Here is a 118,051-nt window from a genome sequence, read left to right on the forward strand (position 1 = left end):
TTGAAACATTGTTACAAATATAGAAGCTAAACAAAACCCCAGAAACTTGCTTTCAGCCAGCCGGGATCTCAGAGCTGGAGTTGAAACAGTGTTTCGATTATAGAACCCAAACAAACCAGATACCTGCTTTCAGCAGCGGAGGCCTAAGAGCTGGAGCCAAGCCTCAGAGCTAAAGCTGGCCCAGAATAAAAAAAAAAAGAAAAAGAAAAAAAGGAGCGATTGGGAGCTTCAGTCACCCAGCAGCCTGAAAACAGCCCTCAGCCCCTCACCCAGACTGGCCAGGCACCCCAGTGGGGACCCCCACCCTGAAGGGAGTGTGACCAGCTGCAAACAGCCATCATCCCCTCATCCAGGCTGGCCAGGCACCCCAGTGGGGACCCCCACCCTGATCCAGGACACCCTTCAGGGCAAACCAGCCAGCCCCCACCCATGCACCAGGCCTCTATCCTATATAGTAAAAGGGTAATATGCCTCCCAGCACCGGGATCAGCAGAGCCACAAGGCCTCCCAGCACTGGGATCAGCGTGACAGGGGGCAGCGCCCAAACCCCCTGATCGCCCTGCGGCTCTGTGTGTGACAGGGGGTGGTGCCACAACCTCCCTATCTGCCCTGCTCTGTTCATGACAGGGGAAGGTGCCCCAACCCCCTGATCAGCCCTGCTCTGTGCCTGATAGGGGGGAGCTCCCCAACCCCCTGATCGCCCTGCGGCTCTGTGTGTGACAGGGTGCGGCGCCCCAACCCCCCCCCCCCACGGGCCCTGCTCTGTGTGTGACGGGGTAGAGCCATAACCTCCCCATCGGCCCTGCCCTGAGTGTGACAGGGTGTGGCGCCCCAACCCCCTGATCCACCCTGCTCTGTGTGTGACAGGGTGTGGCGCCCCAACCCCCTGATCTGCCCTACTCTGTGAGTGACAGGGGGGAGCTCCCCAACCCTCTGATTGACCCTGCTCTGTGTGTGACAGGGGGCAGTGCCCCAACCCCCTGATGGGCCCTGCTCTGTGCATGACAGGAGGTGGCGCCGCAACCTCCTCATCGACCCTGCCTTGAGTGTGACAGGGGCCGGTGCCCCAACCCCCTAATCAGCCCTACCCTGAGCATGACAGGGTGGCATTGCAACCTCCCAATCCGCCCTGCTCTGTGCATGACAGGTGGCGGCGCCCCAACTCCCCAATCAGCCCTGCTCTGAGCCTGACCAGGGGCTGCACCTAGGGATTGGGCCTGCCCTTGCCACCCAGGAGCAGGCCTAAGCCAGCAGGTCGTTATCTCCCGAGGGGTCCCAGGCTGCGAGAGGGCACAGGCCGGGCTGAGGGACCCCTTCCCCCCCCCCCCCCGAGTGCACAAATTTTTGTGCACCGGGCCTCTAGTAGTTATTATAAAGATCAAAGGAGTTGGTACATGTAAAGTGCTTAGGACAGTACATGGCACATAGTAAGTGCTTGATCAAAGTTAGCTGTTAGTGGTCAACAAAATTAGCTGTTAGCGAACTCATCTTGTAAAGCTATAGAAAGGGGGAAGTATTAGCATGGCCTATGGAAACTCCACTTAGAAGGTAGGAATGATGACAAAGCTCACACCTTAGCTCTTGAGCCAAGTTTTGGAGATAGAGCTGAGTTCACCCCATTTTACCATGCCAAACCTCAGTTCCTTCATCTGTTCAGAGTCCATCTGCAGGGCATTGTGAGAGCCAGGCACTTATAGGTGTTCAATGAATGGTAGCTACTTGCAATTATCACCTACTTCCTTCCCAATGACATAGACCTTGGGAAGAGGAAGAGCAGAGCTGGGGTTTGGAGCTGTAAGTGCGAGAGGGTTGCTGGGGGGTAGGTGGTGAGTGCTGGACACTGCAGGGGGTCTTCACGGGATGCTCTCCAGGCTGCCAGGAGAGGAAGAGAGGCCAAGAAAATATCAGAGGTGAGGGGATTCAAGGCTCAAGCCGCAGAGGTCCTCAAACTTTTTAAACAGGGGCCAGTTCACTGTCCCTCAGACATTCCGCACACGCGCACTGCGGGCCCGGGACGAGTCGGCTGCTAAGCAGGACAGGCAGCGGCGGCAAAAACACCCGGCAGGCCGGATAAATGTTTTCCGCGGGCCGCATGTGGCCCCCGGGCCATAGTTTGAGGACCCCTGGCTCAAGGGTGAAGGCAAGAGGAAGAGGCGGGAGAAAGGTCTGTGGTGTGGGAGGAGGGTTACTGAGCTTCACTCAGTCAAACTTTTCTGAGCAACAGCACTTTATGTACATGAAGTCATCCAACCCCCAAACCACCCCACCTCCATCCAGGACCAGGCATGTCAGTAAGTCCAGGGGCCTGTCCCTCCCACAGACCTGGGAGGGCCTTCTGATCCCCTGGTCAGGTGCAGACCACAAAGGATTCTACAATGTCTGGCAAGGTTGGGCAGGACAAATGAACAGGGCCCATCAGATTCCCTGTCATGCAGACGAATTGGGAATGTTGGGGCATCTGGCAGTAAGACGTGAGAGCTGCACGGTGGCCCAGAGGGAGGAAGCATGGAGTTGAGTTGTAGCCACAAAGGGTCATGTGTAAACAAAAGCTGTGGGAGTACAGGGCCTCTGAGGAAGGAGAAGCTGAGAGGCAGAGTGGAGAGAAAAGGAACCAGCCCATGCGTCATGGGAGGTAAGCTGAGAGCAACAGAGGCCCACTGACAGAGAGGTGGGGAGAGGCGCCAGCTGCCAAGTGGCCTCGGTTCTTCTCAATGTTTAGGTCCAGTTCTAGCCCCCAGAGCTGGCTCCTTCCCTAACCCCCCTTTGTCTAAATGGACTCAAGTGATTTTCTGTTCTTTGCAACTAAAGAAATCCCCATTTTGATATGCAAATAAAGTATATCCCATTTTGTAGATGAGAAAACTAAGGCTGAGATAGGAAATGAATTAGGAAGTCACACACAGCTAGCTGGCTCCTTGGCAGAGACAGAATTAGAATCCACGAGACTTCTTTCTCCAGAGCACAGGCCTACTCCTCCCTTAGCCCCGAGTAGGCCAGGCCCCCTCTCTTTATCTCCTCCTCCCCTCCCGCTCTTACCCTCAGACCCTGTTACTTCTGAAAGAGGGAATGACAAACCCCTGTAAACCCAGCCAGAGTCCTGCTGAGAGAGTGATACTTGCCAGCAAGAGGCTTTCCTACCTGGGAGGGTCCCTAGATCTGCCTTCCCCTCAGGGCCTCTCCTTGGGATCCCCCAACCCCTAGTCCCTTTTGGGTTGCCCATCCCACTGGGGACATTTGCCGTTCATATAGGAAGTGCCCACAGTGGCTGGGCATCACATTTTAGGGCGCTGGGGAGGAGTGAGGGGGCTTACAGGACCCAGGCAGGGGGGTCGGGGCCAGATCTGAGCAGTGGGAGTGAAAATTAACTTCCCCAGAGTCGATCCCAAGTCTACACAGGTAGATCCCAACAATCTCCTTCGATCCTCACAACTTCCATTTCATAGCTGGGGAAACCGAGGCTCAGAGATTTCCTCTCTGGACTCAATGCCCAGAGCCCCCCTGCGGCTGTCGCTGCCCATCTTTCCCAGGAACCAGCCGCACTCAGAGGAGAGCTCTCACCCAGCTCTGCTGTGGAAAGGCTTGGCTCTGGGCCAGTCGCCTCCCTCCCTGGGTCTCAGCTCGCGTGGGCAGGGGTCCATTGATTTCTGAGGTCTGCCCGCCTGCTCTCCGGATGGGTGACAGTCTTCACTGCCCACATCATCCAGGCAGTCCCCCTCCTCCCCAACAAACTCCAGCAAACAGCCCCAGCTGCAGTGCTCTCATCATCCAATTACCGGAGTAGCTGGCACAATAAATCTTGGTCACACAAATGCAGGCAAATCTGCAGCTATTTTCATGGCCATTACTGTGCATAGGACATTGAGACTCAGGTCATTTGCCTTTTTGATGTGGAGTCTCGCCTGCCCCCTCCTCCAACCCCATCAATCCCCATCTTCTCTGCCTTCTTTCATTTCTCACTGGTAGCTGCCCCACCCCCGTCCTCCGTCCCCCACTCCATCCTCTCCCTAAGCACACACTCCGCTCTTCCCCTCTCCTATCGTAGGCAGTGGGGCCAAGATCAGAAGACTGTGCGACCTCGGCCAAGTCAATTCATCTCTCTGAGCTTCTATTTCTTCACCTGTAAAATGGAAATAACATTGCTTATCTCATAGAGTTTTACAAACATTAAATAACCCAAGTGTGGTATACACCTCACTGGTGGTACATAGGATGTTTGTCGGTGGTCTCTGCTATTTCGTAAATACCTACATATTTATTTTAATGTATATTAGGAAAAATATAACTAAGATATCAAGCCTGTGATCTCATGAGTACTATTACCTAAGAGACAATGACATTGGGTATATACATAAAATACGTTAAAAAAAAATATGAAGTATAATACATGGATTTAGCTAAAATGGTGGGAGAGGAATGAGACTAAGAAAAGCTTGGAAACCTTGAGATAATGGCTGTGCGATGCTTACCTCAATAAATATTTGTTCCGCTCTCCCCCCCTTCCTGTGGAGGGGAACGGGGAGAACTCCAGAGCGAGGGGAGCCCTTCTGCCGGACAGAGGACAAAAGGCTCTAAGACCACAGGCTGTACGAGATATCAAGGAACACACACACACACACACACACACACACACACACACACACACACACGGCGTGTGCGGGAAAGGGGAGAGGTCAGCGGGGCCTTGTGAGGAGTGCCCTGCTCACCCTGAGAAGTTACTGCCCTGACGGAGGGTGGGGAGTGCTCCCGAGCTCCTCATAGACCCGGGCATGCCAGCCAGGAGCACCGCTCTCATCCAGGCAGAAAGCTTGCTGAGCTGGGAGCTCAGGGGCATGCCCTAGGGCTGCCACTGAGCAGCACAGGGCCTGGGCCGGCAGGACTCCCACCGGGAGGTGGGGGTGGGGGTGGGGGTCCATTCCGGCCAGGAGCGGAGAAAGGAGCATGGTGAGGTGCTCCCAGTTTTTCCTGGATGCAGGCAGGCATGTGGGGTCACGGCGGTTCCCGTGCTCCACACAAAGAGCATGCAGGCGAACAAACACAAAGGAAAACTCAGCTGCCATCTGTGAGCCGGGCCTTGGCAACAGAGAGGGCAGAGGGGAAAGAATTCTGTGCCAAGAAAACCTTGCCCATCATCTCTCCGCCAGCCTGTGACCAGCAGGCCCATCCGTCTCAATTGGAACCGGACTGGAGCAGATGGAGCGCTCATGCTCACACACAGAACTCTGTCCTCTGGAAAGCCATGGCCCCTCTCTGGCATCAGTTTCTCCTCGGGGACAACGAAATGAATAAACGATGCCTCGGGCAGCACTGAAAGGCTGACACAGATTGCGACTCTGCCGCCAACTCCAGGCACTTCTGTTTAAGCTTCCAGGTTGTCAGTGGCCAGCAGGGCGTTGGGGGAGATTGCCACCTGGTGGGCAATGTCGGCAGTGCCACGGAGCTACAGGCGAAACTGGTACAGTGGGGCCTTGACTTAGGAGTTTAATTCGTTCTGAGACCGAGCTCGTTAAGGAGCTCATTAACTCAAATTACTCTGTTAACTCAATGCAAAAAATCGGTCGAGAGACAGCTGGTATCTCAAAGAACTCGTTAGCCGGGACACTCGTAAGTCAAGGCCCCACTGTATTGGAAACCCCAACCCTGCCTTCAATTGAATAAACTTGGGCAAGTCACTGCCACTCTCTGAGCCTCACATTTCTCCTCTCAAACGTGAGACAAGTATGCCAACCTCGCAGGGCGACAGTGAGCCCTAAACTAGACAATTGCACTGATGTTCCTTGTCTTGGGCAGGCCCTCTGAGTTCCGGGGTCAGCCCCGGGAGACAGAGGGCGGGGGAGGCACTCACAGGTCCCGCTCCTCGGGGCTCCCTCACTGGCCCCCTAGCATTGTCATTCTCTGTGTGGGGAGCTGTTCTTAGCCCACACCCACACAGCTCCTGGGGTTCCAGAAGTTCAGAAAATTGAAATTCGGCTCAGACGGTCTCTGGACCTCCTGGTTCCAGCTTCAGTCTACCACTAAGTTGTTGTGTGACCTTCAGCAAGGCACCTGGCCGGTCTAAGCCTCCACGTCCTCTCTGTGCAAAGCAGGTAATCACTCCTGTCCTGGAGGAGCAGCGAGGAGGGATTAGGCAACCCTGACGAGACGTGGTGGGGCTGGCGGCCTTCGGTGCCAGGGCCCCTGCGGGGAGAGAGAGGAGGTGCTGGCCGTCTCTGTCCCATTGCGTCACATAAGCACCCCTGAGCCCTCGTGTATTGTGTCCGCTTTACAGAGAGCAAAGGCAGCTCGGTGAGTTTAATAAATCGCCCAAAGCCCCACTCAGCTGGATTTTTTTTTCTTTTTCTTTTCTTTTCTTTTTTTTTAGTTAGAAAGGAAGGAAGGAGAGTGGTAAGGGAGGGCTAAAAATGAAAGAGTCAGCATCTAATTAGGACTAAGAACTTTAGCCCTGCTCCAAGCTGCCTCTTAACAAGCTGCCCAGTATAACCCTAGTCTACTATCATTTTTGCCCTATTCAATGAATTTCATTTTCCTATATGTCACCCAAGTGTTACCCTCCCTACTTCTGAGTCTTCAAAGAAAAAATGTTTTACTTATCCCAACCCACAAGCCAGAGGTCCCACTGTCAAGTACAAAGGCCTCTTTGAGAGGGGTCCAGAGCACCCACCTTTAGATACAAGGCAGGCAACTCTCTGGCTCAGGACAACCTCAAGCATGGCGAGGAGGAGAGCCAGCCCTTGGCCCCAGCTCCCCGGCCAGAGCTTAGCCCCACTCAGACACCCAAACCCCAGCTTCCCCGTGCTTTAATCTGTACTAATGAGAAGAAGATGCACTCTCTAGGCACCTATATGCATGGCTTGGGGAGCACCATGTGGCTGGGTGTGGGGCCCAGTTGTCCCTTGCCAGGCATTTTGTATGGTACATCTGAGAGTAGCCCTCCCTACACACATCACCTACCTGAGCTCTGAGTCTGGAACCCATCTGTCCCGGGCTGGCAGGATCGGCCTCAGCTCCCCAGCAAGTGTAACTACATTTGCAGCTGTGGATCCTTGTCAGGCCTCGCTGGGCTCAGAGAGGTCTGAGGAGGATCTGCCCCACCTCCTGACTCTGGGCTGTGCCCTCCCACTCGCAACTCTGAAACACTGGGATCCCCACCAGACTGGAAAGTAAATGTGAAGCCCCACCCCCAAACCCCACCCTCCCCTCCTGAGAGTCACTTTCCTACAAGAGGGAATCTGCACTTGAGAGGTAGAAGGTAGATGGCACGCCAGGCTCTGACCTCACTTCAAGATTCAACTTCCCCTTTGGAGCTTCTCTCACGGATCCCTGCTGCCACCACCAGGATGGCCTTCGGGAACCTCACTCTCCACTTCCAAGGCCCCCGGTCAAGTGTGGCCACCCAACCACCCCTCAATGCCAACAGCACCGTGCACACCAGGCTGCAGTGTGCGGGGTAGGCTATAAGAAAGGCGTTTGAGGAACAACAGGATGTGGTATGAACTGGGATTACTGAATGGCAAAGGTGTTCCTCAGCGCAAGCCTGGAATCCTCTTACTGGCACCGCCCTGAGTCCAGGGTTCGCTTTAACTTGGGCTACCAGGGTTCACTCTTTGGGTCACTGGGATGCTATGAAGTCTCAGACTAAAGAAGTGAGGTTGCTGCCCTAACCGGTTTGGCTCAGTGGATAGAGCATTGGCCTGCAGACTGAAAGGTCCCAGGCTCGATTCCAGTCAAGGGCATGTACCTTGGTTTCGGGCACATCTCTAGTAGGAGGTGTGCAGGAGGCAGCTGATCGATGTTTCTCTCTCATTGATGTTTCTAACTCTTGATCCCTCTCCCTTCTCTCTGTAAAAAATCAATAAAATATATTTAAAAAAAGAAAAAAGAAGTGAGGTTGGGAAAAGCAGGAGTGGCCTATCTGCCTAAGAAACTGGAGTGGCCATTGATTAATTCAAAAATACCGGGTGGGGCAAAAGTAGGTTTACAGTTGTTCATATGGAAGAATGTAATAATTAATAAATAAGACAAGAATGAACTGCGTTTCACGTACTCACAACTGCAAACCTACTTTTGCCCCACCCTGTATTATTAAGTACCGACTTGCTAGGGGATAAAATAATACCTCCCCTCAAACTCCATGGCCTAAAACCATCATTTAATTGCAATTAAAACAAAACAAAATAACCCTGCCCTGGCTGGGTGGCTTGTGATGGGCTAATATGATTACTACAGGGAAAAATAACAATTATGGCAGTTGCCATTTTTTACTAACTATTATGTGCCAGATATTTTTAAATTTGTATCTAATTTTAATACATTATCTCCTATAACCTTCACAACAACCCCATGAGATACTTTTCTTGTCCTAGATTTTACAGATGAAGAAATTATAAGTTAAGATACTTGCCCAAGTTATTTAACCTTCCCAAGGCTCCGTTCCCTTGTCTGTAGGTTAGGGGCAATGGTGTCTCACGTCCCTGGTTGTTGTGAGGTTTGTGAACAGTGTGTGGAGGACCATCCGCATTGCATACAGGCAGAGACAGAGTTGCTGTCTCCAACCTGTGGCTCGATCAGAGACCTGCCCAGGGCCTGCAGCCTCTGACCTTCTCACTTAGCACGAAGCAGCTTCACCTACTACCAAGTTCTCTGTTTACCTCCCAAGGGAATCCGTGCTCTCATTTCTGATTCTATTCCTAGTTGATGATAACAAAACCTATGTTTAGGATAACTCTGAGTCTTGGAAGAAAAATGCCCTGAAGGTCAGGGGGACTGGAAAGTAATCTCCAGCTAGAGTTGGGCTTCCAAGGAAGAGAAACCGTTTCTCCTGGATGAAATAGAAGGGGAAGATCTTTGGTTTGAGAGGCCACCCAGTGCAGCTGTGAGACATGTTACTATAGGGTGATCACCAGTCTCTCACCAGCTGCTGAACAGCCCCCAAGGTGCAAGGACTTAGGCACTAACTTTGCCTCATTGATCTACAAGGTCTTACCCTTAGTCTGTCTCTTAGCTGCCATAGGACAAAGATATAGGTTTGGAATCATATCAGGCTTCATCGCTTACAGGTGTGTGACACTGGGACCATGGCATGTAACCTTGTTGAGTCTCAACTTTCCTCTCTCTAAAATGAGCTGAATTAAATAACAGTACATACAACTCACAAGTCGGTACTTTTAAAATGTTACTCCCCTTGCCCGGCTGGAGTGGCTCAGTGGATTGAGCATCGTCCCATGGACCAAGAGGTCCCGGGTCCGATTCCTGGTCAGGACACATGCCTGAGTTGCAAGCTTAATCCCGTGTTGGGTGTGCAGGAGGCAGCCGATCGATGTGTGTCTCTCATCGATGTTTCTCTCTCTCTCCCTCTCCCTTTCTCTCTGAAATCAATAAAAACATATTTTTAAAAATAAATAAATAATAAAATGTTACTCCCCTTGCAGTCTTCTTTCCTATACTCTGCTATGTATGCGTGGCTGTATGGTGGGCATAGAGAACAGGTGACTCAGACCAAGTCCCTTCATACTTGGCCAAAATTCCCTTCCTTTATACCCAGGCTGGGTCGTTCCTTACAGTAAGGGAGTAAAAGGTATGGGGCAAAATCAGAAGGCTGCGCAAGATCATAAGGCCTGCAGTTTGCTAAGGACATGATGGAGGTGAGGCGAGGTGGCTTTCCAAATGTGGACTGCCCTCCTCAGGGGGCTCTGCCTTCCTGCTCTCCTTTCTATCCATCATCCTTATTTTCAGCATTCAACTGTCAAATGTTGCCAATGCTGATGGATAATGAATGGAGTTCAATGGGTGAAAGGTAATTTATCTGCTATCTACATTACACTGCACTGTTTCCTAAACCCTTTTGAGAACTCACTAGCTCATCAAATCCACACCACTCCCTGTTGAGGGGCAGGGCAAGGATCATGCTCCTGCCATAGCTGAATAAATGGGCTCCCAGAGAGGGCCAGTCACTGGCACAAAGTCGCCCATCATACCGGTGGCAAGCTCTAGGGCAGTGATGGCGAACCTTTTGAGCTCGGCGTGTCAGCATGTTGAAAAACCCTAACTTAACTCTGGTGCCGTGTCACATATAGAAATTTTTTGATATTTGCAACCATAGTAAAACAAAGATGTATATTTTTGATATTTTATATATTTAAATGCCATTTAACGAAGAAAAATCAACCAAAAAAATGAGTTCGTGTGTCACCTCTGACACGCGTTGTCATAGGTTCGCCATCACTGCTCTAGGACAAGGACCCTGGACTCCTGACTCCTCCCAGTCCAGTCCTTTCTCCATTTGATCCCAATGTCTCTCCTGTTAATGTATCCTTTAGATCAGCGGTTCTCAACCTGTGGGTCGCGACCCCTTTGGGGGTCTAACGACCCTTTCACAAAGGTCGCCTAAGACCATCGGAAAACACATATATAATTACATATTGTTTTTGTGATTAATCACTATGCTTTAATTATGTTCAATTTGTAACAATGAAAATAGATCCTGCATATCAGATATTTACATTACGATTCATAACAGTAGCAAAATTATAGTTATGAAGTAGCAACGAAAATAATTTTATGGTTGGGGGTCACCACAACATGAGGAACTGTATTAAAGGGTCGTGACACTGGGAAGGTTGAGAACCACTGCTTTAGATAATAGTTGATTGAACTTCAGTAGACTGAATTAAAAGTTAATCTCTCGTGGTGGTTGTGCTGCTCCACATCATGACTAACAGATTGTAGTACTAATTAACCAAATCTTCTGTAAAAATGTGTATCTTCTTTCTATCTATAGCCAACTCAAACTAGCTTAAGAAATAAACATTAAATAATGGTTGGGGTTTATAGTTTCCCATACGCGGGAGGACCCCAGTGGATATCATAAGGGCTGTTTCTGCCTGGCTCCATTCTTTCAGGCTTCTGCTGCACACAGGCATCTCTGCCACCGGGGACAAGGTGGCTGTCTTTGCTTCCAGGTCTCCGACCTCCCAGTTTAATGCGCCCTTGGAGAGAGCTTGTCTGAAATGGCGTTCTCTTTCCTTTGGATCTGCTATTACTAAACCCCCAGGAGAGTAGAGGGGGAAATCTGGTAAAGACACCAAAACTCTAAAGAGTTTAAAAGCTAAAAGTCCTGAAAGGTGTAAGGATAATAAGGAACAGAGTTAACTCCATAGCATCAACTCTTTCAGCTCCATTTTGATGTAAGCTTGTGTTTTATAAGCATTGGATGTATTTATGTTTTATCTACTATGTGGGGTGTAAGAATGGTTCAAAAGGATCAGCTATACTAAATTTGTAACTGGTATTTATGTTTAAGGCAGTTCAATCAAATGTTATTGTTTAAATACACAAGAGACTGTCAATGTTATACTGACAACGAGTTTAGTAAACGGAGCACTAAAATTTACATAGAGGTGCATATTCCTCTCAAACCCAGAGGTCCCTCAGACATTAAGCAATCTAACAAAACACACAAAAAAGATCATTGGATTTTAAAATATGATCCTAGAATTATTGTAAAACTATTTTTAGAGGCAAATTCACAGTTCTCTCAACTTCATTCTTTCATCATTATATGACTCTCAGTGGTACGACAAAAGATATGTCTATTTGAAACTTTTTCAATAGTCAATTTGTGTGTATGTTTTTTTAAAGGCAGCTGACCTAGTGACAGGACTGGAGTAGTTATGCCGAAATGAGGCGGAATCAGTAGTGCCTTAAGCACCCCAATGTAACAAAGAGAAAGTCAAGCAAAAAGCTATCACCCCACTTCATTGAGGCAGATATCTGTGGCCTCTCCAACTGCACGTTGAGAGTAATCTCAAGGTATTTTCGAAAAAAGAAATTAGACGTGGGCTGACAGCACCGAGGCTGGTGCCAGAGGGGGACTCTGCGCACCCAGGCGCCTCCACTTACAGCTAATGTGTCATCAGACCAGCCATGGTCCCCTCTGCCCTGCTGCCCTCAATTGCTATGTTCCAGTAACAGTATGTAAAAGGGCGAAGGATTATTATGATAATGTTTTCTGAAAGTTAAAGTTCTTATGAAAAGCAAGAAAATGCCTCGAATCCAAAAAAAAAAGCTGGGTATAAACTAGATGTAAGTATTAGAATGATTATGATCTCAGTTTCCTTAACAATAACAAAACCAGTAGTCGCCGGAATTATGCTTTTTATTCATCTTCCTTGTTTCAAAGAGTCATGGTGGTTTTCATAGTACAGAGAGCATTTGTGGCTCCTAGTATCACAGAACCAAGACAGGCGTGGAACATGCCGAGCCCCGGCATCTCCCTCTGAGTCCTGGAGGAGCGGTAGCTATAGAAAATCCAATTAGGTTCGGGGAGGGGGCTACCAGTGAAATGAGAACCCCAAATCAAGACTTTGCTTTGGGCTTGGGCTATGATCCTTAGGATATCCAGGCAGCCAGAGAAAAGCTCATTCCCAGGAAATCCTGTGACTGACGTGGAAGCAGGCCAGCACACGGGAGACTCATGTAGGGTGAGTGTTCAGCACCTTTAGAGTGCTGTGAACCCAGAGGGATGCGACATGCTCCTCCCTGAGGGAACTCACCCTACCCTTCTCAGTTAGCTTCCAAGGCCAAGGGTCTTTAACTCCTTTATTAATTCAGCATAGCTTCTCTGTTGTCTATTCTGCACCAGGCCCTGTGTTGGGTGCAGAGCACAGAGAGGACTCAGAGTCCTCAACAGGGAAATCAAAATATGGTAGAAAAAGCATTTGTTCTAGCATATGATATAACAAGGCATTGTGGTTCAAAGTAAAGAGGATACAGTGAGGAGTCAGACTTAGCCCTCAAGGAGTTCACAGACTAGCAGAGGCCTAGAGGGCACAGCAGACAATAACAGGGCAGCCTGTGGTAAGGACCGAAAGGAGGCTCAGACTGTGCACTGTGGCAGCACAGGAGGACACGACACCTACTGAATAACGCAGTGGGAAAAATTCACGGCCTCCTGAGGAAGTCTGAGCAATTTCATCTGGTCCAAGTGGAAGTACTGAATCCCACTGTCCTGGGGCAGAGGCTGTGCAGCCTCAGGGTGGCCTCTGTGGGTCCCTCGGGCTACCCCACAGGCAGGCTGCAAGGTCTCTTCCCTATGGCTGTAGTTACACGATACCCTGTGGATATCTGCTACCTTGTGGATATCTGCGGGGAGACTGGTGACCAGGAAAAACTGATCCAGATAACAAGGGCCAAATAACAAAGGCCTGAGGTAAACATTAGGAGCCTAGGAGTGAGGAACCAAGAGTTAGGGAGCATGAGCAGGACCAGCAGATTGAACAAGGGCACATACCAGCAGGAGGCCACTCACTACCGGCGCATTCTTGCACTTCCCCTGGGGGGCCACCTTTGCTAGATGGATACTAAGGGTTCAAGGACAGGATGGGGCATCTGGGAGCAAAGGACCACAACCTATGCAGTCCTTTCTTCATGTCTCTATATCAGAGGCCTTCAGTCTTTCCTCTTTTCTTCACAGCTGCCATCACCTGCCCTATCTTTTCATTCTACCAACCTGAAAGTGGCTGAAGTGGGCTTAGTTAGGATACCAGCATCACGGTGTCGGTCCCAGGGCCCTGAAGACCTGGGTAACTGGCACAGAGTTGAGTGCCTATAGTGGTTTTTGTTCATCAAGTAGAGCCAGCTTAAAATTACACGGCTGGGAGGAATTTTCCTGCTGCCTGTGCACAGGGAACAGCGCCAGCCAGTTATCATTTCTTCTTCACAGCACTACCACCTACACCATCTCTCCAGCTTAGGCCTCATGTCTGTCCTTTCTATCTCCAAGTGCCAGGACTTCTACCTGCTATTCTTTTTCTTCACAGCTGCCATCACCCATCTGTTCCTCTCGCTAATCCTCATTCTGGATTATGCCTGTCCCCAAACCGCTTTTCTTGCTACTCCCAAAATGTGCACATAGGCCCTTTGCCTATTAAGGAAATTCATTGCCTATTAAGGGAATTTCTCGCTAAGGAGAAGTAAACATGAGGCAAGGGGAAGGAGAAAGGGCAGGGCAATTTAGAGCTGGATAAGTCTTTAGGAGTACTCATACTGGACATCTGTGGTTCACGCTGGCATGGGACTGACGTCCCTCCCTTCTTGGATAGTCCCAAAGAAGTCCTGATATTCTCACTCTCTCCACCCTTTAGCCCTGATGTAGAGCTTAGCCATCTTGCCTATTTCTATCCATTTAGAGTGCAGTGCTCTGGAAAGCTTTGCTGAACAAGAACTCAGGAGGGGGATGCCCTTTCAATCCTCCCCCTACACCACCACTCTTGTCCACCTCACCCCACCTGCCTCCATGTGCCAACCTGACAATGGGCTTGACAGTGGCCTTCACATAAAGAAGTAGAGATAAGTAGTCATTATTTCATCCTACATGCCAGGCTAATTGTAGCCTTTAATAGGCAATGAGGAGCCACAAATTATTTTCAACCAGGAAATGGCAACAGAATACACCTTACATTATTATGCACAGGCACTCAAGAAATAGCTACATAAATGTATAAATGAGTGAATGATCATAGCTGACTACTGAGAAGATAATGACGAATGTATGACAGGCCACCGTAAGACACTGGCTTAAGCTACCTGCTGAAGTAGGTGAAGTTAATCCCTACTTTCCTCCCATAGGACTACTCCCCCATCTGACGGGTGCATCCTAGGCTATGCTCTACCACTAAGACTTGCTCTCTGGGCCATTACCTAGCGCCATATATACAGGGTAGGACAAAGTTCTGAGTACATGAAACACAGTTTATTCTTGTACTATTATTTATTAATTATTGTATTATTTTCCATATGAACAACTGTAAATCTACTTTTGTCCCACCCTGTATATAGCTGATATACCGATTTAAGAGGGACAAAAAAGAAATCTCTCATAATAGAGTTTCCCTCAAAGTAACAGGCTACGGGGGAAACAACCTAAAATAAGAGCAACCAATCTGGTATCATCTGAGAGACCCAGTATTAGTTCAGCCCCAAAATTATTAGACAAGGGTCATCTCACTTCGCAAACAGTGATTTCCGTAGGTCCAAGCAGGCCAGACTCAGCGGTTTGGAAGGTCCAAGACCTTCCTAAGGGTGAAGAGTTTCTCCACTGGCAAATAGAGTGGCTGGGCTGGGACAATAGTCTAAGAAAAACAAACTTAGGGGAAACCTAGCAGCCTGGACAAGCCCCGGGGCAGATGACTCCAGGCACAATAAAGATGCAACTAAGATGATGAGCTTCAGTTATGCAACTTAGAGCCCAACATCTACTAACTATCCCACCAACTGCATTTTTTAAAAAATTTTCTCCCTCTTCTAGCCTCATAAACTGTGAGCTCCTTGAGGGCAGAGACTGTGGGAAGTTTTGTCCAATGTTTTAAAGCCGTAAGTCATGTCTTTTTCTCATCAGGAACCATCCTAATAAATGAACTTCAGGTTATCTTTCATAGAAATAATGCCATCAGAAACAATATGGACTACTGGTATTGAGCCTCTCAGTCTCTCCCTAGGAAATAATGCTTTCTGGATGCGTAAGGGCAGGTTGCGCAGAGTTGCAAAGCTAAAGAAGGGAGGTGACCCCATGTTTCTGTTTTGCCCAACTCCTCTTGGATAGCCTATAGAGCTCGTCTATTACTGAACAAATCATCCAGACCCTTCTTCATGACATGACATCTGCTTGGAACCTCAGTCATTGGAAAAGACGAGTCCTGTGATTTTCATTTTGATACCAGAGTCCTATGTGCAGCCAGGACTTGCTGATCATGCAGCAAGCAGGCCCTCTGCCTTCCCTGGGGATAGGAAGAAGAGAAATCACAGACCAATCCTCTCATTTTACAGATGGAGACCTGAGGCAAAGAGAGTTTAAGGTCCCAGAGCCAGCATGGCAGACCCAAGATCATATCATGGTCTCCCAATTCACACAGTTCAGTGCTACTTTGGCTACAGTAGCTATGGCAAATTTTTCATTTTATCTTTGAGAGGTGAAAAAGGTAGGGAGCAGAATATTGCATTTTGGGATTCCCTGTAGGCTTCTGTAAGCTATGCTATCCTGGCCTCCATGATCCTGGCTATGGTTGCCTTCTAATGGTTTCCCTTCTATGGAAAGTTGGATCCTAAGCCAATTAGTTTTGAATTGGGTCAGAGTTCCTACCAGGGCTGGTGTAGTCACCTTGCACATGGCCCAGGATCTCTTGGTCTGTGAACAAGCGGAAGGCAATCTGCTCACACTCCCGCCTGATCCCACACTCAAACAAACACGCAAACAAGCCCTCCTCCACAGCAGCCAAATCGGAGTAGCCACAGGGCCCGCAGTGCAAGATCCAGGGGGAGGACCAGCAGGCAGCCTCCAAGGGGGTCCGGTTGAGGTAGATGCCTAGGTTAACCCTCCGTTTCTTACTGGTTGGGTGTGAGTACAAGAGCCATGATTCTGACAGTGTTCCAGCTTCCTGCTTGGGCCTCACAGAACTGCCCAGCAGAGGGCTCTGCTGAATGGTAGGAGCATCTTTGCCATTAGGGTCCTGGCATTCATTTGGAATCTCCAGGGGCCGGAAACTCACCACACTGCCTTGGCAGCCACGCGGGGGCTCACAGAGCTGCTGGCTCAGGGCTGGTTTCTGAAAACATTCACCATGGTCAGTGCTCAGAGCCTCTGCCCGGCATCTGTTTGGTGTTCGGGCACTGCAATACAGCACAGGATGGCCGGCCTTCCCAGTCACCTCTGCCACTTCGCACTCCACTGTCACCATGGGCTTAATGAGCCTGCCATGGTGCCATGTGGTCCCTAGGTCATCACTGTAGATCATCAGGGAATGAGGCCTGGCTTTACATGGTAGCCGGAAGCAAAAGAACCAGTAAGGGATGTAGTAGGTGTATGCAGGGATGATGAGCCTCCCAGACTGCAGCTGGATGCCATGACCTGGGCCCACAGCAAATGTGGCCCAACGCTTCACCTCTGGTCCAATGACCTCCTCAGTCAGGTCCCTCACGCTGCTCCACGAATAGCCAGAATCTCGACTGCAGATGAAGCAGAGGCGAGCAGCATTCCTGCCTGTCATAATCTGTTGACGCTCGGTGACATGGCCCTGCACACAAATGAAGAACAGGTACACACAGCCAGTGTTTCGCTCCCATACAGGACAGGGGTTCATGGTCCGATGCCCAGGTAACACGGCTTCCATCAGTGGTGTTACTGGTCCCCACTAGACAAGAAGAAGGGAGAGCGAGCAGGAGTGAGAGATTAATAAGAAGACATGAGGCTCATTAAAAGCATTGGAACTTTTCAGAGAAAATAAATAAATGGTATTAAAATCTATAAAATTGGGAAGGCCCAACTATTCACTTAATTCTCATGCTATCCCCTCTGTCCAAAACATTCTTCCTCACTTTGTCTCGATGCTCAAATAAATGGTATCAAAACTCACCTCCTGTTTTATACCAAAGGCTTTCTCTTTGTATATACAAAAGACTTATAGCAATTATTATATAACATTATATTTTTATGTGACCCACTCCCTCTCTAAACTATGAATCTTTTTAGAGTAGAAACCAAATTGTTCTAATTTTGTATCTCCAGTGCTCAGTACATGATAGGAGCTACATAAATATTTTTAAAAAGAAAGAAAGGACTCGCCTCCAAAAGAAAAAGAAGGAAGATAAGAAATACAAAGCAAGACAGACAGACATGGAAATTTTAGGCATATAAAAGGAAATTTAAGATAAAGGTTTTATTTCCTTCCTCTACTACCCTGGGGAGGCAATTCATAACATTGTCATTAAAAACTCAAGCATGGAGTCAGAAACACCTAATTTAACCCTGCTTTCATCACATATGCGACCTGGGGCAAGTTATTTAATCTTCCTTTGCTTCAGTTACATCAGTTAAATGGAGGATGTAATAACATGCTCAGAGAGTTGTTGTTGCAAGGATAAAATAAGATAATGTCTAATATCACAAAGAGAGGTCTAACCACCTTAATATACTTTTAAAACAATATTAGAAATTGATAAGTTCAAAAGAGAAATGGACCAAGAGCAAGATCAGACAACTCACAGAAAGAGAGAAAAAATGAAAATATGTTCAACCTCACATATAAAAGAGAAGAGCAAGTTAAAATTAAGATAGTATTTAAAAAATACTTTTATTGATTTCAGAGAGGAAGAGATAGAGATAGAAACATCAATGATGAGAGAGAATCATCAATCGGCTGCCTTCTGCACACCCCCCCCTTCCCACCAAGAATTGAGCTGGCAATACAGCATGTGCTGGACCAGGGATTGAGCCTCAACCTCCTGGTTCATAGGCTGACACTCAACCACTAAGCCACTCCGGCCGGGTAAGATAGTATTTTTCATCTAATGAACTGGTAACATATAAACTTTAACAATACTTTTCTGTTGGCAAAAAAATGTGAAGAAACAGACATTCTCAAGTACGAATTGGAGTGTAACATGGTTTAACATTTATGTAGGATCTATCAAAATTACACATGCACGTAGCCTTTCCGAGCATGCCCAATTTTGGGAAATTATCCTAAGATATATCTGTTCATCTAATTAAGTATATATATTACTCACTGTGGGGGAGATCCAAGATGGTGGTGAAGTAAGTGGAAGTGACACTAACCTCCTCTCAGGACCAAACCAAATTACAAGTAAATTATAGAACAATTAACCTGAATAACCAACCTGAATAGCTAAAGTCTTATAACCAAATATTTATAGAAGCCACATCAAGACTGGTAGGTAGGGTGGAGACACAAAAAGGGCTGGTCCTGCAACCAGATGTGGTGGTTGTGAATCAGGAGGAATATCTCAGCTGCAAAGGTACCCCCTGAGGAACAAGGGGTCTCAACTCCATGCTAGGCACCCTAGTCTGAAGCACCAGTGCCAGGAAGAGGAGCTTAACATCTGGCCCAGAGTACTATGTAACAATGAAAATGAACAAATCACAGCTGTACACCTAATTTGGATAAACCTCGAGAATATTGAACAAAAGAAGCCAAACATAAAGGATACATAGAGTATATGATTGTCTAAACACTATGCTGTACAACCTGAAACCAATACAAAATAATACTGCATGTAAACTGTAATTTAAAAAACTAAAAATTTAGAAATGATTAAAAACAAGCAAAACTAAAATCACGAGCTACACATCAGGATAATAATTACCTCTGAGAAGGAGAGAGGAGACATAAGAAGCTTCTAGGGCCGTGATGGCGAACTTGTAACACGCGTGTCAGAGGTGACACACGAACTCATGTTTTTGGTTGATTTTTCTTTGTTAAATGGCATTTAAATATATAAAATATCAAAAATATAAATGTTTTACTATGGTTGCAAATATCAAAAAATGTCTATATGTGACACGGCACCAGAGTTAAGTTAGAGTTTTTCAAAATGCTGACACGCCGAGCTCAAAAGGTTCGCCATCACTGGTCTAGGGTAACATCCTAATTTTTTCCTTAAATGATAAATTCACAAGGTTTGGCTCTATCAATTCAGAGCTGACATTTATGTTTTGTCTTATGTTTTCTATATGTGTGTTATCACTTCACATTGAAATGTTTTAAAAGGCATAAGAAAAGTTATTGGGGGAAAAAGTTTGCTAGTCATTGGGAAGTCAGCATATTCTATATAATAAAAGCCTAATATGCTAAGTGTCCGGTCCGCCATTCAACCAATCAAAGCATAATATGCTAATGATATGCTAAGGCTGCTCAACTGCTCGCTATGATATGCACTGACCACCAGGGGGCAGACACTCTGACTGGTAGGTTAGCTTGCTGCTGGAGTCCGGCCGATCGGGACTGAGCGAGACGGGCTGGACACGCCCTGGAGCCCTCCCACGGTCCCTCTTCAGCTGGTCAACCTTCTGTGTCCCTCCCCAGCCCCTATCGTGCACTGGTGGGGTCCTTGGCCTGGCCTGCACCCTCTCACAATCCGGGACCCCTTGGGGATGTCGGAGAGCTGGTTTCGGCCTGACACTGGAATGACCAGTCACTATGATGTGCACGGTCCACCAGGGGACAGATGCTCAATGCAGGGTCTATCCCCGGATGGTCAGTGTGCTCCCACAGGGGGAGTGCTGCTCAGCTAATGGTGATGGTGGGAGCCTCTTCCGCCTCTGTGGCAGCACTAAGGATGTCTGACTGCCAGCTTAGGCCCGCTTCCCCCAAGGGCTCCCAGACTGCGAGAGGGTGCAGGCCGGGCTGAGGGACCCCCCTGAGTGCAAGAATTTCATGCATGAGGCTTCTAGTTAAGGATATATACTTGTATTTGTTTCTTTATGAAGAAGCACTAGAAAGATACGTTAAGAAACAACAGTGATTGCCTATAGGAGGTAAAAGACTAGGAATGGGATGTATACCTCTTTATACTGTTTTTATTTTTCAGCCATATAAATCAACTAGAGGCCCGTTGCACAAAGAGATTCGTGCAATAGGCCTTCCCTTCTTCTGGCTGCCAGCACTGGTTTTCTTCCGGCACCCGAGACCCAGGCCTTCGCTCCGGCCGGAGCCACCTCCCGTCCTCTGTCTTCGCAGCCCCAGCCGGAGCCGCCTTCCATCCTCCGTCTTCGTGGCTCTGGCTCACCTTCAGTCTTCGCTCCACCACTTGGAGCCTACGTATGCAAATTAACCGCCATCTTTGTTGGCCGTTAATTTGCATATCACGCTGATTAGCCAATGGGAGGCGTAGCGAAGGTACGGTCAATTACCCTGTTTGTCTATTATTAGATTAGATTAACTAGCCAAAACAAAAAATAAGTTTTAAAAATTTAATTCCTATGTGAATGGGCAAGAAATATTAAGCAAAGCTCAGTTCACAGATTCTCAAAATCATAAGGACCTAGTGCTAACACCCGTCTTACAGAAGATTCTCTTCTAAGTTTTCTAGTTAAAGATCATTCAGTCCCTCCCTGAACTAGACTAAGGACAGGGAACTCACTATCCCTGTACTGGAGCAACCCATTCTACAGCAAGTGCCTTGTGCACTGTAAACACTTCAAATATATGTGCCAAAGTCAATGTAATTATTGGACAGAAGCCCTCCTTCCTCTACAAAGTTCCCCCAGATTGCTAACTAATTGAAGACTGCTTCCTAAATCCTCCCAAATGGCATGTTACTCTCTGGAAACTCTCTATGCATAAGAAGTTCACATCGATATCTGACTGCATTGTAAACCCCTGAAGGAAGGACCTCAGTTCTCTGTGATTCTCAAGGAATCAAGGTCCAGGAGGCCACCAGTGGGAGGGTGCAGCCTTCCTGCCTTGAGGAGGGGAAAGGCACCCACAGAGCAGACTCCAGGATCGCAGATACCATCAGAAAAAGGAGAAAGGGCACCATGGGTATCAGAGGAGGAAAAGACCATATCTGCATGTGGAGAATCCAGGGAGAAACCTTTGATTCTGCTCACCTTTGACCCACTCACTTCGAGAATCAGCTTTAATGCTGTGGCCACACAATAACTTCTCCGATCCTCAAATGCATCTGCACTCCTTCTTCTAAGGAAATTCCCCACTCTGAGTGGACCTGCCTTGTGACACTTCATGGATTGTGTATGGGAGTTTTGAACACTTACATCTGTGCCCAGTTCTGCTTTCTCTATGCACTTCAGTTGTGCAAATTCTTCACAAAGAGAGGCCTGAATCTGTCAACTTTTGTATTGCCTCCCTCCCACATCCCCCTTGACTTAATGCTTGGTATATTTAGGTGCTCAATAAAGGAGGAAAGGATAGAGAAAGAAAGGAGAGAGGAATGGAAGGGGCGGAGAGAGAAGGGAAGGAGAGGGGGAGAATATAAGGGAGGAGTGAAGGGAAGGATTATAGAAATGCTCTCAGATAGAAACAATACTCTATATAAACAATGCCCAGAGGCTCCTCTCCCTCCCAAGTGCCTAGAACAGCCCTGGGGAGCAGATTTAATTCCCTATTGTCGCTCTGAAGATAGAACCCCTGTCTCTTCAGCACCATGTGGACACAAACACTTTATGAATAGCACTGAACGTGTTTCCAATGAAAAATAACTCATCTGATGCACAGTCATTTGAATAATTAATATTGCTCAGATCAAGAACCTTGAGACAGATATAAGAAATCCATCAGCACTGCTACTCCCTTTAGAAATAGGAGAGTGGGGGAAATTACTGTACTGGGCAAGCTAGTCATTGGGAAGTCAGAAGCATAGCCATCCTTAGTAGCTGAGAGGAGAAAATGATTTGGACCAGATATGTCTAAAATAAAGTTTATATGAAGCTAGAAGAAACAGTAAACTAAAGATGAAAGCACTAGAATCCAAATTATATCATCCAGCTGCAGCAATGGAATATAAGCAAGCTGAGGCTTGACAGAAATGTAAAATGAGTCTTGGGTTTAAAAGTCTGGATGGAGAAACATGATTAAAGAACAACAAATGTAATAGCCAAAAAGCATTATGAAAAAATACTAAACATTATTAATAATTAGGAAAGTGAAAATAAAAACTACAATGAGATATCACCTCATATCCATTAAGATGACTACTACCAAAAAACACACACAAAATAAGTGTTGGCAAGGATATAGAGAAACTGGAAGCCTTGTGCACTGTTGATGTGGAAAACAATATGGAGGAACTTCAATAAATTAAAAATAGAATTACCATATGACCCAGCAATTCTACTTGTAGGTATAGGTCCTAAGAATTGAAAGCAATGTCTCAAATATATATTTGCACACCATGTTCATAGAGCATTATTCACAATAGCCAAAAGGTGGGAGTAACCCAAGTGTCCATCAACAGAAGAATGGATAAACAAAATGGATAAACCAATGAATAAACATAATTTACAATGAACTATTATTTAGTCTTTACAAAGAAGAAAATCCTGCCAAATGCTACAAGATGAACCTTGAGGATATTATTCTAAATCAGTGATTTTCAACCTTTTTCATCCCATGGCACATATAAACTAATTACTAAAATTCTGCAGTACACAGAAAAATATACTTTTTGCCAACCTGACAAAAAACAGGCTTAATTTTGATTCATTCTCATCAGACAACTAGTGTTGGGTTTGCTATTGTCATTTTTTAAATTTGACAATGTACGGGCAAAGAGGTCAGTGCCCCTGACTAAATAGTCAGGTATTACATGCTTTAAAAATTCACTGCTTGAATTTTTGAAAATCACTGCTCTAAATGAAATAAGCCATCATAAAAAGAACAAATATTACATATGAGATACCTAAAATAATCAAACTCATAGAAACAAAGTAGTATAATGGTTATTAGAGACTGGGTGGAGGGGCGCGGGAATGAGTTGTTCAATGTGTACAGAACTGCTGTCATGCGCAATGACAAAGTTTTAAAAAGATCTGTTGCCCTAACCAGTTTGGCTCGGTGGATAGAGCGTCGGCCTGTGGACTAAAGGGTCCCAGGCTCGATTCCGGCCAAGGGCATGTACCTTGGTTGCGGGCACATCCCCAGTAGGGGGTGTGCAGGAGGCAGCTGATCAATGTTTCTCTCTCATCGATGTTTCTAACTCTCTATCCCTCTCCTTTCCTCTCTGTAAAAAATCAATAAAATATATTAAAAAAAATAAAAAGAAGCAATAGATGAGAAGCTCTTTAAAATTAAAAAACAGGGTAGCAAAAATAAAAAAAGTCAATAAAGGAAAAAAGATTCTGTTAAAAAAAAATAAAAAGATCTGTTGCACAATAATGTGCATACAGTTAATACCATAATGTACACTTAAAATGATTAAGATGGAAAATTTTGTTAGGTGTATTTTACTACAATTAAAAGTTTTGTGTTTTTTTAAAAAACAACAAATGTGAAAAAGACTTGTTTCAGCTGACCGTCTACTTAATATTTATTAGTCAGCTGTATTATGCAGGATCAAAAAGTAAATGCTACTTTACCTTAGGATGTGTGAAAAGGATACAAGATGGGATAGCCATCTCATTGGTGGGGTGGCTCTATCCTTGGGGTCCTAAGTTCAATTCTGAGTGCCATTCTTTTAAAAAGGACTCTAACATCCCAGAGTAATCCGTTTTCAAGGGCCCAGAAACCAAATCCAGACTGTGACCTAAGAAGACACTAAAGAACTCAAGTTGTGAGTCCCCAAAACAGAAAACTCAGTGGGCATGAACACCCACTTTCAGGTATATCAAAGAGCAGTCTCAGCAGAAGGGACTGTATCATGTATAGATTGACAACCCCAGAACCCCAGAAGGCAGAACAAGACCAATGGGTAATTATAGAGGAGTGTGGATCGTCTCATCCTCCAAAAAAAAGTTAACAGCAGCCACAGGATGAATTCCTTACTTGAGGAGTAAGCAGAACCTTTATAGAAGATGACTAATGTTGAGTTCCTACTATGCAACTGCTATTATTAATCACATTCTGCAGATGATGAAACAGAAAAGAATCAAGTATCCTTGGTCACAGGGCCAATAAATTGTAGGTCTTGCCTGACTACAAAGCCATGCTCTTAACCACTAAGCTATTAGTAGCTACCAATGGAATACAGAAGATTTCTATACTGGAAAAGAAGTTGGGCTTATGACTTCTAATTTCAGGATTCTACAACTGAGTTAATCAGAGAATAAAAATGAATAAAGCATGAGGTAAGAAGAACAGTAGTAGTAGAGAATGATTGTTGTTACCATATACCCTCCAATTCATTATCTGCTAGTTGTGGTCTTTTTTTTTTCCTCTTTTTTTGTTCTTTTTTTTTTCCCTCTAAAAAAATATGGAACGCTTCACGTGCTATTTGCGTGTTATCCTTGCGCAGGAGCCATGCTAATCTTCTCTGAATCGTTCCAATTTTAGTATATGTGCTGCCGAAGCGAGCACTAGTTGTGGTCTTAAACAAGCTACCTACCTCTCAGAGCACCAGGATCCCTCATCAGCAACCCTGGACTAACAATGTCTACTTTTTTCAGTGACTTAGAAAGAGAAAAGAGAATGGGAGTGAAAAGTACATATGAACCACGGAGGCCTCTAGAGATCAAGTCCGAAGCCTGCTTCTACTCCTTTATTGTAGCTGTGTGACCTTGAGCAATGTGGCAAGCTCTCTGAGCCTGTTTCCTCATCCGTAAAATGTGACTGACAATAATTCCTACGTCACGGAGTGGCCGAGAGGATCAATGTGCCCCTGGCACACAGTCAGTGCTCCGTGAGCACTGCTTTTATTGCCTTTTCCTCTTCAACTCCTGCACAGGGTTGTCCCTGCACTGGTGGGAAAAGGAACAGAGCAAATGTGGAGAGAAACTGGGGCCCAGGCCCAGATCGGGGAGGAGTCACCTGTACAAAGTGCCCCGTCCTCAGCCCTCGCCTCAGCACCAGGTGGAGCGCGTCCTCATCCCTGCTTGTAGAGCGCTTCTCTGCAAAGGCCAGGAAGGTGTGGGTGGGGGGTATGTAGAGCAGGGCTGGGATCCGGTAGGTGACCCCTCCCTTGTCTTCCTGCTGGAACAGAGGGTTGTTGAAGGAGCACGATGTCACTTCTTCCATGACCTCTGCAATAATAGGAGGCAGCTCAATGTGTATCCATATCCAAATGCTGGCTTGTATACAAGTTCTGTTCTATCATTCCATTTCTGGAGATCACTGAGAGCCAGAGATGTTTATTTTTCTTAATATAAAAATAACATTATGGTCCCAACTGCACAAAGCCAGCAATACGCATTCTTGTTTAACACATCCATCCCCCCGACTCTGTGGGAATTCTATATAGCCTGTGCCATGTGGGTTCTCTCCAGAGATTCTGCATATACTTCTGCCAAGCATCCAGGGATATTACCAACCCAGATGGCTTCTAATACCAATTTCTTGGCTTGGAGTTTTTAGGCCATTTGGGTAACATATATGTAAACCCAAATCCATATCAAGAAATGCCTGTTTAAGAATTCTTTGGGGCAACTTTTTCCCTCTCTTTGAAATTGGATAAAAGGCAATCTTCTTTGTCATTTCTGCATCAGTAGCGATTTTTTTCCTAGTCCATCCACCCAATCAGGTGTAGATTTTCAAGGGACGTGACTTCATGTAAGGATCTCAGTTTCAACCAAAGTCTAGACCAGTGGTTCTCAACCTTCTGGCCCATTAAATACAGTTCCTCATGTTGTGACCCAACCATAAAATTATTTTCATTGCTACTTCATAACTGTAATGTTGCTACTGTTATAAATCGTAATGTAAATATCTGATATGCAGGATGGCCTTAGGCGACCCCTGTGAAAGGGTCGTTCGACTGCCAAAGGGGTCGCAACCCACAGGTTGAGAACCGCTGGTCTAGACCATGCAGGCCCATAGTTTCATTCACGGTAACAACATGTCTATTAAAGCCAAACTTCTAGGTAAGACCAGCAAGCATCCAGGACTGCTGAGGTCAGGTTAAGGGAGTAACTACTCTGGTTTTCAGTTTACTCTTGGTTTTTAGGCCCCTGGGGATTTCTCTTACTTTCTTACAAATTCAGCTATATTTTTTATAGTTTATCCACCATTATACAGGTTATATAGCTGGCCATAATCCTGAAAATGGAAGTCTCTAGATACATTTCTCAAAGAAAATCAGGAGTTCTACTTTTCAGAGGCCCAAAAAGTGAATTAAGCTAGTTATACAGGACCAGGCTTAACATTTTTTTTCTCTCTCTCTCGCCTGTCATCCATGCCCTAGCTTATAAATAATTTATAAAAATTACCAGGCTGTAAGAACAAGGCCTGTAAGATCACATTCATTCATTTATTTAACAAATATTTCTGTGTACCTACTCTAAGTTAGGCCATATGGTAGCTGTCCACATCGAGGCTGCAGAGTATCTCTGGAGAGCTAACAACTGAGCCAAGGGAGCTCCTGTCTCATATATCCTTACTAGAGGCCCAGTGCACGAATTCGTGCATGGGTGGGGTCCCTCTGGGTGGCCTGCAGCGATTGGGCAGAAACCTGCAGTCCAGCGCTGCATGCAGCTCCTACCTGCCACTCCCACTCATCCAGGCCCCACTGTGCCTGCCACGCCCAATCAGTCCCAATCGGGGAGAGGCTCGCGCTGCCACAGCAGCACTCGCCAGCCATGAGCCCTGCGTCTGGCGCCCTCCCAAGAGGAGTGGCCTGCAGGATCGGGCTGAAACCGGCTCTGCAACATCCCCCGAAGGGCCCTGGATTGTGAGAGGGTGCAGGCCAGGCTGAGGGACCCCACCGGTGCGCGATCAGGCCAGGCAGGGACCACAGGAGGGCTTCAGGGTGTGTCTGGCCCATCTCGCTCAGTCCGGATCAGCTGGACCCCAGCAGCAAGCTAATCTACCAGTTGGAGTATCTGCCCCCTGGTGGTCAGTGCACGCCATAGCGAGTGGTTGAGCAGCCTTAGCATATCATTAGCATATTACGCTTTGATTGGTTGGTTGGTTGTTCTGCCGTTCAGTCTATTTGCATATTACCCTTTTATTATATTGGATACTGTGTCTAGAATATTCTTTTTTCAGATAGCCACATACCTCACTCCCTCACCTCCTTCAACTCTAATGTCATCCAGTCAGCCAGGCCTTCCCTCACAACTCCCTTGAGCTCCTTATCCTCTTTTCCTGTTCTAGTTCCATGCCACTTATCCATACACTATACTTGTTTATATATCCTACAAAATAGACTCATTGTAAAGGGCAGGAATATGTGGGGTTCTTAAAAATATTTTTTATTGATTTCAGAGAGGAAGAGAGAGATAAAAACATCAATGATGAAAATCATGGATTAGCTGCCTCCTGCAAGCCCTACACTGGGGATTGAGCCTACAACCTGGGCATGTGCCCTGACCAGGAATCAAACTGTGACCTCCTGGTTTACAGGTCAACACTCAACCACTGAGCCACACCAGCTGGGCAGCAGGAATATGTGTTTTATTCTCTGCTACACTTCTACGCCTAGAACCATACTTGGTAATTAATAGGTATTTGTTGAGTGACTGAATGAATGGCTGAGCTGGATCTTAAAGGATAAATAGTGATTTAGCCAATTGAAGGGTAAAAAGGAAGTGGGCAGAGAGTGGATGTGAAAAGTCTATAGGTGACAGAAAACACAGTGAGCTGTGGGGAATCTCAGTAGTCCCGTATGACTATCCTGGTCAAAAGCTGTGAGCAGAGATGGGACTGAAGGGGTCAGCAGAGCCCAGATCCTGGGAGGCCCTGATGCCTTATTAAGGTGTTTATCCCACAGACAGAGAGCCACTTAAGAGTTTTTGGCAGAGGAATGGCATGATCAAGTACAAATTTTAGATCAATGTCTCAGGTAGCCTTGTGGCCAATGAACTGAAGAGGAAAGTTACACTGCTTTTGGCTGTATCCTCGTAGTGTCAATCAAGACAAACTTTCATCAATAGTTTATGAAAGATTCATTTAGTCACTATTTCTAAAGAGAACCATGGCTCACTATCATGAGAGAAGTGGGGAGGTGGTCTCCTGAGTCCAGAAGAAAAGCCTCCCTCCTCACTCCAATTCTGAGCTCTCAATAGCACAACTGAAAGGCCTGGGTGAATTGTCTTCTTCCCACAATACTAGACCCTCTCTGTTTCCCCCCAACTTAGGGTCTCCTGCCAGGGAGAGGCAGGCTTTCTTTTAAGTAAAAATCAGCCCCTGACTGAGCTGGTATAAAGATTAAGAACACAGGAATTGGACCAGGCTACGACTGCACGACTTCGAGCATGTTATTTAACTTCTTTATGCCTCAGGACACTCATTTATAAAATTCAATAGTGGTTGAGCGAATTAAGTAAAAAAATTTAAGTGGCTGTTACGGAGCCCATGACATAGTATGAGTTCAATATACGACAGTTATTATTTTTAGATTGTCAATCATTGCATATTCTAGTTTTATTCCTTGAAATCTGTGGATGATGATGGTAATAAGATCCACAATTACAACTCCCCTTCTTAAAAGTATTTAAATCCCTCTGCACGTCTGGGAGAGATATTTTAAACTCTTCTAAGTTAACATTTCAATTCTGAGTTAATACTAACACTAATAATCATCAGCCAACACATGATTATTAGTTAACATTGAAACAAGAATTCTCTACGTGATAAGAATGGAACACAGGAAAGGCACAGAGTGGGAGGAAGGACGAGGACCAAGGAAAGGGAGAGGAAATGGAGAGAGCTCCAAAGGAGAAGCACAGCTTGTCATGTGGGGCCAGATTGGTGTCCCCAGTCTATGTCTTTATTGTGAGACTTTGTGCCAGTCACTTAATCTCTCGAGGTCTTGGATTCTTTGCTTGTAAAATATGGATAATAATAATACCTACCGCCCTAACCGGTTTGGCTTAGTGGACAGAGCATCGGCCTGGGGACTGAAGGGTCCCAGGTTCGATTCTGGTCAAGGGCATGTACCTTGGTTGCGGGCACATCCCCAGTAGGGGGTGTGCAGGAGGCAGCTGATCGATGTTTCTCTCTCATCTATGTTTCTAACTTTCTTTTCCTCTTCCTTCCTCTCTGTAAAAAAATCAATAAAATATATATATATTAAAAAAACAATAATACCTACCAAGATGATCAATACGAAGAACCACTGCAAAGTGCTTTATAAACTTTAAAACACCATAAAGAGAAGTCTTTATTATAAATTTTGATGTTCTCACAATTTCACTTATGGCTTTGCTATCACTACAGCAAGTATCGCCACTATCATTCGTTTTTGTGGTTTAGGCTGATCCTGTTGATGACAGTGTTAACATAGATGGTGGCTCTGGCACTGACACCCAAACTATTTCACACAAACCGTAGGCTGGGAACTACAGGCAGAGAAGAATCTGATGCAGTTCTGCTTCAGAGATGTTCCTTTCAGCAGAGGACGCATATTATTAATTGCGGCTCCATAGGAACACCTTTCAATGAAACCCTCTTACTGGGAGAGGGGGTAAGTGTAGCATGGACTTTGAGTCTTAGTAGCAAATTGCTTTCCTTTTGGGCCTATTTCCTCACTTGCAATGGAGGTAAGACCACCTATTTCTCAGGCTGTAGAAACTATGTAATTCCGCAGATGCCCAACTAATCCAATCAGCCGTCAGCCTCCAGTGACGCCTAGGAGACCTCCCTATCTCATTCATTCCCTCTTAAAAAACGAGTAGGTAAGGAGCACCCATCCTGTCAGGCTTCTGCAGATCCTGTACCAGCGGTTCTCAACCTGTGGGTCGCGACCCCTTTGGCGGTCAAACACCCTTTCACTGGGGTCGCCTAAGACCATCCTGCATATCAGATATTTACATTACGATTCATAACAGCAGCAACATTACAGTTATGAAGTGGCAACGAAAATAATTTTATGGTTGGGTCACAACATGAGGAACTGTATTTAAAGGGCCAGGAGGTTGAGAACCACTGCGTGTAGTCCAAACTCTGCTCATGGCACCGATGGGAAAGCCGAGGCCGCGGAGAGGAATACCCGAAAGTGAGGCCGCTCAGTGACCAGAAGCAAAACCTGGGCCAGGGCCCGGGTCTTCCTTCCCTGGCAAGTCCCGCTCGGGACCCTCTGGGGCCGCAGATCCCTCTCCTGAGCAGGGCTTCCCCGCCTCCTCCCGAAAGCGCGCATTCTCGGGTTTCCGCGTGGCTTCCGCGGAAGGAAAACTAGGACCAGTCCGTAACAGCCCGGGCCAGTGTGAGATGCCAGCGACTGGGTGGCTGACTCAGTCTCCTCCCAGGACTGGATTCCTAAGCCCAGATGGTGCTGCGAACTCGGCCCCACTCCCCGGGCCCCCCCCCGTACTCCCTCCCTCCGCCTCCCAGGCCCGCTCACCTGCGTCGGCCCTCGGCTCCCGCTCTCTCCAGGCTGCGGGGGCGCGGAGGCAGGCCCTCGGGTCTCGGGCACCAGAGCCTGGGAGATGACCGAGGCTGGGGAGACGGAGGCAGGAGAAAGCGCGGCTGCGGACACGAAAACAAACCCCCAAAAGTGAACAGAGAGGGGGACGGAGACATCGAGCGGCCGGGAGGCGGCCGGGCCCAGGAAACGGACACCGCGGGCGCAGGGGGGCGGGGGGGCGGAGAGGGGGGCGCGGGGCCGCAGAGGCCACAGCCGTTGGGACCGCTGGTTAGCAGAGGTCCGGACTCAGCCCCGCCCCCTCGGACCGGGCAGCCGAGGCCCCGCCCCCTCGCTGCCCGGCCTCCGACGTCCCTCCTCCCTTCAGTCTCCGGCCGTCCCAGCCCGGGCGGGAAGAACCTGACCCTTCCTCTTCGACCACCTACCCGCAGGGCCAAGTTCAGTTCTGCCACGTCTCCCAAAGGCTGCGCAGCTCCCGGGCTCCGCCCCACCCTTCCATTTCCTGCCCCCACCCCTCTTCAGTTTTCCATCCCCGCTCTGTTGGTTGGTAGGTATCACCGCCTAAAACTTCCCTGGGCAGCCTGAGAGGCAAGCAAAGGTTCCGGACCTCAGAGCTCAGAGGGGACTCCACAAAAAGGACCAGAGCGCCAGAGTATTGGGCCACCCCTACTCAAAAAATAAAATTATGTTATATGTGTCTGTAAATTATATATATATATATGAATAGTATTAGATTATAATTCACTGAATAAAGTAAAACTGAGCCCATTATATGAGTAATTGAAGCCCAGCCAGTGTGTCTTGGTGGTTCGGTGTCAACCCATGAACCAGGAGGTAAGGGTTCCATTCCCGTCAGGGAACATGCCTGGGTTGCAGGCTCAATCCCCACCCAATGGGGTGTGTGCAGGAGGCAGCCCATTGATGATTCTCTCTCATCATTGATGTTTCTCTCTCTCCCTCTCCCTTCCTCTCTGAAGTCAATAAAAAGATATATTTAAAAAACACCGTATTATGTCTGAAATATCTCATTTTTAAAGATGAGCCTATACAAAATGCTAGGGTTCTACACCAGACTTCCCCAAACTCACAACCAATTCTGTAGACTGTTGTGCCCAGATTTCAAGATTCCCAAGGTCCCACCAGGGAGCCAGCCAGTCCGATGCAAAAGCAAAGAGTCCTTCATTTCGAACTAGTTCGGCTCCCCGACCACACTCACCGATGCAACGGTGAGCCCAGTGGCCGAGAGAGAAAACTCTATGTGGAGAGAGGTTTTATAGGGGGTTGGGGTAAGGGGAGGAGAAAGGACTGTGGGCCCTGCCGATTGGCCAGGCGCAAGTCCGTGTCTTGTTACGCAGGATGTGGTCATATCTATGGCGACTTCCCTTGATTGTCATTGGTTAGTTTAAAGAAGTCCTGGGTGTGGCTAGCAGAGGCTTGGCTTCCGGGAAGAAGCCTTGCTGAGCACATGGCCAAGGTAAGATGGAGGGCATAGCCCTTACCCTGGGGCAAGATGGAGGGCGTAGCCCTTACCCTGGGACAAGGTGGAGGGCGTAGTCCTCGCCCTTTCATAGACCACCAAGCCAATTTTAGAAAAATACCTAAAACTAATGCCATATTTCTCTCAATTCTTCTTTGGCTGATAGTCTCAGTCTTATGCTTGAGGCAATGAGGTTTAGTAGAAATCTCTAGATTTGGAAGAGAAGAGATCTTGGCTCCAATTCTGACTTCCCATTTCCTAGCTGAGTGACATTAGCAAGTTATTTAATTTCTATGCCTCAGGTTCCTCATCTGTAAAATGGACACATATGACCTATTCACGATCTACTTTATGATGCAAATCAGAAAGGTTTCACTCTTCCTGTATAAGGACCCCTCAGTCCTCCATGCTAAAATAGTTACTCCTATTCAAGCCTCCGCAGCACTTCGTATGGATGGCCTCTAAGGAATTTCGAGTATGCCCCACCATCACTCACTCTGATTAATCTGTCAAAAATGGGGACCAAATCCATTCTAATGGTCTCATACAGCATTTAATTAAGGATACTGTCAACTGAACTCCAAGAAACAGGATGAAATCAATCTGCAGACTTGACCTCTATCATACCCAAGGATCTTGACCAAACCAGCTGGAAATACAAACAACAAAAAACGCACAGAAACAAAACATCCCCCAAAACCAACAACCATAAGCCATCAGTAAGTCACCATGGTCTACCTTAGAAAGCCAGATGGTATTCTCTACTCTCTTTATTGGCCTTGTGCCTGGCCTAGGTATTAATTCTGGTACACAGGATACATCGGCTGTTACAGATTCTCTCGGCCCACAAGGAAGTTGAGAACAATTCTATCATCCATAACCATACTGGCCAGTGAGTTGAGGGTCACCTGAATGTATTCCAGGGCTAAAGTGGTATCACTGGTGGCTTCAGCTAAAGTCAGGAACAAATTCCATACCAACGTTTCTAGTAGAATGAGCCTTAAGATAGGGATAACCTCCTGCAGAGTGTGCATAAATGAGTCAGCACCCCTCCAGGAAGCTCCCCCTGTACCCAAGGATACCCTTGTTTTGGAGCAATCTCCACAGTTATCCGATGACTACTTGGTCTATTGGTGATGCTTCCCTAAACACCTGAAAGTTGCTTAAGACCCTCCCTATGGTGCAAGGCACCATGTTTTCAGGGAGAAGGGCAAGTTTGTGCCTGGCTTCCACACAGGGATATCCTGGGGGCATATATGATGCCCTGTTTACAATTGTTGGGGCCTCCCAAATGGCACCTACATCTCTCAGGGAATACAGGTTGACGGTCCCTAATGTGGCCTCATGGCCACATGGTAGGCCTCAGAGCTCTCAGTTGACTTAGAATACTTGAAACCAGTCCTTATTTTGAAAAGACTGTCTAATGGCAATTAGTCCAATCTGTCCAACATGCCTACACAACCAGCCAGGTGGCATTTGTCCTCCCCATAGGATGACTAATAGCTACAAGGGAGGCGAGAGGTTCTGGAAGTTGTGACATGTTTTGCATGGAAGTATAGGAGCTGAAAGTACTGAGTTTTCCAATAGACTTCTCAATACAATAAGGGAAATGGCTATCAAATTGCGATCAGAGTCACCTAGTAGGGATGGCAAAACCAGCAATCAGTCAAGTTTAGGGAGCTTACAACAGTTTGGGGGAGTTTTACTATGCCATTCTCCTCTGAGAGGAAGGCTCCAAGAATGACTCTTTTTTCAAATGTTATATCTACGACCATGTCAAACCAACAAAAGAATCCAGGTGGCTAAACCAGAATTAAATGTGAATACTTAAGGCCTCCCTTTGGCTAAGGTGCCACCTGAAGGGTGTGGCAACCAGGTTGGCCAGGGGATGCTGTTAGGGCAAAGAAAACATACCCAGCACCAGTCAGGACATCAGAATACTGAATTTTCAAAATAAATCTATACAACACTCCCCAACCCCTCATTCTGATCATTACTCAGTAAGCAACTATAATTAATTTTATGTCTTAACTTGACTGGAACACGAGACCCCAAATATTTGGTTAAGCATTATTCTGGATATGTCTGAGAGTGTTTCCGGATGAGATTACCATTTGAATCAGAGCTCTCAGTAAAGCAGACTGCCCTCTGAGATGTTGGTGGGCTTTCATCCAATCTGTTGGAGGCCAGAATAGAACAAAAGTCAGGGTAAGGTAGAATTCACTCTGCCTGTTTGCAAGCTAGGACATCAGTCTTCTGCTTCTGGACTAGAACTTACTCCTGGTTTGCAGGCCTTCTGACTCAGACTGGAATGATATCATTGGGTCTCCTGGTTCTCCAGCTTACAGAAGCAGATTATGGGACTTCTCCAACTCCATAATCATGAGCCCATTCCTTATAATACAGCTCTTTATATATGCACACACATATCCTATTTGTTCTGTTTCTTCAGAGAACTCTAATATAGCCTTCAAGAGGAAGTGATTGCTTTCAGTGGACAGCCATATTTAGTGACCAAACTGCCTTACTAAATATTGACCAGGATGGGGTTAGAGAGGTAGGGTCAGAAATCTTCTGAGTACATTTTTTAAATAGGCTGTTCCAACAGTCAACAAAGTAAATTCCTCTGGATGGAAGAGTTAAAGGTCCATCAAATACCTGGACTGTCAGCCCACCATTAAGTGGCTTTTGCAGTAACAGTTGCACCACTGTTTGACTGCATGTGGTCAAGATAACCAAAAACATGAGACAGATTAGTTTGAAGACCAAAATAGTGTGGTTGGAGTTGACTGAACTAGAAAAGCAACACTAACCTGAAAAACATGTCAACAGTGGTGAGGTACTACTGATAACCCCCAGAGGGAGCCAAAGGTCTGATACAGTAAAATAGCCAAGAGTGGGTGACGGCCATGCCTTGTGCTATGTGGTCTCACTCAAGGCTAGACAAACAGGACTTTTGAAAGGAGTCACAGTCTGGCATGCAGCAGTAGCCTCTCCATCAGAAACATAAGTGTTTTACTTTGTGCTTAGGCTACTATGGTGGGTGTAATACGTCTGGTATGATGGATCCAGGCAACAATGGTGGCAATCTGAGTAGTACGGGCTCCATCAGCAACAGCTTGATCCCAGTTGGTCTCATCAAATAACGGCCCCCCCACTGAGGGCATCTACGTGAGTGACCCAGACAGATGAATTAACAGCAATAATTCATCTGTAGTTTGTGGCCCCGAAGAAGAGTGTCTTTGTTTTGACACTCTGTAGTCTTCCAAGTGGAATACTCGGGGCTCGTGACAGATTGCCCCTCCCAGCAGTTTCTCATTCTTCAGTGGTTCACCTTCAATAGCATCATAAACCAAATCCAGGCAGAGTATTATTCAATACTCATCAATGGTTCCTACAAGAGTCTGTCAAAGGGAATTCTCCCCCAAAGGGTCAAGCTCCCTTACAGCAGCCAAGGCCCATTGCAAAAAAATTCTGAGACAGTTACTCGTCTCTAAATGGATCTAAGGTTGACATGATAGAATATAGGATGGGGTTGGCTATGAGACAAACCAATAGTTGCCATTCTTCCAAGCATCATCCACTGTCTCTGTAATTTTCTCATTTCCTTCAATAAAAAGTAAAAGTTAAAAAAAAAGTGAAGATAACATGTTTATATATGTAAAGAAAAAGGTATACCCAAGTATGCAAGACTCCAAGAAATCATCTTGGAGAGGGTTATTACCTATCTACAAACACAAGTCTTGGGACACCCCCGTGTCTAACAGTAACTCTAACTCATTCATTGTGAAAATACAATTATCCAATTACACTCTTTCAAAAGCTTACAGAATAGAACTATCATCTAAAAAGGGTTGTGGGAGTAGAGGGCCCTAGAAGCTCAGAGAATTACATGACTTACCCAGCTTGACAGGAATAAAACTCCCACCTGTTGATGTTCCACACCCCTCAGTGTGACACTAGATAGGGGGCAACACTCCCAAGTCAAAGAGCAAAACGTGATAAGCATGATGTTTTATAAAGTGAATATGGTTTTAGGAAGTAGGTTCAGCGAGACTTTACTTTTGTAAGGATAGAGGGACAATATCCTTATAGTTCACAGGATCTAGGCAAGTGCTGAGTTCTTCTCTACCACAGGAAAATACTGGAAAAGAAGATGTTCACAATTGTGGAGCCAGATTGCCCAGGTTTAAATCCCAGTTCTATCACTAACTTTTTGTGTCTCATTTCCCTCAGGCTATAAAATGGGGATAATAATAATAATAATAATAATACCTATTTCTTAGGATCATTGTGAGCATTACTGAGTTAATACCTGTACACTACCTGACACAAAGTAAGTACTGAATGTCATTATCACTGGAAAGTTACCAGTTCCTCACTACAGGTTCTTAGGGGTCTCTGACCAATAAAACAGCCTAGAATGAAAGAAACCTATGGTAGAGTAAGGCTGTTAACACTTGCTGCTCTGTTCCTTCCATCAAAACTAACCATCAAAAAACTCCAGTTTTTCAAATCTTCTTTTTATTGAAAAAAATTTTAGAAAATGGCAGTTAATAAAGGACACAAACAAATCAGCAAATCAACAGGGATATACTAGTGGAAAGCATAGACAATATAAAACTAAAAATGTCATTGGCTTCTTTAATCGGTTAAGAGCACACAAAATGTAACAGGCAGAGGGTCTATTTTAAACAAATTAAAAAGCTGGGTTTTTCCCCAATTCGCCTTGTCAGATATATACACACCACAAAAAATGGTGTGTGAAGATGTATACAAGTAATTGTATCCTGAGTTAGGGATACAATTAAAACAGCTATTGAAATAGGAATTAACATAATAAAGTCAGCAACAGATGGACAATTTTAAAAACTGAGTCTTAATACTCTGCATGGCACAAAGCTATACTATTCTGCTAGATATGAAGGAGAAAGTCTGTTCAGTTTTTAGCAAAAATGCTTCTCCAGAAAAGCAAATGAAAACAGTGTAATCAGCAGACCAAGGAAGCTACAGCTAGATATCAGAGCTATAATTTCTCATATCTCAGATAGAAAATCCTATTTATCCAGAATGGACTAAATTTCAGGACAAAACAGTAACATTTAACATTTTTTACATTGCTTCTTTCCTTCTCACCCCATAATTTTGCATGATCTTGCAAAAAGATGGCTGCTTTTAGAATTGGCTATTTTATTTTTCTTTCTGTGGCAAGACTGTCATGGAGTCTTGATATTTCAGGCTCATATGCATCCATGACCAGTGTCCCGCTGTGGTCAAAAAACTTAGCAATGGACCTGGTGAACTCAGCTTCCCGCTGCTGCTTTGTTCTTCCACTGATGAAGGTCAGCTTCAGAGTGTATTTGTCATCAAACCTAAGCAAAAATAAATCAAAAACCATAAAAAAACAAAGGAAGAGATTCACCCAGTAAAGGCAGACCACCAAGTATTTTCGAAGAATAGAGGTGAGAAGCCTACACAAATATTTCTCTCAGAAAACTGCCTTTAAGATACAAATGTTGATTCATAGGTGTTGCTTTGTGTTCCTCATTTAATTACTGTGTACCTCCTTTATCTTGTCATAAACTGTTAAGCCATATGGAACATCTCTCACCTCTGGACTTTATTACTTGTTGTGCTAGAAGCGTCTTCCTAGTAGCCACTTCTCTCCAATCTCAATTGACTGGTTCCCATCCTATATAGTAAAAGGCTAATATGCAAATCGACTGAACAGCAGAACGACCAGTAGCTATGACACGCACTGACCACCAGGGAGCAGACGCTCAATGCAGGAGCTGCCCCCTGGTGATCAGTGTGCTCCCACAGGGGGGAGCACCACTCAGCTAGAAGCTGGGCTCGCGGCTGGCAAGCACAGTGGCACTGGTGGGAGCCTCTCCCACCTCCCAGGCAGCGCTAAGAACCCCTCGGGGGATGTCTGTCTGCCAGCAGCTCCCCCAAGAGGGTGCAGGCCGGACTGAGGAACTTTTCCTCCTCCTCCCCGCGCCCCTGTGCACAAATGTCATGCACTGGGCCTCTAGTTTGTTAATATCAGGTATTAAACTTCTCTGAGAAAGCTTTCCCAAATTAGGTCAGATGTCTCCCCCTTGTCTTCCACAGCACCATCAATGAATAGTCAAATACTGAGTGCCTATCATATGTCAAGTTCAATGACAGGCTCCCATGCTATCAATGAAATTACCTATAGAAATAATGTTTATGTATTTGTATTCTTTTTGTTGTTTTTTTTTTGTATTTGTATTCTTCACTGGACTCAGAGATTCTTAAGGAAAAAATGTTTGTCTTGATTGTATTCTATTCTTAGCTTGGCACTTGCTGGGCAATCACATTTTTATAAGTAAATGAAGAACCTTTGTTTTCATAGGTGCTTCCCAATTCCAGGCTGCTCAATCCTTAGACCCTGTAATCAATCTAGCTCCATGTTCTACCCTGATGCTAGGTAAGGGATGTCTTTTGCTCCATGAACTCTAGAGATTCCTTAGCTACACCTTAAGGAATCTTGAAGGCCTTTACTATCTCCATCCATTTAGAAAGGTTTATAACATCAACCTCTGGCAGGCTCACAGTCTTCCCCTATTGCCACCTGTTTCTGCCTCCATTTAATCAGGACAGATTCAATGGACTGTCAGGCTGGAATTACCTTTAAAGGAAGCAGTTGTTTTAGCCTGTTCCTATGCATTTAAAAGAGTAAAACTACCACCTACTTTTCAGGATCACTGTCACGGTTAAAACAGTGCCTATCATTAACCAGTGTTGGAAAAAAAATCATAACTTAATCACTGTCATCTAGCCAGTTATTTGTCACATAGGAGTGAAGACCAACTACTGCTGATATCACACCAATATTTGGACTTTTGGATCCAGTTCCATTGGCAGTTCCATGGCTTTGATGGCAGAACATGATCTGATGAGTTGTGATCTAATGCATTTTAGAAATAGTTAATCACTAATTCAATAAATTTTATTCAGCCCCAACTATGCATGTCAGGCAGTATTACATGCTAAGGACATAGAGCAGTAAACACAAGGACAAACCTGTCTTTGAGAACTTTAGTGTGTGTAAGGAAACCAACAATAAAGTAAAAAATACGATGCTTGAGCAGAGCCCTAAAGTAGGAATAATAAAGCTACCTGAAAAAAAGACTATCCCAGGCAGAGGAAACAGCAAATGCAAAGGTCCTGAGACAAGAACATGCCTGGAATGCGTGAAGAACAGAAAAGAGACCAATGAGAAAGAACATAACAGAGTAGGAGGCTAAAAGCAACAAGAGATGAGGGGGGTGTGTGCATGTGTATGCGGTGCAGAAAATAAATAAGTATGGATTTCCAAGCTATGCTTAACTTTTCAGTTTTTGTTTTTGTTTTTGTTTTTCCTATGAGTAAGAGTTTTGAGCAGGGGATTGAGTTGATCTGCCTTAAGTTTTAAAATGATCACTCTGCCTGTTGTACTGGGAATAAACTATGGGCAGGGAGAGCAGCTGTAGAGGTCCATTAGGACATTATTACAGTAGCCTAATTGAGAGATGATGGTAGCAGTGGAGATGTTTAGTGGTCAGAATAAATATACTTAGAAGGTAGGGCTGACAGGATTTGTTGGAAGAACTGAGAGAGAGAAGTGAAGTCAGAGTTCTGACTTAAGTAATTAGAAGGATGGAGTTGCCAATTATTGAGGCAGGTTTAAATGAGGGATAGCAGAGTTACGTTTTAGATGTGTTCATTTTCAGATGTTCATTAGGATCCAGTGTTAAATAGAAAGCTGGGATAATTCAGAGTAGAGGGCTAGGATGAAAACTCAGATTTAAAGAACTTCATCATATCAGGGGTCCTCAAACTACGGCCTGCAGGCCACATGCAAATACAAATATTGTATTTGTTCCCGTTTTGTTTTTTTACTTCAAAATAAGATATGTGCAGTGTGCATAGGAATTTGTTCATAGTTTTTTTTTTAAACTATAGTCCGGCCCTCCAACAGTCTGAGGGACAGTGAACTGGCCCCCTGTTTAAAAAGTTTGAGGACCCCTGATATAGATGGTATTTAAAGTCTTGAAAGTCTAGTAAGTTTACACTTAATGAGTGAATATAGAGAAGAGGTGCTGGGAACAACCGCTGGTCGCATCTCAAATTTAGAGAAAGGGAATAATGAAGAATTATAGGACTAAGAAACCGACATTACAGTAAGAAGAAAATTAGAAGATTATGGTATCCTCGAAGCCTGTTTTAAAAAGAAAGAAAGTGTAACAAGGAGAGAGTGATCCACTGTGTCAAATGCTGCTGATAGGTCAAGTACGATGAGGAAAGAGAAGTAAAGAGGAGCAGATCAGAAGATAAAATGGGAGAAGAGGACAAGGGGACAGAGAAATGGGAACACTGTGCGAGGAGAGTAAGGAGAAAGAAAACAACTTTTTTTAGTTGGAAGAAATGAAATGACAGCATGTTTGTATGTTAGAAAGAATAATTCAGCAGAAGGAGAAACATCCAGTGGATGAGAAGGGGTAAGAATCTAGTGGACAAATGGAGAGGCAGCATCAGACAGGAACTTACAAAGGCGGAATATGATGAGCAGGTAATGATGCGAGACTTCCCGTTGCTTCTATCTTCTCAGGAACAAAAGAGACTGAGAGTAAAGGTGCAGGGGGAGAGAAGGAGGTTTGAAGATAGAGAAGGTATGAAAGATCCTAGACAGTGAGAGAGTAACTGGACTACAGAAATGCCATGGAATCTAAGCTGGGTAAGGAGAAAGTGAGGGGAAGAGGGACAGTAAAGTGAAAAGGTGGCAGGCTCAATGGAAGCCAATGGAGCTGAAGAACTGTTAGGACAAGAAAACTACAAGGAGATAGACTAGAAAAATATGAAGTAGTGGCCAGAGTGTGGGATACTTAAAACTGAAGTTATTGAAGGTACTTGCCTATCAGTAATAGTAAGGTCTAGTATATGACCAGGGAAATAAGTGCTTAAGACTTGGTAGAGCCCAACCGGCGTAGCTCAGTGGTTGAGCATCGACCTATGAACCAGAAAGTCGCAATTCGACTCCCGGTCAGGGCATATGCCTGGGTTGCGGGCTCCATCCCCAGTGTGGAGCATGCAGGGGGCAGCTAATCAATGATCCTCTCTCTTCATTGATGTTTCTATCTCTCCCTCCCTCTCTGGGCGGGGGTGTGGGGTAGGGGGGTAAAACTTGGTAGAAAACAAGATAACCAACCAGAAAAGAGAAAGTAAAACTGAGAGGCTGAAGTACTAGAATCATCATCCACTAAGATTTCTGGAAAGAGCTATGTTAGAGAGAGTATCAATGAACCAGAAGCTTTCTTCAAGTAAAGAGAAGTGGGTCTATATTTAACTGCAATCAGAAGGAAAAGAGGGGGCATTATTTCCTCTCCAGAGACATCAATAATGTGGCAATTGGTAAAAATCAGAAGGAAATATGGAAAAATCAGAACCCTCATACAAAGCTAGTCGGATTGTAAAATGGTGCAGCTGTTTTGGAAAACAATCTGGCATTTCCTCAACCAATTTAAAAAGAGTTAAAATTGGATCCAGCAATTCCTCTCCTAGGTATATTACCCAAAAAAGGACAATGCATATCCACACAAAAATGTACATAAATGTTTAGAGCACCATTATTCATAACAGCCAAAAGATGGAAACTCAAATGTCCACCAACTAATAAATGGGTAAGCAAAATGCAATATATACATGCTGTGTATTGCATTATTCAGCATAAAAAGGAATGAAATATTGACACATGCTACATCACAGATGAACCTTGAGAACATTAGGCTCAGTGAAAGAAGCTTGTTACAAAAGAAAACACATGTTATAAGATTCATTCATATGAAATATCCAAAACAAGAAAGTCTATAGTGACAGAAAGTAGAACAGTGGTTACTTAAGGTTGTGTGGAATGGGAGGATAGGATATAGCTTTCTTTGTGAAGTGAAGAAAATGTTCTAAAATTGATTGTGGTGACAACTGTAAATATCTGTAAATACACTAGCAACTACTGAACTGTATACACTTTAAATGGGTAAACTGTATGGTAGGTGAATTATAATTCAATAAAGCTGCTTAAGAAAGACAAGTCAGAATGAAAATAATGAAATCAAGATGATATAGGGTCTAGAATTCTGCAGCTATGTTTCAGTGTCCTGGCACAGGCCAAAAGGGCAGCTAGGAGCACTGCCAGGAGGAGATAAGAACTCAGCTGCAACATCAGAAGGAAGGTCTGCTTCTCTTCACAGGCATCTCAACAAGTTGGTAATGAGCAGCTTTTTCACACTGATGCTGTACTTACCTTCTATTTGTGAATAACTGTACTTGTAATATGAGAGCCTACTACATGCTAGAAACTGTACTATGTTTTTAGGATTATGACTAAGAGCATGAATTCTACCCTGGCTGATGTGGCTCAGTTGGCTGGACATTACCCTGTGCACCGAAAGGTTGCCAGTTTGATTCCCGATCAGGGCACATGCCTGGGTTGTGATTCGATCCCTGGTAGGGGGCGTGCAGGAAGTAGTCAATCGATGTTCTGCTCTCACATTGATGTTTCTCCCCCCACCCCTCCTTCATCTCTAAAAAAATAATCAATTTAAAAAAAATCTTAAAAAAAAGAGCATGAATTCTTGGCTCAGGTGTGTGCTGGAATATCTGGTGGAATTCACTTTTGAGCTGTATGACCCTGAAAGAATTAACTGGACTCTTTGGGCCTGTGTTCTTATTTAAAAAAGGAGTTGTTCTAAGGTTTATATGAGATAATGCACTTAGCACAATAACCACTATACGCTCAATAGAAATTTGCTATTATTATAACTAGTAACTCATCTTCTGAACAATGATACAAGTCATTTTTGACCCTCCTAAAGCTCAAATAGTTTACATGACATACCAGAAGTCACACAGCTGGAAATAGATGAGCTGGAATTTGAACCCTATTCTAGATATCTAGAAAAATCTCAGCTGTCAGCTGGACAAAGTTATACCTACTGCTGGTCAGAAACAGACTGAATTGTCCTCTCAGTTGCCTGGTACATTGCTTCAGAGATTCCTGATTGCAAAGAAGAAATGGAAGCTAATGGAATTCTTCAAAGATAACTGACTTTACACCTTTGGCCTTTATTAAGTCTGCACCCTAATTAACTCAGTTAATTAGCCACAGGAAAAAGAGAATAATTCTTCATTCTCCACCGAAGTACTTTCTCCCAGAGTTAATCCTCAGAGCATATCTGTGATAATGCAAGATCAGAGCTGCAATGCTAAGAAAAACTTTATAGATCATTCATAATCCTTTCTTCATTTTACATGACTAGTATGATCTGCGTAGAGTAGGCATACAATAGTCTGTTGCTGAAAATGACTCAACACCCAGGGAAAAGCCAACACCAGGATTTAAGAATCTATGAGGATAGTCATACCTTTTGAGACTGGAGGACAGTTGCCAAATATCATCAGGATCCATCCCTGTAGGATCTTTCCTATGGGCCACGAGAAAGATGCTCTTCTCCTTATATGAGGTATAAATGGTCAGGATCCCCATCATCACAAAATAGGTTCGAATAAGGTTAAGGGGAAAACACACAAACATACTCACAAAAGAGAACTAACACATATTGACAAGCAAGGGCTACAAACACCACTAAAGATTTCTGTCTTGCTGTAAAAACACTGAATATTTAGCCATTTCATTTTCATCCTTATGTCTATGTACCAAGAGAAGCAAGGCTCTCAGGTTAGAATACTTCAAAGGGGAAGAAAGAAAATCAGCTCTTACCTTTTCTGTTCAAAGGGGAAATTCAAAAGGGAAGGGCATAAACCGGCTCTCATTTTTTCTGTTCAATAGTAACATGTATAAGAAGATCCTGTTACCTAGTTTGTCAAGACTTGGGCTTATTTCTCTATAAAATACAAACCTAATAATCACAGTGAACTTAACCAAACTCAACCAATTTCATGAGTCATTAAAAGAGAAGATAAGTGACTTCAGATTAACTTACTATAAGAACAATTACTTCATATACATGGAACTTATTATATTCAGTTTCTGACAGTATTAACTACTATTTTGAGAACCTATTATGTGCCAGAAATTGGCATAAGAGCTTTGTCTACACTGTATAATTTAAATTGTATGACAGTGAGAGGCAGGAAAGTATAGTGAAAAATTTCATAATGAGATGATTTGTAGATGCCACGTGTGGGGACTATGATTTGGGATCAATTTGGATAATAGCATTTTTGACCAGAACGTGATTTATTAAATGGCTTGCAAAATACCTTTGAAGAGAAATTCCCAAAGTGAAGACTTTAGAAATATTTCAGATTGTGGTAACACTGTTAAGAAAAGTAAACTGCCTACCAAAATGATAATTCTGAGTGTATATTACCCATATTTACAAATGAGCAACATTCAAACAGTTCCAAGAAAGAGTTCTTATTAGCACAAGATCACAAAACCACCTGGATTTCGAACCCAGGTTTCTCTAGTTCCACAATAGGTTCTTATTCCCACTGTTACACAAGCCACACCTATATACCTCATGCTCAGTAACTCCCAGTCCAGCCTCCCAGCTTCAAGGAAACCTGACACAGATCTAACCTTCAATATCTGATCCTTTCCTAATATCCTGGTATGAGTGGCTTGAAGCAACCTGGTCTAATGGGAGAAGTTCTAGACTAGAAATAAGAAGAGCTAGGTCATCATTATTGTTTTGCTATCAGGTGCTCACACCTGGATTATGACCTCTATTAATAACTAAATAGAATTAAAGATAAAATAAACATATTAAATCTAAAATGTCAGTGATAATGACTAGATAAATTTACAGATTTCCATAGCTGATAATATTAAATTCTAACATTGGCAGACCCCCAGATCAAAGTTTGTTTTTTTGGAAACAGGGAGGTTAACAGTAAAGATTTTAAAACAGTCACTAGAAAACAAACCTGAGTATAAATAAAGGATATGATATGACACACAACGCCAAAACAGGCTTGGACTCTGGAAAAGGGTGCATATAATCCCAAATCAAAGCCACTATGGCAAAGAAACAGGAGATGGTACAGATGGTGAGGCGACCGTCAATTAGACCAAAATTCTCCACATACTTGTACTTTTCCAGAAGTACCTAGTGAGAAGAACAAGGAATCAGGCTAACAGGAATGCTTCCTTCCTAGAACCTGCTTTTATTCTTAATTTCCATGATAAAAGCTATATTGGAATCATATAAATTACATGGTAGTTCTTTCTAATCAGAATTTTATCATTCCAAGCAAAAGGACTCAAGCTGTTTATAACAGATCCCAGAGAAAAAGTTCATCAACTTCTCATATATTTTTTAAAATCCTCAACTTATTCCCTTGGATGAAACTAAAATAATTAGAGAGATGACCAATCATGGATCAATGTGTTATATTCCCTCAACCTTCTTGGCTCTTAGCTAATTAACCTAAAAACAACAGATTAACAGCTTTCTGAAACTGAAATGTTAGAGAACTTGAAGAGGGGTGTTAGGTAGCTAACATTTATATTTTTACACACGCTCCCGCACATACACTATAAGGATTTTAGAAACTGCTTTCTGGCTCAATTCCTAACACTGGAAAACTAAGGTCATTCCAAGCGATAGACGAAAAAGATCTTGCAAATGAACCATCAGCTGTACACACACTAATAGACCCCCAACTCAAGAAAGTACCTTTTTGGCAGAATCATCCAAAGAATTTTTCACAGCTGATCCATCCCATTTGTCAATTTTTACAGGCTTATCATCAATCTTCCACTGTAAAATAAAGAGTTGTACATCAAGAAATATGGCATCTTACTGAAAGTAAAATGAACTACTTCCTTAAGGACATTCTTAAGTATAGTACCATTTACTCTTTCTCTTCTGATGTTGGACATCTAAAAGACAGAACACTTAGAAATGAAGGTGAAGGAGTCTAGTGTCACTAGAATCAGGTGGTGCTCAGGATGTTGCCAGTCTCCATGCTGAGAAGTCAAAAATCTATAAGCCCAAAACCACAACACTTACATGGGCTAGAGCAGTGATGGTGAACCTATGACACGCGTGTCAGAGGTGACACGCAAACTCATTTTTTTGGGTTGATTTTTCTTTGTTAAATGGCATTTAAATATATAAAATAAATATCAAAAATATAAGTCTTTGTTTTACTATGGTTGCAAAGATCAAAAAATTTCTATATGTGACACGGCACCAGAGTTAAGTTAGGGTTTTTCAAAATGCTGACACGCCGAGCTCAAAAGGTTCGCCATCACTGGGCTAGAGACTACAGTGTGAACTCACATATCCCATTCCTGTTCTGCCCAAATGTGAGTACAGAAAAGATCTCCACTTGGTTATCCTTTCATTTGTGACCACAAAATTCGGGAAATATATATCTACGAACTTTCAGACACTAATAAAATGAGGAAGGTCTCCTTTAATATACTAGTATCTTCATCGGCAAACAACTTTTATGTTTTACCAGCATGTTTTAACTATAGGAAAACAGCAAATCCAGTGTAATCTGTTGGAAAGAACATTTTGAATTAAAAACCAAGTTATATCACCAGTGAGTTGTAACTTTTGGACAAACCCTGCTTCAATTTCCCTCATCTGCAGAGGCTGAAAAAGGTTGCCAAATAGTGTGCAACTTAGAGGCAAGTGATTCTCTCACACATTGTTGGCAGAAATTCAAAATGGTACAACACCTATAGAAGACAACTTAGCACCTTGGATTCAAGTTCCCACTTCTGGCATTTTTCCATATCCACATCGACATGAAATAATATACAAGGCTATAAACATAGCAGTATTTATAGCAGTAATATTATTATATAGTTATCACATATAAAATAGAAATATATATTAGACCATTTAAACAGAGATGGCAAGTAGGCATTTGGATATATAAGTCTCGGGATCAGAGAAGAGGTCCAGGTTGGAAATAGAAATGTGGAAGTCATCAACTTACAGATTATATTTAAGCCATGACACTGGAATGAATGTAGATAGAGAAGAGGGCCAGAGACTTGCCAATATTTACAGGCCAGGAAGAAGACAGACTAAATAAATTAAATAAACAAACAAATAAACAAACAAACAAATAAATAAATAACAGAGAGACCAGTGAAGGAGGAAGAAAAGCAAGAGCAAGAAGTGTTCTTGGCCCTGGCCGATTTGGCCCAGTGGATAGAGCGTCGGCCTGCGGACTCAGGGGTCCTGGGTTCAATTCTGGTCGAGGGCATGTACCTTGGTTGCAGGCACATCCCCAGTGGGGAGTGTGCAGGAGGCAGCTGATCGATGTTTCTCTCTCATCGATGTTTCTGGCTCTCTATCCCTCTCCCTTCCTATCTGTAAAAAATCAATAAAATACAATTTTTTAAAAAAAGAAGTGTTCTTGAAGCCACATAAAGAAAATACTTCAAGAAGGAAGTGATCAATGAGTCAAATATTACTGAAACGTTGAGTAAGTAATATGAAAAACTACTATTGAGATTTCATAAGAGGGAGACCACAGCAGAGAAATGGTGCAGACAATAGCCAAAAAAGGGACCTGGGAAAATGGAAGTTATTAACTTCTGTAATATCACTGAGCTACAAAATGGTGAATACGAAGTTAATAATAATATCAATAATTTGAAGCTTCATACGTTACTCAATAAGCACTATAGAAATTTTAAGTTTAAATTAAAATTTAAAATTCACATACTGTAAAACTTGCCATTTTAAAATGTATAATTCAGTCGTTTTTTAAATTTAAATTATTCTCACAAGGTTGTGCGACTATCACCACTACCTAATTTCAGAATACATTCATCACCCAAAAAAGAAACCTCATACCCATAAGCCAGTGGTTCTCAACTTTCCTAATGCCGCGACCCTTTAATACAGTTCCTCATGTTGTGGTGACCCCCCATTTCATTGTTACAAATTGAACATAATTAAAGCATAGTGATTAATCACAAAAACAATATGTAATTATATATGTGTTTTCCAATGGTCTTAGGCAACCCCTGTGAACGGGTCCTTTGACCGGCAAAGGGGTCACGACCCATAGGTTGAGAACCGCTGCCATAAGCAGTCACTCCCATCCCAGCCTCCCTTCAGCTCTGGCAACCACTAATCTACTTTTTGTCTGCATGGATCTGCCCTTTCTAGACATTTTATATACTAAATGGAATCATACAATATGCAGCCTTTTGAGACTGGTTTCTCTCACTCAACATAATGTATTGAAGGTTCCTCCGGGTTATAATAACTATCAGTACTTTATTCCTTTGTATAGCCAAATATTCTATTGCATGGATATACAATATTTTGTTTATACATACATCTATCAACAAGTACTTGGGAATACTTGGGTTGTAGCTACCTTTTGGCTATTGTGAAGAATGCTGCTATTATAATTTGCATACATGTTTTCATGCAAGACTTACATTTTCAATTCTTTTGGGTTTATACCTAGAAGTGCAATATGCCGAGTCATATGTTAATGCTATGTTTAAGTCTCTGAGGAACTGATATGCTGTTTTCCAAAGTAGCTGCATCACTTTACATTCCCACCAGCAATGTAAAAGGGTTCCAATTTCTCCACATCCTCCTCACCAACAATATTTTTTTTATTTTTTATTATAGTCAGTCCAGTGGGTGTGAAGTGGTATCTCATTGTGGTTTTGATTTGAATTTCTCTAATGACTAATATGTTGAGCTTCTTTTCATGTGCTTATTGGCCATCTATAGATCTTCTGTGGAACTATTCACGTATTCTTTTATTCTTTTTAAAATTGGGATTTTTATTGAGTTATATAAGATTATATAGTCTAGACCGGTGGTTCTCAACCTTCTGGCCCTTTAAATACAGTTCCTCATGTTGTAACCCAACCATAAAATTATTTTCGTTGCTACTTCATAACTGTAATGTTGCTACTGTTATGAATCGTAATGCAAATATCTGATATGCAGAATGGTCTTAGGTGACCCCTGTGAAAGGGTCGCTCGACCACCAAAGGGGTCGCGACCCACAGGTTGAGAACCACTGGTCTAGCCACTAGACCAGTGATGGCGAACCTTTTGAGCTCAGCGTGTCAGCATTTTGAAAAACCCTAACTTAACTCTGATGCCATATCACATATAGAAATTTTTTGATATTTATTTTATATATTTAAATGCCATTTAACAAAGAAAAATCAACCAAAAAAATGAGTTCACATGTCACCTCTAACACGCATGTCATAGGTTCGCCATCACTGCACTAGATATATGATTTGCAAATATTTTCTCATTCTGTAAATTATCTTTTCACTTTCTTGATAGTGTCCTTTGACACAAAAATGTTTTTAAATTTAAAGTAAAAACAAGGAGTTTTGAGATACTATTAAAGTTTAGTTTGCAACACAATGTTAAAAAATCCAGCACCTTATTTCTTGTTTTGTTTTTAATCCTCACCTGAGGATATGTTTTCCATTGATTTTCAGAGAGAGTAAAAGGGAGGCAGGAGGGAGAGAGAGGCATTGATGGGAGAGAGACACATCAATTGGTGCCTTCCTGACCGGGTCCAGGGGTAAAACCCACAACCCCAGGTATATGCTCTTGACTGGGAATTGAACCTTGACCCTTTAGTGTGTGCAGGCCAATGAGCTAACCAGTGAGCAAAACAGACCAAAGCAGCACCTTGTTTCTTTAAACACATACACACTTATAGTAATGCCATAAAACTGTTCGTTGTCTTTGTCAGAGCGGGGTCAGGATACAAGCATACCATCCAGAAGCCTGACAAACTAAGATTCCATCACTGAGAGTGAATGGAGAAACATGGTTGGTAGGTGACAAAACCAAGGCTTAAGCCCAAGACTTCCAATCTCAAAACAGATGTTCTTTCCACTACTACATTAGCTAGCACATGGCCTGCTCCAGAATGAGAGGCAACTAAGTTCTCTTACTTAGGTAAGAGAACTGATTAACTGGGGAAGCCAGGTTCTAGATCAGTGGTTCTCAACCTTCTGGCCCTTTAAATACAGTTCCTCATGTTGTGACCCAACCATGAAATTATTTTCGTTGCTACTTCATAACTGTAATGTTGCTACTGTTATGAATCGTAATGTAAATATCTGATATGCAGGATGGTCTTAGGCGACCCCTGTGAAAGGGTCGTTCAACCACCAAAGGGGTCGCGACCCACAGGTTGAGAACCGCTGTTCTAGACTGACACTAACTCACTGTGTGGTCTTGGGCAAGTTGCTTCTTTCCCCCTCTCCAACTGTATCCATGTCTACAAAATGAGGAGGTTGGAACAGATGAGCTTCAAGATCTCTTCATTAAAGCATTTTAGAGAAAACACTATTGATTAAGCAGAATAGTTAATAAACAAATAAAAAAAAAACTTAAGATGTCAGAACCAGAAGAGATTTAAAAAGTCATCTAGGACAGTAGTTCTCAACCCAGAAGTAATTGTTAAAACGTAGAGGAAATAAATAGCTATGTGTGAAAACACGCAGATGTCCAGGCCCCACATTTAGAGAATCTGACTCAGGTCTGGAATGAGGTCCAGAAATCTGTATTTTTAACCAGGATTCCAAGGGGGTCTGATGTAGATAGTCTCCATATCATGTTATGAAAAATATTTTAAGAAAGCTAATATACCCAGAATAACTGCTAGTTAGCAGTAGCTACATGTATTTTGTTGAGTACTTATTATGTGCCAGACACCACCTTTTAAGGTAAATGCTATAATTATCCCCACGTTGCAGATGAAGAAACGAATATAAACAGATTTACTAACTTGCCCAAGAACATACCTGGTAAGTGGCAGGCAGGATTCAAAGACAGATGGCCTGGCTCCAGAGCCTGTGTTCTCAATTACTAAGATACAAAAGCTGGACTTTAAGATTAAGCTTGATAGTCCAACCAGGAGACAGAAATCCACCTATAAGGTTAAAAGGGTCTGGATATACCTTCTAGAAAGCATGGTTTAATACCACAGTTTAACAGCCAAAACAAATCCCGTCAGGAGACAGAAAGGATTTAGTTTCTGGAAAGAATGATTTAATGCAACATATTAATTTTAATAGCCAAAACAAATTAAGCAAGCAATTTTTCTTTATAGCCTACTAGGTAGAACAAAGTGCTTTGGTGTATTTTGGGCAAAATAACTTATTGCAATGATCTAAGTTATTTAGTGATGGAGTTTAGAAGATTATATTTGCATGCTTATTTTTAAGACCAGGAAACTAGAAGTGTTTTGTTCTTAAAGTCATGTTCCCTGGAACAGAAATTCACATCTGCTGAGGGAAAGCTATAAGTATATTTGCATCACTTTATTACATTTGTTAATGGCAAGTGAAATTACAGCTGGAGGATATAAAATAAAAACCCTCCAAAAAATCAAGACAAATCCAATTAAAAATACTGTAAGCCTCTCATGCCCACAGAGCAAAAGTTTCTCTATTCATTCAGATCTTGTTCCATTGAGAATATTTTTTCCTACGTTCTCTTCCACAGTACCCTCAGTTTTCAGACAACTTGAGGCACCATCTTCTAAGACTGTTTCTGAAGATTGAAGAGGCAGATCGGAAGTTTTTTTCTCTGCCTAATTCAATACTGCAAGTACTTATTCCAGAACCCCTCATGGGAAAATGGACAAATACAAATTGGTATAACAATACAAGACAGTATGTCACATTAAGTGACAGCTTAATACCCATGTGCCATAAATGCTAGAGAATTCAGAAGGGGAACAATTCAATGTAAGGCAGCAATGAAGTTTTCCAAAAGGAAGTACCTAAACAACTCCTGACTTAATTTTTTCATTCCCATGTGCCATGAATGCTAGAGAATTCAGAAGGGGAATAACTCAATGTAGGGCAGAAAAGAAGTTTTCCAAAAGTGCCTAAACAGCTCCTGACTTATTTCTGTGTCACTTCTTGGTTAATTCTGCCAAGTGTTCCTTTGTCTATTTTCGTCTATTTCTGTTATTCAAGTTGGGAGTTCTCATCACCTTGTCATTCTATTTTTATAGCCCTTTACAAAGAACATTTACCAATATTATACAATTTAATATTTATAACAAGCCTACAATAATATGTATATACTAGAGGTCTGGTGCAAGAAATTCATGCATGGGTGCAGTCCCTAGGCCTGGCCGGCGATCGAAGCAAGAGCATCTGGCATGGAAGGGCAGGTCCCAGCTGACCTCTGGGCTCTGGACAGCACCCCCCACCCCCCGCCCGAGTCCCCATGAGGAGATGCAGGCTGGGCGTAGTGTGGGTCTCTGGGCCGCCCAGCGGTGCCACACAGAAGCCAGGTGGGCAGCATGCTCTCCCCTGGCCTTCTTCCCAGACTGGCTCCCGTGCAAATCCACAGGAGCCCGACCAGCCCCTGCGGTCCTGGTCGCTGCTGCCCGGCTAACCCAGAAGAGGCCAGAGGCCACTCTGGTACGAGGTGGGATGGGCTCCTCGCAGGCGCCTGGCACCTGAGCGTGGGGCTTCCCTGGCGTCCGGAGGGAGGGTAGCAGCGGGAGTGAGAAACCCCCGCATTCTCACTGCACCTTTGTCCCCATCACCCCCACCCCCAGGTAGCCTGGGAGAGGTCACAGAGAGTCACCAATGCCTGCTGTGTTCCGTGCTGCTCCCTGGTGGTCAGCGTACATCACAGCAAGTGGTGGAACTCCCAGTCTCCTGGTCCAACTCCCAGCCAAAGGACCGCCCAAGGGGACAATTTGCATATTAGGCTTTTATTACATAGGAGGATGAGCATCCACAATATTTACATAAGAAAATTTAAATTCAGGAATACCAAGTAACTTATCCAAAGCCATGCAGCTTTTAACATGCTACACTAGAACTTAAACTTGTCTTTCTTTTTACATTAATCGCTATCAACTACTATGGTATAAGGCAGCGGTTCTCAACCTGTGGGTCGCGACCCCTTTGGGAGTCAAACGACCCTTTCACAGGGGTCACCTAAGACCATCAGAAAACTCATATATAATTACATATTGTTTTTGTGATTAATCACTATGCTTTTAATTATGTTTAATTTGTAACAATGAAATGGGGGGTCACCACAACATGAGGAACTGTATTAAAGGGTCCCGGCATTAAGAAGGTTGAGAACCACTGGTATAAGGCCTTACCAGAAGGCTTTTAATTTTTACCTCTCCAAACTATCTGAATAATTTTCCTAAACCCACTTTAATCTCAAAAACCTTCAACAGCTTCCTGCTACTTCAAGCAATCCATGCCCTCTTTTTATACATTTATTTATTTATTTATTTATTTATTTATTTATTTATCTATCTTTGATTTCAGAGAGGAAGGGAGAGGGAAAAAGACTGAAACATCAATGGTAAGAGAGTCGCTGACTGGCTACCTCCTGCACGCCCCCTACTGGAGATCGAGCTCACAACCCGGGCATGTGCCCTTGGCCAGAATCGAACCCAGGACCCTTCACTCTGCAGGCTGATACTCTATCCACTGAGCCAAACCAGTTAGGGCCCATGCCCTCTTCAGTCCCATCACTACAGGTTTCTTACAGAACAGTCCAATCAACTCACTACCTAAGAAACATCAGGCACCATCTGTGTAACTTTGCTCAAGGACGTTAACTGGTATATGCTTTCCCTCGCTCTCTCCCCAAAAAAGTCCCCACTCCACTTCAGACAACAGGTCATCCCCTGGGGCCTTACCCCCTTACCAATTAGAACTCAGGGATCATTTTCTCTCTCTCATTTGAACTTCTGTAAAAAGAACACAACTGAATACACCAAAAACATCTATGTTTAATATTCTGTGTATCCCAGGTCCTATACTCATCAATAATGAGTACTTTCTGACAATAAGATTCTTGATTTATTCCTAGGCCATCACACATGTGTATTAGACATTACAGGTTTTGGAGATCATTAATGCATATCATCTCATTTGATTCTCCCCCAAACCCTAATACTTCAGATGAAGAAAGGGAGGCGTAGTGAGGTTAACAACGCATTCATACAGTCGGAAGGTAGCTACTTCAAAGCCCACATGTTATGATTCCCAAATCCAGGTTCTTTCAGTAACACCAGGATGCCATACACTTTTCAGTGATCACTACCTTAGCAGAAAGAATGCCCAGCTTAATGTTTGCTGGTGGTAATCCAACCAGAGGGAAAGGCAAATGCAGTCAATAGGGTGAGCACAGGCTGTGAGGTGCTCACCCGGCAGGAAGGCAGGATTTGTGCAGGAAAATGACCATCAAGTCCCAACATTTTCGCATGTTTGAGGGCAATGTGCTCTGAACCCAGCCCCAAGGACACATTCTGTCCCTTAAGAAGGGCTCAGAGTGTGAGAATTATGTCATTCAAAACCGACGACACCAAAAGAGAAGCAAAAAGACCAGGACCCCCCCCATGGGATACCTACTCATTTCTCCAGCACCTACCATGTGTCAGGCACAGGGAAGTCCAAAAGCTGTTTTCAATTAAAGTAAAAAATACTGACTACCGACCTATCAAAAGACCCACACCTAACATTTCCCATCAAACTGGCCCGGCCCAGGGCCCTACAATGAGAACTGAAAGGAACCTGAAGGCGAAACCCTCCTTCCAGATGAGCAAACACACAGGAAGAATAAGCATCATCCAAGGTCACACAGTCATTAATTGGAGGCAGAACCAGGACTGGGACGCAGGTCTCTATGCAACCGTTTCGTCCAAGATGCTGTGCTCTGCAAAGGACAAGAAGGCACAACCCAAGAACGGAGTTTTCCTTTTTCTTTTCTTTTCTTTTCAACCCTTGTTGCCAGGACCGTAGTTTTTAAAAACGTGGCTGGGCGAGGGGGGGAAGAGGCAAAGCAGGAACAAGCAGCGAACTCGCGAATTCGATCACCTCCCCTAGACTCTAGGTCCTAGAGCACTTGGAGGCAGAAAGGGAGGGAAATGGGGGGCGAGAGAAAAGATAAATCTTAAAGGCTTTCCGGGGTCCAGCAGGGGAAGTCAGTACTCAATTAAGTGCAGTATTCGGGGTGTCCGTGACAAAACGCCCAGAAACGCGAACCCCTAGCGATACGCAAGGGTGGCAGTAGTGGTGGGGAGCTCAGGGACTCTCGCCTTCCAGCGGACGCTCTCATTCCCTCGGGCTTCCGCTCTCCCCGTCGGTGAAATGGGCACATCGAGCAGGAGCCCCCGCACCGCCGAGGGAGAGCGACGGCCGCATGGAAACGTGGGAAACGGGGTCATCTATCCTGAGAAGCGGTGGTGGCCAGCATTAAAGGACCAGGAGCGCGTCCGAGAAGGAAAGAAGACCTAACGAGGAAAGAGCCCGCGTCTGACGTGGGGAGGGAGCGGGCTGTAAGCGCCCGTCGGGTGCCCATGGTGGGCCAGACCCGTACTCCCCCGAGAAACCTGAAGAAAAGGGGGGCGGGGATGGGAAGGTGGGCTCGCCGCCCCCCAGGCCTCCGCTGGCCTGGACCGTCCCCCAGAGCTGTCTCCTCACCTTGTCCAACAAGCCGCTGCGGCCACTGCCTGTCCCGCAGCTAGAGCCACCGCCAGCCCCACTACTGCCTCCGCCGCCACCAGATCTCCCGCCCTGTCCAGCCGCCGCCATCTTGTCTACCTCGGCGTCTCCCTCCCACTCCTACTTGTCCAAAGCCGATTGGCTGGAGCCCACGGCGTGACGTGCCGCGCGGAGCCCATCGGGATCCGTAGTTCGCGGCTGGCTGACGCGAGGTTGCCCTCAGAAGTGGCCGCGGGGCTTGCTGGGATTTGTAGTAGTTAGACGCGCCGGCTGCCGGTTGCTGCCCAGAGGGCTGGCCGCCGCGTCGCGGTTACTAAGGAGAAGAGAAGGTCGTGGCCGGAGCCACCGTGGAGCGGCTCCGAGATCCCCGTGAGACTCGCAGGCGCGCATCCCGCCTGACCGGGGGGTCGCCCCCTCGAACGCCTCGGAGGCGGAAGCGACGCCGGAGGCCGGTGCGGCTTGAAGCTTAGCTTGCGGGAGGGGTTAGCCTCCCCTGTCCCAAAGGCAGTGTTTCCGAAGGGCCGGCGGGAGCTCGTGCTTCATCCTTTCCGAGGCCTGTTAGCACCAGTTGTTCTCCCTGGCGGCTGTCCTCTTAGCCGTTAGTATGTTTTCGTGTGTGCTGTCGGAGACTTGTAGGGAACTCATTCACTGGCTACTGTCCGCCAGGCAGTGTCCTATGCGCATTGACTTGTTTTCCTACGTAAGGATAGTCGGAATATAATAGTATGTTAGTTTCCGGCGTATAAGATAGCGGTTCGACATTTACATACCTGACAATGTGATCACCATACAGTCTAGTAATCATCTGTCACTGTGCAAAGTTGTCACAATATTATTGGCTATATTCCCCTTCGCCTTTTTCACCTATCCCCCCAACCCTCCCGGCTGGCAGCCATCAGTTTCATCTCTATGAATCTGTTTTTGTTTTGTTCGTTTTTGTTTTGTTTTGTTTTGTTTTAGATTACACATGTAAGTGAAGTCATACTGTATCGGCCTCTGACTTACTTAGCACCTAGGTCCATTCATGATGCAAATGGCAAGATTTAATTTTGTATTTAATATATATATATATATCCTATATAATAAAACCCTAATATGCAACTTGACCAAATGGCAGAATGACTGGTCACTATGACGCACACTGACCACCAAGGGGCAGACACTCAATGCAGGAGTTAAAGAAGGCACACACAGGGGGAGCACCACTCAGCCAGAAGCTGAGCTCACAGCTGGCGGTTGCTGCGGCGGGGGCGGGGGCGGGAGCCTCTCTTGCCTCTGCTGCAGGGGTGGGAGTAAAGAGTGAGGGATCCTCCACTGTGAGAGGGATGTCTCGCTGCCAGCAAGCGACATTCCCCATCCCCTGAGGGGTCCCAGACTGCGAAAGAGCACAGGCCAGGCTCAAGGAATCCACCCACCCCCATGCACCAATTTTGTGCACCGGGCCCCTAGTATAAATATTTGTTAAATGCCAGATGGAAGAATTTTATGGTTTTATTAAACTCAAATACAATGCGACATAAGCTGTCTATTCATTTTCTTCTCCGTGCAGCCCGGCGTTGGGACCGGTGACCCTGGTGGCCGGCTGGGCCGCTCTTTTCACAATGGCTGTGCAGCTGTGAGAGGAAGCGTTGGGATCAATCTCCTCAAAGTAAGATTTGCTGGGCGTCAGCAGCACTCCAAGCTCCTTGACACTGTGGGCCAGGAACGCTCAATAGCCACTGGGCAGCACGGGCTTTGTTTTCTTGTTGCTCCCATACGCAGTGTTGGACATCAAGGTCTGGCCCTTAACTCTCCTGTGCACCCTACTGTGCATGCCTCTGGGTGTCTACCAGTTCCGCTTAATTTTGACGTATCTGCCCGACGGGTGATAGATGAGCTTCTTGGTCCTCTTTCTGATGACTGATCATGGGTTTCATGAGGGGTCTGAGGGCTGCCATGAGGCAGAATAGGAAGTGGCTGCCACCTCTGTAGGCAGCTCTGAAGAAGACAGCTCATTCTTTTTTTATTGCTGAATAATACTCCATTGTGTGTGTGTGTGTGTGTGTGTGTGTGTGTGTGTGTGCGCGCCTTCTTTATATCCGTTTTGTCCCCTGACAGCCCTGTCAGGTGAGGAGGGTAAGGCGCTCACCCAAGGCCACATAGCATGTATCAGAACCTGACTTAGAAGCCAGGTGTTGTTTAACATCGAAACGCATGGTATGTCCCCTCTGCTGCTCTGCTTGTATAATTTTAGGATGTAATCGTATTCTAGATGTTTATTAATTGACTTTTTTTTTCCACAAAAGTTTTTGAGCAGCAACATTGCCCAGAACTATATACTAAGGGGTACAGGGGGATCAAGACGAATCTGTTTCCTACTCTCGTAGAATTCCGATTCTAGTGACCCAGAGTTACCACATAACAGGATTGTACTATACTGTGCTCTGTTACATTGCATCGCTTGTGTGTTTTTTTATTTCCATAAACCCCGAAGTGTCCAAATGACTGAACAGATATTTATTGAGGGCTTACTATGTAGCAGTCACTGGGGATATTTTGTTGAATAGAACTGACAAAATACCTGTCTTGGCAAAGCTAACGTTCCTCTGGTAATTATCACTAAATAATATTAGATGAGATTTCCTCGTCTCTGTGAAGATGCCCCTGTAGCTTTTTGTTGTTTATCTTTTATAACTCCTCATTTCTCATGACCCAGCTCTCATGTCACCTGCTCTGTGACACCTTCCCCGATCCTTCCTTCTTCCTTCCTCCAGATAGAATGAAGTGCTCCGTAGCATTGTGTTCATGGTTCCGTTTATTTCAGTGAACATTCATTGAGCCTCTTCAATGGGCTGTATGAGGTGCTGGTGATAGAGAAATATGTAGGATCCAGGCCTGGCCTTAGAGCGGCTCACAGCCTGGGGTTGTGGGGCGGGGGGCGTTGTTTGGAGTGGGGACCAGGCAGTTAAGCAGACCATTATAATATACTTAATGGGGCAGTGTGCCTCCATTAAGAGGCAGGCCTTAGATGGTAGCACAGAGAAGGGTCAACCTGAGGAGAAGACATCTGCATGAGCCAGGCAAAGAGGGGCAACGTGTGATAAGCCAAAGGAATAAGACAAGCAAATGTATGCAGCTGAAAAGCGTGTGTGTGTGTGTGTGTGTGTGTGTGTGTGTGTGTGTAGAGGAGAGGCACTACAATTAGACTGATATTTGCTCCTTCAGGTGAGACCAGAAGTACTAGTAGCTGAAGCTAACTAGGCAGGTAGCCTCTAAATCTGGAACTTGAACTTTATTTTTTCCATCGTGCAGATAAAGTTCCTGTTTCTCTTTGGGTTACTTTCTAGACTATGTGACCTGGGGGTTATGTGCCCTTTCTAGGTCATTAGCTGTAAATCCACACCTTCTTACCTAGTGTTCCACCTAGGGAATTGGAATGTCTATGATTCGTTGTATGCAGGTCTGTACATCCCCCATGAGCATGAGTCTGGTTCATTCTTTGTGTTATGTGCATAGCAAATATCTTTTCCCAGATTGTATCTTTCAACGTTATCTTTGCTACTGTTGCTGTGCATAAATTTATTTTGTGTAAATGATCCTATAAACTGATTCTTTCCTTACTGATTTGTGATTTGCACAGCTTATTTAAGCACTCTAGCCACATCCCATTGTCACACAATTATTCTACTGTTCCACCTTCCCATCTGTGTCTCTGTATCTCTACATATGTATCAACCTACTGCTGAGCTTTTTAGTCTATGGTATTTTTCTAGGCCCTAGGTGAGACACATTTTGGAACAGAAGAGTAATAGAAGAATATAATTAAGGAGCAAGGTCAAGAGTTCTGAATGGCAGGCTAAAAAGGGGTGTAATGTCTATTTTACAGGTGAAGAAACACAAAAAAAGGGAAGTCAAGAGACTTTTCCGAAGATCAAAAATCAAGTAAGTACTATGCAGATCAGAAGCAAGGTTCTTATGTTCTATATGTTACTTGAGCCTTCTCCAACAGTCATCATCTCTAACATTTCCCAGCCAGCTATTCATTCATTCGTCCATCCATCTATCTGGCAGATAGGTGTAGTTGGTCACAAGAGAGATTTCCTAAAAGACAGATTGAGTGAATTACTGTTGATCTTTCCCCATCTACCCATTCATCTTCCCAACACATTTTTAGTGAGTTCTAGGCTCTGTGCTGGGCTTTGGGATTACATAGGTGATAAAGTATCACAGGCTCCATAGCAGGTGGGAAGTTGGTAAGGGCAGCAAACAATTATAATAAAGTAATAAGTACTACACTAGAAGTATGGGTTGTCGTGGGGACACATAGGAGGGGCCTCCAGTCCTTTTGGGGGTGGTCAAGAATCAGGAAATTCAGAGTGCCTTGTGGTGGACCAAAGAAGATACAGCATCACTCATTCATCCCACAAATAATTATGGAATTTGTTATGTGCCAGGTGCTGTGTTAGATGCTGGGGGTAAAGAGATGAACATCATAGATGCTGTCCTCCCTCTGGAGGAGCTTAGAGGAGGAGCTTAGGGAGCTCAGAAATATGTATAAAAACCCTTGGATCCTGAGCTCCTGGCCTGGCACTGAAGGCCCTTCAGGAGCAGACTCCACCCTTCCTGTCTAGCCTTATTGTCCAAGACTTGCAAACACACATCCTCTTCCTGGGTCAGATTGTTTCTTCATTGCACCAGGAATGCCGACCACCATGTCCTCAGTCATGTGGCTTTTCTGTTTAGAATGCTTATCTTTCTATCAATAAACTCAATGCATCCCTCAAATCTTACTTATCCAGTTCAAATCCCATTATTTGCCTATCATCTTGCCAAAAATGGGAGCCACCCCCCTCTCCCCTGAACTCTGTTAAAACAGAGAACATCTCTGCCAAACCGGTTTGGCTCAGTGGATGGAGCGTCGGCCTGCGGACTGAAAGGTCCCAGGTTCGATTCCGGTCAAGGGCACGTACCTCGGTTGCGGGCACATCCCCAGTAGGAGGTGTGCAGGAGGCGGCTGGTCGATGTTTCTCTCTCATCAATGTTTCTGGCTCTCTATCTCTCTCCCTTCCTCTCTGTAAAAAATCAATAAAATATATATATATATAAAAAAAAAAAAACCAGAGAACATCTCTAGCAAGCACTTAACGTGTACCAGGCACTACCTTTCTAACTTGACCCTTTTCCCTTTCTATTAAGGTAGGTGTTATTACCCACATTTTGCAGGTGAGGAACAGGCTTAGAGGGATAGAGTAACTTTCCCACTCATGGAGCGAGGAAAACCACAGCCAGTATTCAAACCAGGTCTGCCTGAGTCCAAAGGTGATGCTCTTGCTGGGTTAGGATTGATCTGAACTAAAAAAACAACAACAAACAAACAAACAAAAAACCAAGGCTTTGTCTCCCTCTTCATTTAACGCCCATTTCTGAAGCAGGGCAGTGGCCTCCAGGCCCTCAGAGATGGGGTGTGATACTGTGTGGTGGCCCCGCGCTGGGATGAGAGAGCAATGCTGCGCCTTCTCACTCTTCTACTTCCTCTTTTTCCTTGCTTCGCTCTCAGGGCGATGGCCTCCTCAGGAATCTACAAGCTGGATGATGGGAAGCCTTACCTGAACAACTGCTTTCCAGCCAAAAATCTGCTTCGGAAACCGGAGGAAGGTCAGGCGACTTCTCCAATTGCTACCTTTGCCTCACAGCCAGCTCCCGCTTTAGAATGTCTCTCATGTCCGTTTCTTTCTCTCCTGCCCCTTGACTTCTGTTCCCTGCCCCACCTATTCCCATCCCTTCCAGTCCATCGTCCCCAGCAGCCTCCGGGAGCCTCCTAAAGTGCATGTCTTACCATTGAGTTCCCTTCTGTTCAGTGACTTCCCATTGCTGGCTCCTGCACCTGCTGTTTTGTCTTCAGAGTCTAACCTCCCATTATCCTTTTTCCAGCCCCATTCCTTTATTTATGCCCTATTCCATAGTGCTCTCATTTCACGTAGCTTTTTAAAAAAATATAGATTTTATTGATTTTTTTACAGAGAGGAAGGGAGAGGGATAGAGAATTAGAAACATCGATGAGAGAGAAACATCGATCAGCTGCCTCCTGCACACCCCCTACTGGGGACGTGCCCGCAACCAAGGTACATGCCCTTGACCGGAATCGAACCTGGGACCTTTCAGTCTGCAGACCGACGCTCTATCCACTGAGCCAAACCAGTTAGGGCCTCATAGCTTTTTTTTTTTATTTGCCCAGGATGTTCCAGCCCTCATTCCAGTTATCCAAAATCTCCCCATCCACAAAGCCCAGCTCTTCTCCCACTTCTCCCACATGTAGCTCCCACAGTGTCCACCTTCTCTGGTGAGCCATCTTCCTCTCTCTGTTTCCCTGTTTAATGATTAATTGTATTCTGCCAAGCTCCTAAGTAAAATGGCTTAAACTCGACTCTGCTAAGTAGTTTTTCAAACGTTTATCTAGTTAAAAACACCTCTGTAGCAGAGACTCCTCACAACATGAGCAGAGCCATGCAGGTGGAACACTGTCAAAGAAGTGTGGCTTCACTGGGCTGGATTTGTTGCTCTGAAAGAGTAGAGCAAGGAGGAGTACCCCTAATTTACTCCACGTGAAGTGACTTGCTGGTCACTCTGTGCATTGCATTTTAGAAGAACCATCTTCTCCTGTCTGTCCTCCCCACTTCTCTAGAGTGATTTCATTTTTCACATAGAGACCTTCTCTGGCTCCTACCTGTTTAAAACCCTCCCATGGAATTCCCAGTATGAAATCGTGGTTTTATACCCATACCCCCTCACACACACAGAAAGAGAGATGGATAGATAGAGAAGTAAATATAGTCAGGTGCATCTGCATGTGTTAGTATATGTGTGTATATTTCCTAGTCCACTGAGAGCAGTGATACCTCAGTCGTGAAGTGCGTACTGGTACCTACACTGTGGTTTCTAAATATTATTCTCCAATAAAAGAAGCCAGGGCTCCTCAGAGAACAAGTTGTTCTAGGGCTGGGGCAGGGAAAATACAAATTGAGCCTAGAACATCATGTGGTGCCAGAAAGTGAAGAAGCGGTCAGAAAAGCAATAGGTCATGTCAAAAGGATATAAGAGCCAAGTTAAAGGAGTTTCCAATAGCCAAAGCTGGGACATTCTGAGCAACAAAATAGATAAAGGTAGATTTGGGTTATAAACCATTGAATAAATACCCATCAGTCCATAATTTTATATATATACTAGAGGCCTGGTGCACAAAATTTGTGCACAGTCCGGGAGCCCTTGGGAGATGTCCAAATGCTGTGGAGGCAGGAGAGGCTTCCACCACTGCTGCTGAGCGGCGCTCCCCCTGTGGGAGCGAACTAACCCCCAGGGGGCAGCTCCTGCATTGAGCATCTGCCCCCTGGTGTTCAGTGGGCATCATAGTGGCCTGTCGTTCTGCTGTCAGGCTAAAACTGGCTTTGCGACATCCCCCAAGGGGTCCCGGATTGCAAGAGGGTGCAGGCCAGGCCAAGGGACCCTACCAGTACACAATGGGGGCCGGGGAGGGACATGGGAGGTTGGCCAGCCAGGGAGGGATCATGGGAGAGCATATCTGGCCCATCTTGCTCAGTCCCAATTGGCCAGACCCCAGCAGCAAGCTAATCTACTGGTCAGAGCATCTGCCCTCTGGTGGTCATTGCACATCATAAAGACTGGTGGACTGCCTGTTCCCTGGTGGTCAGTGCACGGCATAGCGAGTGGTTGAGCGGCCTTAGCATATCATTAGCATATCATGCTTTGATTGGTTGAATGGCTGACTGGACACTTAGCATATTAGGCTTTTATTATATAGGATGTATATACTAGTATACACATATATGTATGTATACATACATACACATATCATACATATATATATTCTTATATAATAAAAGCCTAATATGCTAAGTGTTCGACTGTTCGTTTGACTGTTTGACCAGTCACTATGACGCACACTGACCACCAGGGAGGCAGACGCTCCAACCAGTAGGTTAGCTTGCTGCTGGGGTCCAGTCGATCGGGACTGGGCGAGATAGGCTAGACACGCCCTGGAGCCTTCCCGTGGTCCTTTCCTGGCCCCAGTTGTGCACTTGGCCTGGCCTGCACTGGGCCTCTGGTGGTCAGTGTGCATCATAGCGATGTTCATTATAGGCATACACACATATATACACATTACATATTTAAAGGAATAGACTTATAAAATGATGGACTGGCAAGTCTGAAATCTATAGGGCAGGCAGGCTGAAAACTTCAGGAAGAGCTGATGCTGCAGTCTTAGGGCAAAATTCTTTTTCCTCTGGGAAACCTCAGCTTTTGCTTTTAAGTTCTTTCAGCTGATTGGTTGAGCCCATGCACATTATCAAGGCTGGTCTCCTTTACTTAAAGTCAACTGATTGTCGATGGTAGCCACATCTACAAAATACCTTCACAGCAATACCTAGATCAGTGTTTGATTGAATAACTTCTTACTATACTAGCCAAGTTGGAACATAAAATTAACCATCACAGATGCTAGAATTAGGGGGTCAAAAATTTGATGAGAAACAGATATTTGCATAGTCTCAAGCTACCTTTATTAATTGCAAAGAGAAAAATAGTAACTTTTCAGTAGAGAAACTATGCTGACACCACCTTATCCAAGTGATCAATATTAACATCACCAGTCATAAGACATATTAACATCATGTACTCCCTCTTCTGATGTGCTGACAAGGGCACAGCATCACTTCGGTGGTAGTTTTGTCGAAGTGCAAAAGCCTTAGGCTAATTATGGGAACGCATCAAACAAATTCAAATTGAGGGACATGTCACAAAATAAGTGACTGGTATTCTTCAGAAGGGTCAAAATCACTCAAGGAAAAAGAAAGACGGAAGAACTGTCACAAAATTGGGGAAAACTAAGGAGACATAACAACTAAATGAAATATGAGATTCTAGATTGAATCCTGGAACTGAAAGAGGACATCAGTGAGAAAACTGGCGAAATTCAAAGAAAGGTTATTAAGATTAGTTACTAATATTATACCAGTGTTAATTTCTTGGTTTCAATCATTGTATTATGACTAAATATGACGTTAGCGAAACTGGATGAAAGCTGTACAGGAACTCTGTACTATTTTTATAACTTTCTGGGAGTCTAAAATTATCTCAAAATGAAAAATGATGAGGGGAAAAAAAACATTCCCATAGATACTATTTCTGCCCTAAGCTTACCCCGTTATAACCCAAGCTCTTTTTCTAGTTCTCAAGACCCTTTCTGATCTGACTCTGCTCACCTCCCAGCCTCATCTTTCTTCCCTCATGTTTATCTGCTGACATACTCTGGGCCTTCCTTCCTAGCTGTGTTGGGCGTTTTGGCATCAACTCAGACTGGAGTCTCCAGGAGTCAGGGCTATTGGGATAAAGGACAAAGGTCCATGCCTCAATGGGGACAGCTTTGGGAAATGGAGTGCTTGAACTTTCAGGCCCAGAATGGGAATGGGAACTGGCTCACATCAGCCATGGGCCAGGAGCTGCATCCAAGAGGCAGGATTGGCAGCATTGAGCTAGGGCAGTGGGCGGCAAACTGCGGCTCGCGAGCCACATGCGGCTCTTTGGCCCCTTGAGTGTGGCTCTTCCACAAAATACCACGTGCGGGCGCACATGTACAGTGCGATTGAAACCTCGTGGCCTATGTGCAGAAGTCGGTATTTTGTGGAAGAGCCACACTCAAGGGGCCAAAGAGCCGCATGTGGCTCGCTAGCCGCAGTTTGCCGACCACTGAGCTAGGGCAACCCCCCGGGTAGGGAGCTGGTGGTCAAAGGCATCAAGCTGGTTCCCATTGCTCCATGCTGTTCTTCTGTGTGGTCCCAATCATTTTTAAAAAAATGATTTATTGATTTCAGAGAGGAAAGAAGAGGGAGAGAGAGATAGAAACATCAATGATGAGAGAGAATCATCGATTGGTTGCCTCCTGCAAGCCCCCCCCTGGGGATCAAGCCCACAACCTGGGCATGTGCCCTTGACTGGAATGGAACCTGGGACCTTTCAGTTCACAGGCCAACGCTCTACCCACTGAGCCAAACCGACTAGGTCTGGTCCCAATTTTTTATACCTCTGGGTACTTGTGCTCCTCCCTTTGCCCAGACTGCCTGGTTTTTTCATCTCTACCCAGTCAGCTTTCAACTTACTAGATATAGCTCATACCTTGGGCTGGTAGCTCCCATCTTTGGGCTTTCGTAACTATAGATAGATCGATAGATAGATAGATAGATAGATAGATAGATAGATAGATAGATATTAGTTACTTTGAGTCAGAGCCTCTGTCTTATTCATCTCCATAGCCCCAGCTCCCAGCACAAAGTAGATGCTCAGGAAAAGTCTGAATGGATGATTATGGGTGGGGGCTGTGGCTCATGGTTCATTCAGCAACACGCACAGTGTGGTAAGCTTGTTGCAGGCCTTGGGAATATTGACATGAATAAGTAAAGTCTATACTCTGTGGAACTACCTCTCTAGAGAGCAAGAAAGACAATAAATAAGTGAACAAATAAAATAATTACAGATTGCCATGAATGTCTTGCAGTAGAAAAAAATTGCTGATGGAGAGAATAGATTCTAGAATGTTGTCATGATTTTTTTTTAATCCTCACCCAAGGATATTTTTTTCATTGATCTTTAGGAAGGAAGGCACAGTAGGTGGGGGAAAGAGAGAGAGAGAAAAACATCAGTGTGAGAGAGGCATGTCGATTGGTTGCCTCCTGTATGTGCCCCAGCCACACCCTTGACTGGGAATTGAACCCACCACCCTTTGGTCCATGGGCCGACACTCCAACCACTGAGTAAATGAGCTGGGGCATGATTTTTAAGTGAGTTTACTAGTAAACCTCACCTCCTTCTCCCCCTCCTCCTCCTCCTCCTCCTCCTCCTCCTCCTCCTCCTCCTCCTCCTTCTCCTCCTCCTTCTCACATTTATTCATTTTATGTTCTTCTTCTTTTTTTTACATCCATTTTCTAGTTCTTTCTGTGGTGAACTTGTGTTATTGGTGTCTGTGTGTGTGTGTGTGTGTGTGTGTGTGTGTGTGTGTGTGTATGTTTTAATGACAGCTGTTCTATCATTTTCTTATCCTGAGCCTCTGAAGCATTTTCCCCTACAATGATGGGGTCCTGGGTAACGTCTGGGAAGATGGAGCCCGTTAAACGATGCCACACATTGAGCTTTACCCAAGAGACAACAAATGGGCCAGTAACTAGCCGGCATAGGAAAGAATGATCAGCTCTGCTGAGGGGAGCCCGTAAGGGTTTTACAGAACAGGAAATACTTGATCTGGGGTCTTGAAGAACAATTAGAGTTTAAAGGCAAACATGTGGAGAAAGGAATTAGGCAAATCATTTCATCTCTTTGAGTCTTCACCTTTTCATCTGTGAAATGGGGCAGTACCATATCTTCACTGGGTTTGGGGGCCAATTCATTGAGATAATTATGTAGAAATCTTCTCCCTAACCCCCATCGCCAGTAGCAGTACAGTATCTGGTGCATATTAGGTAATGAGAAGCCTTTTTGGTTTTAGTATTTTAGATAAATAACCTGTAAGTGCGCTAGCTGTGGCTTTGAAAGAGTTTGCTCCTCACTGTTCTGATCTTCTCAACAGGCCGAGGACATTGGTTAGTGGCTCGAAAAAACCTCAAGAAGAAGCCCAAGGGAAGTGCGGGTGAGGCACCGCCTGAAGGTCAGAAAAGCCAGAAGGTTCCTTTTGAGACCAAAGGGAAGAAAAAGTCTCAAAGGAAAAACCAAGCAGACATTCCTGAACACGTGCTGGACCAGGATTTTCTGGTGAGAGTAACTGCATCCTGGAATGGCTGGCAATATCAGCTGGTGGCTGTCCTGGCTGCTCCCCTCTACACCTACCCCAGTCCACCCCAGGCTTTTAGAGGGCCAAATTGAGTACAGCCAGGATGATGAAGGGACCCGAAGCTTTATGTGTAAAGCTTTCTTTACACCTTGTGAGATTTATCCCCGTTTTGTTGTTGCCTTTGTGCAGATGGGAAATCTGAGGCCCTGAGGGCTAATTTGCCTTGGCCAAGATAAAGTATGGCTAGTAATTAGAACTCAGGTCTGCTCAGGATCAGAACTACTCAGGGTTAGAACTCTGGTTCATGACTCTGAAACCTGTGCCTGTACATTCTATCAGGTAAAAATTCTTAATTGAGTTGGGGAGGCAAATGAGTAAATCAAGGGGAACAGTAAATTGAAAATCCCATTCCAGTACCTAGTAGGGTGTAGTGATTCCTGCTCTGCTCTGGGGAGATCTCTCTAGGAGCAGGGGGGCTTGGGGAGCTCTATCTACACTCCTCAGCCTCTGTCCTATGGGTGTAGTGTCTGGCTGACGACCAGATGTCACCCAGTGCCTGGGGCAGGCTTTCCAAAGAGGGCTGGGTCGCTGTGTTGCAGACCAGCAGGTAATGTCACGTCTGCTCTGTGCAATGCCTCAGTGCTTAGAGAGGGAACTATGAGAACTGGACTGTGCTCAATAGTAAAGCACAGTCCAGTGCTCAGAGCTCCCTATGAAGAACTCTCTGGAAGCCTGCTTTGTTCTAGGCTCTCTTGTGGATCTCAAGAGATGGGTTTCTGCACAGGTCAGATGTTGAAAGAGAGCTTTGAGGGGATAGGTAGTTGAATCTCACCTCAAGTGGTGAGGTGTAAGCTTTCCACAGAGTCCTATGGAATTTCTTTCATGATTTTGTTCACTTCTCATTGAGGGTGGGAAGGAGTGAAACAGCAGTACTGAGGAAAGGCAGAAACACTTCTCATGGTGGTCTTTTCCCCTTTGTTTCCAGCAACATATGAGGTCCACATTAATCGAGATGGCTTCTTATCCATGTTGCCACTCTGGATAGCATCTAGTGACTGCCTCCCTAGCCTTCTCTGGTTTTTCTTCCTCTCAAAAGCACCTTGCTTTTTCCTGTCTTGATAGCGTTCACAGCCCCTCCCACCCACTTTCATGGGACCAACTCCTACTTAGCTCTTAGGTCTCAGTTGAACTATTACTTCCTTCAGTAAATATGGCCTCACTTCCACCTCCTATAATTGTTTCCCTTCTTGAATTTCTCATTTAAAATATTTATCACATAAAAACTTTCTTGCTATTTGGCTTCCATGCACTTGAAAGTTGCATGAAGACATGGAATATTTCTGTTTTTCCTTTATTATCTTCCCAGTGCCTAGTTCCATGTCTAAACATAAAAGACATCATAAATAAATGATTAACAGAAAAAAGGAATAATGCTCAGTAAACAGAAATAGAAGCTCCAAAGTTGAACTTTTCTTCCAACCTTTTAGTGTTGAGGGGCAACGTATGGTAGTCAAAAAAAGCACAAAGTTTAGTGATGACAGATTTGGATTTAAATCATAGATTTCTCACTAGCTCTTAGTCTTATTTTTCTCATTTAAAAAGGGGTATAATAATAGCTAAGATTAGAAGAAAGTTTGTTGGTATATTTAGCATAATGCATGGCCCAACATAGTGTTTAATAAATATTCAGTGAATGAATGGATGGATGGATGGATGAATGAATGAACAAATGAATAAATTATGACAAATGTATAATATTGGTAAAGCCCCAGAAATACAGATTTTTTTTTTTTTTAGAACAAGGTAGAGAAAATAAGGCCAAAAAGACAGAGAAGGAACAGAGAGGAAAGAATCCTCCTAAGAACCCCATAAAGTTAATGTTACTCTCCCCATCTTACAGATGGGAAACTGAGAGGTGGAAAAGCTGAGATGGCAGCTTCGTTCCGAACAACTTCAAAGCCCATGCTCTTCCCACTGTACCAGGCTGCCTTCCTCAGCAGGAAGCCATTTGTTGCCCTGGCCAATTAGATAAACTTTGTTGGGGCCTTAAGAGTTGACTCTCTGCACTGTGTTCCAGCTGAAGCACCACTGTGTGAGGAGCCCGTCAGAACTGTGCACCATTAATGTGAGCGGCCTGAAGTTCTCTAAGGTGAGATGTAATTGGGGTGAGCCACTCCTGAGGTGGCTCCTGGCTATTTGTCCGTTGGACTTCCTGAGTCCCTGGGGCATGGGGATCTGGTCACAAGGGAAGGGGAGGATCAGACAAGGACTCGTGGGTGGAAACAACATTAAGACACAATCTTTGGTCCTAAATTTGGTCTTATCATGTCCCATGTGAGGTGAATGAAAGGAAATAGCCTTGTAGAAGTGTGTTTGAATTGGCCATAGAATTTTGTTGGGGCATGATTCATTGTGTGACAGCGTTCCCATCAAAAGAGCCTACAGGAGAAGTTTCTGTCAGGTTTCAGTGCCAGAAGTGGTAATGTTTCTCTCAAGATGCCGGTTTGTTCTTAACTTATAGATACTGTGACTCACGTAATGAATCCTGTTTCTTTCTTTGCATTGGCTAATAGGTATCTCAGAGCCAAATGTGTGGCCTACCATTAGCCAATGTATATACAGGATATTATGGTACGCATTTCTGTTTGTAGGTCTTCCATGGCACACAAAGAGAGGTTGCTTATATAATACTATACAGCAATTAAAGTGAATGAACTAGAACTACATGTAGCAACACAAGTAAATCTCAAAAACATAGTATTGAGCAAGAAAGGCAGGTTACAGAATATCTACAGTAAGATTGCATTCAATATAGTTTTTAAAACAGGTAAATAATACTATATATAGTTTATGGATACATATGTAATTTGTAATACAAGTATGGGAATGATAATCACCAATTTAGGATAGCTGTCATTTGTGGGAAGTGGGGAGAAGAATGTGATCAGGAGGGCTAAGAAGGGAGGGGCAACTCTGAAATGTTTTTCTTTAAAGAAATTTGAAGCAAAGACAGCAAAATATTCAGATTTATTAAAGCTGGATAGTGGTTACATGGGTCTTCAGAGTATCATTCACTGTACTTTTCTGAACATTCTTTTGAAATGCCTTTCTGCAGGCTAAGGAAAAGGACTTCAAGAATTTTAATTCCGTGATTTATATCAATGCCTCAGAAAACTTGCTACCTCTAGGTGAGCTTTTTCTGCCTGAAAACTGTCTTCTGCCTCTTAGCTGGCACAGCCAGTCACTCAAGTTAGAACCTGCCTGTCAGTCCATCTGTGACTGGCCACTCATCTATTTTTTGTAGTATAGTAAGCTGGGTGCTGGAGAACGCACAGATCTGGATTGTAACCCAGAGTAGGCACTGCTACTGAGAACATTTTTCTGTGAACTGTTGCTTCTCTATGTGTAAATGGAGATAATTTGCTTCCTTTTTCCTCTCCGAGACAAGATGCCTGGTAGGCTCAGATGAGATGGGTATATAAAGATGTTTTTGAGCCAGTAAGAGCTCCTACTGGAGCATAAAGCCTTCTTATTTATTTAGCCAATCCACAGCGACCCCTGCTGGATGTCAGGACTGTGTGAATGCTTGGCTTTTAGAAATGAATGCAGCCAAGTTCTATTTTGCTGAGTCTTAGTTTAGTGGTAGAGATGGGCTCAGACACAGTTATAGCAGAATACAGTAAATGCAGTGATAGAGGGAATCACAAAAGGCTATGCAAGAATATAAGCAAGACATCAAAGGCCAGTGTGTCTGGAGATACTTCTGAGAAGAGGAGCACCTAACTGAGAGCTAAAAAAAATGAATAGAAGAGACTCAGGAATTAGAAGGTAAGGTTGACTGAGCAGATGTGGATGGCAATACCTGATCAGCGTCCCTGAGGAAGCTTTGTATGTCTGCAAGGGATGCAGGTAGTAGAGAATAGAAACTAGAAAGCTTGGTAGGGAGGAGATTATCAAGGGCCCTGAGTGGCTTGGACTTAATCCTGCAGGCAGGGAGAGCCTTGAACAGCTTTTAAACAGAGGGGCTCAGTGGTGGTTCTGAGGAGGGTGGATTATAAGAGGAGAAGAAGGTGGAGATCGGGAAACCTGGGAGGTGGTTTTATTTTTCCAAGGGCGGGGAGGGGAGACCTGAATCAGGGCCATGGCATTAAGGATAATAGGGGTTAAGATAAGATTCAGGAGGAGGCAGAGATACCAGGACTTGGTAACTAGTGGGCATCTGGAGAGAGGGAGGATCAAGAGCATTCACTGAGACAGAGAGCACTAGAGGAGAGGCAGGTTCGGGGAGAAATAGGATGAGTTCCATCTGAATGCGTTGTTTGAGGAGTGTTTTTGAAGAAGCGTTTGATGAAGTCCCTTCCCTGAGGAAGCAGTGTAGTCTGTCAGGAACATGGGCTTGAATACAAAGGCCAACAGGCATATGAAAAGATGCCCAACCTCACTAATAATTAAAACAGCATCAAAATACTATTTTCTACTTATCAAATGCTGACCAAAAAATGAAGACTGATGGCAGGTGGACCACATCAGTAGGGAAATGGATACCGTACTCTCGAATTCAACAGGCAGAAGTGTAATAAATTGGTGCAACATCTTCGGAAGGCAATTTGACAGTTTTTCTTAAAACAGTCATTTCCTTTCATCTAGTTGCTCCACTTCCCGGAATTTATTCTACAGAAACACACTTGTACAGGATGTTCGTTGGAAATATCCTGAAATATCTACTTTTTAAAATTTAGGCTTTACTGAACATTCTGACTTAAAAGACCACCATAGGCCACACTTGACACTGGGTTCACTTAGAAGGAGCTAAGTAATTCCACATAGCCACACACATCACCAGTTCCTCTTCAGTGAAGGCCTCATAGCATTTTGTGTAGCAGTCCATGTAACCATCTGTGAGTCATCTGTGGCCACCAGGTCAGGTCCAAGACAATGAAACTCTCAGTGGGTGGATGTAGGAGCCATTCTGGCTTAAAAACATCATTTCCCACTGGAACAAATAGCCACTGTAATACTCCGTGGACATAGCTCCTAGAGTTTCTGCGAAGGACATGTCCAAGTATAGGAGTCACCACACACAGGGAAGCCCAAAGTTTAGTGTCGCCACAAGGTATTTATTGCCCATTTATAGTTTCTCTTAGTCCAGATGTGATTTTTATCACAGCGATATTGCTCAGTAACATGGTTATCATACCAGTTGTTCCAGGTTACAGGGGCACAGACTAGAAAGTTAACCCAAGGTCCAGTTGTCATGCAGAAGGGGAAGTGTTTTTACCTTTTATCCAGGTAGCCTAAAAGCTGTCAGTAGGGGAATGGTTAAATAAACTAGGGCATGTCTATATTGTAGAACATAATTTAGACATTTTGCAGATCTATAGTTTTGACATGGAGTAATCCTTAAGTCATATTGTTAAGGGGGAAAACAGCAAGTCATAGTACAGTGTGAATGGTATAATTCCACTTCTGTAAAAAAGAAGTGTGTGTGTGTTTCAGTAGACACATGAGAAAAAGTCTGGAATATACACATGAAACTTTCAATAGTTATCTCAATATTGAGATTAAAGGAAACTATTATTTTCTGTGTTTTTTACTTTTTTGGTGGACATGTTTTACTTGTATGATCAGAAATTATTATTTTTATTTTATATGTTATTATAATGTTTAAAATGGGCTTTGGAGTTAGGCAGTCTTAGAGTCAACTTTTGGCCCTTCACTTACCAGAAATTCTATTTTAGCAAATCACTTAGCCTAGCTGAGCCTTTCATTCTTCAGCTAGTTTTCAGGATTGTTAGAGACTTAGAGGTCATGCATGCAAAGCACCGTACCCAGCGCCTGGCCCAACCCCTGGGGAACCCAGTAAATGACCACTGTTATCTTAAGTCCTTCACCAGTTGAAGATTCTCTTTCTCCTCCACCCCTTATAGAGGCATTTCACACGTTTCCAGCCTTAAGGGAACTGGAGCTTGCGTTTAACAGAATCAAAACAATCCACGTGAAACATGGAGACTTTAAGTTCTTGGAAGTAAGTTGGAGGTAGGGAGTTTTTGGTGCCCACCTGTCTCCCTGTAAGGAATGGGTGTAGCGGTCTCTCTTGCCTGCTTACAACTGTTGGGAAGGGGCTTTCTGGGCCTTGGAAGTCAGACCCCTGCTTCAGGGCAGTCCTCTGGGGAGGGTAGTGGGGTTGATGGTAGTGATGGGGGTAATGGGATTGATGGTGGTGGTGGTGGCAGCAGTAGCAAATAGATGAGAATGTATTATTCCTATGGCCACGGTGCAGGGCCCTGGAAAATAATTGCCAAAGGTCAGATCCAAAGGGGTCTGCAGAAAAGTGAGTTTAAACAGAGTATTAAAGGAAGGAGAGCTTGAGGGGGGTCCTGGATCCAGTGGGGGTTAAATGCTAGGTACAGCAGATTGGACCAGCTGAACTAGAGGCATGTGGACGATACCACAGACCACCCTGGTGTGAGTGAGCCAGATTGGTTCCATGCGGCTTAGATAAGGCTGGCTATAGGCCTAGTCCACATGAAGCAAAATAGGACTTTTATCAGTTCTATAGCAGGCTCTTTACACTTGAACATCCACAGCTGTTCTCTAAACTCCAGATTCAAAAATACAGAAAAATTAGCTTGCATTCTTGGCTTTCTCCTAAATTAAATTTCCCGTAGTCATGCATTTTCTATGTGTGTTCTTATACTTCAAGTTGATCATCTCTTCAACTTCATGAAAACTTAGTGCCACTTTTCACAAAGAAACAGAGCTTTTGTCACTGCCTGAGACTCAGTGTATACTTGGAGAGCGGGAGCGAGGTGCGGGGCTGGCATCTGGCCAGGCTCCCTTGCTGAATAGTGGACTCTCCCCCGCACGCTGGCCTCGTAGCAGACGTGTTTCCGATTCACACCTCAGCAAAATGTCTGTATGTCATGAGCCTGGGGTTGACCCCAAATACTTGGTAACTTAAATTATTTAATCTGCAAACATCAGTGGTTAGTCTTTCTTCACAAAAGCCCCCACTTAATCTGGGGAAGGGGTGGGGTGGCAGCAAGAAAAGACCTTCCACAGAGCGAATATTTAAGAAATTGATGTCCTTTATATGTCAAAGTTTTGACTGTTTGGGATGTCAGTCCCCCTAAAATGGATTATATACAGTTACATCCTTGCATTCTTAAAGCATGCCATACTGACTGTACTCGTACCTCCTCTCTGCGTTTTCAAGTTATACTAAGGATAACAGGGATTTCTATGATTGAGAACAGGAGTGGTCCTCAGACTTGTCCTAAAAGTCGAATAAAACAGAGAGCAAGTTTACAACAACTGATGCAATTGTGTGTGCTGTGTGAAAAACATCTTACACTAGATTTTAGTATAGATCGTGGGAAACAGGTTCCAGGTGCTCTAGAGATAAAGGGAACCATTACCCTGACCTACAGGCCCGTGAGCTTCTTATGAACTTCCATTTATTCATTATTTTACTTCTAAAAAGGTAGTTACTGAGCTCCTTCAAGTCATGCATGGTGCCAGGCATCTTCGTTTCCTTACACCTACTATTTTAAACCCCTATTTCAAGTGCCAGTGGGCCATGGGGAGGGGACATGACTATGGGCTCTGACCCCACAGCTGACTAGCTTGGCTCTACGGGTTGATCATGACTGACTTCTTGGAGGCTCTACTTTATAGTTTGACTAGAGGTCTGATGCACAAAAATTCATGCAAGAGTAAGCCTTTCTTCCCCCATCTGCCAGCACTGGCTGCCCTCTGGCGCTCGGGACCCGGGCTTTCCTCCTTTGGCCGCCGGCAGGCACCTGGGACCCGGGCTGGCTTCCTCCAGGCCCCGGCTTCTTCAGGAAGGACATCCGGAAAGACGTCCGGAAGACATCTGGTCTAATTAGCATATTACCCTTTTATTATTATAGATAGCTTCTGATGGGTTGTATTTATCCAGCAGACCCAACCTTACCCAAGGGAATTTATTTACATAATAGAGCAGACCAAAGTCATGATGCAGAGTATAAATGAAAAGACCAAATCTCTTGGCCAGTCATTTAATTTCATCTCTCTTGGAATTGTAAGGGCTCTCTAAGAAAAAGAATAAACCTGTCAAATGTCCTGAGTTTACAGCTCACAGTAATGAATATTTTGATGTGTGATAAAACGTGATATGACTCAGAAGATATAGTAGCCAGGTTAGGAATCTTGTTTGCCAGAAAGGCTGCCACCCAGAGTAAAATTCTTCAGGTCAATTTAGAAAAAATTAATTTTGTCATAATTTGATTTTCTGCAACCGGATCTGAAAAAGGGTCAGCTGGAGCCCTGCCCTGAGAGTCAGGAGAACTTGTTTCTAGTCTTGGTCCTGCCATTACTTTGGCATACCTCCTTGGCCAAATAATCTGGGACTTATGTTTCCTCCTCTGTAAATTCTGGGCCAGCTGTGAAATTCTGACCTGCGATTCTAAGACTATTCATGTCTTCGAGCCGCCCTTAATTCTGTGGAAAGCAAATTCGGACCCAACATTAAATGGCTAAAGCAGCTAGGACAAGGGTCAGCAAACTTTTTCTGTAAGAAGCCAGACAGTAAATATTTTAGGCTTTGTGGTCCATATGGTCATACTTAGTCAACTGTGCTGTTGTAGAAGGAAGAAACCATAGACAACACAAAAACAAATGAGGGGGGCTGTGTTCCACTACAACTTTATGAGGCTGAAATTTGAATTTCACATAATTTTCACACAATGTTGTTATTCTTTTGATTTTTTTCCAACCATTTAAAAATATAGTGACAGGAGAAGATTTGACTTTGGGTGATGGGCACATGGTGCAATATACAATATACAATGTTACAATATCTTGTAACATAGAAACCCATGCCTGAAACCTATATGATCATGTTGACCAATGTCACCCCAGTAAATGTAATTGAAAATATAAAATAAAAATATAAAAATCATTCTTACCTCACAGGCCAAGGAAAACAGTCAGCAGGTTGGATTTGGCTCACAGACCTTAGTGTGCCAACTCCTGAGCTGGAACACTGGTGAAACAGCCCAGGATGGTTGGAATGGAGGGTGAGAAATAGTAGAGTGTGGATAGATGGGCCTGGAGAGGTAACAGGAGAGAAACTGTGGAGAACCTTGGAAGTCTTGCTAAGGAGTTTGAACCTTCTCCTCTGGATACCAGGATCCACTGAGGGGTTTGGGACAGGAGTAATCGGATCAGAACTGCATTGTAGAAAAACACTATGGCTACTGTATGAAAAATGGGTCAGAGGGAATAAGTTTGAGAGATATTAAGGAGGTAGAATCCATGGTCTGTTGACTACCCACTTATGGATATGAGGGAAGAATTTTCCCCGCCTTTACCTGTGCTTATCAAGCTAGCTTTCCAGGTCTTCCTCCTCGAAGGCTTGCTTCTCTGCCAAGTGGGATTGCCCCTTTGTGTGAATTCTCACACCTTGGAATTTGCTGCTGAAGGCATAAGCTTGGCTCTCGTTAGGTGCTTGGCACCTGTTATGGCCTGCCTAGTCTTATCAAGCTCTCTCTTAATAACACGGACTCTTATTATAGCCAGACAGTTTATAGCTATCGGAACAAGCAAGGCTGTCTCCTGCCTCCTGGCTCCTATACGTGCCACTTGCTGCACTGCATGTTTTTTTTGTTTTGTTGCTTTTAACAATTTGGTGAATACCGACTAGTCTCTGAGGACAGCTTAGGTGTCACCTGCTCTGTGAAGCTTATCTGGACTCCTGGTAGAGCTGACCATTCCTTCCTTTATGCTTCAGACATCTATCCCAGCAGCATTGCTACTTGATACACATATATGTTTCTAGCTGCCTGCTGGGTGGTGAACTTGCAGAGGGCAGGAACTGGTCCAAAGTAAACCGTCAGTGTAGGGGCCTTGAATGAAGGGACGGTGATGATGACAGTCAACATCAACTAAGCATTTCCTGTGTACTAGACTCCATGGTAAAGGCTTTACCTATGTAATTCCTCATAAGAGCCCATTAGTATTTCCACTTCGTAGGGAAGGAAACTCAGGTTAGGTAATTTGCCCAAGATCACACGTTAGCCAGGATTTAAACCCAGGTCAACAGAGGCCAATTAATTACTAAATGGAGTCAGACCAAACCCAGTCCTCCTCTGGCAGTGACCTGCAGTCAGTTGCACGTGTCTGACTGACTATGTAATCCTTAAGCCACCAACCAAAGACCTTGCTCCTGCACCAACTGGATAAGATGCTGAAACTGGCCCCATTCGACAGGCTCCAATGGGTGTGTGAAGGTGGAGCGGAAGGGAAGGGAGAAAGCAGACTCTACATAAGAGCTAAAGTGAGTGTTTAGAGAGGCTCAGAAAAGAGAAAACAAAGACTGAACTGACATCATTTATACCAACTGCCTTTGTCTTGTTGAGAGAAACTCAGTTTCCTGACTGGCCTCCTGACTTTAGTCAAGTATCTCATTAATCTGGCCAGTTAAAAGGTGGTTAATGATGGGGCGACAAGTGGGGTCATTATCCTTATAAGCCAACTGGATAAGCACCTACTTAGTGCCAGGTCCTGAGCTAGGTTACAAGGATACAGAGATACTGTGGCATGGCCCTTGACCTCGGAGAGTTTATGGTCTAGTCCACTACTGTGTGCCAGGACTCTGCTAGGCACATCCATGCACCAACATCCTTATTCCGCAGACATACATCCAGCTATGGCAGATACCCAGCCTACTGTGAGGAAGATATCCCAGAGCAGTCTAGATAAAGCACTCAAAGCCAGAGGAGAGCGAGAGAGTCCATCTAGCCAGAGAGTTAGGAAGGCTTTATAGGAGGCAGCCCTGACCTGGTCTTTGGGGCTTAGATTGAGATACATGGAGAAAGGGCATTCCTGGTTGAGTGATAAAGCTAAAGGCGAAGACCTTAGGTAAAGTGAGGCAAGGAATGGCAGGGGGTCACTTTGGCCAGCACCAAAGGATAAATAAAGGTTTGCAGTGGGAGCTTAGGCTGAAAAATAGGTTGGGAACTGACTCTGATAGACCTTAAATATTAATCCAGAGACTCAGGATTGTTTTAGCCCGTGGGTGATACCCCTCCCCCAGAAGTTAAAAAAAAAAGTTGCTAGCTCCCACCTCATGTATGAAAATTAATTGTCCTGCATAGTACTTAGGTTCCCCCTTCTTTTGTCTTTGCACCGTAGTTCCTGGACCTTTCCTTCAACAGCCTGAATCCGGAGGCCATCTGTGATCTCGGGATTCTGCCACGCCTCCGTGTCCTGCTCCTCACAGGCAATGGGCTCACCTTTCTGCCAATGAATTTGGCTGTCACAGAGCAGTAAGTTCTACAGTCGAGACTCCATCTATGTGTTTCTTCGTGAACCTTCATCTGAGTACAAGTAACCCAGGAAATAGTCCAAAGCAGTTCAGAAGCCTTATAAAGACAGGCTCCCAATGAAGGCAACCATGGGAGCAGGACCCCAAAGGATAGGGAGACTTCAATGGGCATCCCTTCTCCTCTGTGTTATTAGGAGAGACACAGGTGTCTGGCAAGTTGCTCTACTTGCTTCTGATTGGTCACTGGTAAATTGTGGATATTGCTCTTGCCAGACTATTCTTCATGAACCCTCTAAATAACTTTTGCATATTCCCATCCCGCACATTTGCTGAGGCCATGCCTTTTGGCCAGAATGTACTGGTTCTTCCTCTCTTAATAATAATAATAATAATAATAATAATAATAATAATAATGCACATGTAGTACTTAACACATATTAACTCATTTAATCCTCACACCTATGAGTAGATGTCCTATTATCACCCCCATTTTATAGGCAAGGAAATTGAAGCATAGCTAGGATAAATAACTCAACTAGAGTTACAAAGCCAGTAAGTGGCAGAGCCAGGTCCATCTGACTCCAGAGACCACACTTAAGACCATTATATCCTCTTCTTACGTAGATTTTGTATATAGTCCAAGGGTTAGCTCAGACCCTCCTCCTTTCCCTATCAGAAGCCTTCCCATCTTAACCATTTTTAAGTGTACACTTCCATGGCATTAAGTACATCCAAATTGTTGTGCAACCATCACCACCATCCCTCTACAGAACTCCTTTCATCTTCCAAAAATTGTAATAACTGACTACTGAATCGGACACTTCTAAGAAGAATGCCAGATAACTCCCTGGATTCCAATCATATTCCTTTTTGCCCTCAAGGTATACCAACAATCATATCTACTTTTGATAATTAGTACCAACCACCCAGCCAATATAATAAGCCCCTCTTTTCCTGCCGATTGGTTCAGTGGAACAGAGAAGCCAAGTGGCCACTAGCAAACTCAATCTCTGGTTAAGTGGAACTATGCTTGTGTCCCCTGTAAAAGTATTCCTCCTTAGGAAACTAAGACCTCTAACTCAAAAGAGCTCCGAGTTGCAGGATGAGAAGCAAAGATGCTGCATATGGAGTGTTAGGTATACTGCTAAGAGGAGCAGCTCTCATTTTCATTCATTCATTCCTAGATCCTCTATTCTGGTTGTGAGGCTTTCTCAGCCTCTCTGCCACTTCTGGAGTCAGCACACCCTAGCGCAAAAGTGGCCCTGAATATTGCATGAACCCCTTTGCATCTCTTCTTCCAAATATTAACCTTCCCAATTTTGGGTGGTTAATTCCAAGAAGCCTTAAAGTAGATTGTTTTTTTTAACACATATATGTATTTGGGTCTTTATTTTCTAATTTATACTCATTATTTAGTTTGCAATACAGTGAACTTTTCCATTTATTTTGGCCAAGTTCCTAGGGGCACTCAAATATGGAGACATTGTAAACGACATTAAACTAGCTGGATATTTTCTGAATCACTCTGATGATACAAATTTGGGCTACAGTTTTGTGAGAGTACCAGTCTGCCTCTGCATTGCCCTTTCCTGTTCACTCCAAGGCAGCCTTCCCCTGGCCATGGGATGAGGGGAAGGGAGGTAGTTCTGGTGCACTCTCTCCCAAGGGTATATCCCTTTAGGATCGCAGATTCATATAGGGGGTCTGCAAGTACAGGCTCCTCCTTCTGTTTCAACAAGACCAGCAAATGTCCTCAAGGCAAGTGGCTTCTTGTGCTCAGTTCCTGTCTCTGGATTTTTCGATTTTGGCATAATATTTCCTTACATGTTTTTAAATGATAGGTCTTTTTTTGTTTTTATATTTTATTCATTATTCCAATTTCAGCAAAATGTCTTGTTACGTAAAGTAAAGCAAGTCTTCACTACTCTACACTTCTATTTCCTTACATATAAGCTCAGGAGAATAAATGCACCCCTACTTACATCAGAGTAACAATTGAAATGATTGTGCTTTAAAGCCTGTGAGGCTCCGGACAAATATTATTGTCATTTTCTTCCCACTCATCTGTCCACTCCCAGTATGCTCTGTGGATCAACCTCTTAAATGTTGGTGATCCCCAGTTGTCCTCTCTTAACCTGCTATTTTTCTTAATCTTTACGCTCTTTCTTAATGTTCTCATCTTGTTCAGTCTGTTATTTCTCTGCCTCACTTCTAGCTTCTGAGCTGTAATCCCATAGATTCTGTTTATCATACCAAACTCATAGACATGCCATGCCAAGTGGGGCTCAGTGGTGGGCACTGCTCTCCATGCTAGAAACCTGGACATATGCCTGAATTCTTCCCTCCCTCACACATCTATCCAGTCATCAGATGCTTTGAATTGTACTTCCTAACTTTTTCTCAAACCTGCCGTTTCTGTTTGGTCTCAGTTTCCAGTTTCTTACCTCCTAACCCACTCTCCTTACCATCAGCCAAAGTGATGTTTCTAAAATGCACATCTGATGAGAAAAGTGACCCCAAAGGATTGAGGAACTTCTCCAGAATCACATGACAGGTACCTGCCAGCTACCTCCAATGTCACAGGTTTCCACACTCCTTTCTCAGAGTCAAAAGGAGCTTAAGCTCATTAAAATTAAAATAGATTCACACTATACCCATCAGAAAATTGAAGATCAGAGGAGGAAAAAAAAATAAATATAAATAAATAAATAAAATGCACATCTGATTCTACCACCTCCCTGCTTACAGTCCTTCAGCAGCTCCTCACTGTGCTAGATAAACTCCATTAACATTGATTGTAAGGCTTCATGAATTGACTCTACCTACTTCTCCATCCTCTTCTCTTCACCTTTCTCCATTTCAGCATATGCCTCATCTATTGTGAATTATTTGCATCTCCATTTCTGGATAGATCACCTTATTATCTCTGGGTGCATGAAGGGAATCATATTTGACCTACTCCATCTTTTGACAGCTCTCATACTTGTTTTGACGGACAGCTGATACTTGAGCTCTCCCATGAGGCCTATTCCCTTTCCCCACTGGACCAGACGAGTCGGTTCTCTCAAGCTTGACCAGCACAGATCAGAGGGGATTGTTACCTCCCTTTTTCTAATCACTGTGTTCCCAGCACCACCTAAGAGAGCACTAGCTTTGTAGCAGCCACATCATAAGTCCTCTTCTACTCAAGTAAACTGTTAATCCATGCCTCCCTCATCCTGTGTTTGGCCTGGTGGGTTTTCTGTATCTTATCACAGCACTGATCTGGCATTTGAACATACCTTAGAGCTTGCTAAATTTCATCTTGTTTGCCACAGCCCTTGGTTCAGTCAGTTGAACGGTAATTTTATCCAAAGTCTTGCAATGTAAAATAAAAGAAAACCCCATTTCACCATACAGAGATGCTTGGCACCACCAAGAACTGACAGCAAGCAAAGCAGCAGCAGCCTGAGAGTCAGAGCTCAGGGCTCCTGATCCCCATTCCCATGCTGCGTCTAAAGAGACACAAAAATTAAGTTAAACCTGTCAGATTTTAAATGCCATTAATTCCTTTGGCCAAGAGAAGGTATAATAAAAATAGCACCACTCTGAACAGCTGGAAACCTCGGCCTCTCTACTACTAACAGACGCCTACCACTTCTAAGAGCTCTTCTCCCAGGATTGCCCTGGGAAGGGCTTAGTGGGAGAGCCTGAGGCTTTCTTCCGGTCATGCATCTTGTCCTCCTCACCCACCTACTGACTGTCCCCCTATTTTAAGACAAACTTTTCTATGTTATAATTAGGGTGACACTTTTAAAAGGCAAAGCACTGTAACTTGTCACAAGAGACAGGACAGAGCCAGCTTCTTCTCCATTATGGGGTCTAAGAGGAATTTCTTTGAAGGCTTATTTCTTAGCTGTTTAGTATTTCACTGGAGTAAAATAAAGGTTGGCCAACTAATTATAAATCAACAGAGTTGCTGTGCACCCTCCTGTAATTCTCTCAGGTACCGGTAGAAATTTAAAATTCAATGTAGAAAAGATGGTCCTTTCAGAAAGGAAAAAAGTCATCTGTGACCTTGAAATTCATGAACAAAGGCTTCTTTTCTTCTCTGTTGTCTCTGGTCTTTGGATGTCAAGCCTGTTTCCCTCCACGCTGCCAGGGCTCTTTCTGAAACCATATCTGACTGGTTCCCTTTCTAGTCAGAACTGTCATGATTATAACTAGAACACTGGGAATCTCACAGCCATGCCTTAGGACCACACTAAATGTAGGTCCTAGGCATTATGGGGGAGCCAGGCAGGTCTGTCAGCTTTCACATCTGCTCCTCTCTGACTTGCCTCATTTTTCTGTACAGGTGAGCTGCCTGTGTCTGTCTAGGCCCCGTGGTGGGAAACATGACTGCCCACAGCTTCTAAATACATTACAGTTCAGCCACCAAGAGATCCTTTTCCTCCCTGTTCCTTTCCCTCTATCACTGTGGTTAAGAGCACAGCAAATTCCCTCTCCATGTTTCATGGTGTAACTTAAATGTTGCCTTCCTTGGGCCTTCCTCACAGAGTGGGTAACTCCCACCTGCTCTGCACCTCTGTTATAGCCTTTGTCCCACTGCGAGCAGTGTGTCCACCTCCTCCACAAGACTGTAAGCCTCTTGAGGGAGAGAATGCATTTGTTCTTTTTCTCTTTGTATTCTCAGTGCCCAGCTCCATAAATGTTTGTAAAAGAAATTCGTGAGTGTGAATGGATGAGTGAATGACTATTGTACCCTCTCTAAATTCACCTTTGAAATATTCCTGACTCTAGTGTCCTCTTATAGTCCTTTTGGACTTTTGAACTCACTACCTATCTTTATCAAGCTCTCTCTGGCACAGGCAACAACTACCCTTCCATCTCCCCACCCTTTACTAGTAATCCACACGGGACTTGAAGATGTGATGTGAGAGGTGAGGGCTGCAGGACAGGGCCTGGGGTTTCGAGTCAAGTTTGAGCTCTGCCCCTTTCTAGCTTTGAGACTATAGGCAAGTCACTCTGAGTTTGAGTTTCCTCATCTGAAAAGGAGATAACACTTGTCTTCCATAGTGCCGTTCTGAGAGGACATATCTAAAACACCTAACACAGCCCTTGCCGATTTTGCTCAGTGGTTAGAGTGTCGGCCCTCAGACTGAAGAGTCTCAGGTTCCATTCCAGTTAAGGGGACATACCTTCACCTTCATTGCAGGTTCAATCTCAGACCCAGTCGGGGTGCAAATAACAACAAAAAAACACCCAAAACGATGCCAGGAATGCAGTAAGCTCTGAAGAAATGTTACCCTACCTTCTTGCTATTTGTGGCTTATATGCATCTATATGTATTTGTGACTGAATGTCAGTGTGTGTGTTTATGAGTGTATGGAGGAGATGGAATGAGAACATGACTTGAGTCATCTGCCTTTGTGTACTTAAAAAGAGTTACCTAGACCTCATCCACCTGGGGACAAAATTGAGGTCACATTAATGGTACTACCTAAAAGGCCACTACTTCCTGCCCCATCTGTGTGACTCAGGACCTCAGCCTGTTAAATCCCACTTTTGGGTGTTTCTGGGAATCCTCCAAGGGTTTAAGTTTAAAAAGAGACTTCTCGGTTTTTCACTGATGTGTGCATTTTATGAAGGCACGTTAGCCTTACCGCAACCAGCCTACCTTACCCCACCTACTCAGTGGCAAGGCTGTGGTCCATGTCAAGGGCGTTGTCTCCTGGTGCTCTCCTGGTGAGCATCCTTGGGGTGATACAGCATACCCGGGTGTCTGTCCCGACCCCCAGATCTGCAGTGTTCTCCCCGCAGAACACTTTCCCCAACTCAGTTATGCCTCAGTCACTCTGGTATTTTCCATGAGAACTACAAGTGCCCCTTTCCCCCAATCTCGCCACAACCGAGTCTCACAGAGCCTATCAGTGAATGGATGGAACCTTTCTCCATACAGAAGACTATGTATGAGTGAGGTTGGGGAAGGGAGCGACATGTTCTGGTCCTTCTCTGAGGGACCTCTCTGGGCCACTAGAGAAGTTTCCAAGTTGGTTAGACCTCTCGATTGATTCCTTATCCTCCATTTCTTCCTGGGGATGGTGGAGTTGGTCCCCTGCCCTTGCTCATTAACCAAGATCTTTTCACTCACAGGGAGATATCTGTAACATCGCTGACAAGCAAGAGGTACATCCTGAGGTTCCCAGCACTGGAGACACTGATGCTGGATGACAACAAACTCTCCAACCCCAATTGCTTTGCCAGCCTGGCCGGGCTCAGGAGGTAAGGCCACAAGCCTCTCTCTGCAGGGCCCTCTATAACCCCCAGCCTAGCTCACACCCTGAATGCCACTCTGGAAGCCAAAAGGCCTGGGTTTCAATTCCAACTCCACCACTTACCTCTGCTGTGTGGCCGTGGGTAAGTCATTTCTCCCCCTCTGAGCTTTAACCCAGCCGTAAAAGTAAGGCATCAGTAAAGGCACTTCTGATCATGTGACTAGATTAGAAGCCACAAAGAGAAAGGCAGGAAAGGGGAGATATTACCAGAGACAGGATCCTGACCCTGAGAGAGGAGACAGAAAAAAAGAAAAAAGAGCCAGAATCAGAAAGATAAATTTAACGCTTTTTTGGTTGAAGTAAAGAAAATGCTGGCACTTAAATGGTTAAGTTTTATTTTTAAAAAAATATATTTTATTGATTTTTTTACAGAGAGGAAGGGAGAGAGATAGAGAGTTAGAAACATCCATGAGAGAGAAACATCGATCAGCTGCTTCCTGCACACCCCCTACTGGGGATGTGCCCGCAACCAAGGTACATGCCCTTGACTGGAATTGAACCTGGGACCCTTCAGTCTGCAGGCCGACGCTCTCTCCACTGAGCCAAACCGGTTAGGGCTAAATGGTTAAGTTTTAGATCCCTGGAAATTTTACTTTGGATTCAGCTACCATTTACTGAACACGACTTTGTTCAGTAAACCATTTATGTTACCTCATTTAATCTTCACAAGAACCTTGAAAGGTTAATAAATATTATTCCCATTTTAGAGATAGGGATATTGAGGCCCAGAGAGGCTAAGTCACTGGCTCAAGGTCACACAAGAAGAGTAAGTGTCCAAGACTGAGTCCATATTCTTCTCTAAAGTTGCTTGGTATGTGTCCCTGAGGTATAATATTGCCGAGATTCTGTATTCACTTTCCTTAATTGAAGACTGAAGAAGTTAAGCCTGGACCAAAACAAGATTTTCCGGATCCCGTACCTACAGCAGGTTCAGCTCCGCAACGGGTCGGGGGAATGGGTTGGAGACAGTGGGAGTCCTCGGAGAGGGCCCCCATCCATTCTGCAGCCCAAATCCTGGATATTTGAGGCCTCAGATGAACATCCGAATTATACCATACTGCCCATGAAAAAGGATGATGACCGGACAGGTGAGTGATGCCCCTCGTTCCAGAGACTCTAGCCCCATGGTGAGAGGAAGCTTCTGAGAGTTTATTCTGAAAGCCTGGATCCCTGGGGAGCTGCTGTACTTCAGCTATTGGGCCTGGGGAGGTGGAGGTCTCACATGAATTATTTGTGACTTTCTAACTAGTTCTCAGTTAAGATGCTTCTAAAATCTAATTAAAAGTTGTTTTTTAAAAAAACCTGAACAAGAAACTCAGAGGTCAGGCTTTCCGGAGATGGTTAATTCTGGGGTGCACTGATGTTCTCAAAGGGCTCAGGCTCTTTCCAGCCTCTTTTCTGCCATCCTTGGCCAGCTTGCTTGTCTCTGTAGGTTGATCCCTGGTGAGTCTCAAGATGGCCCTCAAGTGCCAACAAAGCCAGATGGCAACAAAGACGGTTTCCTTTCGTGTGTTGCTTTTCATTTTGCTGTTTAAATTATTCTTTCAAAGAGGGTTTGCATGTAGTAGACTTTTCTGAGTTTCTAAATATACAAAATCACCTTTATATTGGAATGCTAGTTTAGTTGAATAGCTTTAAAATAGTTTTCCCTTAAAACTTGGATGATATTACTCCATTGCCCTCTAGATCCGTTGTTGCCAATGATGCCAATCCGATTCTCATCTCTCTGTAGGAAATCTATTTTTGCTTTCCGGAATTTAATATCTTCCTCTTATCCTTTGGGATTTTTACTAGGGTGCATCTTCATGTACAACTCTTTTTGTTTATCCTGTGAGATACTTTAAAGGTTCTTTCAATCAGAGACATGTGGTTTTCTTCACCTTGGAGAAATTTCCTTTCTTTTCCCCTTTCCATTCTCTTTGTCATCTCCATCTGAAATTCCATAATTTGCTTAAAGCTGGATCGACCTTCTAGTCCTCTTTCCTGTTATTCTTTATATTTCTCTGCCTTTTTGCACTGCATCCTGAGAGTCAGCTTAGTCTTTCATTTTATGAATTAGCTCTTCAATTGGGTCTGCTCATTTATCCAGCACATTTATTAAGTCTTTTGTTTGATTACCCTATTTTAAATTCACAGAATTGTTAATAGCTTCTCTTCCCTGCTTTTGTTTTAGGAATGAAATAGCTTTTCAAATGTCTTAGAGGATACAATTATTCTATTTTAAAGTTTTCTTTTTGTTAACTAAACTCTCTTGTGGTGTTTCTTTCAGATGCTAGTTCTTCTATTTTTCATATTTAATGACTTTGTTTCATAGTGTTAATTTTCCTAAAATACAAGGAGATTCTTAATTGTCCATCTTTTTGTTGTACAATTCCCAATCAGAACCCGAGGATGCAGGTTGTGATGTCTGGGCTGCTTCCTGAGTGTGGAGAAGAGCAGGATGTGCATTCAGGCTATGCTGCAGCTCATTTTCTAGATGGGGGGGGGGGGCTCTCTGCCTCCCCAGAGGATTGCCCCTCAGCACCCACACCTGTGACCACAGCCCTTCCTCCTGCTAATTCCTACTTTGTTCCTTGCACAAACCTTTCCCAGACTCCTTTCCAGCCCGAGTCACAGAAGTTATTTATGCCATGTGGTATTCCACCCCATCATTTTTTATGTTATTTCATGGAACCTTTTACAGTATGTCATTAACACATGAAAAGGGTCTCGTTAGCTGGAGCAAAGTTGAGTGGTGCTTGCACAGGATGTAGTCCCGGTCAGTGCTCTGATTTATTAGGTTGAACACAACTGTTTATTGGCTCATCTCTTTCTGCTGGTCCCAAAATGACATCACTCTGCAGCCTCTCACAGTGCTGCTGGTTATTCTTAGCCTGTCTCCTGAATTCACTGTCTTAACACATTCCATTTCTACTAATATAACAGATAGTATTTTAAAATCCTCTGACATAATATCTTTTACCCACATTTCTATCTTCTAAGACACATTGGTTTGTCTTCTGATCAGTACTTACTGCCCAGTAGTTCTGAGGCTAGAAAGAGCTTGTATGTTGCAAAGTCAAAAAGAAGGTCAGTTTAGTAAGTGAGGGGTGCAGGGTAGTATGAGATAAGATTGGAAAAGTAGGCAGGGGCAGGTCAGGCAGGACCTCAAAGGCCTTGCCAAGGAGTTTGGATTTTATTTTAAGTGCAAAGGGCTTATTACCTAACAGATGTCACCTCCAGCTCCTCTTCCTATTTAGCATTGGGTGAGACCCCTCTGGGAGGAACTCTGCTGTACACAGTGGGTGGCTGGCCCAGACCCTGGCCTCTCTGGAGTCACTCCATGCTCTCTCCAACCTTTGTTCTATTTCTCTTTTGTTTCAGAGGTTGTGTTCTCACCTTACCCTGGATTCCCAACCTCAGAGGTAAGCACTATTTCTTTTATATTTGCATCCTTGAGTTAGAACATTAATTTTAATAAGCAAAAGTGAGTTATTGGAGCCATTTGGAGAGACATTTATACATATCACATTTGGAGTTACAGAGAGACATTTATACATATGACATTGAAGAAACTGATTCGTTGAACAAATATTTCCCCTGTAGCTGTGCTGGCCTGTGGAGATGCAGTGATTGGTAGACTGGACAGGCAGGTCCTGGGCCTCACACAGTGCTTGGGCCGCATTCACTGTGCTCAGATGCTACTCCGTAAGTGGAGGTTGCTGCCTCCAGTGATGAAGCTGGCATTGAAGTAAAGCTGCCACCAGATGGATTTCATTTAGCTCCTACCGGGAGTCCCCCAAAGCGAGTGGTCCTTGCCAGTTATTCCAATCCAGGGTCATGCCACTGGCTTAGACACTTTATTTTTGTTAGCCCAGAATACTGGTTTCCTCTCAAGGTAAACACTTACTACCCAAGCTCACGAAGATGGATGCACCAACTAAGTGTTGATTTATTTTACAATATGAAGTACAACTGCACATTAGCTAATGGAGCTTGGAAGAGAATCTTGTTCATTTGAACCCAGTCAGTAGCCCAACATCTACCTTGTAGTTTCCTCGGCTTCCATCTAACTCAGGAACCAGTGAGTGAACTGAGTTAGGCACGCTTAACCCAGCTCTTTCAATTTTCTGTTTGATCAAACATGTTGACCCTCGGCAAGTTGGGTTGTGCTGAGAGGCCAAGACCCTGCAAGTTACCCAGATGCACACTGGGCCACGTTCAGGCCCCACAGCCTGCCTGAAGTGATTCAGGACTTAGCTGTTGTTCCACCCTGCCATGAAGAGCCTCCACTGTAGGACGTGAGCTAACCCATCAGTCAGGTGGTCAAGGTTCAGGTCACTCTTCTCCGTCTCCCCACTAGGAAAAGTCCCCTTACCAATGCAAGCAACTCCCCTTTGTCCTCTGGAGAAATTTTAGCCCAGTTATGTAGAAGGAGGGTCCAGTTCAGGATAAGGGCTGTAGGACAGTTTGGGAGGAGGGGACAAAGAACCTCTGATGTCTATACCAGTGCTGCTAGCCTTTGGCCTCAGAGAACTTGAAATGGGAACTTTGGGTGCTAGGGAATTAGCTCACATGTGAGCTCAGAGAACTTGGAACCAGAACTTTGGGCCCTTGGAGACATCTTCCTTTATGACCCCAGGTGTAGCTTCTATCCAAGCTTCTCTACAATGGCTATTCTTTTCAACACACCCATAGGAAGGTCATGCTGGCCCTCATGGCTTTCAGCTTCTTTATCATCAAGGCACTTTGACTTGGACTTTTTTTTTCCTTCTAAGACAAACAAGGTATGTGTACTTCCTCCCATATTTGAGATTCTTCCCGTGAAGTCACTGAAGGCCAGGAACCAGACGCTGGCCCCACCCTTCCCAGAGCTGAGGTGCCTTAGCCTGGCCTACAACAAGGTGACTTTTTGCTTCTCGACCTATTTCCTCAGGGGCACAGATGGGAGGATGGGATGCCAGCTGCTCTGGCCTAAAGGCCAGCCCTCTAATTCCCTGCATTATAGGTCTGGGGCTCAGGAATTCTCAGGGTAGAGGAAGTGAGGGAGTTTAGGCCAAGGCAGGAGTCCATCCATTCAGTCACAGATATTTATTTAGCAATTGTCATGTATCAGGCTCTGTTTTAGGCTTGGGTATACAGCTGTGTAAAGAAAGATTGGGTCCTGCCCTTACGGGGCTTGTCACTGTAGAGAAGACTAATACTGGACAAATAATCACAATAAAAGCATGTTTAGTGTTATACAGAAATCGATAGTGCTATGAAGTATATGATGGGGATGAGGAAGGGTGTCTAACCTAATGTTTGGGAGTAAGGAAGATTCTGGAGAGAGTGGTATTTAAGTTGAGATCTGAATCAATGAATTTAATTGGGTGAAAAGTAAGGGTAGAGTATAGAGAAATGTTCTAGCCCTAAGGAACAGCAGATATAAAGTCCATGGGACAGATTTAACATGTGTTTCCTTAACATGTCTTACGTTAATATATGTTGCCAATATCCATGTCCTGTTTTAATTCCTGTAAACCCCACTAACAGAGCCCTTCTCAAGTCTGAAATACAGACAACTTTTAAGGTGCTCTGCTTACATTCATTCTAAGGCAATCAGCTAAACCCCCCAAGGGTTTTCTTCCAAGGGTTTTATCATTTTAGCTTTGGCATTTAGGTCTTTGATCTATTTTGAGTTAATCTTTGTATGTGGTGTGAAATAGAGGTTTTCTCAACATCATGCATTGAAAAGATTATTCTTTCCCCATTGAGTGATCATCTCACCCTGTACAAAGTGGACCATAAGTGTGTTATGGATTCCTCTTTCATTTTTGAAATTGGTAATTTGTGTCTTATTTTATTGATCCAAGATAGTTAGAAGTTATCCCTTTTATTGAATGTTTTATTATTAAACTACCTGCTGGTTTCACTGTATTTCTCTATTATTTGTCTGTTTTCCATTTTATTAATTTCTGCTCAAAGTTTTATTTTGTACTACTCAGTGAATTTAATTTTCTCTTATTTTTCTAATTTCCCAAGTAGTATAATTTTAGGCCATTGATTTAGACCTTTCTTCTTCTTTTTTTAAAAATATGTTTTTATTGATGTTTAGAGAGAGAGAGGAAGGGAAATGGATATAGAGATAGAAACATTGATAGGAGAGAAGCATCATCGAATGGCTGCCTCCTGCACATCATCTACTGGGGATCAAGCCCACAACAGGAGCATGTGCTCTGACCAGGAATCGAACCAGTGACCTCTTGGTTCAGAGATTTATGCTTAACCATGGAGCCACACCAGCTGAGCAGACCTTTCTTTTTTTTTTTTTTTTTAATTTAAGCATTGATTTAGCTGCATCTTACAAATTGTGACTTGTGTTTTTATTTTATTTTAAATATATTTGTATTGATTTCAGAGAGGAAGGGAGAGGGAGAGGGAGAGGGAGAGAGAGATAGAAACATCAATGATGAGAGAGAATCATTGATCAGACCTCCTGCACGCCCCCTACTGGGGATCAAGTCTATAATCCAGGCATGTGCCGGGATCCTTCAGTCTGCAGGCCAAACTAGGGCATGTTTTTATTTTCATTCAATTAAAATATTTTAAAGTTTTGTTGTGAGTTCTTCTTTGACTCATGGGTTGTGTAGAAGTGAGTCAATTTCCAAATATATGGAGCTCTTTTATATGTCTTATATTTGTTTGTTTCTAATTTAATTCTGTTGTGCTAGATAACATAAGCTGTATGATTTTATTCTCCTGAAATCTGTTTAAGCTTGTTTTATGGTCCACCCTATATTCTATCTTCATGGACATTCCATGTTAATTTAGGAAAAAATGTGTATTCTGCAGTTTTGGGGGGTAGTGTTCTCTCTCTCTCTCTCTCTCTCTATATATATATATATATATATATACATACATATATATATATATATATATATATATAGAAAGTTAAGGCGGTTGGTAGTATACTCAGAACTTTTCTGTGCCATTTCTTGTCTAGTTGTTCTATTGGTTATGGAGAGCTGTGTGTTAAAATCTCTAGTCATGATTGTGTATTTGGTTTTTATTCTCCCTTTAGTTTTGTCAGCTTTGCTGCATGTGTTTTGAAGCTCTACTATCAGGTATATATACATTTAAAATGATTATATATACCTGTATATGTTGATCCTTTCATTATTGTGACTGTCACTCTTTGGATCTAATAACATCCTTGTCTTGGTGTACATTTTGTCTGATTTTAATAGAGATACACAGCATACTCTTACTATTGGTATAGTATATCTCTTTCTATCCTTTTACTATCAACCAAACTACCCTATCTAATAAAAGAGAAACATGGTAATTAGTGTCACTCCGCTACCCTTCCCATTGGCTAATCAGGGTGATATGCAAATCGCCAACAAAGTTAACCGCCAACAAAGATGGCGGCTAATTTGCATACTGCAGGCAGGATGAGACAGAGCCATTCTGCCTGCCCCGCCGCCATCCGGGCCTGCTATCTGTGACCTGGATGGCGGGCGACCCTTGTGTGACCCGACCCAGGGCTGGCAGGAATGACCCTGGCGGTCCGCCAGCTGTCACGCCCCCAACCAGCCCTCCCACCGGGAGATCCGGGCTGGCGGGGCTACTGCTTCCCGTAAGCCATCAGTCACGCCTCCCGCAACAGTCGCCCCGCCAGACCAGATCTCTCGCAGCACTCGCCCCTCCAGCCCGGATCTCCCGCGGGAGATCCGGCTCTGCTGGGGCGACCGCTGCCTGTCAGTCACCAGTCACGCCCCCAACCAGCCCTTAATGTGGTATACAGGGAGATATTAGAATAAGTTTAGTCACTTTATCAGTCATTATTTGCATCAGTGTTGTTTTTACATCATGAGTTTTTTGTTATATCATTTTATTATTTATTTATTAATAAAATTATGTATTATTTTCATATACATTGTACTCATTTCCTTTTATCTCTCACACTTTTATTATAGAGAAAGGGCAAATAGCAACATTAAAATATTTCCTCTAATTAATTCCCTTTCAATGTGCACGAATTTCGTGCACCGGGCCACTAGTAGTTTTATATTTAAAGCACTTCTCTTTGAGACAGCATCTAGCTGGTTTTCGCTGGGGTGCCTGAGCCTTTTTCTATGTTCCCACTCTGGCCTCAGCTTGCAGCCTTCCCTGGGTGCCTACACCCGAGGGGTTTATATCCACACATTTGTTCCTTCCCCATCAATAGACTGGTTTTCCTTATTACTTAGTGCTGGCTGGTGTGGTGGTAGCAGGGGTAACATGGCCAAAGGAAGGGTCCAACCCCAGTCTTAAGTACGCCCTGGGTCCCTGGGTCTCAAGAATGGGCCTTTCTCGTAGTCCTACGCCTCTCTCACTGTAGCAGACCTCTAATTCCTGCCTTTCCTGCAGTGGCAGCTGCTCAACTCCTCCAGGCCTACACCCTGAGGAAGGCGTTCTCCAGCCTCCCTTCCGGTGTTCAGTCTTTCACACACAGATGGGTGTGAACCCCCCTTGTGTCTGCAGCCTGTTCTCTTACTCTAGCCCACACTTGGCCTTTAGCAAGTCATTAAAAATTTTAGCTGATTTCTTTTTTTTTTTTTGCTTTCTTTTTTTATTTTTTATTTATTTATTTTCTTTATTGATTAAGGTATTACATATGTGTCCTTATCCCCCCATTGCCTCCCCCCACCCCCTACTCATGCCCTCAACCCCCTGGTGTCTGTGTCCATTGATTAGGCTTATTTGCATGCATACAAGTCCTTTGGTTGATCTCTCCCTCTTACCCCCACCCTCCCTTACCTTCCCTTTGAGTTTTGAGCACCTGATCGATGCTTCTCTGTCTCTGGATCTGTTTTTGTTCATCAGTTTATGTTGTTCATTATATTCCACAAATGAGTGAGATCATGTGATATTTATGTTTCTCTGACTGGCTTATTTCGCTTAGCATTCCAGTTCTATCCATGCTGTTGCAAATGGTAATAATTCCTTCTTTTTGACTTGTATACATGTATATAAGCCAAACCAATGGACATGGACAACAGGGGGATGAATTGTGAGTGTGCGGGGTGGGGGGGAGGGAGGTTGGGGGTTAATGGGGGGGATGAGGACACATTTGTAATACCTTAACTAATAATAAAAAAAAAAGAAAGAAAGAAAAAAAGAATTCCTTCTTTTTTACCGCAGTAAAGTATTCCATTGTGTAGATGTACCACAGTTTTCTAATCTACTCATCTGCTGATTGGCACTTAGGCTGTTTCCAAATCTTAGCTATGGTGAATTGTGCTGCTATGACCATAGGGGTGTACATATCCTTTCTGATTGGTGTTTCTAGTTTCTTGGGATATACTACTATTCCTAGAAGTGGTATCACTGGGTCAAATAGGAGTTCCATTTTTAGTTTTTTGAGGAAACTCCATAGTGTTCTCCACAGTGGCTGCACCAGTCTGCATTCCCACCAGCAGTGCATGAGGGTTCCTTTTTCTCCGCATCCTCGCCAGCACTTGTCATTTGTTGATTTGTTGATGATAGCCATTCTGACAGGTGTGCAATGGTACCGCATTGTCATTTTGATTTGCATCTCTCAGATGATTAATGACTTTGAGCATGTTTCATATGTCTCTTGGCCTTCCTTATGCCCTCTTTTGAAAAGTATCTATTTAGGTATGTTGCCCATTTTTTTGATTGGGTTGTTTATCTTCCTTTTGTTAAGTTGTATGAGTTCCCTGTTAATGTTGGAGATTAAACATTTATCAGAGATATCATTGGCAAATATGTTCTCCCATGCCGTGGGTTTTCTTGTTGTTTTGTTCATGGTTTCTTTTGCTATACAGAAGCTTTTTATTTTGATGTAGTCCCATTTGTTTATTTTCTCTTTAGTTTCCATTGCCCTAGGACTGTATCAGTGAAGATATGGCTTCGGCATATGTTTGCGATTTCGTTGCCTGTGGATTCCTCTAATATTTTTATGGTTTCCCATCTTAGGTTTAAGCCCTTTATCCATTTTGAGTTTATTTTTGTGTATGGTGTAAGTTGGTGGTCTAGTTTCATTTTTTTTGCATGTATCTGTCCAATTTTCCCAACACCATTTATTGAAGAGGCTGTCTTGACTCCATTGTATGTTCTTGCCTCCTTTGTCAAATATTAATTGAGCATAGAGGTTTGGGTCAATTTCTGGGCTCTTTATTCTATTCCATTGGTCTATAAGTCTGTTCTTGTGCCAGTACCAGGCAGTTTTGAGAACAGTGGCTTTGTAATACAGCTTGATAACTGGTATTGAGATCTCACCTACTTTGTTCTTCTTTCTCAGGATTGCTGCAGCTATTTGGGGTCTTTTTTTTATTCCAGATGAATTTTTGGAGAGTTTGTTCTAGGTCTGTGAAATATGCCATTGGTATTTTAATGGGGAGTGCATTGAATATATAGATTGCTTTGGGTAGTATGGACATTTTAATGATGTTGATTCTACCAATCCATGAACACGGTATGTTCTTCCATCTATTTATGTCTACTTCTATCTCTTTTTTCAGTGTCCTGTAGTTTTCCGAGTACAGGTCTTTTACCTCCTTAGTTAAGTTTATTCCTAGGTATCTTAATTTTTTTGGTGTGATGGTATATGGGATTGTTTTTTAATCTCTCTTTCTGTAAGTTCACTATTGGTATATAAAAATGCCATAGATTTCTTGGCATTAATTTTGTATCCTGCTACATTGCCGAATTCATTTATTAAGTCTAATAATTTTTTGATGGAGTCTTAAGTGTTTTCTATGTACAGTATCATGTCACTGGGAATGACAGTTTTATGTTTTCTTTTCCAATGTGGATGCCTTTTATTTCTTCTTCTTGACTAATTGCTATTGCTAGCACTTCCCAGTACTTTGTCGAACAGGAGTGGTGAAAGTGGGCATCCTTGTCTTGTCCTGTTCTTAGGTGAAATGGTTTTAGTTTTTGCCCATTGAATATGATGTTGGCTGTAAGTTTGTCATATAAGGCTTTTATTATGTTGAGGTATGATCCCTCTACTTCCATTTTGCTGAGGGTTTTTATCAAGAAAGGGTGTCGGATTTTGTCAAATGCTTTTTTTGCATCAGTTGATATGATTATGTGATTTTTATCTCTCAATTTGTTTATGTGATGTATCACATTTGTTGATTTGCGGATATTGTACCATCCTTGCATCCCCGGGATAAATCCTACTTGGTCATGGTACATGATCTTTCTGATATAATGCTGGATCCCATTTGCTAGAATTTTGTTGAGGATTTTGGCATGTATGTTCATGAGGGATATTGGCCTGTAATTCTCTTTCATTGTGTCATCTTTGTCTGGTTTTGGTATTAGGGTAATGTTGGCTTCATAGAATGAGCTTGGAAGTGTTCCTTCCTCTTGAATTTTTTGAATAGTCTGAGGAGGATAGGTTTTAGTTCTTCTTTGACTGTTTGGTAAAACTCCCCCTGTGAAGCCATCTGACCCCAGGCTTTTGTTTGTTGGAAGTTTTTTGATGATTGCTTCAATTTCCCCCATAGTTATCAGCCTATTGAGATTTTTAGATTCCTCCTAATTGAGTTTTGGAAGGTTGTATTTTTCTAGGAATATATCCATTTCCTCCAGGTTGTCCAGTTTGTTGGAATAGAGTTGTTCATAGTATTTTTTAACAATCCTTTGTATTTCTGTGGGATTTATTGTTACTTCACCACTTTCATTTCTGATTTTGTTTATTTGGGTCCTTTCTCTTTGCTTCATGGTGAGCCTGGCTAGAGGTTCATCAATCTTGTTTATCCTTTCAAAGAACCAGCTCTTGGTTTCATTGATCTTTTGTATTGTTTTTTTGGTCTCTATGTTATTTATTTCTGCTCTGATTTTTATACCTCCTTCCTTCTGCTCACTCTGGGCTTTTCTCGTTGCTCTCTTTCTAATTCTTTAAGTTGTAGAGTTAGATGATTTATTACCATTTTTTCTTGTTTGTTTGGTTTTTTGTTTGTTTGTTTGTTTTTGAGGTAGGCCTGTAGAGTTATAAATTTCCCTCTCAGGACTGCTTTCACTGTTTACCATAGATTTTGGATTGTTGTGTTTTCATTGTCATTCATTCCCAGGATGTTTTTAATTTCTTCTTTGATCTCTTTGGTAACCCAATCACTGTTTAATAGCATGCTATTCAGCTTCCAAGTGTTTGAATTTTTTTGATTGTTTTTATAGTAGTTTATTTCTAATATTATGCCATTGTGGTCTGAGAAGATAATTGATATGATTTCAATCTTAAATTTGGAGAAACTTTGCTTGTGACCCAATATGTGGTCTATCTTTGAAAATGCCCCATGTGCACTTGAGAAGAATGTATATTCCTTGGCTTTGGGGTGAAATGTTCTGAAGATGTCAATTAAGTCCATCTGATCTAGTGAGTCATTTAGGATTGCTGTTTCTTTGCTGATTTTTTGTCGAGGATTTATCCAGTGATGTCAGTGGGCTATTTAAGTCCCCTACTATGATTGTTTTGTTGTTGACCTCTCTCTTGATATCTTCCAGTAATTTTTTTATGTATTTGGGTGCTCCTGCATTGGGTGCATATGTTTATCAGGGTTATATCCTCTTGTTGTATCGATCCCTTTAGTATTATGAAGTAGCCTTCTTTATCTCTTGTTATGGCCTTCATTTTGAGGTCTATTTTTGTCAGATATAAGTATTGCTACCCCAGCTTTTTTTTTTTTTTTTTTTCATTTCCATTTGCCTGACAGATATTTTTCCATCCCTTCACTTTCAGTCTTTGTGAGTCCCTTGTTCTGATTTGGATCTCTTGTAGACAGTATATATATGGGTCATGTTTTTTTTATTCATTAAGCCACTCAATGTCTTTTGATTGGAGCATTTAGTTCATTTATGTTTAAAGTTATTACTGATAGGTACTTGTTTGTAGCCATTTTTATATTTTTGTGCCTGTTCCTTCTTCCCTTTTTATTTCTTCTTTTTACACCAGTTTCTTTAGCATTTCTTGCATTGCTGGTAGTGATAAACTCCCGTAGCCTTTTTTTTTGTCTGTGAAGCTCCTTATTTCCCCTTCAATTTTGAATGATAGCCTTGCTGGATAGAGTATTCTTGGATTCAGTCCCTTGCTTTGCATCACTTTGTAAATTTCCTTCCATTCCTTTCTGGCCTGATGTGTTTCTGTTGAGAAATCATTTGATAATCTAATGGGAGATTCTTGTATGTAACTTTCTGTTTCTCTCTTGCAGCCTTTAAGATTCTCTCTTTGTCCTGAACATTTGCCATCATAATTATGATGTGTCTTGGTGTGGGTCTTTTTGGGTTCATCTTGTTGGGACTCTCTGTGCTTGTGTGACTTTTTTCTTCCCCATATCAGGGAAGTTTTCTGACATTATTTCTTCAAATAGATTTTCTAAACCTTGTTCCTCTTCCTGTCATTCTGGCACCCCTATTATCCATATGTTGCTTCGTTTCATGTTGTCCCAAAGCTCCCTTAGGCTCTCCTCCTGTCTTTTAATTTTTTTCTCCAATTGCAGTTCAGTTTGGGTGTGTTTTGCTTCCTTGTCTTCTAATTCGCTAATTTGGTCCTCTGCTTCTCCTAGTCTACTGTTGAAACTTTCCATGCTCTTTTTTTTATTGCAGCTATATCACTCTTGATTTCTTCTTGATTCTTACATAAGTTGTTGATTTTTTTTATCCATCCAGTTTATGAACTGTATGACCCTTATGCTGAATTCTTTTTCTGGCATATTGCATGCCTCTGTTTCACTTAGCTGCTTTTCTGCCATTTTTCTCCTTTTCTTTCCTTTGGGGGTTTCTTTGTCTCCCCATTTTTGCTTTCACTGGAGGATCTAGGTGTTGAGTCATGCAGGGGCTGCTCCTTGGGCAGTGGCTGCTCCTCAGGTGGTTATAGCTGTGGCTGCTCCTCAGTTGGCGGCAGCTCCTCTTGTGGGCACTGCTCACAGTAATGGTGACTCCTCTGGCTGGCGGGGGCAGGCTGCTTACACAGCTGCTGCTCCCCAGATGGGGGCGGGCTGCTCACAAGGCTGCTGCTTCTTGGACGGGGGCGAACTACATGTGGCTGCTGCTATTTGGATGGGGGTGGGCTGCTCGCTCAGCTGCTCCTCCTCATACGGGGCAGGCTGCTTGTGCGACTGCTGCTCCTCAAATGGGGTCGGGCTGCTCGCACAGCTGCTGCTCCTTGGACAGGAGCAGACTCCGCGCAGCTGCAGCTCCTTGGACAGGGGCAGGTTGCTTGCAGGGCTGCTGTTCCTCAGATGGGGGTGGGCTGCTCACGTGGCTTCCGCTCCTCGGATGGGTGTGGGCTGCGTGCAGCTCTAGCTGATTTCTTCTTAAATGCTTGTATGGCTCTCGTATTCTGCTGCAAGTAAGCCACTGTCTATGTCCCATCTCTCCTTCAAGCTGCCCATCTAACTTTAGATTTCTGGCCACTTGATTGCCCTGAGACCTTAGCTCTCTGTTGGACTCAAGAAAACTTATGATGTAAGTTATTCAGGTGTTTTTTTCTCACTTGAGATTTTAAGTGATATTTTCCTTTATGCAGTAACAACCTAACATACATATATTTTTGTCTACTACCAGTTGTCTACTGCCAGAATGTAGGGCAGGGTGGTTTTTTGGTTTTTTTTAGATCTAAAACTCTGTTTTACTTACAACTATATCCCTATCATCTAGAATAGCACTTGATACATGATAGATACTCAGTAAGTTTGTTAGATGAATTAATGTTGTTTTGATCATACCAAAGAATACTGAGCTACCTGTGTTGAAATTAACATTCAACATGCTGAAGATACAAATTTTAAAACCAATTTTGCCTTCAAATGGAAACTTGCGCTCATAACATTCACTCAGAAATCTAGTAATTTTTGTGTCAAAAATAAAATAATCACTTTCAACTTTTTTACTTTAAATAATTACAGTTTGACATACAATATTATATTAGTTTCAACTAAAAGTGATTCTTACATTTTTAAATGATTGTGAAAAATCAAAAGAAGGATAATACATCATGACATTAAAATTATAGAAAGTTCAAATTTTAGAGTATACTAGTACAGTTTTGTTGGAAGAGTCACACACTTATTTGTTTATTAATTGTCAATGGCTGCTTTTGTGCTACAACAGCAAAGATGAATCGTTACGACCTGCAAAACCTAAAACAGTGATTGCTTGGCTCTTGACTGAAAAGGTTTGCCATCCATGGTCAAGATCTCAACCTGTGGGTTGCGACCCCTTTGGCGGTCGAACAACCCTTTCACAGGGGTCGCCTAAAACCATCCTGCATATCAGATATTTACATTACAATTCATAACATTACAGTTATGAAGTAGCAACGAAAATAATTTTATGGTTGGGTCACAACATGAGGAACTGTATTTAAAGGGCCAGAAGGTTGAGAACCACTGTCTAGATGATCAAAGCCCACCCCTAGTTCCTTTTCTTCTCTCACTCAGTACTCTCTTCCTAGGGGTGGCTTCACATACCCATTGGCTCATTGACTCACAAATTTATAACTCCCATATGGACCATTCCTCTGTACTCCAAACCAGGGTCTCAAAGGTACCTCCAAAGTACATGTATTCAAATGCATTGATGATCTTTCCCTTCAAATCTGATGTTCTTTCGTTATTCCGTATCTTAAGGAATAGCTCCACCATCCTCCCCGTTACTCAAGCCAAAACCTGGTTGTCATCCTTATACTTCTCTCTCCTTTACATCGCTCCTCCCTACCATATCTCCTCCATTACCAAGTCTTGTCAAATTTAGGTCCTCATATTTCTAAAAATTCATTTAATGGGTTCCCCAGGGCCCAAACTCCTTAAATAGCTTCAGTCTGGCTCATACTTGCATCATTGGCCTCATTTTGCAGAAGCACCCTTTTCTCTGCTTTAGTCACACTACTTTCTTTAAATCCCCCCAAAGGCATTTCTCCTTCTTGCTATTAGGCCTTTTACACATTGTTCTCTTTGCATGGAGCACTTTCTTTCTGCATTAATCAGAGTAAGTAATACCAGCTGCTTCAACAAACTTTTTAAAATCTCAATGACTGAACACAATAGTTTCTTTCTTGCTTTTACAAACTCCACTGTGGATATTCCTGGTTGGCTGGTGATCATTCAGAGACCAGGTCCCTCGGCTCTGGCTCTGACTCTGGCATCCCATGGGCCATAACAGTACTTTATTGGATCCTAGGCATCTGGTGGATAGGTGATTGAGAGGTATAGAGGACAAGCAGGAGGTTTTGAACAGTCCATACCTGGAAATGGCATTTATCACTTCCACTGAGAGTGCATTGGCTAGAACTGAGTCATATGACCACATCTGGCTGCCTGGGAGGCAGTCTAGCTGTGTGCCCAGAAAGTAGAGGAAATGATAATTGTTAACACAGAGGTTTCTCTGCCACATACTTTATCCCCCACTGCGTTCACTAATTACCGTCTACCCACCCTTCAGATCTCAGGGCCACTGTATCTCCCTCACTAGTCACTAGGTCACATCACCCTAGTACTTCATATGCTTCTCTTTTATGGCACTAATCAGAATTATAAGTCTACTCTCTTTTATGTTACTGGTTCTTCCATGCTTGCTTCCCACTAGGCAGTCCCCCATGATGACAGGAGTTATTTCTCTTTTACTCATTCCCAACCCAGTGCTTGGCACATGTATGCATTCAGTAAATATTTGAGTGAACAAAAATGAAAGACAATGACCGGTTTAGTTGCCCATTGGGTATGTAGTGCTACCCAGTGAAGCTACAGAGGAAGCCAAACTGAAGTTCCCTCCTCCTTACAGCCCTTAGATCTTAGCACCTTCTGTGGGTCCCAAATCTGACCTCACAGCTTTCGGTGTATCCAGGCATCTGAAAGGTCATGACCCCACTTCTGGGCCCTGTGATACTGATGGCTCTGATACTGTTCTATTGCTAATAGATGCCTCCCTACGGTTATCCCCAGATGTTCCAGACACTCTGCTCAACAAGAATTGTGTATTTTTTGCCCTTCAGAGGCTGGCCTCATAGCAATGGAGCGGCCTCTGGGCTCAGACAGCCAGGAGGTCTCCCTTACCATGGGCTCTGCTTATCCCTTAGATAGGTGGGTTCCCTGACCTCCCTCCACAAATTAGTACCCAGAACAGGCCTCAGTGAAAAATGCCATCAGGATTGCTGTTAAGAGGGTGTGTAGAGGTAGCTTTGAGGAAGATGAAGTGTCAGACAAATTGTATACTGAAGTCAAAGTCAATGCCCTGCCTACCTTCCAGATTCCTTGCAAGACAAGTGCTATATGTGTTTGTTATTATTTTGTCACCAACATCCTCAATATTTGGTCTAGGCTACATAACCAGATTGGAGAAGGGAGAAAAATTCTTAACTTTCAACCATAAAACAGTGATGATGAGTTTTGGACAGAAAGGGCAAGGTGTTCTGGGTTTGAGCAGGTGAAATTACAGGGATCAGAGGCTGCTCAGCATGAGTTCCATCTACAGCAGCATCACCCCATCCGCACCCCAATCCTAGCAAGCATGTAACCCTGCAGTGTGGGCCCGGAGGCACTTGGCAGAGGTGAGGGATGGTGTTGATCTGATGCTCTCTCCTGCATGCCTCACAGATTGCAAAGGAAGATGCCATCCTGCCAGTAGCTCTCTTCCCATCTCTCTGTGAGCTCGTCTTTCATAACAACCCTCTAGTGGCCCGCAGACGAGGTATGGTGGATGCAAAGCTTCCCTCCAACCTGTTGGAAGCATAGTGGGCACCCTCATTCCCACATCATTGATGCCAAGCCCCGGGCTCTGCTCTCCATCATGGGTGGACAGAGGGATGGAGAAAACATCAGACACTGCTGAGTACCTGTCATCCTGACAGCAACCCTGTGAGGCAGGCATTACTGTCCCTGTGCACAGTGGAGGAAACTGAGAATCAGAGAGGTTCATGACCTACCCAAGGTCACACAGCATGAAAGAGGCATAGTTGGGAATGGGTTGCAGAATTATCTAGACCTGGCATGAGCTATTTAAGCAACACCCTGCTTTGTGGAACAGGTCTGTTGTGACTTCATCTACCAGTTGGGGAGGGCGCAGGTCCTGGGCTGTCCGCTCCCAGAGCACACTGAATGCAGTGGATGCTGTGTCAGCAGTGGAATGCACTGCCCACGTTGAGGCAGCTGAAGGCACTTTGGAATCCTGGGCCCTGGAGTGACAACAGTGGAGTTCTAATCCTTGCTCCACACTGTCTTTGTTGCGTTGGGCAAATTCCTTAACCTCTCTGTGCCTCAGTTTCCTCACCTATCGAATGGAAATAATATGGGTACCTGCCTCCTAGGGTTGGTGTGAGAATTAAATAAGTTAATATATGTGCAGCCATTTGAACAGTGCCTGGCACATAGCAAGCCCCAGTAACGGTTAGCTAACTGTGGTCTTATTTTCCCATCATGGCCCAGGGGTCCCTCCTCTGCTAAAAAGCTTTCTCCAGGAGCGGCTGGGAATCCACTTAATTCGAAGGAAGACAACAAAGGCTAAGCATCATATTTTTATGCCTCGGAAGGCCTCAAGGAAGGTAAGGCTTCCAAGGTGGGACCCCCTACCCCAGAAGGAGAGGAGCCTATGTCAGTGTACTCGGACTAACCTGGCAGTAGAGCTGCACTCCCCACAATGCCCGAGTCCCTCCAGCAGGTTTGTAGCAGCAGCAGTGCCTTCTCCTTTCCTTGCTCTATTAATACAGATAAACCCAGGAGGAGTGAGAGTCAGAGAGACCCAAAGGCAGAGTCAGGAGGAGCCTTGCAGGTCATTGAATCTGGCCCCCTAATTTTACAGAGAAACTGAGGCCCAGAGAAGGAGCTGTGAAGATGTGGGGAGAATCAGAAGACCCAGGTATGAGCCTGGCCCCATCACTTCTGAACTTGGGCAAGAGTTTCACTCTCTGAGCTTCAGCTTCTCAACTCTAAAACCTCTCAGAGCTGCTGAGGGGACTGGATGAAGCAACAGATACAAAAATACACGATAAACTCCCAACCCCATACCAATGCAAGTTACAGACACCTGTGGCAGTCATGAAGGCTGTGCCAGGCCCAGAACACACACCTCCTGCCTGCATGTTAAGAAGCATTTCCTTATGCTGAGAGCAGTCGGCTCTCTCTGTACTTTCCCCAGCCAGTGGTCTTAGACTTGCCTTCTGGGATGCCATAAAGTAAACTAAATCCCTCTTTCATCTGATGGATTTCAGAGATTTCTGTGAAATGCTCCTCCGTCCTTGAACTTGCGTCTTCCTATAGCCGAAAGCTGGACTAGGGGTTGCTGGTACCAAAAGTTAAGTACAGTTTTACCATTGCCACCGCGCTACAGCCTGCCTCTGTTCAGCCAAGCTCTTTCTTGTCTGGAGCCTTCATCAGACCAGAGTAGCATTTGAAACTAGAAAAAGGAATTCAAAGGGTTTCTATCACCTTACCCTTGTCCGTTGCCTCCTCAAAGGATTGTACTGCCTCCTTCCCCATCAGCAGCTGGGGACAGGCAGACTCAGAGTGAGCCCAATGCTAACTACACAGTCCTCTCTCCCATGTACAGAGCACCCATGCCCAGAACTCTGCTGAGCACTTCCACGTGTGCTGTCCCATAATCCTCCCAGCACACAGGGAAGCAGGCTCAGAGAGGTGAAATAATATACTTGTTAAGTGAGTGTTCAGGTCCAGAGGAACCTCTAAGGTTCCGACTGATAGAGAATAAACACAAATCCCGTGGCCAAATGAGAAGCAAATCAGTGCTTTGTAAAACTGTGCAAGCACCATCTAACTTCCAGTGCAGACAAGCCTGGAGAGTGTGGCTAGGCCTTTAGCTGGATTGGAGATGTCTATATGCCCCAATGTGCTCACAGAGATGGGCTGATGTACACAGCAGACTCTAGGCCTTTTACTCAATCAGTTCCGTGGACAAAGACTGCTGGCGCTCCCTCAGGGCTAGGCATGGACAGAACTTGGGGAAATGAGCAGGCCCAGACCCACCCAACATGTAACCAAGACGCTGTATGAGCTCTTGGCGTGTGAGACACAAATGGAAGACAAAACAGCCTGCCCTCGGCCAATCCAGCTCACCAGGGACATAGGGTCCAGTGACTGTCAACCTCTGACCAATTACATTATCCGGTCTTTCCTGGATTTGGGAAAGTGGTGGCTGCCAGACAAAGAGCGTCTCTCCCCCCTACCCCCACCCCACCACCCAGCACAGACCTGTGAGATGGGAATGCCTGCTGCCCCTTTCCTGCCAGCAGCACGTGTTGACCCTGGGTGTGGTGAGCGCTGCAGCAGGGGTTCTGAAAAAAGACCCCGGGTCCTTAGGCTTCAAGTCTAAACACTAAAGTTTTACATGTTTTCAAAAAGGAAACATTGTTTTTTAAACACTGTCCTCACACTTCGTAGTTTGTTGGTACGCTTGCATACGTCACCTCATTTGGGCTAACTCTGCAGCACAGGCAGGGCGGGGATTGTTCTCCCATTTCCCGAGGAGGAGCTGGAAGCTCAAAGGCCAGGACTGCATCCAACCCATGTTGTTCTAAACACAGTGCTTAGGATCTTCCCATTCCCCTACCTTGTCTGTCAAAGTACAGATCTAAGTGGACCAAATGCCTTCGACTAAACATAAAATCAACCCCTCATATAACTTGGGAGGGGAGGAAGAACTAAGCCCCGCGGAGGGAAACGGAGCACATGGCTCCCTCCTGGCAGCTGAGGTGAAGGAGGAGGGAGGGAGGATGACGGGCTTTTGCTAATGAAGGAAGCTGAGCAGTTCAGCAGGAAAGACGTTATTTCCTTGGTCCTGAACCCTAGCGAGATTTGCCTAGGGATCTTTTTTATTTATAAATATATTTTTTATTGATTTCAGAGAGGAAGGGAGAGAGAGAGAGAGATAGGAACATCAATGATGAGAGAGAATCATTGATCGGCATGTGCCCTGACTGGGAATTGAACCGTGACCTCCTGCTTCATAGGTAAACCGCTGAGCCACGCCAGCTGGGCTACCTTATGGATCTTTATATAAGGTACAGGGAGCAGCATCCTGAACAGGCCTGGTGCTTCTGACTTCCAGAAAAGCAGGACCATCTCCCCCTTGCCCTCCTAAGAGTCCCTGAGGAAAGTCAAGGGAACTATGTTAAACCTTGGACAGAAGCAAAGGCTCCTGAAGGCCATAGCAGTGTGGTCAGGGGTTTATAATGAGACCTGGCGCCCAGAGCAAGCTCTGTCCCCGAATAACTCTGTGATGCTGGAAGTCACTTTACCTCTCTGAGCCCATTTCCTCATCTATAAAATGAGGATAAATATTCGCTGGGTGGTTGTGAGGTATGTCAGGCAGAGGGCACATCGTAGGTGCCCAGTAAGTGTGATTTTGCTCCTGCCCTCCCCCTATGAGCCCTCATCCAGTGCTCCGATCATGGCACCAAGTGGTCTTAGGCTGGTGAGGTCCAGGGGAGAGATTCCAATTAGAAAGCAAACCAATACAGCCCTTCTCCCATGACAGGTGCAAACCCAGGTTCCAAAGGTGCCAAAGCAGCCACTGGTGCTCCATCAGCCACCTGATAGCACAATGGAGTCTCCCTCGGAGGATACGTTGGAGTTACAGCTGCTCGAAGGGCTGCCGATTGCCAAAGACTCTCCTGTGAAGCCGGCGATGGCCATTGAGGGCATGGAGGGCCTTTCCCTGCACCGCCGGCCCTTCGTGCCACTTCCTCCCATCTGCTCTGACTCCACCGTGCACACTGAAGAGACCACGTCTCGCCCGAGTGACACTGCTGGCCACATCAGCCCAGAGCACCCATCAGATGAGGATACCAAGAGCACAGAGTCCATCTTCCTGACGCAGGTGCCTGGATCCACCTGCCCCTGCCACTCGTTCCCAGTTCCCACAGGTTCCTGTGCAGCCCTTAGATGGCTGGACCGCTATAGGCAGCTGGAAGCAAGCACATGGCGGGTCTGGAAACCAGAAGGCAACACCTAGCAGGGCCTGCCAGTGACTAATCCATGGCTACTGGTAGGGACACCCGTGGGACAAGTCATGGTACTGTGGGGACAATCACAGTACTGTGGTAGAGACAGCACCTGGGGTCTGGTTAGGATGCGGTTCTGAACAGTTTTTAGGAAGGGTTGCTGCTGCCTCTGCCCTATCTGCTTAAGGTCACCTCACTTCTGATGCCTCTGAATCCTGAGAATACAAATAGATGAGACATGGCCCTGCCCTTGAGATGCCCTTAGTCTAATGGGGGAGATGGACAGGAACAATGCACACAATCAATGTTGAGAGTGAGAAACCCAGGAGCTGGAAGCCTAGAGGAAGAGGGGTGCCTCTGTCCCAGACCAGGGGGGCAGGCTTCCCAGAAGAGGTTCAAATGAGATGAGCTTTGCAAGCTGAGTAGGAGTTAACATAGTGAGGACGTGGGCAGCAAGGGCAGCACGAAGCCGGATACAGAGGAAGGAAATTAAAATGGTATATACAGGAGCAACAGAAGGGTTCCCTGTAGGAAAGGGGAAATATGTGGCTGGAAGAGTTGGCAGGGCCCCCTTAAACTTTATTATTGTACCATTGCCCTCCCCACTTCTAGTCTTGCCCCTCCAACCTGCCAGATCTTTCCAAGATGAACACCTGTCCACATGGTTATGTCTAATTCTCTATCCATCCATTTCTTACTCCACAGAGGACTTGTAGCAGCATACATATTCATACAGTATAAAAGTATATTTTTAAAAATATTTTTTTATTGATTTTCAGAGAGAGAGAGGAAGGGAGAAGGATAGAGAGATAGACACATCGATTAGAGAGAAACATCATCAATCTGCTGCCTCCTGCCTGCTCCCTACTGGGGATTGAGCCCACAACCCGGTCATGTGCCCTGACGGAGAATTAAACCGTGACTCTTGGTTCCTGGGTCAGTGCTGAACCGCTGAGCCACATTGGTTGGGCTAGTATAAAAGTATCTTTATGAACTATAATAACATTTTTGGAGTAAAGTATAAACAAATAAGCATTAAAAAAAAAATAGAGGGAGCTAAGATGGCAGTGTAGGTAAATGCCTGTACTCGCTGACTCCCACAACCACATCAGAATTACAACTAAAATACGGAACAACCATCATTCAGAACCGCCTGAAAGCTGGCTGAATGGAAGTCCTACAACTAGAGAAGTAAAGAAGAGACTGGTAGGAGGGGCAGAGACACAGAACGGGCTGGTCCGACACCCAGGTGTGCTGTTGTTGTTTTTCAATCAGGAGGGAGATCATCTCTGCGGAGGCCGCCTGTGAGGAGCAAGGGGTGTTTTCTGCTACCTTATCCATTCTTCCTTAAGTACTTGGTAGAATTCACTAGTGAAGCCATTTGGTCCTCAGTTTTTCTTTGTGGGAAATTTTAAAATTACTAATGCAATCTCTTTGCTTATTATAGGTCTATTCAGATTTTCTGTAAGTCATAAGTTTAATAATGGGTATAACTACATCCTTAGATGAAATACAGGTTTCATAAAGTTGTTTCTTATAAAACCAGTTGGGGTAGGCTAAAATGTGAATTCAGTTTCACTCAGCCCCTTCAAATGCATTGCCATTCATCACAGTGAGGATAAAAAAACCACAAAGACAAAACAAACACCCTCAGCTTGGCATTTAAAGTCCTTCTTGATTATTGCCCCAGCTGCCTATCTCTTCATGGTGCACTCCAACTATACCAATGTTAAGTTTCTCCTAATGCACCTTGCTGTCCTACCTGTGCACCTTGCTATAATTATATCATGCTATGCCTTGCTTGCAACAGTCCTTCTTTCTCATCTCTTGCAGCCCATACCTCTCTCCAACCCTGCCAGGGAATGGCTCTCCTGGTTCTTTAAGACTTAGTTCAGGCTAAGGCATCACTTCCTCCAGGAAGCTGCTTGTCACCCCAGGCTGGGTTAGGGCTTCCTGTGGGCTCACCTGGAGCCCTTGTGCTCCCTTCTGTTACAGCATTTACTAGGTAGGGTACATGATCACTCTCTATTTTCCTGTCTGTGTCCTCTCACCCACGTCTTGGTTCTTTTCCTTAACAGGGCCCCGCATGGGGACACACACAGCGCTGATGATAAATGTTAGTGGAATGAATGAATGTGTTTTTCTTTTTGGACACAGGTGAGTGGGATGTCTTACTCCCTCCTCCACAAGGATGATTCAGAGGTGGATAAAGACCAAAGACCATCACCATCATCCCCGACTCCCAAAGAGGTGAAAAAGACTCAGAGGAGGCCTCCGCCTGCCACACACTCCAGCAAGTACCGTGGCTATGAGGAGCTGCTGACAGCCAAGCCTGACCCGGACTTCATTGAGCCAAAGGGTATGTGAGGAGAATGCCTCCAAGACAGGGGCCCTCTCCATAGCCCCAGTCAAGTCAGGGCAAAGCCAAGGCTGGTGCCAAGACTCTTTTCCAGACCAGGGTGCTGTCTTCTGTCTTGTCTGTCAAGGAGCCCCTGAGGGTATTCTGGTTTGGAGCCCCACATGTCAGGACCCCTGGCCTGGGCCTTGCTAGGCTCTGAACTGAGCCACAGCTGTTCAGAGCTTCCAGCCAGTCTGGGCCCAGCTCTGGTTGGAAAAGTCTCTCCAGGAAGGGTTTGATGAACAAACACTCAGACTGGCCAGATTCCCAGTTAAACCCCAAATTGAACATCCAAAGTCCTCCCTATTTGGTTTGAGGCAAGGGAGCCCCTTGTTTCAGACTGATGCATTGATAGTCTTGGCACTGTCAAAGGAAGTGGCACTCGGCTGTGCTCTCTTGGGTGTCAGTCCCTGCAGTGTAAGCCCTCTGCGGTTAAGGCGGTTACACGGGGGCCAGCCCCTTTCCCCAGCCCAATGCTGCTGTCCCATTGGGATCTTTGCTCATAGGGGACTGGCATTCACTGAGTGAATGATTGACCTCTGACACTGCAGCAGACCAGGGAGAAATGTGGGGCTTCACATCCTTTTACCCAGGGCCGCTGTTCTATGGGGAATGAAAACATTGGGGGAGGCATGTAGGAGGAGGGGGCAGTGCCTGGACTCCACCTTGCCTTCCTGCCCTAGGAATCCAGAAGAATGCACAGGCCCTGCAGCACATGCTGAAGCACCCACTCCTGTATGCCTCCTCGAGGCCCAAGCTGGGGACTCCGCAGAAACACTACGTTCCCAAGGAGAAACGGGTAAACCTGCACTGCACTGAGCACACGAACCCCCCTCAGGCCCCCACAGGCACACAGTGGCTGTCACCTCCAGGCCTGCTAAGGGCCATGCTTCCCCAGAGCCCCCGACTGCTTCCCTGCCTGTGGCTGTGATATTGTGAGGAGGTGAGGCCAGGAAAGTCTGAGCATAAGACTGGGATAACACTCTCGTCCCTCACCTTTTGTCAAACCCAGAGGATGCCTGTTCCACTCCCACGGAAGACTCGAGCCCAGATGCTGGATGACATCCTCACTCGCATACGGGACTCCCGGAACATCACAGAGGCTCCACTCGGTATGACCCTGGCCCCCAGGCCTCAGCTGCTATAACCCGAGAGCTAGAGGTTTCCTCATCTGCTGGCCTAAGGCAAAGGGCTTGTGTCGGGCAGGAAGAGCCCTTAGGAGCATCTGCCCCAGTCCTTCCCAGGTGCAGATGGAAAACAAGCCTGAGTGAGGCAGGGAGTTGCCTGAAGTCACACAGCAGGAGACAGACTAGAATTAAGGCTTGAGATAGAATCAGGAGGGGACACTGCTGGCTTCCTAATGCCCCAAGCTGGAGAGGCTATTTTCCGTTAGTCCCCTGAACACCCTTCTCTCTCCCCCTCCCACTTTCTGGGAACTCTGGATCCAGTCCCCTTCCACCTCACCCTCCACCCCCACCTTGGACTGGGTGAGACCCAGAGTGAGCCTGCTGCCCCTCCTGGCTTCCCTCCTTCAGGAGCTGTCCTGCGCCAGCGGACAGAGCGGCGGCTGGTGAACCAGAAGCAGTACCTGGAGGCCAAGCGGCTGCTGAAGGAGTTTCAGGCGCGCTACCGAGAGATGGTGCGCTGCTCACTGAAGTCGGTGTTCAGGACGCCGGCCCTGGCCCACCCGGCCCTTAGTGGCCCTAAGTTAAGCCGCTTCCTCCAGTTCGTGGATGAGTTCTACCCGGAGCCCACAGCCAGTGACTCAAAAGGCTAGAGCTGCATACAGGGCCATGTGTGCCACCCGGCCTGTGCCCCTCACCCTGCGCCTCTTGCCCTCCCTGAGGGCTCCGCTCCCTTGATGGAGCTGGAACCTTGGGGCTGGCTCGGCTGGGCACCGGCCTCAGAGCTAAGCCCAGCCTTGCTGGCTGGTTGGCTGCCGAGGGCGGAGCTCCCCTTCCCAGGCCCGGCAGGACCCGGCACCTGGCCCAGCAGCAATAAAGCCTGGGTGCCAGAGCAAGGCAGGCCACGTTCTTTCTTGGAGCCTGTGCCTGGCTGTCACACGGGGGAAAGATCCTGTCACACGTGTCCAACAGAGCTTCGTGGACCGCTAGGCTAGGAAATGAAGTTGATGGAGCAGAGAAGTAGCACAGCATCGAATGCTCTGAGAAGTTAACTCACCCACAGCCAATAAAGTGTGTTGGGGGGCATGGCGGTGGGGGGAAAATTGAGGCCATCAAGCTCCAGAAATAGTACTTTTTCTGTTGGGCAGCTTTTTCTACTGTGAGGGTAAACGTGGGGAAGGGGGGAAGGAGGGCTGGGAATTTCCCTTATCGGGTTGGGACAAGCCGGGCCATAAAATTGGGACAAGCTTAGGAGAGGGCCTACATGGAGTTTCCCAAGGTACTCTAATCTAGGGCACAGACTGAAGTCCCATATGTAAGCATGATGGGCTGCGGCTCTAAAATGGACCCTAGGGCTGTGCAAGGTCAACCTGGGCTCATGTAAGTAAACTAGTTCTGGCCAACGCAGCTGGTGGGATTGTCCTGTTCTTGTGAGTGCCCAGTAGGCAGCACCTGCTACAGAGGAGGATCTGGAGAAGGCCACTGGGGCTGCATTCCCGAGATGTGCATTTGAGGTAGATGCTGGGTGTCACCTGGCAACCGTTGCTCCTAAGGCTATTCCCCTGGAAGTGCCTGTAATTCAGACCTGAAGAGCAGGCTGCAGTTCCCAGGGTCCAGGAAGCAGTGGCACAAGAATTAAGGATCCTCAGTGAGATACAAACTTCCACAACCTAAGTTGTAATTACAGTGATGATAGAAATATAGTCTCGTAGCCACAGCTGACAAGAGAAGCACAGAGTATATGCTGTATTTTAAGTGTGAGATTCTATTAGGACATAGAATATTTGCATCCTATCATACTCAACCAGTCTCACCATACCAGATACGTTCTCATTCATGTCAAGTTCAAAGTCAGTCATATCTCCCTCATTCACACAGGCACCTGGGCAGATACAGGTAATACAGGTGTTACCCATAGCAGCACTCCTGTGCAGGAACATGTGCTGACTCACCACCTTAGACCTCCTGGGGCCCAAAACCACCCTTCCCCTAATGTCAGGAGGGAGAATCACCCCATCATTCACACCAAACCTGGCTAAGCTCCAGTTCTGGATAACTGGACTGCTCCCTTCAGCCAGCAACACTATCAAACCATAGGGTCTCGGGCCTGAACAGCTCCTGGGAACATCCTAGCCAACCTCAAGGCAGGGAGCCTTTTGCAAACACCACGCAGATCATTCAGCTCCTGCCTGCACATCTAGTGACAGGGAGCCCATCATCTCCTTTGTTGGGAAATCTGTAGGACAATTCTAGCCATTGGGCTAAGCTGTCTGCCTAAGCCCTCAGTTGTCCTAGCTCTGCTTTTTTGGCCAAGAGTATATCCCTTTTCTGAATCGGATATTTTTATACAGAGTTTGCCTTTTGCTTATTCTTTTTTTTAAAATATATTTTTATTGATTTCAGAGAGGAAGGAAGAAAGATATAGAAATAGAAACGTCAATGATGAGAGAGAATCATCGATTGGCTGCCTCCTGCACGCCCCCTACTGGGGATTGATCTCTGCAACTCAGGCATGTGCCCTTGACCAGAATCGAACCTGGGACCATTCAGTCTGCAGGCCAACACTATCCTCTGAGCCAAACCAGCTAGGGCTTTTGCTCACTCTTAAAACCAATGGCATTGCTGCTTTGGTTTTTTAAATTAATTATTTAAAAAAAATTTTCTTGATTTCAGAGAGGAAGGGAGAGGGAGAGACAGAAACATCAATGATGAGAATCATTGATCAGCTGCCTCCTGCAGGCTTCCCAATTGAGGATCAAGCCCACAACCTGGGCTTGTGCCCTGACCAGGAATCAAACGGTGACCTCCTGGTTCATAGATCGACACTCAACCACTGAGCCACACCAGCCAGGCCTGCTTTGGCTTTTATTAAGTCTTTATCAGCAGACTACTAATATCAGAACTGCTTTCCCCTTTTTATACTCAAAGTTGAGCTTTGATATCTAATGGAAGATTTATTACATTTCTTCATCTTAGTCTCTGCCCAGAGTTCCATGGTGCCAGAATCATTGTATATTCCTGATTATTAGCTTTGCCATCATGGAGGCTGTTTACAGAATGAGTGTAGACTGCTAGCCCCTTTTCCCTCCTATGTAACCAAAGCGTGCCAACGTAGAACTCCCAGGAAGAGACCTAGATAAGGACACATGGGAGCTAAGGCTCCTTATTCATCCTTTCAGTCTCAGCTCAGGTATGTCCTTGAACTCTCCTTCCAAGCTGAACTGGGCTTTCCTTTTTATTTTATTTTTTTATTTTTTTACCTAGTATGACCTCACTGAGCACCACACTGCGTGGTGCCAAATGATCCCTCTGGTGCTAGGCCCAGGGTCTGCATCCAGGAAATACTCCGTAAGATTGAACTGTGGATGACATGGAAAGTAGCTCAGGCTGGCTATCCTAGTGGGATTATACACAGCTATGGCAAGACACTCGAAGCCAGTGCTGCACTTGCTCCCACAGGCACTGCCTTGGACTTCCCTGAACACTACCACGATCAAGAAAACACAGCACTCCTACCTGCCTGCTCTTCTAGGGCAGGGAACCAGACTACCACCCCTTCCCATACAGGGAGCTGCTTTATCTCTGGAGGCTACATGATCACTTACCACTAGGGTCCAACTCTTTCCTGTCTCAGGAGTAATCCAGACTTAGTCACATTACCAGGGCTCAATGTTTAACCTTCTTATATGATGTATCTCATAGGGCAGCTCATTTAACCTTACCCATAACAGCAATGGAGTTTTCAGCCTCTATGGGTTCTTCTGGTGTTAACAACACTCTTTGAGGGAGGGTTTTTCACTGAGAAAATTTCAGTTGCCTGGTTTCCTGAGTTTTGTGCTTTTGAAGAGACATGGCCTTGTCCTATCCCAGTGAATAAAGCCTCAGACTAGATTTGTCAAGTGAACCAGCATTCGAGACTAATCAAGAAGGCCTTTGTGGTGGTAGCCACCCTCCCTATTGTCAGGGTAGTCACTCTCCCCAGCACATCTGATCTATCCTTAGATTCTTCACCCCCCGGGCTGGCTCTCACCCACAGCCCCCTTCTCCATAAGCAGATGGGAAACTGGCTGCCACACGCTTCTGAGCCTTCTCCAGTCTTCTAATCAGAGCAAAACACGACCAAAACAGAAGAAATAGTTTCTCCCACCAGTTCTTCAAAATTAGGCCCATCTGTTTTCCAAAGCACTAATCCAAAGTGCCAGTGAGTACCCTGGAGGGTCAGCTGTGGCCACAGGAGGGAGAGAACCAATTTAGCTGCAGTTTGTGTCTCACCATACTTGCTACTTCAGGGTACCTCCCACCCCTGCAGTGGGCGCAGAAGGAAGACTCATCTCTCTAGCCCTGTGAGGCACAGTCCAGGAGGAAAGCCAACCCAGAAAAAGCAACCAGTGGCTTTGGAGTCAGAGGACCCAGCTTCCAGGCTATGTCAGGGCCGGTTCCATCCGTCAATGAGGGCCACCCGGCTATAAGGTAATTAATGAGTGTGGTACGTAGACCATTAGGAGCCAAGAGACAATCAGAGATACTGACCAACTGCATTGTTTCTTGAAAATCATTTTAACGAACCTCTTTGGAAGAGGTTGGGCCAGACGATTTCAAAGTTCCTTCAAGTGCTGGTTTACCATGTATGGCATTGACTCATATATCGGTCCTTCAAATTGGTTTGACAAGTTTAGATGAAATAGGATATATTTGTTCTCTGTTGGATGAGAAACTGACACCAAGCCAATTTTGATGAGTTCCTGAGCAATGATTTCAAAAGAGGGCGTTTTTAAAAATCAGATGTTCTGGCCTTGGCCAGATGGCTCAGTTGATTGGAGTGTTGTCCTATACACCAAAAGGCTGAAGGTTTGATTCCTGGTCAGAGCACAAAACTTGGGTTACAGGTTGGATCCCTGATCAGGGCACATATGGGAGGCAGCAGATGAATATTTCTTTCTCACATAGATGTTTCTCTCCCTCCCTCCCTTCCTCTCTAAAATCAGTGAACAAGTACTCTGGTGAGGATTAAAAAAACATATATGTTCTGAGTAAAGCCCTAATGTGCCAGGAAAATGTCATCCTATACATTTGTTCTTTACTTGGGTTCTTTTTTGGTGTGTTCATTAGAAGAATGGTTGAATATCAGAATAACAGTTGTCAATTGGAAGTACCTTAGAACTCAGAAGACATAGTTGTACACTACAGAAGCTCCATCTTACCTAATTTCCCCATAATTCTGAATGCCAAGGCAGACATTCCAACATGGGGCATCTCCCCAAGCAAAAGTAGCATCAAAAATCACAGTGTCACCCAGCCGGTGTGGCTCAGTGGTTGAGCGTCAACCTATGAACCAGGAGGTCATGGTTTGATTCCTGGTTATGGCTCAATATCCAGTGTGGAATGTGCAGGAAGCAGCCAATCAATGATTCTCATCACTGATGATTCTATGTCTCCCTCCCTCTCCCTTCCTCTCCAAAATCAATAAAAATACAGTATATATATATTTAAAAATCACACAGTCTGGGCTTAGCCCGGATTTGCCTGAGATTGCTCTCCAGAGATCAGATTTTTGCCTAAAACAGAATATTTACTTTCATGAGTTTGCTTTACTATAGTCTCAGCTTGGGCTTTTCCTCGAGAAGGTAAACATCCATTGAAGAATGCACTGTGGCATTAAATAAACAACACGTCATCCCATTTGATTCTGTGCCATTTCCTTGTTGGCAGAAGCATCCTTGACAGGGCATGAGCTGTTCTAAGTCCTCTATCTTTGTCAAAATATTCTTTATGCGTGTGAGAGGTGGCCAGCAGTGGCAGTCCACAAGGATCTAGACCAGGGGTCCTCAAACTTTTTAAACAGGGGGCCAGTTCACTGTCCCTCAGACCGTTGGAGGACCTGACTATAGTTTAAAAAAAACATATGAACAAATTCTTATGCACACTGCACATATCTTATTTTGAAGTAAAAAAACAAAATGGGAACAAATATATTTGTATTTGCATGTGGCCCGCGGGCTGTAGTTTGAGGACCCCTGATCTAGACCCCTTGTCCAATTCTAACGCACACAGCAGATTGAGTAAAATCAATCCATTTTCTATTTCTAGGTGGGAGGGGGAAAGGCCCTAAGGACAACTGTTTGTATAAACACACACACACACACACACACACACACACACACACACACACACGGGCATTTATGAGAACCACTAGAGGCCTGGTGCACGAAATTTGTGCACGGGGGCGGGGGGTCCTCAGCCCAGCCTGCAATGGCACAAGTGTTCCATGCCCGGCCTGGCCAGAAGCCCTCCGCAGCCAGGTGCGGAACACTTGCCCCATCACTGGGGCGATGACGCAAGCATTCCCCCATCCCCTGGCCACTCTGTGCCTGCTGCCCAGAGGCCCTCTGCAGCCAGGGTGGAACGCTTGCCTTGTTGCCACGGCGACAAAGCAAGCATTCCACCAGGCCGCTCACACTGCCCACTCTCAGTGGCCACCCCCCCAGGACTGGGGGACTCCGGCAGGGCTGAGAGGACTGGGTGCTGCCATCTTGTGGCTATGGGCGCCACCATCTGTGGGATGGAGTAATGGTTAATTTGCATATTACCCTTTTATTAGATAGGGTTATTTTCCTTGCAGTTACCCATTCTCTCCTCAGGACTTGAAGTGTTCTGCTGGAGGCTAAGGGTTCACCCCACCTGCTCCCACTGGTGGTACAGCTTGGAGGATGAACAGGAGAATCTGACTGTTGCCTTCTGTAGCCAGGGCCCAAAAGCTACTTAAGCTGTAACAGCTTGATCTTTGAGGAGTCACTGCCTGTTTTTACCCCTTCTTGAATTAGAGAAAAGGAAGGTGAGCAAGCCTGACCTTACCTTGGCTTTGTTCAACCAGTTCTTGATTTAAGACACCAGAAAAGGTAGAGAGGCAGCCTGCTCCAAGTTTGAGGTTGCCTCCCACACTTACGCACAAGGCATTAAGGAAGCATTTACTCACTCAAAGCGAAGTGTGTAAATATTTTTCTTAGGAAGAAAAAAAATACTAATAATACATAGAACAATGTGCACATACAGTCTTGGCACTTTCCTTCATCCAGTTTAATCAACCTCTAAACTGGTGACCTCTATATATCTTGAAGTATCTTTTTCTGTAGAACAGTCCTCTTAAGAAAGTTACAGTGGATAACACTGATGTATAAGGATACATTTCTGGATCCTCTTTGGAGGAAAATCTATTCAGCAACCTCTTTCCCTAGAATCCCACTGTGCCCCCCACCCCACCTTCCCCTAAGCAGACCTGCTTTCTCTTTGAGTCCCAAGAATTTATAAGCAGCTATACTAGTTCTAAAAACCAGGCCCAAAGACCCCTTTATGGGTTGAAGGAAAAGGCTGGTGAGAGAGATTTAAGTCCCTAAGTTCTTGATTTTTAAAGAAAAATGAAGGACTGGCTGG

The 118,051-nt window shown here is 44.6% G+C and overlaps 3 protein-coding genes and 1 non-coding gene across 7 annotated transcripts; 1 reads left to right on the forward strand and 3 right to left on the reverse strand.

The window, feature by feature from the left end:
* Positions 1 to 11,340: 11,340 nt before the first annotated feature.
* NEU3 (neuraminidase 3) lies at positions 11,341 to 36,602 on the reverse strand. 4 transcript variants are annotated; one of them, XM_036324970.1, is made up of 4 exons: positions 34,345 to 36,602; positions 30,736 to 30,860; positions 25,269 to 25,480; positions 11,341 to 17,180 (listed from the first exon to the last, which is right to left on the reverse strand). In XM_036324970.1, the coding sequence occupies exons 3-4, from the start codon at positions 25,473 to 25,475 to the stop codon at positions 16,104 to 16,106; spliced, it is 1,284 nt and encodes a 427-aa protein (XP_036180863.1). In that variant the 5' UTR covers positions 25,476 to 25,480; positions 30,736 to 30,860; positions 34,345 to 36,602; the 3' UTR covers positions 11,341 to 16,103. The 4 variants fall into 4 exon arrangements, with proteins under 4 accessions (XP_036180863.1, XP_036180862.1, XP_036180864.1 ...); XM_036324969.1 differs by lacking the exon at positions 34,345 to 36,602 and adding an exon at positions 31,182 to 31,279; XM_036324971.1 differs by lacking the exons at positions 30,736 to 30,860; positions 34,345 to 36,602 and adding an exon at positions 31,182 to 31,242.
* On the reverse strand, positions 24,709 to 24,818 carry LOC118665652. Its single transcript, XR_004970729.1, has one exon. It is a non-coding gene; the product is annotated as a U6 spliceosomal RNA (small nuclear RNA).
* A 249-nt stretch (positions 36,603 to 36,851) lies between the features above and the next one.
* SPCS2 (signal peptidase complex subunit 2) lies at positions 36,852 to 55,846 on the reverse strand. Its single transcript, XM_036324973.1, has 5 exons — positions 55,716 to 55,846; positions 45,940 to 46,023; positions 45,209 to 45,369; positions 43,660 to 43,794; positions 36,852 to 37,605 (listed from the first exon to the last, which is right to left on the reverse strand). Exons 1-5 carry the CDS (start codon positions 55,824 to 55,826, stop codon positions 37,419 to 37,421), a joined length of 678 nt encoding a protein of 225 aa, XP_036180866.1. The 5' UTR covers positions 55,827 to 55,846; the 3' UTR covers positions 36,852 to 37,418.
* Positions 55,847 to 56,014: 168 nt separating this feature from the next.
* Positions 56,015 to 111,508, forward strand: XRRA1 (X-ray radiation resistance associated 1). Its single transcript, XM_036324975.1, has 20 exons — positions 56,015 to 56,188; positions 57,286 to 57,384; positions 59,602 to 59,657; positions 61,273 to 61,370; positions 67,348 to 67,529; positions 69,626 to 69,697; positions 70,664 to 70,736; positions 73,476 to 73,573; positions 78,727 to 78,860; positions 84,995 to 85,123; positions 86,047 to 86,264; positions 88,540 to 88,580; positions 89,934 to 90,059; positions 102,744 to 102,837; positions 103,572 to 103,687; positions 106,636 to 106,977; positions 109,259 to 109,460; positions 110,183 to 110,298; positions 110,512 to 110,611; positions 111,035 to 111,508. The coding sequence occupies exons 4-20, from the start codon at positions 61,277 to 61,279 to the stop codon at positions 111,274 to 111,276; spliced, it is 2,379 nt and encodes a 792-aa protein (XP_036180868.1). The 5' UTR covers positions 56,015 to 56,188; positions 57,286 to 57,384; positions 59,602 to 59,657; positions 61,273 to 61,276; the 3' UTR covers positions 111,277 to 111,508.
* Positions 111,509 to 118,051: the final 6,543 nt, after the last annotated feature.

This window comes from Myotis myotis, unplaced genomic scaffold (genome assembly GCF_014108235.1).
Source record: "Myotis myotis isolate mMyoMyo1 unplaced genomic scaffold, mMyoMyo1.p scaffold_m19_p_10, whole genome shotgun sequence".
NCBI lineage: Eukaryota > Metazoa > Chordata > Mammalia > Chiroptera > Vespertilionidae > Myotis > Myotis myotis.

Coding starts and splice junctions, on each gene's coding strand:
- NEU3 (XM_036324970.1), bottom strand. CDS start 25,475: ATGGAAGAAGTGACATCGTGCTCCTTCAACAACCCTCTGTTCCAGCAG. Junction 17,181..25,268: donor GGACGGGGCACTTTGTACAG/GTGACTCCTCCC, acceptor CTTCTTGTCTAG/TGGGGACCAGTAACACCACT.
- SPCS2 (XM_036324973.1), bottom strand. CDS start 55,826: ATGGCGGCGGCTGGACAGGGCGGGAGATCTGGTGGCGGCGGAGGCAGT. Junction 46,024..55,715: donor GCAGCGGCTTGTTGGACAAG/GTGAGGAGACAG, acceptor TTTATTTTACAG/TGGAAGATTGATGATAAGCC. Junction 43,795..45,208: donor TTGGCGTTGTGTGTCATATC/ATATCCTTTATT, acceptor CCTTATTCGAAC/CTATTTTGTGATGATGGGGA.
- XRRA1 (XM_036324975.1), top strand. CDS start 61,277: ATGGCCTCCTCAGGAATCTACAAGCTGGATGATGGGAAGCCTTACCTG. Junction 61,371..67,347: donor GCTTCGGAAACCGGAGGAAG/GTCAGGCGACTT, acceptor TCTTCTCAACAG/GCCGAGGACATTGGTTAGTG. Junction 69,698..70,663: donor GCGGCCTGAAGTTCTCTAAG/GTGAGATGTAAT, acceptor GCCTTTCTGCAG/GCTAAGGAAAAGGACTTCAA.